The following is a 112,314-nucleotide window of genomic DNA, read 5'->3' as shown; positions in this document are numbered from 1 at the left end:
TATGATTTATGAAGAATAGATACAAACCTATACCATTATTAAAGGCTAAATCAATATTAAACATATACTATCCAGGACTATAAATACATTTTCTCATGCTGTTTATAAATAATAGCAAAGAAGCCTGGGGTCCTGGGGGTTTGTTTTAAAAAGAATGGAAGATTGGGTAGAGGAATTTGTGAGTTTGGGGTGCAATACTGATCAGAGGGCAACATGTTGTCCCCAGTAACATAGATTCATACCAGGAAGCCAAAATATATCTGCTGGCAGTAAGGTCAAATTAGATTCACAGTTTGCCAGCTCTCTCCTCAAGCTGTAGAAAACAAATAGAAAATCAATATACAAAAATCCTCACAAAAGTAGTTTTTTATATACAAATCTCTATAGTGACCAGATAATCTGATCTGTGTTGTGCAACATGGAGATGCAATGCTGAGGTTTCCCAGGGGAAGGAGGAGGGGAGAGAGTTAAGGTGATTTATGGAAAAATCTGGATGCCAAAGGATGAATTCCTAGTAAGAAAAATAACTCATGGAGTTTTAAGCAACCAGAGTGCCAGCTTTCTGATCACACATCTCAGAGAACTCGCTCCATGGAGGAGAAACCTCAGAGATGTTAGACCAACTTCCTTAGCTAGCATGTCCATTTCTCTCCTACCAAAGGCAACAGGCCATTTCTAGGCAGTCTAAATGGTTGCCATGAGAAGAAACGGAGCCCCAGAAGGAGCGAGGCTCCGACTGCATCATCCCCATCTCCACACGGGATGATGACAAAGGGAACCGTCAACCTGTTACGTTCCAACACTCACCCAGGGGGTGGGGTGTCTCCAGAGGAACTGGGGACCTGTTGCTATCCATCCCCTAGGTCAAGTGCTGACTCCACAAAGCAGGGGGCTCTGTTCCAGTAGCAGGTTTTATTATCAGCACAAAAGGGTCCTGTATAACAATCAGAAAGACTTAAAAATATCAAAATGGATACTTGTTCTGGAGGTAGGAAGGTGAAGCAAGGCTGGACATAGAAAAAAACTGGTCAGTAATTCTTCAAGATATTATTTAGAGTGAACGAAATAAGAAGCTGGGGCCTTCTCTTCCTCTTCTGTAGGTTCTTACATGGGTCAGTTAAGAAATAGTCTTTTTCTTGTTGCTCTTGTGTCAGGTCTACTGCACTGAAAAATTTAAACAAAAAAAAACACTAACCCAATCCTTTTAGTCTTAACTTTACATCTCATTACCCCAAATCTAAAGAGCTGAAGTCTTCTCTGGCAATAAAGGTGCTCACAACACGATAAATACCAAACCTATTCTGTATTTAGAAGAAGCTTGGACAAAGAGCAAGGACGTAAGCAGTGGCCGTTGCAGTGGCACCAGAAAGTGCAAGAGGTTGCTCAAAGGCCACGGCTGGTGACATGCACCTTGCAGACAGACCATGCAATTTATCTGCCTTAGAAACTTCTTGGGCATTGAAGAAGGCAATGATAGCCAGCACCTCTACCTGTGATGTGATGCTCACGATAAAGGCAAACCAAGAGGAAAATTTGAAAATGAATTCAATCAAACATCCCTGCATATCTCTCCAGAGAAAGGACCTGGTCCGGGCTCACCCTGTGCATGGATGTGCGTGTCTGTATACAGGTGGAAAGAGAAGGTATTTACAGATAGTTGCTGTTATCGTTTAAGTCTTGAACCAAATTTCATAAGAGCGTTCAAGTTTATTTGCCAAAGACTCCCAAATTCCCATACTGGGCTGGCAATTAGGACTGTTCGGAGAAAACTGTGTTTTGAGTATTTGGAGTGGGCTCTGTTGGTGCAGAAGGAATGATGCAAGACCTGGAGTGAGGATGTAGACTCGTCCAGTCCCCGCATGGTGACTCTGGCAGCATTTTTCCCTGAGCTGAATTGCTACCTGTGCTAGGACAGTGAATTAGGGAAAGGGCAATTTTATAAAAGGATGCCTGTTTGTGTCCCAAAACACCAAACTGTGGACTAATGCGGCCATCTTTCAAACTTGTTGTAAAAAGTCAAATGAAGAGAGAGACTTGAATTTAATTTCCCCCAAGTAAGATGAGAAAAATCCAAATACTCATTATTGTGGGTCCCTCTGACTTAAAATGTAATATAAATAAGTAGTATTTTATAGTAGTAAGCCTCTTATGAAAGAAGAAATTAAAGCAGAGATAATAATATCATAGATTCTTAGGGCTGGGAGGGGATTTTAATCATTTAATCCAACCCCCCCTTTGGTTTACCCATGGGAAGAAATGAGGCTTGGGTGTAAAGTGACTTGTGTAAGTTATACAGCTAAAAATTGGCAGTCTAAGTCAAATGTTTCCTCTACCAACTGATTATTTCTCATCATCTCTCTGTCATTACCTGACTTCGCTGTATTATGCTATGAAATTAGATACTATTCAATTAAGATTTCCTGTCATCTACTCTAAAACCCGCCCTTGCAACTAACTCGTATGGTCGTTTATTAAATTGTCTTTTAAGCAGCAACAACGATAAATGGAATAAGAAGAAAGGAGGAGGAAGAGTGCGAAATTGGGTTTTCCTTTAGGGAAAATCATAAGCAAATGTTGCACGAGCAGCTTTGAACTCACTCTGTCCAAGGAGGACAATCTGACTGCAGTGCATCCTGCCTGGGTTGGCACTCAATGGCCCTTCTTCTATGTTTTAGCCAGGAATTGCCACAGATACTGAGACCATTAATCTTCTCTGACAACTAGATTTACAAAACTCTCACTTCAGAATTCCTTCAGGCTCTTTGCTTAAACTTAATCTTCGTAGGGTCCCAGACTTTAATATTCAAAGAGCGAGTCTCACAACAGCTGAAAAATCCCATTTGGTCCTTTTTCTTGGCTTGGAATGAATTCATTTGGAGAATAAGCAAAGCAGAATCAGCAACCCAGACAAATGCACAGCCCCGAGAGTTTAAAAGCAGTGAAGTGGGAAGAGCCACCTCCAGTGGGTGTAACTGCTGAGCACTTTGAGTCATCACACCAGGCACGAGCTTCTGAGGCTTGTTCATCAAGAGTCTGAATTATGGAGAATTCTCTCCGAGCACACACGTCTCTATTTGGATTTACTGCTGTGTTTCATGGGTAAATATAGCATAGACAGAACCCCTGATTCTGTCAAAAATGAAATATTGTACCATAACTTTTGCTATTGAAAACAAAGGGAAGTGTGTTATTTGCAAAATCATGGCAGGATTGGGTTTCTTTTCGGGGACCCAGTGGATCAGTTACCCAACTCCTCAAGGACTTCTTGACTAGATACACATGCAAATGATATACTTCTCCATGCACGAGTGAAAATGACCTGAGACTCTCTAATCAATCCGTTGTTGGGATTCCTGGCATTACCTACCAGGACTCATCTCCCCATGAACTGAAATTCCCCTAAGCCTTTCTCCGCTCCCACCAATCTAAACCCAGGAGCTAGGCATTTTGGCACTCTTTCTTTAGGCTGACCAGGAGTTGGAGAGGAGAAGTAAATATTTGTCTTTTACAGGCATGGTAACTTCTGCAGGCAATGAGGCTATAGGCTGTGTTTCCACGCCCAATAGGAAGTAAAGAATTGAATCTGACATCTACTTGGTTCACAGTCACCTGAAGTCCTATATTGACAATCTGTGTGATCTACATGATTGCCTTCATTCTCTGATGCTTTTTGCCTGGGAGGCACATCCTCAAAGATCCAAGGGAAAGCCTCACCTGGAGAGATAAGCCATTCTTCTCACTGATTGGATTTGAGTCATTGAATTGTAGTAGGTAATCAAATGGTGATTCCTCTTGGGTTTCTCAACAGCAAAAATGAGAAAGGGGAGCATTGAAGTCTACTTAGTCGGTTTTCTCCTGAAATGATTCTGATTCCTAGAAAGAGTGAATGAGTCTCTAACACAATGGTGTTGCTAAAGCCCTGACTTACAGACCACACAGGATGCAGTGTATGCATCTGGCCTGCCACGTCTGTATATAAATATAACATTTATGCATCATCAACTATTAATGGACTATTACCAGCATTTATATCTGTGTTGGACCTATTAATATAAATCTCTACATATAACTGACATGTTATACATATCCTATTTAGAAAAAGGTCATTAGAGGAATACTCTGAATCTATTTGTTCTGTTTATGGCACATATGCTGGGCAAGGAAAACCCCAATGGGCATGGCATAAAAGGAATGAAGGAGGCCTAAGAAAAACAGGGGACACAGTCATATGTCAGCTGTATATAGTCATAAATTTTCAGGCTAGTCCTGAATTTGAGAAATTATTTGTTATTAATATGATTTGTTGGATTTCCAGATAAATGTGATTTCCTAAGTATATTCTCATGAAACTTAATTGTATACAGTCTCAAACCCGAAAAACCTGCTTTGTTAAGCTGTGCACCTTGTTTCTTCTGAATACATTGTCCGCTTATATATTTATAGGCGAACTGGATAACTGGGAAAAAGTGGAAGACAAAGGAAACCAGGAAGACTTTTAGGCAGAGTCTTGGGAAGATGACCCTGAGACCACTCCCTCAAGAAACACGTCAGCGTGTACAGGTGCTAAGCTGGCCTTAAACAGCAAAAACCACAAGCTCCTAGATGCCTCACCCAGATCCTTCTCTTCACCATAAAAAGGCTCTTGGAAGCACCACTCTAAGACAATCCTTAACAGCATCACAGCTAAAGCCAGGAACTGTCCCCTTGACCCATGACATCTGCTTAAAGAATGCAGTTTCCACTACTACATTTCAGCACGTCCTTGGCCACCCTGTCAACTGGCCATCAAATGAAAATGAAGACTAATGCCATTAAAAAAAAAAAAGTTGCTTAATACTGCTCAGTAGTGATCCTTATCCAAAAATAACTAGGGTTTAAGAGACAAAAACAATTGGAATCTCATGTCTTTTGTACATTCTAAAGGCATGTGATTTGGAAGAGAAGAGTCACAAGGAGTTCGTAATAAAGGCTATGTGATGTCCATAAACACCCCCTGCTCAGAGAATCTGGACTCTATGACTATTCATGAATATCTCAGCATCCATCTGCTGGCCTCAGATGACCAGCCTACTCCCACATGTGGACCACGCTCCGTAGAGTCAAATGTGCTTTATTTCCCAATGATTCATTTTCAAGTCCTCAGCAAACTTCCAAAGCCAGCAACCTTAGGGAAATACTGTGGGTTATTCAATAGAAAATGATAGTACAAACATTGAAAAATTTAGCTTGCTGAATCAATCATTCAGGAGTCATTGGGTGCCTACAGTATGCAAGGCACTGTGCTACTCCAATTATATTACTTATTTCTGCAAACTTTCACAGCCTTGAAAAGATTCCATCTGTGAAGTTGTGCAGAGCCATCCTGTGTTCCCCTTCATGGTTCAAGGCTGCCTTGACTATGCCATAGGAACGTCACCTTTATATGATTTTGCACATATGTTTGTTCTCTGTTCCTTTCCACAGAGAATATTGGGGAGGAAGATTGCCTCTGCTCCCACTGTGTCTTGTAACTGGTTTTATGTGCTCTGATGTAATATAACAAAAAACTTCCTACATATTAGATAACTAACAATATTTCATTTCTGTTTCTGTTTTTATCATGAGATGGTATTAAAAGGAGCACAGTCAACCCAACTGTCCTCCAAGTGCGAGGAGAGTAAAATGATTAGGTCTTCTAGTTTGATGAGAATATGAAAGAAATAATTTGGGGATTAAATATGTCTTTTTTGTTAGAAACCCAAATAAGAATTTTATGGATGAAACAAAGAAAGTGAAGCATAGATCAAACAATCTCACTCGATTTCACTATGCCACGTGGTGCAAACCAAACCTAAACAAATTTGAATATTCGAATCTGGTTAAAATTGATGTTGACTGTGCTCCCTTACTATTGTCAATATATATAGCGGTTATATGCCGATTTCACCCTAATCCACTATCAAATTTAGAGCACATGATGAAATACACTTTGAAATTTCAATAATTGTTCCCATAGACTAGGTGGGGAAGAGCAGAGATTCAGTGGCTTCCATAATCAGGTGCGTCTAAGAGTATGGCTCCCACTACAATGCTCTTTGAAACATTCAGCTTAAAGAGTATACAGAAGATAAATTGTAACAGTTCTCTAAGACAGGTACTTTCTTTTAATCAACAAAAGGGTAAAATCTACAAGGCATTTAAAGGGATTTACTTCTAGAGGCTTCTAACAGAATCTCTTGTGCGTTACAAGGCAAGGCATGGAGAACACTTGAAGGAAGAACACACTGAGCATCTGCTCGTTTTTCCCTAGTCCCTGGAGGGTACCATGCTGCTTTAGTCATGTCCCCTGGGAAAAGAGCATCCACAGTTCTGCATCTTGAAAGAAAAGGGAAGGTGGCAGGAACGCGTCTTCAATTCAAACCAATCCCTCCAGCAGCATCCATTGAAACAATAACACAGTGAGAAACTAGATAGTTATGAAGCATCATTTGGCGAAGACACAGCACCCTGCCTACCAGTGACTCACAACAGATCCTCTAAGCCTCAGCTAGCAGATTAAGTAAACACAGAAGTAGACGTGTTTTTTCCTTTTTAAAGAACGCTTGTGTATATCCTCTTTTACCATAAGATATGCTGGGGAGTTTATTCAAGAATTGGCTGAGTCATGTCCTTATTTTTCCTGTTTCCAAGGTTCTTCCTCAACACTGCAGTCGGCTGACTTTCCGTTGGCTGCCAGAGTTACCTGAAAATAATTATCATCAACATCCAGCTTACAGGCCACAAACCAGAAATCCACCCCGTGGGTTACGTGGAGGAGCACCAGATCCAAGTTATACTACACAACTTAAATGTTAGTTTTAAATGTTGTTCCTTCCAAATTGATTTTGAGCTGGTCTTGGTTTTCAGCATTGATCTGTGAACATTAAAATATACATATTTGCCTTTGGGGGTAATTGAGGGACTAGAGATACTTTGCAATTTGGAGGATAACTTCTATCATGCTTTTAGGGTTGTGGGGGTGTCTAACTACCCATTGACCCATCACACAATAATGCAGTCCTTAAAAAATAGTGTCCTTGTGCTACTCCATACAACCACAGAGGAACCAAATCCAGAACTAGGCAGCTAGTTCTACTCATGCATGTGAAAGGTTCAGTTGCAATGAGGCCAGGTGGATTTTATACATGTTCCATTTTAAAATCAGAAATCATGATGGTCTGGATACCAAATAGGCAAACTAAAAAGAAAAGGGAGGGATTAAAAGCCTGGGATCAGTGACATCTATATATGTCAATTATCTCAATGTAGACATTCAAATACAATCACTGGGCTGTCTACATTAGGCTTCCCTGGCTCTAAGCAAACTGAACCCTCACACAGAACAGGAGGTTTTCCCCTCCACTTCTAAGTAGTTTTCCTAGCTTACCTTCCATCTGTCTGTCCTCAACGTCATGTGCAAACTTAAACCCACGACTGATATTCCACATAATGGAGAGACTGCATTTATGGAAGCATTAGGATATGAAGACATGACAAATGCAGCAATGTTTGAAAGAAATCTGACTTTTCTTCTTACCCAAGTGGAAGTGAAACGCATGCACTATAAACACACACAACATGCTAGGAACAGAAAATCAAGTGCCCTTCACGAACCAAGCAAATGAAAATAAAAACTATTCAATCTTCCAATCCCCATTAGGCCCCCACTTTTTTTTTTTAGGAAGACCATGCAACAAGCAATGACTACCCCCCCCATGCAGTTATTATGATTAAAATAAAAAAGCTATTGCACAACTTCAAACTACTATTACAAAGCAAGAGTTTGAAAATAGAGACCAACGTGATGTAACAATGCTTGAGGTGGTTTGACCAGAGCTGCAGCAAATTTGTTTCCCCTTCAGTGAACTGTCAGGAAAGACTGCCAGGAACAAACTGTCTGCCTGGAGAAGCTACCTCTTCACTGTGACCTTGAATGTGCCTGCTTGGCTTTCAGTGATGAACCAGATCAATAGCTGTGTAACATTATAAATCAGCCTTTGGAAAACCAGACAGCACTTTGGGGTGGTGGTGGGTTTTAGGTTTTTTAAATACTGGGGCCTTTGTTCCAAAGGTAGCCGGGACAGCAGCTTTTTGGCTTTTCCTTTTCTGGATGGGCTAAAGGAAGCCGGGACTCCACTCCCCAGTCCATTCTACTCCTCTCCGCTCCAACTACCTGAGCAATAGAAAAAGAACAAGGGGAAAGCACTGGCAGTAAACAGTGATGTCTCCTATCTCAGTTTTTAAAACAGTGAGACTGCGAATCGACCAGGAGGAAGTTCAAAGGCATGAATAAATGTGACTTGGATATTCTGGGAAAGTGTGCAAATTCATCTCCACAGCTCTGGCTGCCTCCTTCACGCATCAATGTCAACTCACTTAGTCGGTCTAGAGTGAGAAGAGCCAATATGCCTCCCCGAGCAAAGGCTGAGGACTAACTAACCTTCACTAAGCTGAACCCAATCACTTCACCAAAAAATGCAAACAGCTGGAATAGTTAATTAAACCAATATGGCCACTTCATCATTTCCATGACTTGCTGAGTTTCACCATTTGACCATCTAAATGCTAATTCACCAACGCATCTGCAGGTAGTTGTTTGGGTAGTCAATGATATAGAGAGACTGAGCCACTATTTCTATGGACGTGTCCAGCAAAAAACATCTGAAATAAAGCATAGGGTCAAGATGCTAAAAGGATACATTCAACAAATGTGTATAGAGCACCTACTGCATGCCAGGCACTGCCTTAGGTGCTATGACACAGCAGTGATAAATGGGGACACAGTCTCTCCCCTCACGGGCTTACTTTCCAGTGGTAGGGATAGTTTACAACATCTCCCTTTAGGGCTTGAATTGTTTTGTTTAAAAAATGGAGCAAATTTCTCCTGAAGTACTTGATATTCTTTAAGAAAAAAAATCTAGGAAGTCTGAAATCTAAAGATCTGTCCATGCCTATATCCCTCTTCTTCAAAACATATCCTATACAATATTGTTAAGAAGCCTCTTGAGACGCTCCAAAAGGGCCACGCTATTGACCACTAGGATTCTTCTTACACATAATTGCAAAATTAAAAAATATATATGGTGATTTCACTTTGTTTCATATTACTATTTTACCTTGTATGGCAGTAATTTAGGATCAAGCCTTATCTCCACTACAAAATCATACATTCATTTTGCTGTCTTGCCATGCCTAATTCAGGCTTTGCAGATAATGGACACTCCAAAAACACTTGATGAATGATCAAAATATCAGAGATCATAGGAATGAGATGGGGGTACTCAACTGAAATCCACAAGGCACACAATAAATACTTGTTAAATACAATAGAGCATAAAGCCATTCCATGGGAATGTTGACCCTGGTTGACTCAAACTAACATTTTGATGGAGAATAATCCAGCACATTCATTTAGATGTGGGAAACACTAACTTTCCAGGAGAATGGAGTATACCCTTTAGGTACATCTGAACTTCTAATAATTTGAATCATTTTCACTGACAATTAATTTACGCAATTGCCTCTTCATGGGTGGGGTCCCTCTGTAATTTGTATCAGAGCCCTGGTTCACCCACACATGTACCTGATATAGAAGGGATGGGCAGAAGACTGTGGCTGGTCCATTAGACTTCTGGACCTATGTTACAGTCCAGTAAAGAGAATTGTTTCTGTGTCATCCTTAGTTGCCTAGCAGAAGTCATGGTGTACATTTAGAACAAGTCAAAAATAACATAGGAAGAAATTAACTATTAAATGATATCTTGTCAACAGGAGTCAAAAAGGTAACAGAAATCTGTGTTGGGTTCAGATTGTCCTCGGTTGCTGCCTGGAACCATTTTAGCAACCCAACCCCCAGAGTTGACTGGTCACCTGTCAGGGTTTCTCCAAGTTTGCTTCACTCTGGTCATGACACTCTATATTTGGTCTTTGACAATGTCAAGTTAGTTACAATGAATGCTAGACAGAGCCCATTGAGCTTGAAGACTTAGTACCCAACAGCTTGGAAAACGAGTCCAGAACATCCATGCTTCAGGAAAGATGGCGCTGCCAGGCAGTGTGTGAAGTGAAGTGGTTTTTAAAAGACATCTATGGATAATTGTCCTGAAGGATAGTTAGCCTTTACTTGAAATTGCTTTCCCATTCTTGGAGCAAAGTCACTGCTGGGTCAAAACTCACCTTCCCGCAAAAATAATTAAAAGAAAAATGGTTGAACAAAGTTCTGTTTGTATGTTTTTTACCAATACGTGATATACAACAAGGAGGAATACTTGAGTTATATAAATCAAATAATTCTGGGTATTTCTCTTGGTGTTTCCCTTGAGAAATAGAATATTTGAAAACCAGTAAAGATGTAGAAACCACAAATTCTTCTGCAAAATATTCAAGAAAACCAATCAAACTTGTGGGGTGGGTGGATGGTGAAATCAGAATGACTGTTGTATATCACATGGATGAAATAAGCTCTTTCATGATTGGCTCTGTCACTGTTAGACCTGTTATTTCTTGCCATGTTAGACACAGAGTTAGATGATCTGGGACTCATATAGAAACTTAGATTACATGATTCTTTAGAAAAATAAATGTGAAAATAATACATGCAGGGCTTTTGTTTTTGTTTTAAGAAATCGAGCATGCACTATCATATACAGGTTTCGATATCCATGAATGGGAAAGGTACCTTGCACTCATCTACTATGACCGAGTTGTGTGCAGCATAGACACATTGATTAGAGTTGCTTTCCCTGTGGTTCTTCATGTCATCATAAATGGACTGAGTCTTGGTCATTTCAATATCTTCATGCACTCGGTGCTGGGAGTCAATGGTATCCAGCTCAGACTTGGAGAGGTGGTAGACAATCCCAGCCCCAAAAGAGTCACCCACAACATTGACTGAAGTTCTCATCCTGTCCCTGGGGATAAATAACAGAAAACATTTGGTGAGGAACAGTATGATGTGGTGGTTGAGAGGTCAAGGTTTAGATGCAGAGGGACCTGGGGTTGAGTTCTGGCTCTAGCTTTCCCTCTGCCTGATCTGGGGCAAGTTACTTCACCTTTTTGAGCCCTGATTTCTTTGTTTGTCAGTTGGAGATAACAATCATACTTCTCTCATAAGCTTGTGTGAAAATTAAATGAGATAATGTATGTAAATTGCTTAGCAAAATGTCTGATGAATGGTAAGCACCCAAAAACAACAGCAAAGAAAAAGGAGGAAAAGCAAGGAAGAATTAGGCGGAAATAATGTGTCCAGATCTCAGAATTAGTACGTAGGCTGTAGACTCTCCTAGCTGTGTCCAGCACTTCCTCTTGATTTAAACTGTTCTTCAAAGACTCCAGCTGACCTCCACTGATTTTATTTATTAATTCTAGAGGAAAGAGTAGCTACCTGAGACTTCTCCCATAACAGATAATTCATCTTTTTGTAAAGATTGAAACTAACGCTGCCTTTCCCCTGCACCACAGTCTCCCGCCAACACACACATTACACAGATACAGCTTTGGTAAGAAACCCAGCCACAATTTTCTCTCTGACCAATATGTGTAATGACGGTGTGTCCTGGAAAAACCAAAATGCTTTGTCTTGCTCTTTCTATTAACCTAAAATAATTAAGTCTTCCACAGTGCTTCTTGAACCAGGAAATGTTAAGAAAAATCCTTCCTCAAATCTTGTTTCTCAAGTTCTGATTTGAAAAAATAGGATGGTTGATAACTCTCCCTCTTAGAGGGTCAGCACCAGGAAAACTAATTAAGTTCTTGAGAGTAAGTTGTGTTATCTCATCCATAAGTTCCAATCAGTGTGATGAGTCCTTTTGACCACGTTTATGAGATACTCAAAGTCCTAAAGAGAAGGATGCTGGGAAACCACAAAAAAAAAAAAAAAAGGAAGGAGTTTAGGTAAAGATACTGCTGAGACATCTTAGTCCAGGACACTGTAAGCTTCAATCCAAAAAAATGTAAGGATACCAGAATTAGTTCAAGGAAAAGTGGAAACCTTAATTGGTTCTTGGAACAAAGGCCTAAAATAAATTCTAGTTGCTACTATCAAATCTATTTCTCATTATAGAATAAAAATATGAAGCTACACTAGGAAGAGTCTAGCCTGGCTCCCTTAGAAGGAGCTTGTAAGCCAGCTGTCCTTCTGGTTTCAAACAGGAAGACGTTGCCCACGAAAAAATAAAGATCAGAGCCCAACTTCAACTCTCAAGGGGCATCTTTCCATCTGAGAATGCTCTTCTCTTCCCTTCTGCTTTGGAGAATCTGCCTCAGAGTGATAGAGTCTGTACATGAATGAAGACTGCGTCTTGAGGTCATCCACAAAATCAGGCACCAGTAGAGATTGCTAAGAAGCTCCAGTATAAGGGTATGAGAAGGAATACATGACAGTAGTTGAGAAAAAGCATGGACTCTGGACTTGGGTTCAAATGCCAGCTTTCCCCCTTACCTGTTGGACAACCCTGATCTCACTCAACATCTGTGAGCCTTAGTTGCCTCATCTATAAAATGGAAAGAATAAAAATGCCCACTACATAAGAATTGTTGTGAAGATTAAAGAAGATAACAAAGTGCTTTGCACAGTTCCAGACATTTAGTAAGAACTCGCAAAACATTAATTATTACATGATGTGTACTTTCAATATTACTAGTAATCTTATCAAGACAATTCAAATATATTTTTGGCACTTCCTAAGTAGAACATCCAAACATGCCTAGTTGAACTACTATCTCCCCCTGAAAACACGAACCCTATTGACAGGACAGTTCCTATGAAGGCACTCCCAACTAACCAGCTGAGTTATCTGTCCATCATACAGCTGTGGTCTGCTTTGTTGCTTTTCAACAATACTTTCAATCACTCCTGGTATGTATTCTGAGTCATGTACCCAACACCCTTGACCAATTGTTAAATTCCAAAGAGTGCTAAAGTCTTCAAGAGGAATGTTCTGAGTACACATTTATCTCATGGCCCAGAAGAATCTGCCTTTATTGGCAAGTAGAGAGACCAAAGATGGTGGTGGTGGTGATGGTGTTGATAATGGTAGCTACGATTTATATTGCACTTCATACCTATAGGGATATACTTTATAGATATTACCTTATTTAGTCCTCACTACAACTCAAAGTACTAGTATCCACATTTAAGAGATGAAAACACTGAGGCGCAGAGAGATTAAGTGGCTTCCCAAAGTCACGCATCCTAGTAAAGTCATAGAACCAAATTTTAACACGTCCATTGTGACTCCAGAATCCACTGTCTGCCACATGATGCAAAGCACCTGGGAGCCAGCCAACCCTGATATTGACTCCAGCTCAGCCACTTACTGACTGTGTGATCTGGGTAATTCTCCCAATCAGAATTTTTCTCATGCTGCCCAAATACCTAGTTTACAGGATCTGGCGGGGGAGATAAAACCAGTTCCTGACCCGTATGTTCCTGACACTCATTATGTGCTGGCTCCTTTCCCTTTGGGGGACAACTGCCATTCACACCCCACCTTGTGGACAAAAGCACAAAACACTATGTTCCAGGGCTAATGACTTCTCCAGTTTAATAAAGCCATTTCCACTCAAGTGGGTGATACAAGTTCACGAACTCCTGTTTCCTCAACCCCTGACTTTCTTTCAGACCAAATCCCCACTCTCCTTAGCAGCCACCGAACCAAAGTTTTGGAAATACGATTTCTAGGTGACCTTTCTCAAAATTCTCTCACTGCTCATACCTTTTCCATACTCTCAGGTCTCTTTGAATTTGACAAGGAACTCTGACCAATGGAAATAGCCATCAGGACAGGAATGGATGGAGGACAAATTTGGGTAGAATTAAAGCAGACTGATGTTTGACACCAAAATCAAGATGGAAAGGGCCCTGGGCATAGGGCCAGAATCCTAACCTAAGTCTTGTGACTCTCTCACCTTGAGCAAATCACTTCTTACCTGAGGATGAAATATGGAATGGGGTAATCCCAACTTCACAGGAGGTTGTGAGGGTTAAATGAAATGAGAGAAACCCTCAGAATGCCTCAAGTACTTAAAGATTGCCAGAGCATAAAAATGGCCAAGTGGAAATAGGAAGAGAACATTGATGGTAATACTTGCTGATTGACTCATTCAACACATATATAATGAGCATCTTAGTGTATGCAGGGCACTATACCATGGGTCCAGGCAGCAAAGAATAAGAAAAGACTCTTTCTCTGCTCCCTTTTGCCCAAGAACCCACACTCTCCTCACTTGTCTGTCTCCCCCACTAGAGTAAGATAAATTTTCTAATAGGAATAAGTACTGGGTGCTATCAGGTTCTGTAGATAGGACACTTTATCCACACCTGGGCCCCAGGAAATGCTCGAGTAGAAGTGTCTTGAGTTAGGTGCTAAGGATGAGTCTGAGATACTGAGCTAGAGAGAAGAGAGAACTAATATGTGTGAAATCTAAGAGGTAGGAGCACTCACGAGCATTCAGGATGGCTAAGGAGTAGAGTGGAGGCAGAAAGTAAGAACTGAACAAATCACGTATGGTCTCATCAGTCAAGTTCAGGAGTTAGGACTTTATCCCAAGCGAAATGAGGAGCCACTGAAGAGAAAGATCACGCTTGTTCCATTATGAAGAATGGACTAAAAAGAACAGGACTGAAAGAGCAAAATCCACTTAGTGGAGATGGGGTGGATATGGAGAAAGAGGAACTTGAGGAAGATTTATGGGACTCTCCAGAAGTACAGGATTTGAGAGTTGATTGGAGAACAGTCAAGGATTCCTCTCAGGTTTCTGGTTTGGACAGCCAGTGGACAATGCTACCACATATATGGGGCATAAGAGGTTGGGGTAGGAAAGAGTCAGGTGTAAGTCTGAGCATATTGAGTGTGAGGGCTGTGACCCAGCAAGGGGGAGATGTCCCACAAGTGGTTGGGAATATGGACTAGAGATCAGCAGAGACATCTGAGCTGCAGGTAGTGAACGAGGAGTTTACACCTAGAGAGGCCATAGGTGGATGCCATAGGTGTGTTCAGCTCATCCTTGGAGAGAATGTAGAGTGAGAAGAACAGAAAATCTGGAAGGTGTGAAGCCACCACAACTTCACTAAGTGGATTTTGCTCTTTCAGTCCTGTTCTTTTTAGTCCATTCTTCATAATGGAACAAGCGTCATCTTTCTCTTTAGTGGCTCCTCATTTCGCTTGGGATAAAGTTCTAAGAACCCCAAGGGTGACCAACACTTAAGGAATGGGCAAAGGAATAAGAGTCTGCAAAGGGGGAAAGAAACGAGAAGAGGGAATGGTTTGGGGGAAGCATGTTTCAAAAATAAGAGTGTGATGGGCAATGGCCATTACTGCCTAGAGGTCAGGTAAGGTAAGGAAAAGTGTCTCTTGGTTTTAGCAACAGAGAGGCCATTAGTGACCTGGCAAGGGTAGTTTCAATACAGAGGCAGGGACAGAAGCCAGCTCACCTTAGGTAGAAAATTGAATGAGAAGTGAGGAAGTGGAGACGTTATGTATACTCAACTTATTCAAGAAGATTGACTGCGAAGGCGAGGAGAGGGAAGGTAAATGGAAGCAGACAGAAGATAGTAGAATTTTTGGTTTGCTTTTGAGGCCACTGGGGGAATGTCTGACCAACTCTGGGGAAGTCCAACTCTGACCAAAAGCAGGATATGGGAATTTATGGTTCACATGTGGAAAATTTCTCCACAGGCAAATGCTTTCATTTTCTCTCACAACCAGCCATGACTGTTCATGAAACTCTGCTGGCCTCAGGTGCTTTTAGGCTACTTGGTAAAAAGAGTTTTAGAGTGTTTGGTGTTCTCCTTGGGTCTAGATGCTGTGTGTCAGGACCGGGAGAAGGGGACACAGGTGAGAGCAGAACCTTTAATTGAATGGACTCACTCCAGATGACATAGCTACCCTTTTGAGGCCACCAGGCTTGACTGAGCTATTTCACACAGAGCTCCTGGACTTGGTTCCCTGGAAGAAAAGCAATTGTCAAGGGACTCTCTCTCTTTTCTATCTCTCAGTCTAAAACCTCTGGCAGGAAGATGGTGGGTCTGTCTGAAAGTCCTGGTTCTCACAGAAGAACAGAGCCACAGGAGCAGGGTCACTCAAAATTCACCTGGTTCCTTTTATTGGGTTGAACCATATGAAACTGATGTTTTATGAGTCCAAAAAGGTCAAATATGGGAAATTTCATATGATTCAACTTAACATTCATAGAAACAAACCATCATGTCTGCCTCTCAGAATGCAGGGTGCACAGTGTGGCAAAGGGGTCACCAGAGGCTCCAGACCTGAGGAGGCTGGCATCATTCTGGGCATCTGAGGGCTAAAGCCACATGGGGTTGGGAAGGAAGGAGAGCCCATGGAAGCACTGGTTGAGGGTGAACTTTGGATTCGAGACTGGATTGCAATCCTGGCTCCAGCAGGACAAGTTACTCACCCTTTCCTGCTCAGCTCTCTCATTTGTAAAATACGGAAAGTAATGCCCACCTCCGAGCGTGCTGAGAAGATGCTGACTGCTAACATGTACTGAGTGCTTGTCTTCTGAGGGACCCTCTGTTAGACTCTGCATAGAAAAGTCCTGACATATTGTCCGACACAAACTTAGTGCTCGAAACTTAGCTGCTCATTGTGGTTATTATTATTAGTCCAAGGGTAAAAGGGAGCAGATCACCTCCATTCTTATTCTCCCACCAAGTCTCATCCTCTTTTTGCACCTAGGTCACTCTGCTGGGATTTTTTGACCACATCTGTCCCCATTACTTGACTATAAGCCTTTTGAGATCTGAGACCATGTTTTATGACATGGACAGGGTTGGGGGAGGGGGTTAGTCAGCAGGTATGTGAAGGAGGCCAGCGGGATGGATTGTTGGCTTAAGAGGTGGAAGCATGTTAACTCTAGAAAGAGAACTGTCATCTGGTTGGATATTTCAATGGTAAAAAGTTAGGATGCAGGGCAAGATCTAGAAGGAGGAGGAAGGAGATAATTTGGAGAGCCCAAATTATCTTGCATAGAAAACCAAGAGAGGTGTCCTGAGAGCTGGGGAAGACACAGGGATGAGAGCAGGAGGCCCAGCAAGGCAGGGAGAGAAGGGCACTGAACAAGTGTAGGCAGTGATTTCCAGCTGGGGAACACCAAAGGATTTTCTTAAAGAAAAGGGAAGGCTAATATTAAATTGTTGTTTTCTGTGATACCTAAAATTATTAACAGTGATTACTTCAGAGAAGCAAGACTTGAGATTCAAGTGTAGGTGAAGGGAGATTTTTTCTTTTTCATCTTATAACTTTCCTGAGCTTTGCACCACCTCTTGTTTTTCCATGAGCACGCATTTCTTTTGTGATACATTTAAACATGGTTTTGCTGTGCAGAACTACAGCTGCACCCCCACCCCACCCTATCCCCCTGATCTGTAATTACACTGCTTGGAGTCAGGGTCACTCTTGGGGGCAGGGAAGGACTTAGTAGAAAAGGGTCATATTCCATGCTGAGGTTGACATAGACTAGACATAAGAGAAGACGTAGGAAAGAGGAGAACTCAGTGGAAGTGGAAAATCAAAGCAAAAGACTTAAACATAATCTAGAGATAATCCCCTAGAATCTTCAGAGATACAGTGGATGTAGAAATTGGTTTTCTTTTCCAGCAGACATGGAGTGGAGTTTAAATCAGTTATGTGTCCGGGTGTGTATGCATTTGTGTGTCTTAAATAAGGGAACAAGAATCCAGATGGGTGGACCTGGAACCCCTAAGGAACAGCCAGATGGTCTGGATTTGAATCCCAGTTCAGCCATTTAATCTCCACTAAATTGGGATAAGTTTCTTTGCTCTGAGCCTCAGTTTCCTTAACTGTAAAACAGGGATAATATTTTTAGCTGCCTCATAATTTGCTGTGACTTTTAAACAAGTCCATGTAAAGAGCTTAGAACAATGTCTAACAGTTAAGGGGCACTTGCTAGGTATTAGCTATTGGTACCCTGCATCCTGTCAACCTATTTTCATTGAATGGATAATCAAGAAAGAGCGGAGGTGCTCATATACCCACAATCGGGAACTCCCACTCCCCCTCCCTGTGTCTAGTCCATTGCTTCTGGAAGTGAGGTCCCTGGACAGCATCATTGGCACCACTTGGGAACTTGTCAGAAATGCCAATTGTTGGGCCCCACCCCAGACCTCCTGAATCTCCAGGAGAATTTAGTGCACGCTCAAGTCTGAGGACCAATGCTCTATCCCCTCCAGGGAGGCATGCTGATGCGGAGCTTCAGAGGCCTCCTTGCAGGGTGGAGGCTCCTTACGGCCTTCCTTATAAGTGCCATCTCAAGGATATCCCCCAGTTAACAAATGTGTCCTCAGAAATGACCTCACCAGCAGTCTGATAAGTGGGCCATAGATCCACTTGGGTTTCACTTTATTTTGGCCTTTTTTCCCCCACCTGTGCCCAGACCCAGTTATTTATCACCTCTCCCTGGAACTGGCTCCCAATTTTCACTCCATTCTGCCTCCTCCAGAGAGAGGGAGGAATCAGCGAGGTCTCTTACAAACATCTGCCAAGGATTCCTGACACAAAGGGCTTCTTGGACCCTGGGGAAGGTTCTGGTTTTACTAGCCCTGCTCCTCGGTGTTGAAGGACTCAGGCACTTTTCAGGGCCCAGAATCTTGGTTTTCACCATGACATTTACAGAGCAGCTAAGCCTGCCCGTTGAAAAGCAGCCAGGGCTTGGCGGGCAGTAATGAGGCTGGCGGGTCTCCAGCAGTTGGCAAACACCGTGGCACATTAAATGTCACTGCAGGCTTTGTTGGGTTTTAAATTGGAAAATTGCTAGAGTTATGAAAGCCTACAAACCTTATCTAGAGAGGAAAAACATCTCCCCCTTTTCTCTTTCTCTGCTTTTCCTCCACAGACTACTTTACTAGGAAATGCTTGGCACTCCTATCTTGACTCATCCGCCTGCCCCACTCACTCACTAATGGGCACCCAACAGCGTGGAGTCCATGACCCAGAGCATGTTTCCAGAACTCCTCTTGCTGGTGGGAAAGAATGTGGTACCATTACTAATTCAAAGCAGTTCTGACCTAGCTACAGACTCCTACACACATTTTCCCAGGATCCTCTACCCTCCCTTTTCCTTTCCTTCTTGAAATGAACGTTCATGCTTATTTGTACACAAACATCCAGCACCAACAGAATCCTAGTCCAGGCCTTAAACTAGCAGGGCATTCAAGGGCTCTGGGTCTAGACTCTGCTTTCAAGCTGATAAGTTACTGTTCTCATCATGCACATGACGTAGCTGAATCCAGAGATTAGGTTACTGGCCCAAAGTCTGACAGAGAGCGAGTGCAGAGCTCAGAGCCAAGCCCCCTGCTCCTTCGCCTTTTCCTCCTTGATCACAGGGCCTCCCTCCATCTGAGATCAGACCCCGGAACTAGAGGAGAGCTCTTCATTCGCTCCTTCCTTTCCAGCTCCAGCCTGGGATGGTGTTTTCTCATAGACAATTTCTTCAATATAGTTAATCCAAATGTATCATCACATTTTTCGTTCAGCCAACTCCCTTCTGCTGGCACGTGTCAGCCTTGGAGTTAGGATGCCCTGCTCTCTGTGCAAGTATGAGCCTGTGAGTGCCCATGTGGGGCGATCGAGAGGCCCGGCCCTCCTCTTCCACGCGCTGACATTCAGGTCAGAGGTAGGCAGGGTCTTGAATGTTTCAAGAACTGACTCTCATCCAATAGGCTTGGAAGAAATGACACCAGGGCCCACCATGGCTGACCCACTGGGGCAGGAGGACCTGAATTCTAAGAGTGGCTGAGACCTTGACTATCCCACTCAGGCCTTTTGTTTTGTTTTAATCCTGAGAGGCGAAAAAAACAAGTCAAACCGAAAATTCTCTGGTTAGCGTGTAGAACCAGGGGTGACCCCAATAGGTCTGTCTTCATCCTTTCCGACTCGGTGAGGTCTGCTTGACACTAACAAGGAAGTTGTGTGGGGTGGGGTGAAGGGCCCTGACCTGGCCACACAAGGTCTGCTGTGCTCCAGGCGGGAGACTTGACCTTTCTGATCCCCCGTTTCTTCATCTATGAAACACACCATAGGGCTCTTTAAGGATTAGCTGTAAACAGATGTAAAGAACATGTGGTATCCACCAAATACCAGCTCTGTTTCTTCATTCCAGATAATACTAGTGTATTTTTTTTCCACTCAAAGGTATTTGCATAAAATGGGGGGATGCAGCCTCTATAATAATAATTTTTAAAAAGATGCAACTCTAATGGTTGATTTTGGGACCCAGAAACAAGCCCAAGAAGAGACTAGGCAATGTGGTCGCCAGACAAGGGGCGCTCGATGACAGCACGAGTTCAGAGGCTCTAGGGACAAAGAGGCAGAGGACTCAGTAACCAAAGTCACAGGGGAGGCAGATGCGATTCAGTGGCTCCCTCTGTCTTTCTTCTGGTGTGGAAAGGCCCCCGGTCATCACACAGCAAGTCTGTGGTTAACTTTAGCACGCATTTATTGAGCTCCTACTGTGTGCTCTGTCCCCAAACCACTGCCAATGTTTTCATTTCCCCTTTGTCCTCTTTCCCAACCAAATCCTACCCCACTCCTTTGTCTCCTTCATCCTGTTTGCTCCCAATCCTTCCACCCACACACCACCACCGAATCTCAGCTGCCCCCATGGCTGCCTTGTCTGAACGGACGTGATGAGAAAGGCTGCCCTTGGGGCCAGCACAGGGCACAGAGAACACCAGCACGAAAGATCCCATCACCCCCTGAGAGAGACTGGCAGGGAGAGATAAGAGGTCGTTCATCTGCTCTTCACGTTCCCACCGAAGGCATTTCCAGAGCATTTCTCTGGTGACGAAAGAACCAGTCAGAAAGATCCATGACCCCCCTCGCAGCCCTCCTGAGTTAAACAGATTATGTTCAGGGAGCCACTTCTCATTTCCAACCTAAACCTCAACAGCAGGCAAGTTTTATGGAGAGGCCTTCTAGCCTTCCCAGATGCCCTTCCTCCCTGCAGCCACTTGCACGCTTCTCTCTTTGGAAGGATGAGTGTAGAGGGAAGGAACTTGTTTTAGCATGGGGGAAACTCGAGTCCGTAAACTGTGGCTTCTGTCTCTTAAAATCTATGCCAATACATGTCAGAAAAACTGTCACTGGCATGTGAGGCAGTTTAAAAAATAAGTGTGGGGGGCCGGCCCAGTGGCACAAGTGGTTAAGTGAACACGCTCCACTGCGGCGGGGTTTGCCAGTTCGGATCCTGGGCACACACTGACGCACCACTTGTTAAGCCGTGCTGTGGCGGCATCCCATGTACGGTGGAGGAGGATGGGCACAGATGTTAGTCCAGGGCCAGTCTTCCTCAGCAAAAAAAAAAAAAAAAAAAAAGAGGAGGATTGGCTTGGATGTTAGCTCAGGGCTGGTCCTCCTCACACACACAAAAAAAGTGTGGGCATTTTGGCCTTGAACCTCTGCACCAGCACTTGTCACTCTGCACCTCTGACATTGAAGTCATTGGCATCCCCCAGCCCCTGTCATTTAGGTCCAAGACTGGACAGGGGGCATCAGGGTCCATCCCACAGAAGGTCAGAGCCCAAATGGGCCCTTAGCAAAGATGGATTCCACCTTCCCTGTTGGGGACCATCTGGCTAGACTGGCCCACTTTTGTGAATGGGCAGTGAGCATCCTCCACTAGGATAACGTCCTTTGCTAGTAAAGGCGGCTGGGCTATGTGCACACAGTCAAGTTTAAGCTTCCTTGCACAGCCTCCGAAACTGTCCATCTTGCCTCAGCTTCTGCCACTCCCTGCCTCACACTTTGTGCTGTAATAATCCGAAACCACTCAAAGGCCCCCACACTGCTGCCTCAGTGCCTGTGTGCAGGCTGGCCTTGACTGGGATGTCCTGCTCCCCTCCATCTGTGTACTATCGGTTACTTCTACCCACCAGGTATGATTCAGCTCAGCTATCACTGCCTTCAGAAGCTTGAATATGGCCATGAGTATGAATGTGGTGGCCTCCAAAACCAAGCAGACCTAGGGTCAAATCTCTTTCATTCTCAAGTCACTTCACCTCCCCAAACCTCAGTTTCTTCATCTATAAAATGGGAGTAATAACACCAAACTTTCAGGGTTGTGGTGAGAGGAAGATGTAGGGTGGCTCTCCAACTTGGTAATCATTTTCATAGTTTCCTGATTTCTCCACTCTGCCTTGCCGTCCTAGATGGAACGGAGGCTCTCTCTATCACTATCCTTTTATGTGTGTGCTATTTTTTAATGTATTTTATCAAAGTGTAATTTACAAACAATAAATTGTACCCATTTTAAGTGCATGATTTGATGAGTTTTGGCAAATGTAGACAGCTGTGCATCCCTGAGCACATGGAACATTTCTATCGCCCCTACCCTTGGGCTCCGGCAAACACTGATCTCTTTCTATTGCTAGGGATGATACTGTCTTCCCTAGAGCTTCATATACATGGAATCAGACAGTCTATACTCCTTTGTGCTTCGTTCACTCAACATAAGGTTTTGAGATCCTTTCATGAGTCAGTAGTTGGTTCCTTACCTCTACGCTTTTAACTCTGCATTATAACTTATCTGATTCTTCCCCTAGACTGTGAGGCCCTTAAAGATTCTATCTTTTTCTTCTTTGGTTCCCAAGTAGGCACTCAGCAAATGTTAGAGGGAAGGAGGGAGGGAGGAAGTGAGGGAGTTGCCATGGGGATTGGCTAAGATCTTGGCCACCCCGGGAGGGAATACTCACATCCCCAGCAGAATCCCATCTGCAAACACTTACAGCAGCCAGTCCACAGCCACCAGCAGGCTGATGTCCTCTGTCGGCAGGCCCACAGCTGTCAGAATGAGGAGCATGGTGACCAGCCCGGCACTGGGGATACTGGCGGCGCCGACGCTCGCCAGCGTGGCTGTGAGGCTGGGAGAACAGAGAAGGCCAGGTCATGGGAAGAGAAAGAGGCCTTGCCAAAACCATCTCTGGTAATTTTGAGCTCTAATTTTCCTGGCAGTCACAAAATTCCTTTTCCCTCCCACAGAATAGAGAAATCTAGAGTACCAAGACCCTGGAATGAGGGTCTATTTGGATTCTGTTCAATAAATTCATGGATTGGAGCCTTATCCTCATCATGACATCTGATTAGCTTAACAGATCACAGGGTTCAAATAAGGTAAGCATGGGTCTAAAAGCAGGCAAGGAAATGGTAAGGAAGAAAAACAAATCACCCTTAATCCTCCCATGGGAACACAACCGCATTCATTTCTGCTTACACCCCTACATCTCCACGAGCACCAGAGACTTCTGGACTACGTGGCCAGAGTGTGAGGAGGCCACTGCCAATGTTAACATGAGAACTCAGAATAGCAAATATCCAGACCCAGCAAAATGGCCATTGGGGGAACAAATCAACAGATTCCAAATGACATTAAGCTTCAGACACCTGGACGTTCCACCATGAGCTGGAAAATACATTATTCAGAAAGAGGGCACCAAGAAATGATAATGAAATAACAGGAGGTTTTCTTTTGAAGCATCTCATCATTTGCTTTCCAAGCCATGCCAAGGGCACACACAGCACCATTTTGAAATTGTCTCTGGAAGAGGGTTTAAGCTAGGGTTCAAGTGCCCCGTCTAGGCCCCAAGGGGTCTCTGTGGTCCAGCAAAGGCTAGTGACTTTTTTTCCTCTTTTCTGGATGCCATTTATAAAAGCTGTCATTTCTAAATGGAAGGATGCTTCTGAAAATATTGATTCCCAACTTGCTTTTGTGGGTGCTCAAAAGAGAAGGGAGGGGCTGCTTTCTTTGCAGTTATACAATTTCAGAGTTTCTAGAGTAGGTCCTCTGGCTTCAAACTGAGAATCAGTTTCCCAAACCGGCTTAACCAACCCCAGACCATCAGTGTGACCAAGCACAGAATTCTGGGTCTTCCAGTTGGGAGGGACCTGAATTCATCTCACATATGAGGAAACCAAGGCCTCAGGAGATCTTGTGGTTTGTGCTGTTTATCCATATTGCCATCCTTCCCAGATTTAGGCCTGTCCCAGTAAAGACAACTCCCCTAGGTCAGATCTACAGAACCCATCTATGCTCTTCCCCTGCCCCACCAGTAAGGAGCTGGGGTATCAGGGTTAGAGAACTTCATTTTCCTTGGATCCATCTGGGTCATAGGAGGGGAGTAGTGTGTGGTGGTGATCACTAAAGGTTCTGGAGTTGAACGACCTGGTTCAAATCCCAGCTCTGCCACTTATTAACCACATAACTTTGAGCAACTTACTTAACCTCTTTGTGCTTTCATTTCCTTATCTGTAAAAAAGGAGATAATAATGTTGTCTCACTTATGGGGTTCTCAGGAGCTAATAAATAAAAAGCACTTAGAAGAGGCTGGGCACATTGCACCCTCCAAAAAATGTGAATTATTCTTATTCGGAAATCTCCGCAGAGTGAGGCTGCTCTGCAATGAAAACTTCCCTAAAGCCCCGAGAGCTGGAAGGTGGGAATTGTCAGCCATTTCCCCAACATGGATAGAACACCAGGGAAAGGGAACTTCCCAAGTTCCAACAACCTTGGCCTCGGCTGTTTTATTTACAACGTCAGTTGCTTCTGTTATGAGTCACTGTTACACATTCCTTTGCACTGTGGCCACGTTGTCTGGTTACCTCTTGGTTGTGGGAAATAAAATCCTATAAAGAGAAGGCTTCCTGGTAGTTTGTTCCCCCTCTGTTCCTCCATCCCAATCATACCCTCACCCTACCATGGGCAGAGTGTCTGGAATTCTAAGTCCTACAATAGGTTCCCGGGCAGTGATCTCCCCTCTGTCCCTTTATCCCTTCCTGCATTTCCTGTCCTTCCACTCCCCTGGCTCACTTCTCTAAGGCTGGTTCTTGGATGCTGTGCAAGGTACTGCACACATGTTGTCACAGCAGAACCTCATAGTAACCCTGTGAGGTACATATGGCAGCACCTGCTTCCCACATGAGGAAACCATGGATTGGATGGCTGGAGAAACTAGGGTCCCGCAGTTTGAACACAGTCTGCTGGGATTTGAACACTCATCTGCTTGACTCCAATGCCATGCTGGCTCCTGATGTCCCTGATCCCTCCCCATGATGAATATTCTACGAATTAATGAATCCCAATCACTTGGTCACTGGTCCATTCTCCCATCTCTAAGTTCTCATCTAATGGTATGAATTTAATGGGAAGCATGGTTGCCATCAAGGCCAAGAATTCAGGGACCACAATCATCTTTGCTTGGTTTCAAAAGAAGGGGCTTGATTAAGGAGCTATGTTCATCTTCGAATTCTAAAGCAAGAGAGGTTGGCAGTCTCACAGGCAGTCTGTTAGGACACGATTTAGAAGGCTTGATACTCTGACCTGGAGCATGTTTTCCACTGCGTAACATCATGGCACTCTCTACATCACTGTCACATTTTTCTCTCATATTCTAGGAGTATTGTATTTTATTGAGCATCAATAACAGTAATAGTACTAGTAACTGACATTTATTGACAGGTGACTACATACCAGGGACAATACTCTCAACCTCCCTAGAATGTTTGATTATTGTCCCCAGTATACAGATGAGGAAACTGAGGCTCCCATAGAGTACTTTAAGGACTGAGTTGTGTCCCCCTAAAATTCATTTGTTGAAGCCCTAATCTCCAATGGGATGGTGTTTGGAGATGGGCCTCTGAGAGGTAATTAAGTCATGAGGCTGGAGGCCCCGTGATGGCATCAGTGCCTTATAAGAGGAGACGTAAGAGAGCTTGCTCTCTCTCTCTCCACGCACCAGGGAAAGGCCGTGTGAGCAAACAGTGAGAAAGCAGCCATATGCAAGCCAGGAAGAGGACATTGACTAGGAGCCGAATCTGCCAGCACCTTGATCTTGGACTTCCCAGCCTCAAGAACTGTGAGAAATAAACGTCTGTCGTTTGAGCCATCCAGTCTATGGTATTTTGTTATAGCAGCCTGAGCTGACTAAGACAAGTTCACATCTCATAGGGTGGTTGTGAGGATTAGATAAATTAATAAATGCAAGTAGGTGTGATCTTTAAGTTTACGGAGAAGCAATGAGTTTTTAAAGACCTCTTGGGAAAGTGTTCTTTCTGAATTTTTTAAATGATGAATACATATGGTAAAAATAACTAGTAAAAACAAAAACATTTGCTATTTATTTGTAATAAAATGTTTTATTTTGTACTGAGGAATCTCTTCCTTCCATTATTTCATCCTTTCTGCCACTAACTCCTGGAATGCTGAAGGGAGCATATTTTAAGGAAAGAAAAACTGGACCCAGAGCCAGCTGATGCTGGCCCCAGGTACAGCCCTGCCGGCCCATACAAACAGTGTAGCCTTGGACAATCCGCCGTGCCCCTGGAAGCCTGTGATTCTTCATCTATTAAATGCGCAGAGAAATAAGTGCCTTGCAACATCACAAGATTGTTAAAAACCAAATAATATCAAATTTCCAAAGCAATTTCACATGTGCAATACAAACAGAAGGCATAAGCATGAGCCTGCTTCTTTCCTGTCACCATCTTTTCCCTTTGAGACTGCCAACAATTCCCCTTCTCTGTTATTTCCTTCATTTTTTCTCCAGGAGAACTGAAATTCAAGTGGCCCCTGGGAAATGGAGTTAGTGGAAGGGGATACGGGACAGGTTGTTTTAGTGCTTCACCCCCCACTTCACTCACCTCACGGTCACGATCTGGCCTCCATCCAGGACAACACCATTCATTTGGGCGATAAAGATGGCGGCCACCGCTTCATAAAGGGCTGTCCCGTCCATGTTAATGGTTGCTCCGACTGGGAGGACAAATCTGGTCACGCGCTTATCAATCCCCAAATTTTCTTCCAGGCAACGGAAGGTGACAGGCAAAGTTCCGGCACTAAGGGACGAAGAGAGAAAGGGAGAGAAACAAGAGTTGTGTCCACTTTAGAGAAGCAGGACAAAGCACAAACTGGAACGCCACTACAAAGTTTTGTTCCTTTGCTCCAGTCAAGCAATGTGAATGCAAAGCAGTCTGGAGCCAAGCTAAACCCAGCAACTTGGAGGCTCAAATTCAGTCCTTACTAACATGCTAACTGGTAGCAAAACGTGTTTATTGGTTCTGGTTTTTGAGATCTACTCAGAGCTTCAAGTTCTCTTTCTCCTTTGGTCACTGTTTCTATCTTGGATTAAATATTGAAGCTCATCTGATTGCCCACATTAACTGGGCTGTAACAAAAAAAAGTCAGAAAAGAATCAGCTGTCGACAGTGAAATAGAAGGAGGAATTTTTGAATGACCCATAATTTCATGCTAGAAATGCTGTTTCCAACAAGATAACTACATGGATTGCATCCAGCCCCTGGGAATTGCCCTGAGCTGGGCCTGCTAATTTTGAGAATGCTGAACAAATATGTTAAGCACATTTAGCCTGAACTCAAGCTTCTAGTAATTCACTGGGGACCTTCACAGACAGTCCAGCTCTCTGATAAATGGTCCCTGGCCAACTCTACAGTGTCTCCAACGCCATAACAGCAGAAAACCATGTGCTCTGTTGCTAATGCAAGACCCAGTATGGAGTGACTTCACCCCCACTCTTCCCCGGCATGGGTTGGGAGTTCATGAGCACATGACCCAGCCTCAGAGGCCAGAATTCCTGACATGTTCACGAGTCTTCTAAAATAGGAGACCTGTAAGGATAAAGGACGCTGAAGGCCAGAACATTATTTTCATGTGGCTAGAGGTGCATGAGGGGGCAGGTGGATTTGCTTCAAAGTTGAAGTAATGTGGAAAGCAGCGCAGAACACTTGCACTGCCCTGGGAGTGCTTTGTGGTCCATTCGCTTTCGATGTTTTTTTCTATTCAAACTTTAGCAAAGTGAATTGGGAAACCTCCAGTGCAGACAGCACTTTTTTCTCTCTTGCACTTCAGCCTTAGTCATAGTTCCCTCCTCCTGCTAGTCAGAACTGGGGCTCCAGCCAAGCTGGACAAAGACAACTGCAGAAGTCTGCATTTCTCAGAGAGTGGGGGAAGACCGTCACCTTCAGGGAAGCTAAATGAAATGCAGATTCCAGGCCCTGCTCAGAACCAAGGAACCAGAAGCTCTAATGTGAGGGTCGCCTAAGTGTGCATCTTACCAAACCACTGACCTTAAGCTCCTAATAGCAACCTTAGGGAAGCCAGAGTCATCTTACTGGAACATTCTTCGTTCCAGGGGTTGTCCCACGCCTCCTGCTTGGTCTTAGGTAGGGAGAAGAAATGAATGTTTGAAGACCTCTCGTTACTAAAACCTCATCAACCCAGGGAAGAAAAGTCGGGGTCTAGCCTCGTTTGCATGCGGGGATGCCGTTGTACCTGGCTTGCTGCCCCAGCCATTTTAATGAGACATTAGTGTCCCTTTATCTTACCCCCACGCCTCCCCCACCCCCTTTCCTAGGACCCCTTTGAAGGGTTTCCAGGACACCAGGACTGGTCTGAAATGGCTGCTCAGCCGCGGGTGGCGGCTGGGATTCTCAATGGTATGAATCTGAGGACACTTCGGGGAGGACTGGGATATGTTAATTATTATTATTGCATTCCTTTCCCCAAAATGTTCTTAAAGGGTCTTGAGACAATTAAATAGATTGGGGAAAATAATTGGTAAGGCATGAAAACATCCTCAGTTTCTCTCCAGGGCAGGCTTTAAAAATTAAAAATCCATTATCAACCCAGCCAATCCAAACTGGGACTTGAGAATTTTAACGCTTTCCTGTGTTGACAGGCCAAGGTTCTGTCATTGTTTTCTTGGCTCCTGACTCAATGGCCATATGACAGTCTTCAAATGTTGCTAATAATAACTGCCAGATACTTGAGATTCTCCTTTGTTTCCCCAGATTGGTTTTAACAGTATGCACTGAAGTCAGAGAGATGCAGAGAGGTGTGTGCCAGGCCGTCCCCCTCCATCTACCCTCCCTGACACCAGCCCTGTGCCCACTGAGGAGGTCAACCTTCCTCCACATCCCCATTCAGTCCAAGGTCCGGGGAGGTAGGAAGGATGTTTAGCCAGCTGTCCTCATGCACTGCATTTCTTCCCTCTGGTCCTGACGGCAAAGTTAATTCTTAGTACATGACTCCTGCCACATTGACTTTTTCTTAAAAAGTTTCTTTTCTTGTAAAAATAGGAATTCCACGTCCAGGCAAAAGTCACGTTCTAACCAAAAATTAAAACCACTTTTTTTTCAAATGAAATACAAAGTAAGGAGGAGAAATGGGTCATTTATGGCCTTGGCCGGATAACCCAAGCCTTTGTCAGATTTAAATATGAATTTGGGCCATCCATATGCCTTTAAGATTTACCTTATCTTATAAAGGTACTGGAATACCTTTCGTCTAGTCATTCAAGAAAAGATAATCATAATATTTTTGAAATAGTTTAAAGATCAAAACTGTAAAGGTATTAGAAGAAAATATAAAGTAATATTTTATAATCTTTGGTGGAGAAGATGTTCCTGAGCAAAATCAACATTCTCAATATATTGACAGCTTCAACAACATACAAATTAAAAACTTCTATAAATTTTTAAGACAAATGTCAAGAGGAGAGGGACATTATTTGCAACATGTGACACGTGAGTTAATATTTTTATACATGAAGAGAGTCAAAAACCAATCAGGAAAGGGTGAATACCCCAACAGGAAATTAAGATCACAAACAATGCACAGGGCGGGGGAGTGGAGGGAAAGATGGTCAATAAGAAGACAGCAAGATGCTTCCCCCACTAGGACTCAGAAATGCAAATTCAATGAGACCATTTTTCACCAATAAGACTGGCAAGTATTCAAGTGACTGATACTATCCAGAGCTGGTGAGTAGATGGGGAAGGCACACTCCCACATCCAGTTAGGGGGATGTAAACAAATGTACTTTTCTGAATGACAGTCTGGTGATATGATCTAAAACGGTCAATGTGTTTGCCACTGGACTCAGAAATTCCACTTCTACAAATTTATCCTGAGGGCATCATCAGACAACCTTGCAGAGATGTATTTACAAGGATACTTGTCACAACCCTGTTTAATAGACATGCCTTAAATGTACCTCACGGGATGAGGGTGAGGTTGTATTGTAGCACATACAGTGTATTATCGTACAGTTTTAAAAATAGTAGAAAGATCTATCTTGATAGATATAATACAACTTTCATGATATGTTGACCAGTGAAAAATAGCAGTTTACAATATCTATACATAGTAAGACCTGGAAGGCTATATAACTGTAAAGATTAACTAAAGGTTACTACCAATTATCACTGGGTGACAGAATAACTGGTGATGTTCATTTTCTCCTTTGAAATTTTATTCACTCTCTGAGTTTTTTCACAATGAGCGTGTGCTATGCTCATGACCAGAAAACAAAAATAAAACTGAAGATGATGGTTTTTATTTAAAAAAAAAAAAAAAAAGGATTTACTTTTTCTCCAAAGAGAAAGGATCTTTATGGACAAAGATACTTAGGACCAAGAAGGAAATAAGAAATTCTGGAGTATTTCCCTTCATCTTGGGAAACTTTGTGCAGAGTCTAGACCCCACGAATGCATATATTGCAGCTTTTTCTGGAAGCTCACATTTTACTAGTACCGAATTCTCACTGATTTGCAAGAAGGAAAGATAATGTGGCTTCCCAGGTAGTCACTGCTACCGGCCTGTTAGGCCACTTAAAGAAAGTGCGACTGCCTTCTCAGGAGCCTTGGAACTGCAGCCGCCCTGTGTCACAAGCGGCCACCTCACTGGCAGTGTGTGGTCACGCGCTCTGCAACGAGGACCCGTGACTCCAGAGACAATGCTGAGCTAGGGGCTGCAGAATTTGCTTGCCTCCCTGCCACCTTCTGTACGACCTCAGTCTTAGTTTCGTGACCCAAGGACACATGTGCAGAAATACAGACAACAGTTGCAGGCTGAAGGAATAAAACTCCTTAGGCTTAGAAATTCTCAATTGCCCAGTGTTTCTTATGTATTTGTTTGTTTGGTTTTGCTAACTTCAGTCCAGATGACATCTAAAACAAAACACTTCTCTCTGCGTATCTCCGGAGTCTTCACCGGCTTCCGGGGCACTGGAACTAGGTAATGAAGAAGGAACTGACTTGCAGTCGATGTCAAGTCAAATCGACGCCAACCTGGTTTTCTCAAAATCAGTGGAGCAGAATGGTCCATCAGCGGTTCACACAGAGGTCAAAGACTTGACTGACTTCTGATTTGTTTGAAAAATCTTACTTAACATACCATTTACCCTGCAAAAGCTCATTCTCCTGCTTTTGAAAAATTATTCCAATAGAATGATATTTTGTGATAGCATTTTTCAGATCACTGGTGACAGAATTTCTTAAATAGAATAACATCCTGTTATTTGGAAAACATTTAAAACTAAACTAATGCTATATGTGGCAAATTAGGCATGCAGATTAACAGCATGCATTCATCTGGGAAATTCAATATGAGATCGTATTTCCAATGCAGTTGCATACCAGCAAAGATGTTCATCTTCTGATGCATTCTTGCTCAAAAGTTCCTAGACGGAGCCAAAAATACAAAGCATTCACCTTTTTCAAAAATATTTTAATAATATGGGAAAAGTGTTCTCATTGAACTTTGAGACAGGAGGGTTTTGAAAAAGAGGATTTGGCAAAGAGGACAAAAGAGTGAGCAGAGAGAAAGAAAGGTGATTCCTTGTGTTCTCTACCTGGAAGCGGTACCCAGGGCAGTGATCCATGCTTGGAAAATGCCAGCAAAAAAGGAGAAGGGGTTTTTCCTGGTCACTAGAAAGTAAATTAAAGGGAGAAAGATGCCCCCATGGATGATGAGGCCCACAATCACCGTGACCATGTACATCCCCAGTTGCCTAGCAACCACTTCTAAGTCCTTGATTGCAATGATCTTCCCACAAATCAGGCAGGCGATACCCAGGGGAGAGTACCTGAAAAACATAAAAGAAGAAAAAACGCATTGAAGAGATCGTTGTGGGATTCAGAACTTAAATCTGGGCCCTCCCATGTACTGCACCCTGAGGAGAACCCTTCCTGTTTCTGTACAAAGGGTTCTGCTCAGAGAGGTCATGGGAGTCTGTAGATCTCTACTTTACTTCAGAACAACTGCATCATCTGCAATCTGTTCGATGGATCTGGTGGCCCCTGCTCTGATGAAAAATCCAAAAGCAAATGTGGTTGCCCAGTTGATTTTTAGGAACAGCCAAGACAAGTCTTACCATCTCTTAGGTAAGCACCAAACGAAAAGCTGAGAGACACACAGGTTACGTCTTTGAGAATCTTGTTCGATTTCTGTTTTCCATAGCTCCTCCCTTGAAAATTGGGAATAAAATTCGAGTTTCTCCAAAAGCTCATTCGAGTTTCACCAAGCTATCAACTGGTGTTTGTAAATTTACTTTGTTTTTGCCTTGCAATAGAAAATATATTAAAATGAAAGAGAGATCTGCCAAAACAAGAAAACCATCCGAGCCAAAGAGCACATTGAGAGCAGTGTGGTTTCATTCCATCGGAGTCTAACAGGGCCTCTCTCCATGCTCACTCCAACAATAACGCTGGCTACCCTTCGTCACACTTCAAGCAGTACGGTGAGAGCACCACACCTATCGCCTCAGTTAATTCTTACCACACCCTAAAATCTAGGTCTCATTATTCCTATTTGGCAAATGAGGAAATTGAGGTTCAGAAAAGTTAAATCACTGGCCCAAGATCACGAAACCAGGAAGCAGGAGGAGAACACTCTCAGATCTGTGAAACTCCACGACTGAGTGTTTTTTCCCCTACCAAGCCAAACCACTTCTCTTCCAGGAGCAATCGAAGCTCTTTGTAGATAAGCAGACAATTTACCATACGCCAATTTATCCTGTGTAAGCTTATTTCATATTTCCATATTAGTATTATTTTATGGAGAGCTTGGAAACAATTTCCTGCTGTCCCCACTCTTGAGTAAGCTAACCATGTTCTTGCTCATCTTGGACGTATTTTTTGCCTGTGCGGCACATCCCTTTTTTACTACCCAATCTGGTGTTATTAGAGCATGAGCTGGTTCAGCCTGTGACACTTTCTGACTGAAATGAAAATATTTGTGGGAAGGTTGATACTTTATAAAGAATTATGAACACATTTGAGAAAACCACTGTGTGGAAAATGAAGTCTCGGGACAAGGCTCCCAGCCGGGGTTAAGGGAGTCAGGAGAGGGAAAGGGACACCAAAGCCAGATGTGGTGGTTCTGCAGTTGTGCCTGGAGCTAGCCCTTTCCTGGGTTAAAGAAAAGCTGTGAGGAGTAGCTGAGAGTCATAGACACAATTACACAAGACACGGAGCTAGTCCGCCCACTTACCAGCTCTATGACCTTGGTTAGCGACATCTTCCCATTTTACAGATGAGCATGTTGAGGCTTAGAGAGGCTAACTCCAACCTCATGGGGTTGCTGCGCGGATCACATTTTTGAACACACATATATATGCACTGTCAACAATGCCTCCCCCATCCCTGTCATCACCATTAGTTCCTGACTCCTGGCAAAGGAATCCCTTGTGTGTTCTGTTTCAGACATATACCCCATATCCTCTCATCACCCATACTTAATGAGTCAAGTCTGAGTTAATGAGCTTTTCTAAAACATCTCACAGCCTACTGCCACCCAACTGCAGATGTTTTTATGAGCACTATATTTTCTCAAGAGGAAACTTCATCTGAAAGAACTGATTTGTAACTGACACTAATTAGTTAAAACATTAGCATAACTGCTTTCTTCCCTGAGGAGCATCTAGCCTGTAGCCTCCACTTATCTTTTCCCTGGGGTGAAGGCTGGCCAATGTTTGAGGGCTGCCTCCACAGGCATTAGGGAGCCATGTCGTTAAACTCTTAGCTTTCCCGCCATTTTACATTTTCTCCTGGTGTGCCCATAGTCATGACATCTCATAGATCAGTAAGGAGTCTCAGGGGCCAGCTCTTTGTTCACTGGGATTGTAAATAAGCTGAGCAGAACGCATCTTCCGATAAAGCCAACAGGCATTTATCTTCATAAACCAAGAGATCAATTTTTTCCCAAGCACCAGTTACCCCTTGAAGATGTCCAGAAAAACACAAATACGAGCTGTTTTGGGTGCCATTCAATTTTCCTGCTCTTTTGAGACAAGCAGTTTGTAGAATGGAGAGAAAATGCTTTCAGGGCTTTTTGCCAGGGAAGTCTAGCTATAGAGTCCCCCTGGAGAACACATCTGAGCCTGAGCCAAATGGATGAGAGGGGTAACAGGTTACCTCCGGAGCACTCAGCTCGCTGGAAGAAACATGAGTTCCCACTCTAAATGGAGAGCATTATTCAAAGGCCATAAGGTTAGGGTAAATAAATAGGGCAGGCAGGGGCCCTACTTAACCCAAACACCTTGGTCTCCAGGATTAGAATTAACATCAATTAGGAAAAGGAAAGAGCCTTTGTTCTGAGATGCCTTTTACATTACTTCCCTGCACCTGTTTTCAAAACAAGTAGGTTAAGCCTCCACTCAGAATTTTGAGTTCCTGGGTTTCCATAATAATGAATTATCTCATTCAAAACGACACTCCATGGAAAAGAAAGGGCTAATGCCCAGGGTCCAAGGTCACCACTGAAAGCTTCTGAGAGGAAACAATCAGAGCCATAAACCAAAGTGCATAAAGAGGCTGAGAGCTCCAGTGAGCCTTCTGAAGCCACAGGATGCTGAGTAATTGCTAGACCAGTTTCTAAATGAGAAGGACACGACTACAGAGCTAGAGCGAGGGAATGGCTTCCATGCTGCCCTGAGACTGGCTGTATCCTCAGCACTGGGCACTGTTTTCAAAGCCACTGATTCATCCAGGATTGGCCTGCTGAGTCTTCTTTTTTTTTTTTTTAATTATTTATTTATTTTCTTTTTTGTGTGTGTGAGGAAGATCAGCCCTGAGCTAACATCCATGCTAATCCTCCTCTTTTTGCTGAGGAAGACCGGTTCTGAGCTAACATCTATTGCCAATCCTCCTCCTTTTTCTCCCCAAAGCCCCAGTAGATAGTTGTATGTCATAGTTGCACATCCCTCTAGTTGCTGTATGTGGGACGCGGCCACAGCATGGCCGGAGAAGCGGTGCGTCGGTGCGCGCCCGGGATCCGAACCCGGGCCTCCAGTAGCGGAGCGCGCGCACTTAACTTCTAAGCCACGGGGCCGGCCCCGAGCCTGCTGAGTCTTTTTCTCACTGTTGCATCATCCCTTCTTGCCTCCACCCACAGTCCTTGTCATACTAAGGTTCCCACCAAGATGCCCCTCCCAGGTCTGCTACTCCACAGTCGTAAATTCATACACAGCACTTGACATACCCAGAACTCAGGCAGCGTCTCTGTGCATTCATAGACACCTGCTTCAGAATCACCTGGTCTGCCTGGTAACAAAATGGATTCCCTGGGCCCACCACATACCTACGGAGTTAGAGTTAGAATTTCCTGGAGCTAGCCTTGGGGCATTTATATTCTAAACAAGTTCCCCAGGTAATTCTGATGTGTTTGTAAACCAGTGTTTCAAGGAGTAAAATCTGATCTGCAACTGATAAAGTGCAGATATTACTAGGTTAGCCTTTGGAAACCATTTACTTTAGCTCAAATTTATTCAAGACCTTTGGTCTTGATGGTGCTCAGGGCAAGCTACCCCAGGAGGCACCACTCTGGTATGTGGATTATTTCAAGCTGAAGACAATAAGGACTCAGAGAACTCAGAAAGAATATTTGAGTTTCCCCTCCCAAACTGCCTAAAGAATTTAAAACAAAAGATCTGTTTCAGGAAGGAGTTATTATCATGATGGCTGTAAAGATAATGTAGGATAGAGGTTACAATAGGAAAGGCACCAAGCCCTTTTTATCAAAAACTCTATCTCTCCCTGACCACAATATCTATAGATGACCCTGAGAAGAGTTGTCAGGCAAACATTTGCATTTATATCTCCATGTGAGTTGTCTTCTTTCCCTCTGAGGTCCCAGACCACTACCCACCCCCAACACCTTCCTCGCCTTTAGCTACAATACTTAAGCGGGCAGCTTAGACAGAGGGACGAGTTGCTCATTTCTGAGTTCTCCCATGTATACATGTTATTAAACTTGGTATTATTTTCTCCTGCTAGCCTGTTTTGTTAATTATTTGGCCAGCCATAAGAACCTTAAGGAAAAGGGCAGAGGGAGATTCTCCCTCTCTCCCGACAGACTTAACCCACTAAAATAGTTAATTCGGGACTTTCAGGCACTGCACAGATGGTGGGACAGATGCCTGGAGTGGAGGTAAGTGGAGGGACTTCCTCAGTCCTGCCATAAAGCCACTCTGGTTTGGTCCCACACATTTCCAGTAGCAACACCAGGGCACCAGTTTGGGATGGGTCCCAAGAGAACCCAGAATTGGAAAAGTCTGTCAATACAGAGTTGAACACACATCCCAAGAGTTACCTAAAGGTGCTGTCTGGACTTAGGCTCAGGAAGAAACACAAATCTCCATTTTTCCCAATCCAGTTAGGGAGAGGTATTCTGGCTATCCAAGGAGTGACTTTTGCTGAGAGTTACCATATGTGGATTAGAACTTTTCAACAGGATATTGTGAAAATCAGCTCGTAGAGTCTTCAGGCTTATAACCCTCCAAGGATTTCCTTTTGCAAATAAATAACTCATCACAATTGCCTACAGGGCCCTGTGGGATCTGCCTCCTGCCCACCCCTCCAACTTCACGGCCTTCCATCCCCCTCTCATCAACCAACCACACTCCAGCCACTCCAGACCTTCATTCTGACCCTCAAAAATCTTTCACTTGCTGTTTCCTCCCCTGGAAAATTCTCTTCTCAATTCTTCATGGAGCTGCCTCCCCCTCATTCTTCAGGTCTTCTTCAAAAGTCACTTTCCCAGACAGCCCTCTCCCGGCCCCTCCTGATGGAGTTCACTCCCTACTTACATCCACCCATCACTCTCTGTCTCCTTTCCTGTTTATTGACGTTTTAGCACTGATTACTCTCTGAATTCTTATTTGCTTCCTTTAATTTTTCCCTCTCTCCTTTCACTAGAATGTAAACTCCATGAGAGCAGGCATCTTTCTCTCTTATTCACCATTGTATCTCCAGTGCCTAAAATCACCAGTTACTGGCACAGAAGAGGTGCTCAAAAAATATTTATAGAGTGAAAGGATGGATGGATGGGTGGATGGATGGATGGGTGGGTGGATGGGTGGGTGGGTGGATGGGTGGGTGGGTGGACAGACGGACGGACGGATGAATGGAAGGAAGGAAGGAAGGAAGGGAGGGAGGGAGGAAGGAAGGAAGGAAACCAGGGGAGGGAGAGAGGGAGGGAGGGAAGGTGGTGGGTTAATGAGAGGGAACTGGAAGAGCAGGCAGAGATTTCACTTCTCACTTTACGTTTCTATAGTGGTTAGATTGTGAAAAGTTTTACTTTCTCTTTAAGTTTTTAGATTCTGAAAAGAAATGTTTTAAAGAAATTTGCAAAAAATGAGGATATGAAAATCACACTAAAATTACGGGTTTTTTTTTTGATGAATCAGAGGGCTGTGCGGACTTCTTAAAGAATTAATGAACACAAAGAAACAAAGGATTGAATTGATGCTAGTAATGACCATCACAAAATAAAGACAATAATAATACTAATTCATGTGAAGGGCTTAGACAGGTCCTGACACACAGGAAATGCTCCGTGACTATTGGTCACAATTTCACTTAATTCCCACAGCAACCCTACGACATGGATTCTACAATCAACCCACGCTACAGATCAGGATGCTGGGGTTTAGAGCATACCTAACTTATCTAAAGTCACACAGCTAGTAATAGGAGGGTCCTGGATTCAGGCCAGGCTGCCGTCAGACAGAAGCTGAGTTGGATACACTTCCACACAACGCCCGTAACTCAGGCTGTGCCACACTGGGCACACTAACCTCTGTGCCTCGTCTCCTCAGCTGGGAAACAGGGCTAATAGAAGGACCTATTTTGCTAGGTGCGATTGTGAGGAAGAAATGAGTTACTGCATGTCAAGTAATTGGAATAGTATCAAGCATATAGCAGGAATTTGGTAAATCTTAGTTATGATGTAATAATAAGTATAATAAAAATAATAATAATTACCTTCTCAATAATAAATGGGTACTGCACAGTAATTGAAATAGTACTGAGTATATAGCAAGAATTTAATAACTCTGTTATAATTTAACAATAATAATTATTAGAATAACAATAATCTCCTCAATGTGATATTATCTATTATTACCATGCTTACTACCACGTAGAGAAGAATACAAAAGAACTCTGATTATTTAAGCTTTGAGGGGTCAAAGAGTGGTTGGCAGTTTTATCCAGAACCCTCTCACACACATCGTTATCAAATGCCGATGCTGACAAGGCAGCTCAAGAATGACAGAAATGTGTAGAATTGACCTCTCATGCCATGTAACACCCTCCTGACTGTTTGCCTAGATGAGGTGACTGAACAGCTGTCAGAAATCCTTCCGTAGGTCTGATTCCTGCCTCACAATTGCTCTTCATCTCCCGGGATATGATGCTAAATCTTCAGGAGTTTTGGTTCAGTGAATAGGAAACTTCTTGATCCACACCACCCTGCATCCCTGGGGAGAAGGGAGGCTACACTTTATCCCATGACTTGTCTGATTTTCTAGAAGATTCCCTTTCCTTCAAGGGCTCAGTAGAAATAACGTTTCTGCAGATGAAGGAAAAAACTTTCATATATTGCCCACACCACTGGCATCATAACGCAGAAATATGAACTTCATATTTAGATCAAGGATGCTCACTCTGCTAGAAATTCTAGGAAACAAAGGTAGACCCTAATGTTTAATAGCACGATGCCTACTCTGCTTTATGTATTATCATTTATTAAACTCTCAGTAGGCTCAGAACAGATCTAAAAGAATTTAAACATATTTTTTTACAGCATCACTATGTGTGTGACTCTAAATCTTCATACAAAAGAAATATTCAGAAATCTAGCATTGCCTGGGAAGTTGAAGAATCAGGCCAATAATGGAAACGAACACATCCTTTTACTGGCATCCTGTCTATGTTTTAGAAGAGCGATAAAGCAATGATCTGAACCAGCCAGGTCTATTAAATATGGTGAACTCATGAGGAACATCTTCTTGATTCAGATTCTGGGGCCTTCAGCTAGCCCACTCATTCCTGAAGTTTTAGTAAGAATTTACTACAGGCACATCACTACGTTTGGTTCTTTGGAGGAAAAAAAAAAATAAGAACAGATTTTTCGCTTGTAAGGTGGGAGTAGGGGCCAAAGAAAGGAAGAAGAGTTCAGGAAGGCAGAATTCCAGTGGAAGGTACCACACAGAAGAGGAAGAGGATCAGACGAGGCCTGGGGAAGGTGGGTAGGACAGGAGCGTGCAGACACGGGGAATTTGTACCCAGAATTCCCGCCGCAAGAGGAACACAGACGGAGTTTGGTCTAATAACAGTTTTATTGTTTTCTAGGCAGGTACACAGCACCATCATGGGGGTCTGAAACAAATGCATGAAAAATCTTTCCATCTGATAGATACAGGACATTAGAAGGTTCTAGTGATTGAAGGCGGCACAGCCTCCTTGATGAAGGAGTTGACACTCATGCTTTCCTGGGCCACCCAAGATTTCAGAACCACTGACCATAAACACACGTGAAATGAAGTGGAGACAACACTGCTTTGATGATCCAAACAAAAAAACCCCACCCACTTCGCATCAAGGATTTTGACATCAATATGAACTCCAGTTTTTCTCTTGCTCTGGCTATATAAACTTAGGTGAGTTAATTCACCTCCATGAGCCTCAGTTGCCTTTTCTGTAAAATGGGAATAATAATGCCATCTCTGAAGGGTTATTGGGATTACATTTGATGGATATTAAGCACCTATCATGGCTCTTGGCAGATAAAAGGAAATCAATAAATGATAGCGTTTATTATTATAATGATCGTGATGATGTTAAAGGATCAAGAGTTAGTGTCTCTGGACCACAGTTTTCTCTTCTGTAAAACAAGAGGGTGAGACCAGATTTCCAAGAGCACTTACAGTTCTAACATACCTCTGTGATTTCACTTCCGCTTGCATGGCCTGAGAATGGCCTCTTTTTTTCTCTATATGAGTCGTGAGTGACCCAGATCTAAGACACATTGCCTTGGGACACCAGAATATGGGAGCCGTGGTTCTTACACACACCCTGGGTCATGCCATATCCCTGCTATCTTGGGTTTATTTTAGTATTTCCTGATACTGCTCAGTTTCAGTATTATTGATTGGTTTTTCCAGCTTGTCTCTGTCTCTTTTTTTTCGTCAAGGGCATGAACCGGCAAACTTTTTATGTAAACGGCCAAATAGTAAATATTTTAGGTTTTGCAGGCTACACAGTCTTGGTCAGAACTACTCAACTCTGCTGTTCAGCACAAAAGCAATCCTAGACAATATATAACAAATGGGAGTAGCTACATTCCAATAAAACTTTATTTATGGGAACTGAATGTGAATTTCACGAAATTTTTTTTGTGTTGTGGAATATTATTCTTCTTTTGATTTTTTTTCAGCAAAATAAAAACACGAAACCCCTACTTAACTCATAGTCCATAAAAAACAGGTGGCAGATAGGAATAGGCCCACAGGCCATTCCTGTGGTTTTCTGACCCATTTTCTAGAAGAAGCTCCAAAAAAGAATTTCACCCCTTTCTCAAAGGCTTTCTGGAGAGCCCTTTACTTGGTCCACACCCACCAATCCTGTCCTGCTGGGAGGGCTCCTGTGTCTTCTGGGGACCCCAAAGACCTTCTCACACCCTCACAATGAACTAAGAGCTAGCCCACTCACCACATGATCATGATCACTAACTTCATGACGATCTCATTCAAAATGTTGAAGAATTCCACCATCAGCTTGGCCTGCTCTCCCATCTTCCCCATGGCGATGCCAAAAGCAATGAAAAATCCTATCAGACCTGTTGGGTGAATCACATTACACAGAAGGACAAATCGTAAAGCACGTTTCTTCTCCCTCGTTCTTTACCACTCCCGACGTACAGAGCCATGTTCTCACTGTCTGTCACTCTATGAATTAGGCATTGAAAGACAAAAGCATCCTATTTCACACACAAAGTGCCTTTCCCCTGGATAATTATGGCTTTCCTTTACATTTCCCACATGAGCAAGTTGAACCGTACGCACTGCTGGTTCCTTGAAGAAAATGAACACATTTTCACTCCCAACTAAAAAGTATTCTCTTCCCGCTCCTCCTCACTTATAAAATCATGTGCAAGCAGATTCCATTAGTACACAGATTAAGGAGGGAAGGCTTGCTGGGACTTGGGGATTATCATGCAAACTCTGGAGCCAATATTGGAAGAGCAGAGACCAATTAGCCAGTAAAGTCTCTGCCAGGGTTATGTCTATATTGGTTTGGTGTTATCCCAAATCAACTCATGGCTGGAATGCTTCACTCTAGAAAAATCCTGAACATAAGATTATCTGTCTATTGCTACCTGCCTAATGTGAGAGGGAGGAGGAATGTCGAAAAATCAAATGGAAAGCAATGGGAAACCCAAAACAGTTGGGAAACCCCAACTGACGCAGTTCCTTGGATTTAACCTGTTATTTCTTAATTCGTCATAATTCTTTTCATGGTCAAAATGGTTAGAATGCTTTCTTTGTTATTTTACTTTTTTCGGGAGCATCAAGACAGAACACAGCTTTGGCCACTTCCCAGCCCCTCAGCCCTCTCCTCCCTTCACTTGGTGTCCATCTAAATGGAGCCCCATCCCAGACTCCAGGGTCAGTCCTAATCCCAGGCTGGAAGGATTTGAGGAGCTCTGTCCCCACCTCTTGATGGCAGCGTCAAACTGCACCAGGTTCTGGACCAACTTCAGCACCAACCTCGAGTCTCATGCGGTGTGGGCTTTGGCCACATCCCCCGCACCTGGGTATCTGTCCTGGGAACCCGCCTGATACTTGAGTTCCTCCTTCTGGCTTTTCTCTCCCTAGAGGATTCCCTCCCGCCACCACTCCTTTCCCCCTCAGTGTCTCACCCCCCGAGCTGGAGTCTTACCCAGACCTGCCAAGGGACTGGGGTGCACTACGTGGCTCACGGGCGTCCCCATTACTGCCTGTGATTTCCAGTCACCACGTGCCTCGCCACCCCCGACCCAGTACTGCGAGTCCTGAGGCTCTGATTCTGACTACTTGCGTGGACTACATATCAATGTCACTGTTCCCTTGGCTATAAGACTGCTTGCCCATCTGACTTTTCTCTGAACTGCAGTATGGACCATCCTGTCTTCTCTCTCTCTCCCTCCTCTTCCCCACCCCTACCCTGCCCCAGTTTAGCAGGCCTAAATTCCAGTCCCTCTCTATTATATCCAGTTTCCTCGGTGTCCAGTTATGTCCGGAGTCTTGAGCTACATCAGGTAAGTATAGTACTACAATTTGATTGTCTTAGCGGGGAATTCTTCCTCTCTGAATTTCTGATTGTACCTTTTCCCTAGTCACCAAAACCACTCGCCTCCCCACACAAAGCCCGAACCAACCCAGACTGTTCACTACCCTTCACAGGACCCTTTCTCTCTTCAGTAGAAAGAATCCAGCATTTGCCCTCAGGACTGTTAATCCTTGGTATTTAATATTTCCCCTTTTCAGGTCTTGGCCAGAAAGATTGACAAGTGACTTACAAGTGAGTTATTGGCCCAGTAGAGATGAAGGCTTAGTGAGAATTAGATCCAGGAGAGAGTGCCCTAGTTCTGCAGTAATGTATGACATCAAATCCAGGCTGTTCCCCAGGCCTTCGCTCAAACCCATGGAGATGAATTTGCTAGGTGTGGTGAGAAATCATCTGTGAACATTCTGGCTGTGAATAGCTAGTATTGCTTGGTTAACTTCATTTGGAAATTTTAAGAGAAAATGCACAAGGTCTCAAGGTCCCAAGAACTGGAATAAAAAAGCTCCCACCTCAGGGCCAGCAGAAACTGGCCACATCCATGAGGACAATAGCGAGACGCTGACAGGAGCAATCTCCAGCAGGAGTTGAGCTAAGTGATTGGAATTAGGGTGGGACCCAGAAGGGGTCTGAGGACTTTTTGGAAAGAAATGAGTCCTTCAAGAAGTGGGAGGCCAGGGCCAGGGCTTTATCTGCACATATTGCAATGCTTGATCCTCGGGACTTTCCTAAGCCAAAAATAAAACCAAAGAACAAAACAGCCACCATCTCCACCCTTGGAAGACCATGGAAAGAACCTTATTGCAGCCATGATTTGTAAATGGGAAGTTTCTCAACAGTCTAACTTCTCTTGGCTTTCCAGAGCTGCAATCTGCACTTGGAAACCCACGTCCAGCTTGGCATTTCCCTCTATAAACAATACCTCACTGAACTCATTCACTGGAACAGGGCTGTTTCATTTGAACAAGGCCCTCTTAGACTTGGTCATTAGGGTTGAAAGAGTAGTGAGTTGTGTTGAAACTTCCCAGTACAGCCAAAGGTCATGTGACTTCCCAAAATCCACCAAGACTCTGGAAACGACCACGAAAGTCTTCTGAATGATTCACCCCAAAGCTTTGGCCCCGTTACTCATGGCCTCAACCTTCCCCGGAGTGTGAAGAAGACTATGGGGCCACTTTGACCACGGGGGTTGGGTCTTTCATTATGACCTGCCCGAAGGGACCAAGGGGAGTTGGAAAGGTCCTGAAATGGTCGTGGGTATCTGGGCAGTGAGAGAGAAGAGCTACTCAGGGGCGGATGCTAAGGATATTTGCAAACCCTCCTTCTCAGAGGAACTCTCCCACTTTCTCCCTCCTCTCACCTCCCACTGATTGTCAACAATGTTTATTGATCTCACACTGCCTGGCAACCTAGTCAGCTTATCTCCTCCCTCACTCTTACCCAACCTGCTTCCTCCCAAGCCAGACAAAAATGGCCCTCCACTTTTCAGTGGCTGGGCAATCCTGCTCCCTCTACCTCCTCCTCTCCACCATTCTGGATGAGTAAGGGGCAAGTTTATCAAATTTAGAACAAACAAACAGGACACCAGTTAGGTTTCTGAACATCAGATAAATGTGAAGAATTTTTTAGCATAAGTATGTCCCATGCAATAGTTGAGACATACTTACACTAAAAAATTTGTTGTTGTTTATCTGAATTCACATTTAACTGGACATCCTGTATTTTATCTGACAACCCTACTAAAGAGACAAGGGCACTTAATCTCCTAGATGACAAAGTGGAAGGACCACCGAGCTCATCCATTTCTAAACAGCTCTCACTCAAATACTTAGAAATCTTGCTTACATGGGTCAACATACTTCTTCCACCCAGATTGCCCATTTCTCCCAGCTTATGGCCAAATGTCCTTCTTTCTTGCCTTGGGGATGACATTCTAACAGTGGATGAGGGTTACGATGGGGAGTGGGCCCAGGGGGTGGGTGGGGAGAGAACTGGGCAAACTGGAGCCACCCACGTGATGGTGAGACTCCATCCTCTGACTTTTAACAATGATAGTAGCTCACGTGAATAGAGCATATGGCGTGTTCTATGTGCACAATCTCATTTAATCCTCATAACTATCTATAAGAGAAATGCCAATCTCATGCCCACTTGACAAATGAGGCTCAGAGAAGTGGAACCACTTGCCTACAGTCAGATAACCAATCAGTGGTCCATAAAGGATCCAAACCCAGGTCTGTCCACCTGCAGAGCTGAAGAACCCCTGGGACGGTGTGCTAAGACGGCTCCAGGCTAGGGGAAAGGACTCATTGGAATCCCAGAAAATTACACAAGATAATCTCCTTTTGATAAGCTCCTTTTGACACCAACGCTAATGCTTTACACTCCTGATAGCATTGCATTTGTTTACAGACTGTGAGAGCTGGGGTGGGACATTCCCCATGCACAGCACACCACTGGTACAGAAGGGCAGCTCAAAAAAATATGCTTAAGACATGAAAGAATTGGATGTGTAACTTCATGAAATGGAGTCAGAGAAAGTGACTTGCCAGTGCCATGCAGAAAGTCAGGGCATATGCCCAATGAACGTGAATCCCCTCTTTTTTCCCATAACCAACCTCTAGCTGTAATGTCCCCTCATGGTCTTGCTCCTGCCCATCTCTCTCTTCCTCTATCTCTCAGCTGTCAGTCCCAATGACCCTCCCCAGAGAGAGCCTCCTGCTCCACCTAGAGGACAGCAGAGCGACTGGCTTTCTGAGAAGGGAGTGAAGGATGCCGAGGTGCTGAGAAGCAGGAAAGGCTGGCCACCGGTGGGAAAGCAGAGGTGCCTCCCCCAGGGAGGTGGATACTAGGTTGCCTACCTAAGACATTCATGCCGTCCTTGAACTCCAGGCCCTTCTTGATGACCACGCTCGTTTCCTCAGGTGCCTCCGTCACAGTCTCGTTCAACAGGGAGATGACAGCGTTGGTGGCATTGCCCTCCTCATCTGACAGAGGTGCCACTAGGACTTTCTTCGTCACTGTTTGAATCTAATGGAGTGGGGAAAAAAAATAAAGATGAGGTTTGGTCTAAAAGGTCACGAAAAGCCTAGCTACTTACATATTTTAAAGATCCCACTATGTTAAAAAATAATTAAGAAATGCCAAAACAAAGTTATGAAAATTGGGGAATATTTTATATGTTCATGTTTGACAAAGTGATGTTTTGTTACACAAACACAGTGGGATACGCTAGTCCTCATCGCACAATAATTACAGGATTAATCACATTTATTTGTAACGTGTGATCCAGTAACGGGACACAAGCTCCAAGTTGGGAGATGGACGCCTGCTTCTTTTGTTCCACGATTATAGCTCTGCACCGCAGAGACAATATCGAACGCCCAAGGAGGATGCTCTTCATCATTGTGAGACCCAGTTGGAGGACCCTCCTGGCCCCTGTAGATGGGCCCCGGATCTGGTCAAGAATAGGAGGGCGAGGGTCAGATCAGCACCTTACAACCCGCCTGTTTTGCTCCTTCCTGCCTGGTTCCTGTCAGGCAGAGTCTTCACAGACCCACTCTCACGTGGGCTCCTTCCAGACCCAGGCTCTGCTGGAATCTCCATCTGGGTGCCAGATGTGCCAGCTGCCAGAAGCCGCCATGGCAGGGACGTTGGCTTATATTTCAGATCCAAATGTAAGGTGGGAAGACACCCACTGCTTCTGGACAGTGATGCCAAGCCTTGTTCTATGTTCCCCAGGCATCTCTGTGCAAATGGCCTCCCAAGAACCTCTCATACCATTCCTTAACATCTGTAGCAGCCATCCTATTTTTAAAGGTACCAGGCACTCTGTATGCAGAGCACTGTGAAAACTTACATCTGAGCCGCTAGAAACACTACCTCCAAGGGTCTTAAAATAGAACTCATGCAGAATCCTGGAATGTCAGTGCCCGCACACGGTAGGCAACAGATGGCTGAACCCTGAATAGATACAGAAGAGGAGGTATGGAAAAGTCAAGCGACTTGTCAGACATCGTAGAGTTATTGGCAGAACTGGGACTTCAACTCAGATGGCCTGACCACCACTGAGTTCTTTCCACCACCTGTGCTGCAGGATAAACTGTGTGGACCCAAAGCTACTGCAGCTGGGCCCAAGAGTAAGCAAGGCTGAACTGAGCAGCTATCCGAGTTGGAGAGAAGGGAGCACAGCATCTGCAAGGTGAGGCAGAATGCCTGGCCACCACGTTCTAGCCTGGCCACATGCACTTGTGCAGGGAGGGGGGAAGCCCACGCTGAGCGTGCGAGGGGAGAACAGGCAGGTGTGGGCCCCTGGTCTGGGCAACACTGGCATGAAGAGAGAATGCAGGAGTGATCAGAAGGGAAGCTTCCATGAGCAACCAAATCATGCTCCCAGGAAAAGCGGGGGACCAGAAGCCAACTGTAGACCTACCCTGCGAATGCTAAAGCAGCCAAGGCCTGCGTTGATAGGAGTAATGGTCGTGGACCTAAAGAAACGGTGGCTTCCAGGATCAGGTGGGAGGCCAGGTGCTCCGTGTTTGACATCTATTAGCTCTTAGGTCAACAGGAGCCCCTCGGGGCTCACAGGGCTCAGTAACTAACACAGGACAGAAAGCTAGTTAGTTACTGAGGCAGGATTCAAAATGACTTATGTTTGACTCCAAAATCTGACTTCCAAATAGCACAGGCCAGTGTCTTACGTTGAAAGCGAGGAGACAGAGACACTGAAGCACAGGCCTGGTTCTCTGTCTGAGTTCTCAGCTCAGAGCCTGTCGGGGTTGGACGGCCCCAACTGGGTGCCAGCTCCAATCTATCCGAGTCCAAGCCACCATGCTCTCTCACCTTAAATCCTGCAAAAGCCTGCTCACTGACCTTCCCTCCTCTCCTCCTGTTGACCTGTAATCACCAGGGAGGTATAGCTACCTAGAGCTCAGCCCACATCTATTGTTGCCAGATTGATTGTTTAAAAATAGACAAACAGTCATCTCTCTGCCTAAAACTCTCTTAGAATAAGAACCCAAGTCTGACCTGGCTTCGCAGGTCTGCCTGAGCTGGGCTTTGCTTCCTCCACTCCCTCCACTCCCCACACACTGCCCCACTTCCCTTCTCTGAACACACTCAATACCTTCCAACCTCTGCGGGCATGTGCCTCTGCCTAGCAGGCTCTGCCTTCAGTTCTTCTCAGCCCGGCTCATTCTGATCCCTTATCGTCTCAGCTCAGACGTCTCCCCAAGTCACTGCCTAGCCCAACATCCTGCCTCCAGCCCTCAGTGTGCACTTATCTTAATTTATTTTTTAAAGAAAAGCAGCTTTATTTTTTTATTTTTATTTTTTGCAGGGAAAGAGTCACCCTGAGCTAACATCTGTTGCCAATCTTCCTCTTTTTCTCCCCCCTCCCCAAAGCCTCAATGCATGGTTGTATATCCCAGCTGTAAGTCCTTCTAGTTCTTCTAGATGAGCTGCCGCCACAGCATGGCAACTGACAGACGGGTGGTGTGGTTCTGCGCTCAGGAACCGCACCCAGGCAGCCAAAGCAGTGAGAGCGCCAAACTTGAATCACTAGGCCATCAGGGCTGGCTCCTAATTTTTAGGTATCTTGTGTGTTTGCCCGACTTTTGTTCTGGTCTATTACCTCCCTCACTTCACACATACACAATGTAAGTAAGCTGCACAGGGCAGGGACCCCAACCGTCTCATTCCCTGTGGCATCCAGTGCACAGCAGAGAGACTGGCGCCCAGGATGTGCTCACAAGTTATCGGCTGAAGGAGCAAACACAGATGACTGAATTCCCTGGAAGAAGAGACCCATGTGGTCCCTGTCACTGGGCTTGACTGAATGTGTCAAGCCACACCTTACAGCCAGGTGCTCTCTTGGAAACCTCACGTTGGTTCAGAGTCAGCCCTAAGCAGCAAGCCGGAGGCCTCCCTGCTCTTAAAGACTCAGGTCCTGGCGCCTTGGGTAAGGCCGCCTCCGCTCTGGGGACGGCTCACCTTCTCTTTACGTCTCTAACTCTGGTTGTGAAGCCCTCTCCGCGCCAGGGAGGCTACTTGAAATCACTTCTGGCTGTCCACGGACAGGAGGGCACCTCTCCAGCTCCCTCTCTTTGGTAAGGCAATGCCACTCTCTGAGTTCCCTGTCTCAAACCCTCTTCAAGGCCCTCCTAAACCCGTGGAATCACACGTAGTTTAAGACCCTTTCCTCTGGGCTGCCTGAAGTCTGGCTTAAGGCATCTGCATCCTCCCTCACTTGAGTTGAAGACTCTGTACTACCTTTCCTCTGATCGTCCTAACCCAAAGGGACTGTGACCCCAGGCTTAGCCGGAGGACTAGGGCTCATTCCTCACATGAATTTTCCCAGTGGAGGGGGGATCCAGGGCGGGAAATGGCTCAGTTCTCTATTCTAGTGTTGCGCAGCGCCTCTCGCCATGGGCGGCTATATGCAGAGATTTGCCCATCGACCAAACAGGTGACCAAGCACGAGCATGGTCACCACCACAAAAACTCACTCCGAGCCAGAGCAATAGCTCCAAGTTCCTGCCTGCCTCTCAGTCCTGCCCGACTGACTGAGACAAAGCATCTCCTTCTCACATGGAGCACGGTCAGGACCAGGCACCAGAAGGAGGCCCAAATCTGTCCGTCCCCATCCCTCTCATGCTACCCCACCCCCAGTCTTCTGCAGCTCAGCTCCCAGCAGCTACAGTTCTAGAATGCTGTTTCCAAAATGTTAAGAATAGACTTGGCACCCAATTATGTCTGTCACCCCAAAACAAGCAAATCCATCTTTCTAAGGAGGCTGAAGGGGCAAGCACATTATACAGAAGAGTGCCAGTCAGCATCCCCTTCCCTAGCCTGTTTCCATTCACTCCCCATCCATCTTCCCCTGCCTGGAGTGCCTTCCTTTTTTTTTTTTTTTTTGTTTATTGCAGTAACATTGGTTTATAACATTGTATAAATTTCAGGTGTACATCATTATACTTCTATTTCTGCATAGATTACATTATGTTCACCACCCAAATACTAATTACAACCCATCACCACACACGTGCCGAATTATCCCTTTCGCCCTCCTCCCTCCTCCTTCCCCTCTGGTAACCATCAATCCAATCTCCGTCTCTATGTGTTTGTTTGTTGTTGTTATTATCTACTACTTAATGAGTGAGATCATACGATATTTGACCTTCTCCCTCTGACTTATTTCACTTTGCATAATACCCTCAATGTCCATCCATGTTGTCACAAATGGCTGGATTTCATCGTTTCTCATGGCTGAGTAGTATTCCATTGTGCATATATGCCACAGCTTCTTTATCCATTCGTCCCTTGATGGGCACTTAGGTTGCTTCCAAGTCTTGGCTATTGTGAATAACGCTGCAATGAACACAGGGGTGCATGTATCTTTACGCATTGGTGTTTTCAAGTTCTTTGGATAAATACCCAGCAGTGGAATAGCTGGATCATATGGTAGTTCTATTCTTAATTTTGTGAGGAATCTCTATACTGTTTTCCATGGTGGCTGCACCAGTTTGCACTCCCACCAGCAGTGTATGAGAGTTTCCTTCTCTCCACATCCTCTCCAACATATGTTGTTTCCTGTCTTGTTAATTATAGCCATTCTGACGGGCGTGAGGTGATATCTCATTGTAGTTTTGATTTGCATTTCCCTGATAGTTAGTGATTTTGAACATCTTTTCATGTGTCTGTTGGCCATCTGTATATCTTCTTTGGAGAAATGTCTGTTCAGGTATTTTGCCCATTTTTTAATTGGGTTGGTAGTTTTTTTGTTGTTGAGATGCATGAGTTCTTTGTATATTTTGGAGATTAACCCCTTATCAGATATATGGTTTCCAAATATCTTCTCCCAATTGTTAGGTTGTCTTTTCATTTTGTTGATGGTTTCCTTTGCTGTGCAGAAGCTTTTTAGTTTGATGTAGTCCCATTTGGTTATTTTTTCTATTGTTTCTCTTGCCCGGTCAGACATGGTGCTTGAAAATATGTTGCTAAGACCAATGTCGAAGAGTGTACTGCCTATGTTTTCTTCTAGAAGTTTCATAGTTTCAGGTCTTACATTCAAGTCTTTAATCCATTTGGAGTTAATTTTTGTGTATGGTGTAAGGTAAGGGTCTACTTTCATATTTTTCCATGTGGCTATGCAATTTTCCCAACACCATTTGTTGAAGAGACTTCCTTTTCTCCATTGTACGTTCTTGGCTCCTTTGTCAAAGATTAGCTGTCCATAGATGTGTGGGTTTATTTCTGGGCTTTTGATTCTATTCCATGGATCTGTGTGTCTGTTTTTGTGCCAGTACCATGCTGTTTTGGTTACTATAGCTTTGTAGTATATTTTGAAATAAAGGAGTGTTATACCTCCAGCTTTGTTCTTTTTTCTCAAGATTCCTTTACCTATTCGGGGTCTTTTGTTGTTTCACATAAATTTTAGGATTCTTTGTTCTATTTCTGTGAAAAATGTTGTTGGAACTTTGATAGGGATTGCATTGAATCTATAGATTGCTTTAGGAAGTATGGACATCTTAACTATGTTAACTCTTCCAATCCAAGAGCACGGAATATCTTTCCATTTCTTTGTGTCTTCTTCAATTTCTTTCAGCAATGTTTTATAGTTTTCTGTGTACAGTCTTTCACCTCTTTGGTTAAGTTTATTTCTAGGTATTTTATTCTTTTTGTTGCAATTGTAAATGGGATGGTATTCTTAATTTCTCTTTCTGCTACTTCGTTGTTAGTGTATAGAAATGCAACTGATTTTTGTATGTTGATTTTGTATCCTGCAACTTTACCGTATTCGTTTATTACTTCTAAAAGTTTTCTGGTGGATTCTTTAGGGTTTTCTATATATAAAATCATGTCATCTGCAAATAATGACAGTTTCACTTCTTCCTTTCCAATTTGGATCCCTTTCATTTCTTTCTCTTGCCTGATTGCTCTGGCTAGGACTTCCAGTACTATGTTAAATAGGAGTGGTGAGAGTGGGCATCCTTGTCTGGTTCCTGTTCTTAGAGGGATAGCTTTCAGTTTTTCACCATTGAGGATGATATTAGCTGTGGGTTTTTCATATATGGCCTTTATTATGTTGAGGTATTTTCCTTCTATCCCCATTTTATTCAGAGTTTTTATCATAAAAGAATGCTGTACCTTGTCAAACGCTTTCTCTGCATCTATTGAGATGATCATGTGATTTTTATTCTTCATTTTATTAATGTGGTGTATTACGTTGATTGATTTGCAAATGTTGAACCATCCCTGCATACCTGGAATAAATCCCACTTGATCATGGTGTATAATCTTTTTAACGTATTGTTGTATGCGATTTGCTAGTATTTTGCTGAGGATTTTTGCATTGATGTTCATCGGTGATATTGGCCTGTAATTTTCTTTTTTTGTGTTGTCCTTGTCTGGTTTTGGTATCAGGGTAATGTCGGCTTCGTAGAATGAGTTAGGGAGCTTTCCCCCCTCCTCAATTTTTTGGAAGAATTTGAGAAGGATAGGTATTAAGTCTTCTTTGAATGTTTGGTAGAATTCACCAGGGAAGCCGTCTGGTCCTGGGCTTTTAATTTTGGGGAGGTTTTTGATTACTGTTTCAATCTCCTTACTGGTGATTGGTCTATTCAAATTCTCTACTTCTTCTTGATCCAGTTTTGGAAGGTTGTATGATTCTAAGAATTTATCCATTTCTTCCAGATTGTCGAATTGGTTGGCATATAGCTTTTCATAGTATTCTCTTATAATCTTTTGTATTTCTGAGGTGTCTGTTGTAATTTCTCCTCTTTCATTTCTGATTTTACCTATTTGTGCCTTCTCTCTTTTTTTCTTGGTGAGTCTAGCTAAAGGTTTGTCAATTTTGTTTATCTTTTCAAAGAACCAGCTCTTGGTTTTATTAATTTTTTCTATTTTTTTTTTTTTGATCTCTATTTCATTTATTTCTGCTCTGATTTTTATTATTTCCCTTCTTCTACTGATTTTGGGCTTTGTTTGTTCTTCTTTTTCCAGTTCCTTTAGGTGCATTGTTAGATGGTTTATTTGAGATTTTTCTTGTTTGTTGAGATAGGCCTGTATTGCTATAAACTTCCCTCTTAGAACCACTTTTGCTGTATCCCATAAATTCTGGCATGTCGTATTTTCATTTGTCTCCAGCTATTTTTTGATTTCTTCTTTGATTTCTTCATTGACCCAGTCGTTGTTCAGTAGCATTTTGTTTAATCTCCATGTATTTGTGGTTTTTCTGATTTTCTTCCTATAGTCGATTTCTAGTTTCATACCGTTGTGGTCAGAAAAGATGCTTGGTATTATTTCAATCTTCTTAAATTTACGGAGACTTGTTTTGTGGGCTAATATGTGATCAATCCTAGAGAATGTTCCACATGCATTTGAAAAGAACATGTATTCTTCGGTTTTTGGATGGAATGTTCTGTATATATCTACTAGGTCCATCTGTTCTAGTGTGTCATTTAAGGCAAATGTTTCCTTATTGATCTTCTTTTTGGATGATCTATCCGTTGGTGTAAGTGGAGTGTTAAAGTCCCCTACTATTATTGTGTTACTGTCTATTTCTGTTTTTATGTCTGTTAATAATTGCTTTATATATTTAGGTGCACCTACATTGGGTGTGTAGATATTACAAGTGTTATATCCTCTTGTTGGATTGTTCCCTTGATCATTATGTAATGCCCTTCTTTGTCTCTTTTACAGTTTTTGTTTTAAAGTCTATTTTGCCTGATAGAGTACTGCTACCCCAGCTTTCTTTTCACTGCCATTTGCGTGGAGTATCTTTTTCCATCCCTTCACTTTCAGTTTGTGACTGTCTTTAGGTCTGAAGTGTGTCTCTTGTATGCAGCATATATATGGGTCTTGTTTTTTTTTATCCAATCAGCCACCTATGCCTTTTAATTGGAGCATTTAGTCCATTGACATTTAAAGTAGCTATTGATAAGTATGTACTTACTGCCATTTTTTAACTTTTTTTTCTCAGTGTTTTAGTAGTCGTTCTCTGTTCCTTTCTTCTTCTATACAGAATTGCTGGTCTCTTTAGTTTGACTTCTGTCTGAAAGCTCTACTCTTTAACTCCCCTGCTCCCTCCTTTTATGTTTTTGATATCATATCTAACCTCATTTTTGTGCATTTGTATCCATTACCCTCTTATCATGGAAATAGATAATTTTCCTATTTGTGGTCTTCTCTTTTCCCCTTAAATCAGTCCCTTTAACATTTCTTGTAGCACTGGTTTCTTGGTGACAAACTCCTTTAATTTTTGCTTGTCTGGGAAATTTTTTATCTCTCTTTCCATTTTGAATGATAACCTTGCTGGGTAGAGTATTCTTGGCTGTAAGTTTTTTCCTTTTAGCACTTTAAATATATCGTGCCACTCTCTTGGCTTCCTTTAATACAGCTCCACACCACAAGTTCACCAAAGTGGCACTGGAAATCAGAGAATGTACCCCAACCCAGAGTAATTTGGGCTCAGCAGTGGTTGGTAGCTGCGTTTGGGGGGCAGCTAGGAGTACAGGACTTTTCCTTTAAGCAACCTGTTTCCTGAGCTCACTCTTCTGTAATTCCCTGGAAATGGCTAGAGGAAGCTCCTTGGTTCCAGTTTAGTTCCCACGTGGGGTAATGGGAACTGAGGTGGATTCTAACCTAAACTGGCCTTGGGGCTGGACAACAGGCTAGTGAGTGGGGCCTCGGCAGCTGTCTCAGTGGTTCCACTCAGCAGAATTATCTGTTTTTGAAAATCACAAGGTTTTAAAATATGCCTCTACGCAGTTGGTAGGAGCATACATTGCTACAAGCTTTTGTACGGCCACTTGGCAACATCCAGCCGATTCAAAATATAAAACTCTTTGGCAGCATATTTTAGCTTCTAAGAATGTATCCTTTAGAAATACTACACAATCACGAAAAAAGAAAAGAGACAGAGAAAGAGAGATGACACTAAAACACGCTTAGATGAAAAAGCAAGATGTGACATGGTGTATACCATGCAGTATCGCTTGGGCTGAACTCTTTCAAAGATTACGCACATATACACAGGCGTATGTGGCAAAGAAAATAGATGGGAGATGGGAGGAAACAAAATTCTCAGCACGAGTAGCTCAAAGGAAGGGAAGTGGGGATTTGAATTTTTACTTGATGTGAATCTGTACTATTTAAACTTTCCACAATCCTCATGTATTACTTTCACAATTTGAAAAATACCCAATCCCCAGGCCCACCCTGGTGATCCTAATTCTGTAGGATGTGTGTATTTCTTAAACACACCATGTGTGGTTTTGCTATACTGCTGAGATGGAGAACCACTGGGTATTCTAGAGGGTTGTGGGCAAAAGTGATAAAAATATGCCCTTGGACAACACAGAGACAGGAACTAAAAAGAAGGGAAGAGACAAAAGAAATAAGACAGAGGAAGGACCCCAGAGCAAAGAGATATTAAGTGAATTGAAAGAAAAAGGGAAGATTTTTAAAAAACCACACAACTCCAATGCCAACATCCTGCCCAGATCACCTCATACAACCCCTAGACAGAGGTAACCAAATATTAAAGAAATTGCTCCCTAGAGCTGGCTCATTGAAACCGTATCTAAGTTATCACTTTGATAACTTAGGCAGTTGGAGAAGCAGGAACATCAGCACTCTGGGTTACCTGTTGAAAGCAGGCTTGGACCAGGTTTTCAGGGAAGAGATTTCGAATAAGGTCCAGGAAGGCATCCAGGCTGGACACCTCATCGTTCTTCTTCCCAGGCCCCAACTGCTTCTTGAGTTTGGGGTTCCCTGGGTGGATAGCCAAGACCAGGATGACCCCCAGCACCGCGGCGATGATGGTCGTGGACATGTAATACACCATGGCTCTCGTGCCTAAGCGCCCACTGGCTTTAGCATCCAGGCCCGACAACCCTGGGTTGAAAAGAAATCCAGAAGGATTAATGGCTGTGATGTTTCGGTTCACTACCTATCTCTGAATACCTATAACTTGACTTCCTATTAGACTCAAATGCATTAATGGTTAATTAAATCTCCTTCTATGGAATATTTGGTCAATCTCACCATTTACAATTCTATTTTTCAAGACGTTTTTGAGATTCTAGAGAACTGGGGAGAGATGGAGATCACCTGGCTCAGCATTTATAAACTGGTGGGTGCTACTTTTGTCAGTCTGCAAGAGTGAGCTCAAATAAAGTTGAATATATTCAATTTTTAATTCTGAGGTTATGTCCATCCCACTTATTTGGGGTTAAGATATCTTTTCTTTATGAAGTGAAGGTGCTGGTACATGCTAGTTCTTTCCTTATTATTTTGTTTTAATGTCCTCACTTGGGAAAATAAAAAGCTTAGTCCTTTGTATTCAAAATGTCTTTTGAATACATCACTGGTCATTGAAACTGAGAGTCGGGAAGAGTGACCTAGCACAGCCCTCTCATTCTCCTGAGGTGAAATGTGATGGAGACCCACATGTCCCGACCTCATGCAGGGATTAGAGAACACCTGCACAAAGCACCCAGCAGAGGCTCGGGCTTCATCACACCGAGGGAGGCTCTGTGATTGTTGGAGGAAATTCCAAGCAAGTCACAAAAACTCCAACCTTCATTGGGTTTTTTCCCAATTGTTTCTTCAATTTTTCTACTTCCTGGTTTCAGTTCTTGCTTTTACTAGACAGAGTGATTGCACCCCTTTCTGGGGATCGGTCTTTTGTGCCATGAGGGAGGAAGTCATTGATGTTAACTTTTCTGAAGCTGACCCATATATGACCCACTTCTCCTTACAACCTAAAGTCTGATTCCAGCCAGTGGAAGCTGGGTCTCCTTACCAGGTTGGCCAAGGTAGCATCTGTTCAATAGGCACGGAGAAGATTTCCTCTGGTTTGGAAAGAAGCATTTACGGTGAATACACAGCTTCACTCAATCTGGGGCTGAATGATAAGACCTTCCTGACACGGAGTCCCAGTGCTTTGGTCACTGGGTTCACTGGTCGACCATCTATGAGACTGTAGAACAACCTGGCTCAGCATCTGGATCTCCTGGAGTCACCAGAGCCTCACTTTCTTCATAAGGTGGACATTCCAGAAGGACAACTTTCTCAAGGTCACTCAGCTTATTGGCACCCAAATATAAACCAAAGCCCAGCCTCTCATTCTTGACTCAGAGTTTGTCTCTAAACTACACCAATTTACACCCTGTTTGAGCAATATTATTTGGTAAGGAGGAAACTACTAGTATAAGCCCATGGAAGGAAAAATAATCCTTTCAAATAAAACAATTTTTTCAGCCAAAAACAAATGAAGATGATCTACACATTAAGGGTGTCTTTCTTCTGAAAAACTCAAAGGGTTTCATATCTAGTATTTCATTTATTTTTACTACCCACTTCCCTCTACACCCAATTAAACAGTAAAGAGAAAATTTCCTTTTCTATTTATTACCCTCATTTATCACTTTCTGAACAAAATATAATTTAGGAAATGAGAAAAGTATACATTAAAAATGAAAATCACTGCAGCTATCATCACTTTTAACATGTGGCTGTTTCCTTTTCATCTTTTGTTGCTAGACAGACAGATGGACTGACCAATAGATGACAAACTTTTTCTTTAGGGTTGATTACCCCTATTTTAGAGACAGAAAAACCAAGGCTCTGAAGTGAAATGTCACAGACAATCACATTCATTCATTCAACCAAATTGAGATTCCATGGTCGATCCAAAAGCCGGAGCAGGGGTAGGACCGCCTTTGGCCAGGCACCAGAGAGGTGGCCTTACCTGTGATTAAACTGGAGATGATTAGAGGGAGAATGAGCATTTTTAGCATCCTCATGAGTATATCCCCTGGGAAGGCTATTAACATAACCACATCGGGGTGGATAGGAGATGCCAGGCGAAGAAGCCCGCCACATACTGCCCCCAGGATGACACCTAGAAGGAAGGGGGGAAAAGAATCTGAAATTTATTTTTTGCCTAGTTAAATAAATAGCTCTAGGGTCTTGTTTCAGTGACATTGATCTTTCTTATACTTCTCCATTATCAGATGATGAACAACACATAACAAAACTACTACTAGGTAAGTGAAGTTGATTTTGGCGACTAGTGGGAGAATATTTTGTACCTCCAACTATTCTAAAAGGCAGCACTAGAAGAGGCAAGGAGAGTCTTCTCAATGCTCTATGGGAAATAGGACGTGGAGACTTGACTCCAAGTTCTTTGAGGATATTGTCCACTGGTAGAGTCAGAGATTGTCGGTAGAAATAATCCGCAGTGCCAGATATTGCTTCCCCTCCCAGCCTAGGCCTGGCCACATGGCATGGTGTCTAATGTATTTCCTCCCTCTTTAACTGGATACCAGATAAAAGGAACATTTGATGGACCAAGCTGGTGTGAGTTGCCTTTTTTCTTCTATTTTCTTTGGCTTCCAATCATTTCCCCATGGCCCACCCTCAAGATGTTTCATCCTTGACTTCTATGTCCTCTTACGTAGTCTTGACACTTGCTGATCTTATGGAAGATCAAGGAGGGTCTCTAAAAATACATAATACATAAAAGGAAACAATTTGGGCAGAGATGCTGGCAGGAGTCTCTCCTTTTGCATACTCAGGGATTCCACAAGAAAAATTTCAGTTCTCTCCAAATGGGCAGCCAACCTAAACCACCCTTGTGGAAACCACAAATCAGGTCATAGCACCACTGGCTGTGAGGGAGGGAGGGAGATCTTAGGTATATAGGCTCTATGGTGTTAATTCCAGGGATGCAAAGGGAGTAATGTGGCTGAAAGCCTGACCTTTTCCTTCTACAAATGAAAAACATACTCCTTCAAGACCTATGATGAATGAAATTTGCTTATGTGGAGGGTAACCCTTGGGAAACCCTACCACGCCTGTGGCTTCCTTTTATTAAGTGAATGAGCTGTGGCAAGCTCCCAGTCCTGACCCCAGACCACTGACATCTAAGATGACTGGCTGGAAGGAGAAGCCATGGAATGGAGGGTGTGTGTGCGTGGGCGGGGAGAAGAGATGAGTTGTTCACCGCTTCTGGGGGTAGCCTGAAAGCTGCAGAACAGGCGGGTCCAGCAAGGAAATGGTACGGTTGTCATTAGGAGAAACTGCCATGTCCCCTGTTCTGAATAAACCCTGGCTAAAATCTAAGACCAAGGTTGCATTTTCAGTCACATAAAAGGATGACCATGGCCTGGGTGAGACCTGAAGCAGGGAAGTAAGACTTGCAAGATGGAGCTGCAGAGATCAAGGTGTCTGGACAAGCCTCATCCACACTGACCTCAGCAGCTAATGTGCTAAGTTAGTCTAAGTTAATGAGGTGCTGGAGAAGGTTAGACCTGAGAGCCCTCTTCCTAGGGTTTTTGGCAACCGTTGCCTTTATCTTGGTGCAAGTATTTCTCTAAATGTGGTATGCTGACCACCTCCTTTGGAACCACCTAGAAGGTTTGTTAAGATGCAGACTCCAGGGCCTTGTCCCACATGGCCCAAAGCAATTAGGGCCCGGTATCTGCATGCTGGCACACTCAGGGGAAATTTATGTGCATGCTGAAATTCGAGACCCGAGGAGGAAAACAAACGGCGAGGGCAGGGAGGGGAAGCTTACACCACTGAGGCAGCCCTGCCTGGGCCAACCAGGCCTCAGGCAGAGCATGCAGGACGGCTGGCTGCCGGAACGAGCTTCCCCACAGAGCCGGGAGAGGCCCAGAGAAGAGGGCCGGCGGGCACCTACCAATCACAGTCAGTGTGAGCAGGAGATTCCTCCTCAGCTTGTCACACAGGCGCAGCCCAGGGTGCCGGCGCCCGGGCTCCTCGGAGCTGAGCTGGCTGTCGTGCATGCGCACTTCCACCTGCTTGGGCATGTTGTTGGCACTAAAACAGAAGGGAAGGCAGTAGTTAGAGCTCGCTGGGCACCCCCCCACACAATTTGAGGGGCTCAGTAGTAGGAGGCGAAACAGGCCTCCCCTGGGCACAGCTGGGAACCTGCAACCATGGGCAGGAAAATAAAAGCCAGGGCAACTCGGGGTACCCCAAATTCCAGCTCACCTATAGGAGGACACTAGGACACACTGAACACCTGCCTGCCAGGCGCTTCTATCCCTTTGATCTTGATCATCACAGTAAAGAAAAGGAACACCACAGGCAGTAGAAGGGTTTTTCCAAGAGTTGCCCACCACGGTATTTCCCGGAGGCAAGTGTTCCTGCCCTGTTGTACAGAAAGTAAATTGCCCAGGGTCACAAAGCTAAAAGAAATGGAGATTCAAACCCAGATATGTCTGGGTCTAAAACCTGAGCTCTTTGTTCTTGTATCAACAGCAAAAAGGTGACTTTTGAATAATCTAAGGTCGGGAGAGTCACAGCCTAAGTCATGCTCAACTAAAATGCCTCTGAACTCACACCTTCCCCATCCTGGATCCAGAAAAGTCATAAATACTGGTAGTCCAAGTTTTACCTCTCTTTTGGAAAAGCTGGTTTAGCTAGTTTAAAGAAAAAAATTCAATCTGCTGTGGTTTTCCAGAGGTCACTTCAATTATCAGGACTCTGCTAAACTGCGCGAGAGTCGTGCTACTCGGCCTCAAAGAAGTATGGCTTTAAGAAGCACGTAATCGCCTTCATCCATGGATGCAGCCCAGCCCCCACAGAGATCAACCCCATGTGAACCCAAGCTATGCGAGAGTCTGCCAACGGAGCCCTGCCAGGGTAATGAGTATACTGCCTCTTTTTCCAGCTTTGTCATTCCCAGGCCAGTAGGATTTCAAACTGAAGCTTGGGGATTGACAGAGGGAGGCCAATTTTTTATTTTGACAATGTAGGACAGTTTTATTAGCTGCCATTAGCAATCACCATCATGTGATAAAAGAAAAAAAATCTTTAACACTTGGGAAGACAGGCCACAGTCTCTGAATAAATGACAATGCCTTCCAAGATAGTGGGGTGTTAGCCTTACCCAGATATTCTCACCACAGACTGGAGAAACCTTCCTTTGGAACCAGGAAGAACAGTGGTTTGGAATCACTGGTTATAATGGAAATAGCATGGGCTTTAGAATCTGAGAACTGAGGCTTCAGATCCTGACTCCAACGCTTGCTAGCTGTGTGGTGTGCGGAAAGAAGGACTTGGTGCCTACCTTATGGAAATTAAACCTGATAGCGTATGGCAGGGGCCTGGTGTGGCCTGGCCCAGGTAGTTTCTTTCTCCAGGGAACATGAAGAAGAGATACACAATACTTGTAAGGTTCATGACAAGGGTGACATTTAACTCTGGGGACCTACCCAGTTGCACCACCACTCCAACAAGACACCACGCTTAGCTTCCAGGCTCAGAATTAAGTCCAGGGACTCATCTACAACTACTTCCTTTTTCATAACAGGCTACTTCACATACTTGCTACCAAAATGCTTTAAAATTGGGCATAATGTGGCATGGTCTGGTAGCATACCCAGATAAAAATATTAGTCAAAATATAAGCTTCTTAGTCTCCCCTTAATGACCTAATTTTCTACTCATCTAGTTAGTTTTGGGGCAGGCTCTGACTGTCTGACATATGTGTGTGCTAATGATCATTCAGACAGTCCGAGAAGGCAAGTAGGACATGACTGCTCACTACAGGCGGGGAGGGCCTATCTACCACTAGCAACAACACCGCTTCCTCCCACCACCAAGTGACAGAGCCAGAGAAGTTCTTTGACAACACAGCAGGGGGAAATGATCAAAACAATCTTTTTAACATGGATAGACCGTATTTCTATGTTTGCATTGAGACCTTTTTAAATTTTTAAACATTTATCCAGCCAGTCATCTGAAACTCTAAACCAGGAAACGGCCAACAAAGAATGGAGGTCGCATGTGTTCTGAAACGGTGAATGTATCCCTTAGCCAGCCCTTGGCTTCACTCTGTGATCCCCTTGAGACTGTCATCCCCTGCCTCCTGCTTCATTTGAATTCCTCCTGCCATTGAATCTAGACTCTGGCACATGGTTAGTATTTAAGTGAGACTAACATGTATTCAAACCAAACATTCTGGCAAGATCCATAGGATGTAATGAGTGTCAGGCATCAAGGAAGCCATCTCAAAGTGAAAACACACAAATATTAGGTTAATGTGCACAGCGATCCAGCAGCGTGGTCGGGTGCCTGTCTGTCACGCTTCTCAGCTGCACAAAACTGCTGCATGTTTAATGGCCTGTTTTTTTGGGCCATGACAAAATGTCCCTGAAGCCCTGAATCAAAACGGCCACATCAAAGTGGCAGCATCGAAATGTCATGGACCCACAAGTATTTATTGAGAAAATGCCTGTGACATCCTCAGCCTTCTGGGAATTAAACAAGTGTTCCAGGCTCAGAGGACTTCCTGACAACCACACGTAGAAAATAATTGTTAAAGTACATCAGGGCCTTATCTTGCATTTGGGGGCACAAGGAGTCCCCTAAGAACTCTTTGTAAAGATTTTATACCAGTTGCAGAGATCACTGCATCCCCCAGAACACAAGGAGAGGCTGAAATGGGGAATATTATAGAATACAGCATTGTGTAATATTATAGGACATAATATAGAGCTGCTTCTAAGCCTTGTATATCCTCAGAAGAACAGATATAGTTTTTAAACTGAGAATACACACATACACAGCTGTAGAAATGCTGGTGACTGAATGCACAGAGCAACGGTGGTAACGAAAGGATAACTGATACTTATTGAGTGCTCTACGTGTCAGACACTATACTCAGTAGTGAGTAAGGTGTAACCCTTGCTCTTAAGGGGAAACAGAAACATACGGTACAGTATTTGTCTGCTGTGCATACAGGCCCTGAGAAAGCTCTGCACACGATGCTGGGAAATGGTTTGAATGGTCCCTAACCTGGCTCTGGGGAAGAAGAGTGTTCAAGAAGGACTCTCAGGAGGGGCTGATACCAGAGTTGGATCTTAAAGGATGGATTTAATTTCAATCCTTTGTCTACATCCTCCACCAGTCTGCAAACCCTGGGAGAGCAGGACTACGCTCTTCAACACCTGGTACCAGGGGCTTGCTTGGGGATAAATGTTTGCTCAAGGAAATTAAGAATTGGAAAGCAGCTGTAAAGGGCACTTTGCTTTCTCCTGGGAATGAGGCCCTTCTATGGATGGACGGGCAGCATACCACTTCAGCAAGCCCCTTAGTATTCTTGCATTTGTTGCACAAATTTCTATTGGACACATATTACAGGCCCCACACTGCTGTAGGTGCTAAAGATAGCACAATAAACACAACAGTCAAAGCCCTTGCTCTCATGGAGTGTACAATTTAGTGGGAGAACAAATAAGTGGACAAATATATTTCAAGTGGAGATACGTGCTGGGAGGAGGGTGACACGTGGGGAGAAGATAGTGCTATTTTGCATCAGATGGCCAGGAAAGGCTTCTGTGATAAGCGGATGTTTGAATAGAAATCTGCAGAAACTGAGGGGTCTCCTAAATTAATTATGTAATCTGTCCAGAGCTTAGCAAATAAATAGAATATTCGCAGTCTGGAAATCTGTATGCCACTCCTGGTGCCCATGTGTTGGTTTTTAGCAGGGGCACTGATTCAAACGAATGTCACATTGGTCACACTGGGCCCTAATACCATCAGGAATATGACAGAGTGTCAACAACCGTCCCAGCTCCCAGGGAGAGAAATGGTCACCAGTGAGACGTGAGTTGGATACAGGTAGCAGGTCTGAGGTCAACAACAGCCTGCTTCCCTGGCAATAAGCAGAAAAGGCAGGAGCTGGTCTGGGTAAGTCCACCAGATAAACACAATTATTTCAAGTGTACACACCTATCCCCTTATTCATATTACCTTCCTATAACCTGCGGCTCTGTGGACAGAACCAGACAATAAGGAATTTGACAGGTGTGGCTTGGTTATACCAAATCCACCAAGCCTATGCTGTCCAGCACTGTTGACCAGCTCTGTTTCTACTTGAGTGCCTTCTGGGTGCAAAATTTAGCAATGCAATTCCTCAATTTTGGAGGTTCCTCTAAACCGACTCCCTCAGATCTCTCTTCCTTGCCCGACAGTTAAGCTATGTGATGGGGCAGCTGTTTGGATAATTAAAACTTTAACAATGAGCCTATAATTTCCTTGAGCCTTAACTTCTCCACTGAATGACTTAGCTGTTAATTTTGCAGTCGCCGCCCCGTTTTTTCTCACGCAAATCCACGTGAATCCTATTTCAAGGGCAAACTCAGCTTATCCTGCACAACATCCTCTGTGACTTGAAAGGGAACGTGTAATGGGGCTGATGCTAAGTTGTAAACTATTCCCAGGACCCGCTTCCCAGCAGCATTCGATTTCCCTGGCTCTGCCAAGAGCCTCTAATCACAGGCTTATTAGATGTGGTGTGTCAAATTCAGATTTCCCGCCTGCACGCTTCCGTGTCGCCTTATCTGGCACCAAATTCTTTTTCCCTCCTTCACTGGCCCAATGAGGTAGCAACAGAACATTCCCCAGGGAAGCTGAAGGCAGCTGGTGTGTTTTGTCTGGAGGACGTGAGGTCTGCAATAAGCATCCCCCATCCCGTCCTCTGCTGCCCGAGCCCAAGGACCCGGGGAGGCAGAGGGGAGACAACATCCAGAAATTGCCTTAATGGGGGACACTAGTCAGACATTCAAGAACAAAAATAGTGTTTGGTGAGGGGGCTTTCCCCTATGTGGTTGCAGTGTTTGGAAAAGAACACCAGAGACACCAATGGTGTCAGCCCTGAGCACCGAGTTACAGCTGAGACTGCCCCACAGCTGGGATTTCCCTGGCTCCCCGAAACACACCACCCTTGCTGTACAAGGGACTGTAACTCCAAGACAGCTGGGCATTTCCAACAGCCCGCCAGTCCCTCCGCCCCTGCTGGATCCTGTAAGACCTGGTTTAACCGTGTCGAGGATGATCATTGAACAAGAAGTCAGAATCTCTCTCTGACAGCTACTGTGTCCTCACAGATCCTGCGAATGAAGCCTAGAGGTTCCCAACCTCCAACTCTCCTTCAGTCCCTCCTTCTGTTCATTCTCGGCCACTGTGTCCATTTCCTAGATCCCAAAAATACTTTCTGGAAAGGTCCTGCCAGTGAACTCCGGACTTCACAAATGACACATCTTTTCTATAGCTTTTTCCTGAACATTGGAGGATCTGGCTAGAGCACGGTTTACGGTTATCCCAAATCACGACGGGGTTGGACCTAGTGGACAACAAGAGACTGGAAGTCAGGAGGTCTGGGTTGTAATTCCAGGGCTGCTGCTAACTGGTTGTGTCAGAAATACTAAGAGGATAAAATGGATGTAAAGTTACTTGATCATAATCAACAGACAGAAGATAAAGTGCTATGAAATGATAAAAACACACCCAATGTAAGATACCAATAGGGTTTAGGTATCAATTTTGGCCAATTTTTATTTTTTAGGCCCCAGGCTCTTAATCTGTAACATAAGAGGGTTGGATTAGAAATTCTTTAATGTTCTAAAATGCTGAGATTCTCTAATTCTCCTGGGAGGGGTGGGTATTCATAACCCTCAGTTCAAGATGTAGCCTCCGATCTATTCTGTCCAGGACTGAATAAGCTTAGAGTTCATCCTGAGATGACTCATTTCATCCACCACGAAGGGACAGCCCAGTCGCTGCATCACCACCCTCACAGGGAAAGGCAGATGCGTGACTTACAGACAAGAGACAAACCAACAACAACAACAACCATTTCTTTATATCTTTACCTCCATTTTTACCTTTCCTATCTTAGCTACAAAAGCATCTTTTTCTAGCACTACCAAAGCTGAGTGAGGGGTCAAATTCAGTACACAATTCAGACACAGGCATCTTCTTAACCCCCAGCCACACTTGACCAATTCTCAGTATAGATTTCTAAGATGGGCAGGCGAACACCACAGGAATACAGTCAAATGCATGAACTGGCATTGGGACCAGTCAATTGCCAAATTCACCACTAAACCATTGAGAGGCCACCTATCTCATTCACACTCAACTCGCGTGAAATTGCAGAGGTGGCACTCATAGAAACATTAAGATGAAAAATTGAGGGAAAGGGGACTTTTCTCCATGTCACTTCCCAGGCCAAGGGACTCAAACTGGCTAATGACATGAATGGCAAACACAGATCCAGCTGGGGCCTTTGCGTGTCCGCACACAGCCGCAAGGAAGAAGTAGTAGGAGACAAAATTGTGAAGAGATAAATAAAAACAGCACTTGTTTTGCCCAGAAACAGAAACCACCTCTGATTAGCAGCTGCCAGAAAGCAACTTGGTGGAATGCAATTACATAATTACATGGCCATCTGATTCTTGGTTAAAAGCCCCCTTTTCCAGCTGTGGCTGGAACAAGGCATTTATTTAATCTCTTGGACAATAAGACCCAACTCACTGGATCATTATAGAGCTTCAATAAGATAATACTTAGGAAAGCACCAACAGGGTATTTAACATATAACTGATACTCAATTTTAGTTTCCTTTCTTTGTCTTAAATGCCTAAAATGGAGCAACATGACCATTAAGACAGTTTATTTACAGCTGGGTTTTAGTAAACCACTTGGGCAACAAATGGTACTTGGCTTTTTACAAAAGAGAAAGTCCCAAAAGGGCCCGAGTGGGTGGGGGCCTGGAAGTTCCCACCGCTGTAACCTTCCACACTGTGGGATGATGAGCAAACTCTCACAGAACATCAGGAGTTCAGCCTCAAGTACAAATCTCTGGACTTTCGTGAAATCCTCCCCAGGGTAGAGACTTAAGCCGGCCTTGACCCAACAGATGTGCTCATTTCCAGAAAGGCTCATCACTCAAAGTAGCAATAAGACACTAAGGAACAGTGACCCTCCAGGTCTGGGTGAGAGACTGGGGTGGAGTACTTGATCATCCCAAATTGGGAACCTCTCCTGAAAATAAAGGTTACGCTAGGGCCCAGGAGCACGCTGGCCAGCCCAGTCCCCAGAGGAGGTCAATTCTGAAGTAATTGCTATCCCCCTCTGGTTGTTGGAACAACATGAAAATACATTTGAAAACTTCACACAACTCCAATAAAGGAGGGAGATTGGTGTGGCATGCACTCGGGGCTCGAGGCAGAGGGAACTTGGCCGCAGTTCCAGCTTACCTTGAAGCAAACTGTCTCCTCTGGATAAAATGTCCTCTACACCATCCCCTCCAACCCAGCCTTCTTAGACCAACTTCTAGTTCTTCCTCAAAACTCCAGTCAAGTATGCCTCCCCTCGGGAAGTCTCTGCTGAGTCCCAGGTTTGCTTTTTAGATGCTTCCCCTGCAGCTCACCTGTGCGTACCTGTGCTGCCCTCTCTCCAGGTACTTACCATCACAATTTACTTGTCTGTTCCCCTTCTGGAATATAAACTCTTCAAGGGCAAGATCTTGACTGATTTGACTCTGTCTCCCCCACACCCAGCATGATTCCTGGCACATAGTAGATGCTCAATTGTTGTATGTTGAATGAATGAAGGGGGGACTAGATAAAAAACATGTGTGGGTCACATGTTCTGTGTGACATTCAGTTCTAGGGGGTAGTGTCTGAAAGACCAGGAAATCCAAGAAGAAGAGAGAAAGGAGAGCAAAAGCACAAACACCTGCATTAGAAAAACCAGTGGATGGCAGCAAGGGGCAAGCTGGCCCTTCCCTGCTGGTGGCTTTAGTCCAGCTGCCCTCCCCAAGGCATGGTGCCCAGAGTGCTCCCAGCACTCCTGGGGGAGATGGAGCCATGAACCAGTCTGGGCTCAGCTAACGAGGCCTTCAGGGAGGACACAGGAAGACGCCTTCGGACCCAATTGCCAAGATCAACATCTCTAAATCTGGACCCTCCAAAACATGGTCTTTCTACCAAAGAGCACAAGCATTGGTTCCTTTTCCAAGAGTCAATTGAATTCTGATTTTGAGGAGCTCTCTTGATTAACAGAGCTCCAGATTTGGCCTTCAGGCCAAGGAGGTTCTTCCTCTGGCCCTTGAAGCTTCCCAAACTGAGCCTCCCCAATCAGTACCCCGGACAGGAGTGGCTGGGATGTGCACTAAGAGGGTAATTAACTTCCACACCTTCAGGCACCAGCAGAAACTGGGCGAGGTGCACAGTAGCTGCAATTTTCTGGGCCTTTGGGTCACACCTTACGATTGCTTTTCTTCAATGCAGTCCTCTCCCTTCTTGAGCAGAACAGTCTGTCTGTGTGCTTTTTCTCTCCTTTTAGACCAAGCAGCCAACCTTGCCACACAAGAAGACAAGTCACCATCAGGACCATCAATGGAGACATCTCCCAGGGCTGGCATTTGAAAGACTACACTATGCTTTCATGAGGCGATGTTTCAGGACATCTTTGAGGTTTCTCCAAAGGGCTTCAAAGTTGCCAACTTCTGAATCCCTAAGGCCTGAAATTCCTCCTTAAGAGAACTGGCCCTTTGCATCCCAGCGACAGGACCCAAACTGGACCCAGAAACTCATGGAAAAAGCAATCCATCCACTGACACCCCAGTGTGAAGGAGCTTCTCAGATCCCTCCCTAAGAACAGGAGTTGCTGGGAGAAACTCCTTGACATGGGTCCTGGCCAGACCCACACCCAGAAGCCAAATAAAATGAGAGAGGTCAGGACATTCCATACAAACTTTGCCAGCTACACGCTATAGCCCTCCGTTAGTTCTGACGTCAACTGTGTTGGAACTCTGGCCCCAACAGAGTTTCTTGAATGCTAGCAATTTTCTTTTTCTTTTTTACGTTTCTTTTTAGTCAGGATGCTAGTTTCACATGTGTATTCAATTTGTGAAAACTAATCAAGCTGGTCACAAGATTTGTGTGCTTTTTCGTATGATTTGAACAAAAAGTTTAAAAATTAACAGGTAACCTAAATTAGGGTGTTAGAAGTAAATATATATAATTTATCTAGCTTTGGCCTCCAAATGGCTAATTCTCATATCGGTGGACTTGCTGGCAAAAGAACAGGTGCTAATTTTGCCCAAAAAACAACTTATACTTTGGGAACCAAAAACCTTCAGACGAGAAAAACACAGTGGGGCTGGGGCTGGCCCAGATGACAAGAGACCAAGGTCTCACTGGCCAAAAAAGAAGTTCATGGTCTTGATCTTCCTTCTACTTCTTTGCTCATAACTGCAAAGTCCTCTCACACGTTACCTTATCTTCCATAAGACGAGTCCCTGCAGGCTCTTCTCTTTGTGTTCACTTTTTAAAATATAAGCAATAACCGGGGCCAGCCTGGTGGTGCAAGCAGTTAAGTGCACACGCTCCGCTGCGGCGGCCCGGGGTTCGCCAGTTCGGATCCTGGGCGTGCACCGACGCATCGCTTGTCAAGCCATGCTGTGGCGGCGTCCCATATAAAGTAGAGGAAGATGGGCACGGATGTTAGCCCAGGGCCAGTCTTCCTCAGCAAAAAAAAGAGGAGGATTGGCAGATGTTAGTTCAGGGCCGATCTTCCTCACACACACACACAAAAAAATAAGCAATAACTAACATTTCATGTGTTGAACTTATTAACAAATAAGTTAATAATAACTATACATTTGCCAAGTTCACAAAATATTTTCCCATCCATTAACTTATTTTGTCTTCATGACATCCTGAGAGGAAAGGAATTTTTCCATCTGAGAAATAAAGAGACTGAGGTTCCAGGAGACTCTGCAACTTGCCTGAGCTTACAAGCTTAGAAGTAGCAGAGCCGGGCCTTGAACCAGGTGGTTCTGCAGCCAGATTTAGACCTGTCTGTCCCCTACCTTTGAGTCCAGAGTTCTTTGGGTACACCCTTTCTAGAGCTGTGTGCAGAGGGACAGACAATCAAACTTTCATCTCTACCACGTCACTGACGAATCATGAGACGCGCCATCCTAGCCCCTGGAGAAGGAAAAACAGAAAGAGGAGCGGGCTGCTGGGTGAGGGAAACGGCCAAGAGCTCTGGGAAGCCATCACCTTGTTGCCCGCCTTAGACAATCCAAGCTCCTGGCCCCGTCTCAGATGTACCATCATGCGGAAGCGCCAGCCACTTAACTAACTTCTCCCCGTAAGGCAGCCGGGGCATGCGGAGTCGCCCTGCTCCCGCGGACACAGCTAGCACATGCGTGAGTTCCCCCAGCTCCCGTGATTCACCAGGAAGGACTCCCCGCCTGGGAGGGACTCAAATGCCTGGTCATTGGCAATAATAAAAATAAAAATTATGATAATGATGATGGTGATGAGAATGAAAGCAGCTGACAGTTATTCAAAACTTACTCTGTACCAGGCACTTTGCTAAGCATTTTATATGTATGAACTCATTGAATTCTCACAATAACCTCATGAGGTAGATACTGTTATTAGCAACCTTTACCGAAGGGGACATTGAGGCATAGAATGGTTAAATCATTTGCCCAATGTCACAATTAGCAGTTGGTAGAGTCGGGATTTGAACCCAGGGAGTCCTAAACTGAGAACAGGTCAGCCCACTCTCTCCAGCTCCAGAAAACTTGCTCTTTCTACTAGGTAGTTTGTGCTAGCAGCAAATATTGACACTGAACATTTGGCCAAAAGAGTGATTTTGCTTTGGGGGAGAAAACTCCAGACAAAAGAAGGCTAATGCCTAGTCCCAACCAGAGCCTGATGCAAGAGCTGCACACGATCCTCATGGAATCCTAGAACTCAGGACTGGAGAGGCTTCTAGTCCCACTCAACCTCTGGACAAATGAGTATCTGGTCCAGAGCCCCAAATCTGACTCTGGATCACTTGTTAAAAATAAAGATCTCTGGGGCTGGCCCAGTGGTGTAGTGGTTAAGTTCGCATGCTCTGCTTCAGCAGCCCAGGGCTCACGGGTTCGGATCCTGGGCGCAGACCTATGCACCACTTATCAAGCCATGCTGCAGTGGTGTCCCACATACAAAATAGAGGAATATTGGCACAGATGTTAGCTCAAGGACAATCTTCCTCAAGCAAAAAGAGGAAAATTGGCAACAGATGTTAGCTCAGGGCCAATCTTTCTCACCAAAAAAAATAAATAAATAAAAGAAAATAAAGATCTCCAAAACTCACATCCACACAAAAACCTGCACCCAGATGTTCACAGGAGCTTTATTCATAATTGCCAAAACTTGAAAGCAACCAAGATGTCCTTCAGTAGGTGAATGGATAAATACACTGTGGTACATCCAGACGATGGAATATTATTCAGCACTGAAAAGAAATGAGCGATCAAGCCATGAAAAGACATGGAGGAAACTTAAATGCATATTACTAAGCGAAAGAAGCCAGTCTGAAAAGGCTACATAACTATATGATTCCAACCATATGAGATTCTGGAAAAGGCAAAACTATGGAGACAATAAAATGATCAGAGGTTGTCAGGGGTTGGGGGTGGAGGATGAATAAGCAGAGCACGGAGGATTTTTAGGGCAGTGGAAATACTCTGTATGATACTCTAATGATGCACACATTTGTCCAAACCCATAGAATGTACACACCAAGAGTGAACCCTAACGTAAACTGCAGACTTTGGGTGATAAGGATGGGTCAATGTAGGTTTGTCAATTGTAACAAATGTGCCACTCTGATGGGGGATACTGATAGTGGGGGAGGCTGTCTATGTGTTGGGAGGGAAGGTATATATGGGAACTCTCTGTACTTGCTGCTCAATTTTGCTTTGAACCTAAAACTGCTCTAAATAATAAAGTCTATTTAAAAAAAATACAGATCTCCAAGCCCCATCCCAGTTCAGCACATCTGGGTGGGTCCTAGACCTCTGGACTTTTTTAAAAGCACCCAGGTGACTTGGCTGCAGTGAAGGGAGCTTATTCACATGTCTACCCATCCTGCCATCGCACAGCGTTGACTCTTGTGAAGCTCTTCTGTATGGTGAGCCTGAGCTGTTCCCCTGTAGCTTCTGCCCACTGGTTATTTTTCTACCCTGTGGAGCCATTTAATAATAATAATAGTTACCGTCAGGCAACATACCAGACGTTTTACATGTGTTATCTCATTGACTCCTCACCACACTCTCATGAGGTAGATACTATTATTATTCCTTCTTTACAGATGAAAAAAAGTGGAGGTCAGAGAGGTGAGGTCATTTGCCCGAAGCCAGGCAGCTGGCGAGAGGCTGAGCTGGGATTGGAACCCAGCTCCACCTGAGATGGCACATGTTCTTAATCGTAACACAACACTTATAATACCTGAAGCCTAATGCCTTCTGCATCCACCAGCCTTCCAGGCATATGAAGGCAGCTCTTCTTCTGCCTAGAGTTTTCTCTTTCTTAAGTTCCTCACTATCCTGGTTTCAGCACCCCAGACCACTTATATCCCCTTACAATGTGCCTCTTAGACTGGACACAACCCTCCAGGTGGGGTCCGGCCACATCCCTGCCCCCATGAGCCAGTCAAGGGCAGGCTCCCTAGCCCTAATCTTCCAGCTCATCAGCAGTTACCAAAGCTGAGGCTTCAGCCCTGCATTTGAAGAATGAAGGGCAGTAAGTAACTTCACACTTGAGAAAGAAGTTACTAGGGAGCACTGGTAATAAACAGAGACCACTGATTGACTTTTAATCATGTATCAGTAGTAGACAGAACAATGCCCCCTCCCAAAAAATGTCCATGTCCTAATCTCCAGAACCTGTGAATACGTCAGGTTACCCGGCAAAAGGGGATTAAGGTTGTGAGTGCAATAAAGGTTGCTTATTAACTCACGTTGATATGGAGAGTTTATCCTGGATTATCCAGCTGGGCCCCAAGTAATCACAAGGGTCCTTATGAGTGGGAGAGGGAGGCAGGAGAGAGAGAGAACTAGCGAGATGGCAGCATGGGAAAGACTCAACCCACCATTGCTGGCTTTAAAGACAGAAGAACGGGCCATGAGCCAAGGAACGTGGGCAGCCTCTGGAAGCTGGCAAAGACAAGGAGGGGGACTCTCCCTTAGGGCTTCCAGAAAGGAGCACAGCTCCACTGAGACCCTGATTGTAGCTCGGTGAGACCCATTTTCAACTTCCGACCTCCAGAATTATCAGAAAATAAATTTGTGTTGTTTTAAAACACTCAATTTGTGGTGAGTTGTTACAGCAACAACAGAAAACTAATGTAGGACAGACCCCAGGCTAAGGTTAAGGTTGTATGTTACCGTATTTGAGGTTGACAATAAGCCTGAGAGGCACGGTGGCGGACACTGAGTTTCCTGTCAGTACCCACTCCTCTCCTTCCAGAGCTCTGTCCAGAGAGGCAGTACGATCAGATAAACACGTGCCTCTCAGCCTCCCTTACTGAGAGACAGGCAGAATTCTTCAGCACCACCCTGCCTCACTTCTTCCAGCTTGGAGGGAGGCGCTAGATAAACACAGCAACATGGTTCTCTCCTTCGCCATAATCTGTTTCAAAGGCTGGTCAACATAATGTCTCTAAATGACTCCCATCACCCAGGGGAGCATTTCAGGGTCTCCCAGAGGACTTGCATCTTTTCTTACTTTGGTTCCTTCTAGTGAGCCACCAAATTTGTGGTTATGGATGAGTCAACTAAATAGTCAGTCCCTGCTGATTCCCCCAGTCAACTCAGCCTACTGACTGCCCAGTCATTTCTGAACTAGTTTGATATGCTAATTTTACAAGTGATCGACCGAGCCATCCAGTCACCACTGATGGGAACCCCTCTCACCAGGAAAATTCCTTCCTAAGAGAAGAATGTTCACTTCTCACACGGATGGGTTATTGAGACGGGCTGGTTCACACAGCTGTACATGGACATGGCACCGTCGCAAGTAGACTACATCCTCTTTCATTATGCAGTCTCTCCTTTTTAATAGCCAGATGCAGTTCACAGCGTTTGGACTGTACGACTTCTCACAGTAGAACCTGAAATCTTAACTGACTCTGATGTTGCTCCTTTGAATAATCCTTTCCTGAGCCCCCAACCTACATCTCCTGCCTCTAAGATTCTGCACTTCACATTTCCTCGCATTCATTGTTTCCTTAATGTCTCAATGTCTTCCCACTGCACTTTAGACCCTGCGAAGGAAAAGCCTGTATCTATCCCCAGACCCAATACATATTAGGTGCTCAATAAGAATTTGTTGAGCGATAACGATCTGCAGGTACTAGGGGGACCCAAGTCTAAAGGATGTGGGAGGTGCCCTTGGCAGCAAGTCGCAGGAGCCTTCTCAGCTCAGGCACTGAGTAAGAGGTTCCTCCTACGGATATGGATTTGGAAAGGAGCCTAAACAAAGCATGAGGAAAGGATGTATGAAACCCTTAGCCTGGAAGTCTACCAGAAGCTCAAGCTAACATCATATGACCTTGCCAAAAGCAACCAGGGCTTCTCCTCACCACAAGTGGTCATAACTTGACTTTTTATGCACTTCCTGAAGTCACTCCAACAGCACCCCTCCTTGACACCCCTGGCAGTGGTCTAGTTCCATGGGCCATTGGACCCTCCTCGCCACTTCACTCCACAGCATCTGAGGTGAAAGCCCTTCATCCCAGGTGCTGTGGAAGAAAGGCTCAATCTGGCTCAACTTGTAAAATCTTGAATGTATTTTTGAGCATAGTTTCTTCTTGAGTCAGTGACTTATCTGGCTGGCTCTTAAATCATGACACCAAAGCAAGGATCGTGTCTTGTCTTTGCTTGAATCCACCATATAGTGGCATGCGCCATGCCAGGTGCATAATAGGTTGTCAGTAAACTGGTAGATGGAATTAAGCGCTAGGATAAAATCTGGTAATAGGGGTTGGAGGAGATCTACAGTGTTCCGTGAAATGAGTTTCCTGGACTCCAGGACATCCTAGGCTTGGGGTTAACACAGAAGTGGCAGCCTTTTTTGCCATGGGCAATTTTGACTCCTTCCTCTACCCACCAACTCCTCGCTACCCTAAGGCCACCTTCAGCTTACACTCAGCCCTTTGTCCCTTACTCGAGACCAGATCCAACCCCACAATCCATTCCTGAGAAATCGCTATTGTACAGTATGGGGAGAAGGGGAAGAGGTTTTACATCACACACCACCCAACAAACACTTAATAAAATTGCATTGTAAGCGTCTTTGTTCTTCCTCCTCACACTCCCCAAAGCATCTCTCCTCTTTCTCTTTTACTTCATTTCTCACTCTCAGCTTCCTTAGCCCATTGAGCAAAACACAATGACGGGTTGTCCAACAGCTGCCCAGCTGTTGTTCCTCCAGCATGCTCCTTGGAGTGGGTCTCATTCTCCACCCCTACACAGCTTATCAAGTGTTCACTCCCCAAAGAGGTCTCTTTCTCAGTCACTAAGAAAATATGACCTTTTCCTATACTGTTACACCAAAAATAAAGGAGAGAAGTCACAGAATCCATTCACCCCCTTTAGGTAAGGATTCTTTTTCTTTATTGCTAAGCTTAACAAGCAGTAACTTTAACAACGTTAAGATAACGAGTTGGGAATTAATTCTAAAACCTCTTTTAATTTGAAGTGATAAAATCCAGTAAATTGTTAATCATTTCAATTTTTCTTAACTAAACATCAATGCTCTTTGCTTCAACCTTGTTATTGAAAAGAACTAAAGGTGTTTATCCACTTTCCTGCCTTAGTAAGTAGAGTCTAAGGAATATGATAAAACTTGAATGAAATAGGCAAGCCTTTCCCCTGGGAGACTGTTGCAATAAATGCCATATATTTGAGGTGTTAGTCCACACCACCATTGTTCCTCCTCAACTTCATTTTTTTCCCCACCAGTTTTCCCTGTTAGTCTATATAAGTGCTTATAAACTCAAGGTAACATAGGATTGTTGTTGTTGTCATTGTTGTTGTTTTTTAATTTGAATTACTTAACAATATTTAAAAGCTAGTAGATTTCACATCAAAATGCAGATTTTTCCCTTCTCTTAAAGTACTGGAAAATCTAGTTATCCTGGAACCTAGGTTGGAACAATCAATCCTGGAACAATCAGATAGAACTGAGAAGTGATTGTTCTTTAGACAGACATGGATTTCCCAGCCTGCCACAGTCCCCACCAGTCCCTTTTGCCTCCCTGACACCAAGGCCAAGTATCAAATACCATTTGCCATCATGCTTGCCCTGCTGTTTTTCTGAAAGAAGTGTTAAGAGGAAAGTAAACTATCTTCTAATTTCACTTACATACCTGCCCGGCTCCCGTAGAGTTAGCAGCCATGTCCCATTTAGTTTCATTACTGTATAGATGGGAGCTTTCCCTGTGTGCTTAAATAAAATCCCCAAACAAGGGACAAATATTTATTTGCCAGGCTACAAAGTAGGTATAGTGTGGTGTAACAGAGTGAATCACGTTGTTGTTACTAAAGATCTCACACAATTTACAACTTTGAGCAAAGTTTCCTAGGGGACAAAACATAGAAGCAAGTGACCTGCCATCTCACCTTGCTGAAAGCAGGCAGAGGCAGCGCATGAGGAGTCATCAGTGGCTGGCTAGCCGATTACAGATGGTGAAGTAGGGTTTTCATTGTCTTCTCAGCAGATCTCCTTGTTATCAATGGCCCCAGGATTAGACCTCTCTAGAGTAATGACTTAGCATATGCTAAAATCCTGAGAGTGACTTCAGCCTTTTTTACAAGTCTACAGTGTGGGGCGGGGTGTGCACATTTGGTAGTTTGGACTCAAGCCCATACAGTCAGGCTGGACAGCAGTTATTTGCAGCGTCTCTTAAGACAGACATTTTGTACAATGTGAGGTGATTATTGTTAGTCATTTCACAGATGAGGAAGCAAGATTAAGTAACTTGCCTGTTGTCAAATAGCTAGGAAAGGGCAGAGGTGGGAATCACACCCTGGTCTGTCTCTGTCGAAAGCCGAATCCTTTTTCACTACAATATGGCGGCTGCAAGAACCTAGAACTTCAACATGAGAGTAACGTTCTTAGATGTTCCTCTAGTTACTGCATCCTAGACCTGACCTTGAATTGTCTCAGGTAGAGTGTGTGCGTGTGTGTGTGTGTGTGTGTGTGTGTGTGTAGAAGGAAGGGGTTGTTGTTTTGCATTGTTTCATTTTATTTTGCTACTCGCAAGTAAAATTCTCCTTCTCCAATCTCACCCACACAGCCAACCTTAACCTCATAGCTCATAATTCTTCAGGAACACCTATCAAACTTAGTTACTAAAAGCTACATTCCCCAGCATGTTGAGCATATAGGTGGCTTCAGGCCTAATTCTTTCAAACTTCAGCCATAGCAACAGGAGTTGCAAAATCACAGCCACACGATGACATCACTGGGAACTAATTAGCGAGGTCCCAGCGCCCCTGGGCCTGTAGTCACTCCTTGTCACTGGTTCTCAGACCACATTGATGATCCCAACCCAGAGCAGGCCATTTGGCTTAATGCTATAGCTGAAAAAAATGTTCAGCAAAGGACTTTTAATTTGAGATTTTCCTCTGAATGCTATGAGGGCTCATTTTTCAAAGAAAGGAAGATGGTCTGCCATGAATTAGCACTAGGCTCCCAGTAACAATGCAAAGCAAATCCCATCCAGTCTCAGACTTTGCCCCCAGAAGATGAGGATGAAACAAGGTTTCTTGGCACTCCCCACCCAGTTCCCTTCAAAGGTGACCAGAGAGGTCAGTTCCCTAACCGCATGCTATTGAATAGTTCCTTTCACCCCTTGGGCTTGGTTATCAACAACAGCATTGATCACACTACTATCATTTACAGAGCATACCAGCTCTGCGGTCAGTGAGTTCCTCTGCTTGTTCTGTACAACAACATGTGTATAAGGGGGACTATTATTATCCCCATTTTATAGACAAGGAAAGCAAGGGAATTAACATGTCTGAAATCACCCACTAAGCAGCAGAACCACAGAGGTAAACCTTTATCTGTCTGACTCCAAAGCCCAAATGTTTAAAGACTACATCCAAGTCACTGGGCAGCCAACTCAAACACTCCATCCTCTGGTCTGCTCTTTCTAACTAGAGCTTAGAGCAGGAGTCGACAAACCACAGCCCACCATATGGCCCACAAAGACTAAAATATTTACTATCCAACCCTATACGGAAAATGTTTGCTGACCTCTGGCTTAAAAAATTGGTAAAGCAAATCTCAAATGTTTCATTCTGTTTATTGAGGTCTCCCTGGTACTTGGGACCAGAGGATTCTAAGGCTTCTTTTTGATTCATGAGAATATTTTTTTCATTGATTTATGTAAATGATCCTAAGTAATGACAGTTGGAAATAAATTTGGGAAAAAAATTTTAAAAAACCTAAAGAGCTGTGGTTCTAAAATATCCACCTCCTGGATCCCAGCAGGGCTGTTGGTTAACCAACACCCAGGGAGGGTTTTACCAGTCCTGAGGAATTTGGCTAATGGGTCTGTCCCGCCGAGTGTAGGTAAAAGTGCCACGGGCCTCTCCCAGTCCACGTTGATGGGGACTTGAGAGGTACCCTTTCACCAGCCTGCAGCCAAACTGAAGACCAGCTGTTTAGATGGCTCCCAGCATGCTAAGCCAATGGAAATAGTCACAAAGAGAGTGTTAAGTAAAGCAATGAGTAGCTATTCATTTTACTCATTGTTTTCAAATGCAGCAAGAGGTGTTTGGGAATCTTCGTATAAAGCAGATGCCTGAGTCATCCCAGCAGCAGGGACTTCTTCTGAGTCATAAGCTCATGCTGCTCCAGAAGCAGGTTTCTCACTAGCTCAAGAAAATGTCAAGAATCTTACAATACTTAGTCACCACCCTACCCAGTTTGCATCCAAAAGTCAAGGACTCGTTATGATTTGACTTCATCTCTGTGCTCAAATGTACTAGGTGTGTTACTGAAACCAAAGTGGGTTCGCCTCCTGGGGAGTTAAATCAGACCTCACCAGAAGCAGTTGTCATACAAAGTAGGCTGTATTTGCAGCAAATAGGAGGCCACACAGAATCATTTCCAAAGTTGTGGTGTTCTGGAACACGGGAAAGGAGGGGCCTTTTAATTCGGAATGAATATTCAAAAGGGAGAGATGGGTATTCACTTGCACAGGCTCAGTTGGAAAACCTGCTTCCACACACACTGTAGGTTACAGTAACAAGGCCTAAGCTCCTCCTGGAGAGGAGATCTTAGCACTACAAATGAGGCAAAGGTCATGGGCATAGCTCTTGTGCTGGGAATGGGGCTGGTTCAGAGTGGTTGGTGATGCATCTTTTCAACAGTTAAACGCTTCCGAACCCACCCTTGAGTTCCTCAGGGCCATTAGTCAGTGACAGGCGCACCGTGCGTCTATCGGGTAGAGTCCTTCAAGGCAGCAGAAGGGCTAGAGAAAACAGCTGCAAATGCCAAAACTGCCACTCGTTTGCTGTATGAACTTGTGCACGTGTCACCTCTTATCTGAGGCCATGATTCACCTGTAAAATGAGCTCTTTGAATTGGGTGCCTCTACAGTGCCTTCCGGCTCTATGAGTAAGTGGAGTGGAAGCTCCCCTAATGGTGTAGAAAGGATCCTGGAAAACACTGCTGACATATCACTCATAACTCTTTTTATCTCATCAGCCAATTGGTGTTGTTATAATTCCCATCAGTGTTATCATTGTCATTGTCCTTACTTACAGCATAAATAATAATAATAGCCAGCATTTGTTAAGTACTTTGTATGTGCCAGATGCTATTTGTTGAGGTCTCTGGAACAGGTGAGAGAAGAAGATTCTATGCTCTGCATGTGCATTCTATCTTTAGACCAGGGGTCAGCAAACTACAGCCATCGACCAAATCCAGCCCACTGCCTGTTTCTGTAAATAAAGTTTGATTAGAAGACAGCCAGGCCTATCATTTACCTGTTATCTATGGTTGCTTTCCTACAAGGACAGAGTCGAGTGGCTGCAGCAGAAACCCTAAAATATTTGTTATCTGGCCTTTTGTTTACCAACATTTGCTCTTCTGCTCTGTGAGTTGCCTTTCTCCCCTTGGAAGCCCCAGACCCCTATTTGTTTCCTTAGCTGGGTCTCATATCTTTGTGAGGTTCCCATACATACGCATGTAATTAAATTTGTGTCTCCTGTTAATCTGTCTTTTTATTACAGGGGGGTCTCAGCCAAGAACCTAGAAGGGTAGAGAGAAAATTGTTTTCCTCCTCTACAGCATCTTCTTATATGCTGCTTTGAAGAGAAGGACAGACTCCAGGAGGAGACATAGTGCAGGGTACGGAAACACAGTCTCTCAGGGAGGACTTGGGTTGGCGTGTGACTCAATGCTACACCTTCACCAGCTGGAGAATTTTATAACGAGGACTGGACGTCAGACAGGCATCCTGGGGGACACACAAGACCCTCTGTCAGGAGGCTACTGGTCCCAACACACCAAACAAAGATGAGAGAATCAATTCGAGAATTCTGAATGATTTCCAAGCAGAAGAGTTAAGCAAAAGTTGGAATGGAAGGAAGGAAGGAAGGAAGGAAGGAAGGAAGGAAGGAAGGAAGGAAGGACGGAAGGACGGACAGACGGACGGATGGATGGAAGATACATACATACATACATACAAAAACACACACACTTATAATTGTATATACAAAGATTACAAACAATATCTCTGGGAGAACCACAGAACACTGTTAATAGTGGTGGCCTGTGAGACAAATGAGCAAATGGGCATCTCCAGTGAGAGGGAAACTCACTGATCATCGCATACACTTTAGCACAGTTTGAATGTTTTGCCATGTGTGTTTATTACTTTTTCAATGTAAGGATTAAAAATAAGAGTGAATTACCAAAAATATATTAAATGACAAACACCTCTTGGTTTCATCTCCCAATGACTCTAAAATTTAATTGACCAGAACCCCATTTCCTTGGGCTTCCTGGTTAAGCTTTTTTCTTTGAGGCTTTGTTATATTGGCCATTGCAGACATTCACCTGATGTGCACTCTGCTCACGCGTCACTGAGCAGAGGGAAGATGCAGTGGGACCCAGCTCGTGCCAGGCAAAGCTGTTACGTGGGACCTGCCACTTTGGAGTTGGTCTGCCCTAGCTCAGAGATAAAGGGGAAAGAATGGGATTAGGGAATCCGAAGTTCCAGCCACAAAACTTCCAGTCCCTCCAGGACAGGGTTTCTGCGGCACTGAGATCAAAGAGCTGGCCTCAGCCTGGCCCCCAAGACAACCAAAGTCCTTGGAATGGCCTGAGCTCCTGAAGGACTTTACTGCAGTCAACAGGCAAAGTTTAAGATGTCAGGAGAAGGGGACATGAAACAGCGCTGTCCAGCACGATTCTGAATCATTCCACGTCCCCTGCCCCAGACACACACACAGGCGCGCGCACACACACACACACGCACACAGAGGCACACATTCTATAGGAAGAACCTGGGTCTGGCTTCATAGCCCAGCGCTCCCGCTCTCTAGCTGTAGGATCCCCAACAACCCAATTTCCTCCCGAGCCTCAGTTTCCTCATCCACACGAGGAAAGAGGATTGCAGAGAAGATTAAATCCGAGGCAGTAACTTCTGCTCAGGGCCTGCCACATCACAGCGGTACTGTCTTTTCTCCTTCCACCTTCCCTTTGGCTACTTCAGAAATAAGACAATGCTTTTTAAAGAATTCAACTGACCGGAGAGACAGCATAAACCTCTGTCGAAATGAACTTTCAGACTTCTTAGTAAACTCTGGAGACACTCCAGTGAGACTCGGGTCTCTGAACTCTTGTGTAACAAGTTACATAAGGGTCATCTTATTCCCCCAACGTGCCTCTCGGATTATGACGTGGAGGCTAAGCTCAAGGGAAATTATGTAAGTGTAATCCTGGGAAAACAGCAAACAGAGCAAGGACCAGTTCAAGAAGCAAACCAGCAGTGTTACCGTGAATCTCTGAGGCCAGAAACTGCTGAACGTCGTAAAACACAGTTTGGGTACATTTGGTTGAGAGTGGGGAAGGGGATCATCAAAATATTTTTTAAATGGTACATCACGGTGCCAAGCCATCTGAACAAAGGCTGGGGCTCAATAGAGCAGGGTCTTGAAGGCTACCTGCAGCGCGGTGATTAACCTCTCACTGCCTCCCTGGGAGGTCTGGGACAAGGGGCCTGAGAGGCCAGGGGGCCATTCTACCAACAAGTATGATGACAGTATTTCAATAAGCTAACTACCACCTGCATATCAGCCCTGGAGGAGAGGCATTTCTGAAACACTAGTCCTGTTAATGAAAATGCTTGAAACCATGTTAAAAACCCACCAACACATGGAGCATCAGAAGCAATACACCAAAAGACTCTCAACCACCTTAGAAATCAGGTCAAAGTAAATTAAAATAGCAATTTTTGTGCATCAAATGACAAACTAGGGGACCGGCCCTGTGGCTTGGCGGTTAAGTGCTCACGCTCCGCTACTGGTGGCCCGGGTTCGGATCCCGGGTGCGCACCGACCACCGCTTCTCCGGCCATGCTGAGGCCGCGTCCCACATACAGCAACTAGAAGGATGTGCAACTATGACATACAACTATCTACTGGGGCTTTGGGGAGAAAAAGGAGGAAGACTGGCAATAGATGTTAGCTCAGAGCCGGTCTTCCTCAGCAAAAAGAGGAGGATTGGCATGGATGTTAGCTCAGGGCTGATCTTCCTCACAAAAAAAAAAAATTGACAAAATAATTTTTTTAGTTATAACATCCATGAAATGTGTATGTGCATGCACAAAGATATATATTCTTTGCAGAATTGTTCGTAACAGTAAAACCTGAGAAGTAACCTAAATTCCATCAATAGAGGGATGGCTGAATAAATTCTGATACATTTTGATGCAATGAAAGACTATGTACCTGTTAAACAGAAGGAAACATCTCTATATGAACTGACACAGAACAACGTCCAAGATATAGATATACAAATATGGTATATGCGTGTGTACATTTATAACGCATGGAGAGAAATTCTGGAAGGAGAAGCACAAAACTGTCTGCAGGGGTTATTTCTGGGAATGGAAGAGGGTTTTAGAGGCAAGTGTGTAAGGGAGCTTTTTATATATTTTTGTAGGTTTTGACTTTTAAAACAATTCTATGTTTACGTGTCACATTGTCTAATTAAAATTTATTTTGAGGAATGGTGAATCAGCCATCTAAAATGTTTGGAAGAGGATAGTATATTTTTTTAATGCAGGACAATATTAACTTTTTAAAAGACAAGACTAAGAAGCTGCCACACGTAAAGGAGGTTACCAGAGAGGTAACAAGTTCTGTGTGCTGAATTTACCTCCAAGGTCACCCTATGCAGATACTGACAAAAGATAACCTCTGTCCAAAATGACTCTGAGGTTTATGCTTAAGAACCAAAGCAAATAACTTGTCCAGAAGAGATCAGGGTTTATTTTTCGCAGAGGCACTGTATCTCCCGGAAGAGTGGAGTACCTGTTATTCTCTCCTTTAAAATTAGAGGAAAATGCAAAAATCTCCTTTCCTAGTCTTAATTCCACTTTTCCTTCATCAGAAACAGAGGCAGCTGCACCCCATTCACACAGGAGTTCATGCATCAGAGAATTCTAGCCCCACGCTGGTTCTGGCCACTTAAGCGCAGTTCCTAGGACATCTTCTCCAGAAAGTAAGAATAATCATTCTAGGGTGGACCGCAGTTTGCAACTGAGACTCCCATCACTGCCCTGCCCTGACACACCGTGTGGTCTCAGACAAGTCACAAAAGCCACACTGATGTGTCGGTAGTATCAGTACCCATCTTCAAATGAGGATAACCCATGATCTGTGCACCAGAATAACAATTAATGATAATAATAATGTCTGTGCACCAGGATCTGCCCCCTCCACTTTTACACACACACACACAGATCTGACGATTCCGAGGACTGATGAAATTAATGACAGATGTGCCAACCATGTGACATCCCTAGAAGGCTTCTGCCTAAACAGCTACTGCAGAGAGCAGGTGATCACTTGACAGCAGAGGAGATGTTTGCACCCACGGCACATGGCTGAGAAGTGGCCCCACTGACGACTCAGGCCTTCATTCTCCATCAATAAAAAAAAAATTTTTACATCTGAGACCCAAATATCATCAAAGTTATTAATTTGTTCATTCATCCATCCATTCAGTAGCTATTTACCCAGCATCTGCTCTGGGCTTTGGCACTGTTCTCCACACCCCAGAAATAGCAGTGAACACAGTAGAGGCTTACAGACTAAAGGAGGGAGATAATACACAAATAATCAATGTCACGTGGTAATACACACTGTGAAGAACAATGAAGTGATGTAATGGTGAGTGGGATAGAGAATAATGGGGTACTATTCTATATAATGTGGTCAGGAGTGACATTTAATCAGTGACTTGAAGAAGTAAGGGTAACCATGTGGGATCTTGGGGAAAAGTATTCTGAGAGTGGGGACAGCAAGTGCAAAGGCCCTGAGGCAGGAACAAGCTGGTGAATTCTAGAAACAGCAAGGAGGATCTCCTCATTGTTGTGCACACAGGCAGAATTCTGTGAGTGCAAGCGTGGTGGGATTAGGGACTCTCCTCCTGCGAATGCAAATACAGAAAAACTTCCCTTACAACCAAAGACCCCTGAAGCCCTTTATCCACGGCCCCTGATTAAGAACCTCTGTTTTACTGAAGATTGTTGCTGTGGACACAGCACGTGACTCCAACAGGCTGGGTCCTGGCTGCCATCCCTCAGGAGGTGGAAGAGAGACAGAGGAGGCCACAGGCCTTCTTTAGACAATCTGAGGTTCTGAATTTCCAAAAGAAATTCCCTTGGCTTGGGAGACTGAGAAATTAACCTGGGGCAATGAGGAGCACAGTCGTGGGCCTGCCCACCGCCCCTCTCTGTGCTGGGAAAGGCCTTCCCAGTCCTGAGCAGCCCGAGTGGACCAGAGTCCACTGCACCCTGAGCTGGAAGCACTCAGTCTCCAGAAGGTGGTGAGAGAGCCAAGCCACTCCACCAGCCTCACAGCTGTTTCAGACGGGGAGCAAGGAACTGACAAGTACTTTTGGTTTGTCTCTAAGTTGAGTTTTGAATGCCCCAAGAGTAAGACATCAATAGTAGTAATTTTTAAAAATCCATCACTAGGCTGATTTCAGCAGCACGCTGGACCCAAGCAGCCCACTCCATGAGGAATGACCTCGCCTGCTCCCGGGCTGGTTTCCCACACGCCCCACGGGACTCTGTGTTCAGACCAGCGCACCTAATCATTCCTGCTAAACACCAGGGCTCCAGTAACAGCTGGACCATAAAACACTTCACAGGCCGCGGGGACTCCGCCCCTGCTCTCTCCATTCTCCCCGGGTGCAGCACACCACCTTCCTGCTCTCGGAGCTCTCTGCCCAGGCCCGAGGAAACCCGGCCCGGCGCCTGCCCCTGCCACACTGTCTGATGATCGCACCTTCTCTGCAGAGGGACCGCTGGCTGATTTCACTCCCTGATCACTGGCCACCAACCGAGACACTAGCCAGTGAGGCTGGAGCCTCCGCTGTGGGACTGTTGGAACTGGGAGGGACCAACGGGGACAGGAGGGGAGAGGGGCACAGAAGCTTACCTCCCCCACACCAAGTGCACCAAGAAATACACCCACATGGGGACATGGGGCAGGGGCTGGCAGGGTTAACTACAACCCCCTCACAACCAGACTCTCTCCTCATTTCTTAAAAAAGAATAAATAGTTTTATTGTATGTTTTTCAGATGATATAACTAATATGCACTTTGTTTACAGAAAGACATAAAAAAGAAAGTGAAAATCCCTAATAAATCTCATTGCCAGGAAAGTCTAAGTAAGAACCAAGGCTTGTACCACACACTGTTTTAAATGCTTTACACTCATTTAAACTCACTTACTCATTTAAACCTCACAACCACTCTGTAGGGGTAACATTATTTTAAGACTCATTTTGCAGATGAGAAAACCAAGGCACAGAGAAATTAAGTAACTTGCCTGGGTCTCGCAGTTATCAAGCAGAGGAGCTGGAATTCAGGCCCAGACCCATGTTCTCAGCACATTTTAACCACGACTGCATTCCACTTCAGGTGTCCATTTCCACCCCAGCTCCTACACTCTGGGGTCCAGCCCCCTCTGGCTCCATGGGCCGTTCCTTCTCCTGCCAGCCCTCCAACGCTTTGTGAGTTTCCCTGAGGCCCACCTAGTCACCAGAGTCGACAGCAAACCAGATGAGGGGAAGCCAATCTTCAGCCCCCTCGGCACGTGTTGAGCATCCGGAACACGCACAGGGCTGTGGGGGACAATGACTGGGACCCAGCCCTTGACCACAAGGGGTTCGGTCTAATGGCAGAGACGGGACATATAAACAAGGGCAATGAACAACAGCAATGTGACGAGACTCTCGGCTCCTTGAGGGCAGATTCATCTCATGCTCACTGGGGTTCACAGGTCTTCCGTAGCTGTTTATTGAGTGACTGAAAGTGTAAGACAGTAAGAACCTCGGCCCCGGCGCTTGTTCTCTTCTGAAATCATAAAGAAGTCAGGAACGACTTTCCAGGTGAGGTGAGAGTTCAGCTGAGCCCCGGAGGCTGGACAAGTCCTGACGAAGCAGAGAGGAGGGGCAGGGGCCCTGCGGAGGCATGGGGCAGGACTCCCAAGGCTGACTCCACATGACTTGGACCCCGGCTACAGGAAGACCACGTGCTCCCGGCAAGGGGCAGCGCTACGGGGGGGCTTGGAAAGATCAATAGGCTCAGATCACATGGGTGCTCCAATGCCAAAGGAAGGAGTTTAGACTTGGGAAAAAGACATATCTGAAGATCAAGATTTGAGACTTAACGCATCAATTAGGCCTCCAACTGAGAGAACAGGCAAGAAAAAAGAGCTTAAGAAGGATGAGAGTTGAATCTTGCAAAATAGCTACTTTTGTGGGGAAAGAGGAGGAAGAAGAATCCTCAGAAGCTCAGACAGAGAGTAGCCAAGAGAGAGCAGCAGAGGCATGAAGGGGCCACAGGGAGCAGTCTTAGGGGCCTCCCTGCAGCAGTGCTACTTCTGAGCACTGCCACTAACGGGTCTCCTGGACTGCACTGGACAGACATAGAAACTCAACACACTGGCTCTTCTGAGCCCCTCCCTCAATCTCAGGGGCCTTTAGACCACCTTAAGGACAAGAATGGATTACAAGCCGATTTCACCTCCTGGGCAAAGTCCATTCCAGTAATAGAAGCTACCTAGAGCATGTGTTGAAAGGATTCTGAAGTTGAATCCAGATGCAAGGCAAATGAGTTCTTTGATTGATTAGCAGTATCTGCCATGGACACAAAATTGAGGAGTGGCCACATGTGTGCCCACATTTGCCATCTTAGCTTTTGGTAATTTGCATTCATTTTATTTCTTAGATATGGGCTCATTTAGAGGAGAGACCATCATATTTGTCTGCCTGCCAAGCCCTCTGCCAGGTAGGCACTGGGGAGACAGAGCCTCACCGGGAGCAGGCCTGCGAGTCCAGGCTAATGTAGAAGCATTCCTCAGGCATCTGCTGTTACAAAGGAGAGAGACGGTGTGCAAAAAGCAGAGACACGCCTGGCCTGGCTCCCCTGGAGTTGGTGAAAGAACCGTCTGGAATTGACTTGGGCTGACAGACATGCATTTCTGAGGTTCTCCCCTGAAGTATTTATTGATGAGCAAACCCAATATTCCTCTTTGCTGTCCCTCACCCCTCAGCAGGGTGCCTTGCATGCAGTGGATACTCAGTAAATAAGACAGAAATGTTACATTTCAAGAACTCCTGAGTAGATGGGGAGGAAGGTGAACAGTGAGAAGTTATGGTCCAAGAGGTAAACAACGCCCTGAGAGGCTAAGAGGAAGCGCATGATTAACAGCCAAAAGAATTGATGCAGACACACGTCCGTGCTCCTGGAATTATCAAGACAAAGAGACTCATGGAACAGTTTGGATCTGAGTCACAGAGGAGAAGGATGTGCGCTGAGTTGGAGACTCAGGTAGACTTGCGATGAAGGGGAGAGGATGTATCAGACAGAGGAAACGGGCGCAAAAGCTTGGAGGAGGAGGGAAAGGCCGGGTTCAGAAACGGGCAGAACACATGTGGGCAGTGAACCTGGGAGCAGCCGGGGGCCAGACTGAAGCAGGCACACGAACCGGAGGGCACTGCAGGAGCCCAGGCAGTGAGGTCTGGGCAAACGCCCAGGGCCTGGAAATCAACCACTCGGGTTTTATCTTATGAAATCTGTGGATCTGTCTTCCTCATCTCAGCTCCTGTTCCTCCCTTCCCTCTGTGGGGAAATAAAGAGAGAGAAAGGCGCTTCCTCTCCACATTTTCAGCATCCTTCCCTCCAGGCCGCCACCCAAGGACCTGAGAAAGTCCTGTCTCTCCCATATCAAAGATATATCCAATGCCCTTACTCCTCATAGGACACCTGCGTTTTAAAGGAAGGCTGACCCAGATGCTTAGATTTCCAGTATGTTCGTCCACGATTTCCTATTTGCTGCATGCCTGGGAGAGGATGGAGAGGGTAACACACAGTCCTTGGGCTCAGGGGGCTTACAATTTAGCAGCTGAAAAGGCCATTCTAGTCTGTTTTGTACTTACCTTTTCCAGCAGGGGGCAGAAGTCCTACAGAGTTCGAGACTCATACACGTGGGACGGTCATGAAGATGGGCTCCAGAGGCCGAGACCTGGGCACAGATCCCAGCGCCACCACTGACCAGCTGAGAAACCCGGGGTGAGTTTCTCCACTTCTCCTAGCCTCGGTTTTTCTCCTCTATGAAATGTAAGCCCCGAAAGGATCAGCCATGCACAGGGCTCAGTACAGTGCCTGGCACACGGTCTATACTCAATAGTTATCTGCCAGGATGTTCCAGAAAATACTGGAAGCTCACAACTGATTTTTAGGAAATGCAGCCTGACAATCAAATGACAAGAGGACATCTCCCAGAGGCTGAGCCTTTAACTCTCATTAACTCTTCTGGTTCCAGTTCCTTATTTACAGATGAGGAAACCAAGAAACTCTCTTCTTCCGCCTTGCAGGATATGGGGGTAGAAGACGGTATCAATGTTTGTTGAGCATCTACAGTGAGGCCAGCACCGTGCCAGGCACATCATAGACTTTAGCTCTTTGACTCACAACAACCAAAAGGTGCAAATGTTTACCCTGGATTAAGTGAGAAGGTTAAGAGAGGTTGAGGTTGTGAAACTTGCCCAAGGCCCTATAGCTAATAAACTGCAGAGCTAGGATTCAAACCTAGGTCTCTCCAACCACCTCATGCTGCTTTCTGGCCTCTAACTTGAGTCAGACCTGAACCCCAGCCGCCTGGAGCTCCTTCCCCAAATGCACACTGAGATAAGATTTTAACCCAGTTTTCTGACTGAAAGCCCTAAAAAGCTTGACCAAAGCAACAAACCTTTTGATGATTTATTCAAATACTCTTAACTGCCCCATCAAGGCTGATTGGGAAGATGTCTGGCAGGGCTAGAGCCTCTCTCTGGGATGGGCAACCTCATACCAGGCATTGGAGGCACCTTCAACTCATGGCCTGGAAAATGTATGGAAGGAGGTTTAAGATTCCATTCTTTCAACCACCCTAAACCTTGAACCCACCACCTCTCTGGAAGAACATGCTAAAGCCCGCCAACATTTCTATTTCCCTTTAGAGATTTTCTTATAGAGTGAACCCATCTACCCACCATCCTCATACAATGGAATCCACTGCCCTAGTCTTCACTGGAGAGATTAATCATTATAATATACTAATGATCACTAACATTTACTGAGTACTTACTCCCAGTCAGGTACTATCCTCCAATAACCCAATGAAATAGATATTATCATTAGTCCCACTCTCTAGATAGGAAAACTAAGTTTTAGAGGGTTAGGTAGGTTATCAAACTCAGGCAACTGGTTAGTGGCAGAGACAGAATCCAAACCAGACACGCTTGCCTTAGGAGCCCATGCTCTACTCGCTGTGTAACATTTTCTCCAGGGACACTGGGGGTTAGCTTCGCATTCCTGCTTGTCTTCCCTGAATGACCGGCACATCTCTGCTCACAGATGGCACATCAGTTCCTCCTGGAACCATGGAGTCTGTCTAAAGAACACTCTAGACCAGAGCATCTTCCGCCCACGTGCACATGTGTCCCAGCCATTCCACCCCATTCAGCCTGGCCGTAAGGAAGCTTATAAGCTAAAAACAGTCTGGCTCTCAAGTAATATTTAACGACCTCATGAGATACAATATCATAGTGAGTGCATTGTGTATACATTTAAAAAGCAACATACAAAACTGCATATATACCATGATTGCAATTTTATAAAAATTGTACATTGCACATTGCATCGAGATGCAAAAAGACAGCACCCAAGACTCCCAGTGGCTGCTTGTAACAGTAGGATAGTGGATGATTTGGAGTCTTCCCTTTACGTTTAAACCTCTACAACAAACAGGAACTGATCTTTACAAGAAACAAAAAAGTTACAAAAATAAGCCGACTGATCCCAAAAATGTCTACACTATACAGAGTAAAGACAAAGAACCTCACTGGCACACATTCCCTCACCCTGCTGCTTACACGTCGTGCCCTGGTTATGAATTTACGCCTCCATCTAGCGCTATTCGGGTTTCAAGCCCGCCTCTGAGGCCGAGGGAAGAAGGGCAGTGTTGGGACTGAATTACCTTACCCCGTCCATGGCCCCCTTCCAGTCCACGCCACAGCCTTCTGCAGAGGGAAGGTTTAACTACCGAAAGCCCTGTGACGCAGTCAGCCTATTTTTGGCTGGCAGACGGGGCAGGTGAGCTCTTTATCCACTCCTGCCTTGGCAGAGGCTTAGAGGTCACAGAGAGGAGGCATTTTCATCCTGTCCTGGTGCCAAGCCTGTCTTTCTAGAAGCCACTCCAGTGCTGCCTCCCGAGAAGCCAGCCAGGCTCCACTCACTTCTCCAAAGGACTGGCACAATTTCTCCTAACACTGTCACCCCCAGCTGGAGCTGCAAGATGTCTTGGAGTGTCCTGTGTCGCCCCAGAGGGAGAGGGCTGTCCCTGTTTTGTAATACAGCATAACGGACACATTTCACTACGAGGACTAGGCTGAGATGGCTGGGAGGGAGCTAACACAATGACTAAACGGCACTGCACGAGACATACACGGGAATTCAGGGAGCTGGGGACAGCAATCTGGAGAGGAAAAGGGAGGAGTTTAGCAGGGAACAAGAGGTCCGGTCAATGTGGCCGGGAGGCAGGCGCCTGTGTGGCAGAGATGGCCGGTGAAGACTATCCCAGCTGGTAGGGGTGGTCAAGGGACCTTCAATAATAATTACAACTATAGTAATAGCAGTAATAATAATGTTGACAGTCATGATAGCTAACATCTACAAAGCACTTACTACAGGCGTCCTTCCAAGCACTTTCCTCCATACCCACAACAGTCCTATAAGGGAGGTACTACTCTTACTCCCATTCGACAGGTGAAGAAACTGAAGCACCAAAAAGTAAAGTTATCTGCCCAACGTGACAGAGCAAGTGGCAGAGCTGGGCTTTGAGAATCTCAGCCTGACTTCAGAGACTTTGTTCTCTTTTTTTTATTGAAGTATAATAGATATACAATATTACCTTAGTTTCAGGCGTACAACATAGTGGTTTGATATCTTTATATGTTACGAAATGATCATCACACTCTCTAGTTACCATCTGTCACCATACAATGTTATCACCATATTATTCACTACAGTCCCTATGCTGTACCTTACATCCTCGCGGCTCATTTATGTTGTAACTGGAAGGCTGTACCCCTGAGCCCCTTCACCTGTTTCGCCCACTCCCCACCCCATCCCCATCCACCAGTTTGCTCCCTGGATCTGTGAGTCTGTTTCTGCTCTGTTACGTATGTTCGTTTGTTTTGTTTTTCAGATTCCACATGTAAGTGAGATCAAACAGTATTTTTCTTTCTGTCTTATTTCACTTAGCATAAGATCCTCTAGGCCCCTCCATGTTGTTGCAAACAGGAACTTTGTTCTTAACCACATCCCTATTCTGTCTTTCCGTAAGGACAGACGTGCCAAAGGCTCCACTGTATTCTGTTTGCTATTTTGTTCTGCCGTGTAAGCCATCTCTTTCCCTCGCTGCTCAGATCTTCAGTGATGTCTGCCACATCCGCAGCCCTGCGACCGTGGAACTTCGGGGAGTGGGGGATCAAAACGTCTTCCAGGGAGGTGAGGTGGGGGGAAAGCAGCCTGCGCAGCAGGCGACAGAGTGGAGAGCGAGAGTGCAACGGAGGCAGGACTCAGAATGCGGGGTACCTGGGAGAAATGCAAGTTTCCAGGAACCCCTGGAAACATGGGAAGAGATGCTCAGCGTCCCTCTGAATGTGAGCTGGGACTTCCAGTTGATTTCACTTAAATCACGAAGGACACCAGGATCCTACGCCAAGCTGGAAGATTTGTGAAATTTGGGGACTGACACTTGAATTTTGATGCCTTATTTCCTTGGTTCTAAGATACGCTTTCTTTTTTTTAACACTTTAAAATTTCTGAAATTGGGATGCGTATTATATTCAACATACACATCTACAATAGAGTTTCTCTTCCTACTTGAAAAACCACTATTAAATTGTTTGTGCAGCTTACAACCAAGGGTGATGTAGACTGGAGTAAACGCAGCTGTTTAAGAGCCTTCTGATAGAAGCGGATGAAGCCACACTGACTTTCCCGTTCACTTGTCTCTTTGATATTAAGATTTCCACTACTGGAGCTGTTCATACAAATGCACAGAAGCAATGCCCAGCCTCTGCCTCACCTACAGCCGCCTGCTCATCCTTTGATCTTGGATCAAACACTGCCTCCTCCGGGAAGCCTCTCTGACCTAACAGATCAGGTCTAGCTCCCCTACTGGTCCGATGATGGATTAATGTCCGCAGTCTCCCACTCGACTGCACCCTCCGTGGGGACAGGATTGGGCCTTTTTTTCCTCACTGTTAAATCACTAGTTAAGAACACAATAAGAACCTCAATAATATTTTGTTTCACGAATAAACTTGAGTCTCTAATACAGAGCTCGAAGACAAATGATTGATCCTACCTCAGATCATCAAAAATTCCTTTTGATAATCCTTGGCAAACAGCACCAACAACAAGGATGGACATGAACTAGACCTTCAGAAGAGAAGAAACTCTTGTCATCTTTCTACCATCGTGGGATTGTGTTCATATTTAATCCACTGCATGTTAAATAATATTCAGGCACTTATTATTATTTGTGCCTTTTGTCCTACTGGCACCTACTGATTCCTTCTTACTCCTGTTTCATTTGTAGCCAAAGCCACACCTGGAAGGATGCTAAATAAATAAAGAATATGACCATAATATTTAGTGCAATATTAATATACATTTTAAACCTTGAGGAAGGAAGACATCCATAGAGACATCAGAATGGTGCTACAGGTTATTATTAATATTCTTTAAAATTATATAATCCTATCAACCATCGAGAAAAATTTCACACTTAAAAGGGTCCTCAGACTCCCTCGAGTCTGGCTCTTCTGCAGACAACGGACTGAAGTTCAGATACTAGACAGCAGAGGTGTCCCACTGGAGGCATACAGGGATGAGAGAACCCCCCGTTTGTTACTGAATAGCAATAAAAGCTGGATGCCAAAGGCTCTGTCCTGGCCCACTTCTTCAGGCATTTCTCTTTCGCCCCAAAACAGTGGTTCTCAGCCAGGGGCAATTTTGTAAAATCTGCAGACATTTTTGGTTGTCACAATCAGAAAGAAGGGATGCTATTCGTGGAGAGAGGCCAGGGATGCCGCTAAACATCTCCCACTACAAAGAACAATCTGGCCCCAACGCCAATAGTGCCAGGTCGAGAACCCTGCCCCAAGAGATGTCAGAGATGACAGAAGGACCCAGAGGGAGCACAGGATACTTCCTCACACCCCTCACCCAACCACAACACACCCCCCAGCCCCACCACCCCACTACACACCGAGGGACTTGTCTGCCCCAGGTGTACACAAATCAACACCAGTAGACAGGCCCAGCCCTACCAGGAACACGACACATCTTCTGGGAGCAGCAATTTGACTCAGAATTCGCTGAAGTGCCTTGACTCTAAATACACATTGTCTTCACATTTTAATATTTCTGAAAATGGAACGTGTCATAATTACAGCCACGTGTGGCTTGACGACGGGAATGTGTTCTGAGAAACGCGTTAGGCGATTTCATCATTGTGTGAACATCACAGAGTGCACTTACACAAACCTAGATGGTATAGCCTACTACACCCCTAGGCTGTATGGTACTAATCTTCTGGGACCACCATTGTACATGAGGTCTATCATTAACCGAACCTCATTACGTGGCACATGACTGTAAGGTCGTTTTTCCCCTCAAAGTGCTGTTATGAAATCAATGGAAACTCTTATAAATGATAACATATTAGAATCAGAGAAACATGGTAGTTTAAAACATAACATAACATATAGAGATTAACGCAGACGATCAAGAGTGATGTAAAATTTGCTTGAATTCCAAGGACAAAACACAGGCTTCAAAGAATTTCTCCCTTGTGGCAGGCTCCTTCAGCCAGTGTGAGTTCACACTCCTCCACCTTGTTGATAGAAGAGCTTATAGCATAGACTTTACTCTCAGGATGGAAAAGGACCAGTGGTCAGAGGGTCTGTGGATGAGACCAACCATGGTACGCTCACTTTTAAACCTCAGCATCATGGAGGCCTGATCTCCCTCCTCCTGGTCCTCAATGCCCTCCTCCCGCATCTCCACTCAATCATCCCCCAGGGCCCCCGCCCTGGTCTCACCCATGACTAGCACCATTTCCGGTGACTAGCACTTGGGGGCATACTGAAGCACCCACAGGTCCTGCCTGCTGACTGTCTTGTTTCACTGCACCAACGCTGCAAACCAGCAGGGACTGGTCAACACACCAGCTTTGGAGTGGGTGAGGCCAGTTATAGACCCAGACTCAACACCTTCACTGTCTCTCTGGACAAGCTGGGTAATTCTGTGGGCCTCGGTTTTCTCACATAGAAAGTGGCAGGAATGAGTAACAGCACTGCCCACTACAGAGTTGTTTTTTCTCTTTAGATATAGATAAAATAATCATGTAAGATACACAGCACGTGGCCAACTGCCCACAACAGTTGGTTTGGTCTTCTGAGTAGGTTGTAAGAAATCCAGCCACAATGATTCCAAGGATTCCATAGCCTCGTACTTAGCCACACTTTGGGAGTTTCTGAATGCACTGAGCAACATCAAATACAAATACGTTGGGGGAGCCTATGATTTTTTTTCCAAATTGATCCTCACAGGCCTATCATCAACCCATACAATATCATGAACTGATTTTTAACAGGGATATTATAGGCATGTGTTCTTTGTTCTACAAAATGTACAAGGATGAGATCCTTGACACCCCACTGGTGTCCCTGGATCCTAGAAAGATTCACTTGGAGAGAATTCACTAATGTTCGTGTGCTTCTCTGGCCAAGTGTTAAGGCCGCACATCTGCTAAGACTGCTAAGACTCCAGGCAACTCCCAGGGCTCACCTGGGATCCTGGGCAGCAAGGCTGGGACGTGGGCAGAAAGGGGGTGCACTCCAGAACAGCTACGTTTGGTCAAGAACATATTGCATCTTTTCTCTCTGGGGCAATGAAATTCAAGGACCTTTCTCCATCACTTGGAAGGAAATTGGTTCTGAAGGTCTAGAATATCACTTTCCTCTTGTTGTTTAGGCTCATCAGGAAGCGCTTAGGGCAAGTAGGTAAATGGCATTGAGAGATGCACAATTTCTGACAATTTGGAGAAAAGATAAAGAAAAATGAGGGGAAATGAAAAGAGAAGTAGTCCTTATTCTTTTAGAACTTTCCCCAAACATAAAGTCACTATGTTTTATTACATATGTAGAAACCAATTTTCTAATATCACATTATATATATAAGTATCATTTATTCAGGTAATAATTGTTACTCATTTAACTTACACCTTTTTATTGCAAGCATTGTATGTATCTTATTATAAAAAGGTAAAAGTTTTAAAACAGTAAAGTCAAACCTATTTAACTTAATTTTAGATCCCTATTAAGGCAGCAAATATAAATATAATGACTTAAATCAGACATGAGTGGGGCTTTGTGCAAACAAGTACATTTGGATGTGATGGGTGGCAGTATTAACTGGATTTAGTTTTTCTGGAAATAGGTAACAAGCATTAGAAATCTGTTTATATTCATGGGCCTGGGAACCCTATCTTGGGAATATAGTGCATGGAACAATCTCCAAGAAAAATAAAGTCAATTGAGACAAAGATGATCATTTGCAGCAGTATTTATAAAACCAAAAAATTAGAAACAACCCAGTTCAATCAGTGCAAAAAGGTTAAGCAAATGATGTCACAGCAACAGTGAAGTATAATAGAGCCATTAAAAGATATAATTTCTTATCCATATTCCCATATGGCCACCTAGTGTATGCCATGCAGCTGGGCAGAAAGCAAGTCTTATGCATGGTCCACACAAGAAGAGTGGATGTAAGAACTATCACCAGGGCTAGAAAGGACTTTAGAATAAGAATTTACAGCAAAATGGCTTAAGTTCCATTTCTTAAAAAAAGGAAGGGGGAGGCAGCCTAAAGAGCAGCTATAACGCTGAAGGTATATAACACGATCTCAAGAATGCACTGTCACATATGATGACCAGAACGAGATGCATTTCACGGCGATTACCCCTGGTTGAAGGAATTGCAGCTAATTTTTTTTTTCCTTATTTATACTTTTAAATATTTTAATTGTTCTCTGCAATGAGCATATAGAACATTTATAATCATAATATTAATAGCCTTTTTAAAAAAATGAAAACTATAAACAAATGAACTTTAAGGAATTAGTCAGTGAGTAAAATGAGCCAAAATGTGAACAGAATAAGTCATTTATATTATTATAAAAAAGGAAAATCATTAGGTTTTTCCAAGCTTCGTCTTATCCACAGTGTCAAGCACATATAGAAAACCCTCACTCAAAATCCAACTTTTCTACACTTTATTCTTTCTGATTTCCTGAATTATTGCTATCAGCAGTTCCTGCTTCATTTGACCTAGTATTTTTTTACCATCTTTTTGGACTTCTGAAAACAGAAATCAACAAGTAAAAGGATGGTGTATTTGAATACTGTCCCGATTCTGGTAAACCCTAAAACTGTGCTCCAAACCTAGAGGACGGGCAGTAGATACGTGTTGAAGGACTCAGTCAACGTCAGCCCTTCTCCTGCCAGTTCTGGAGAAAGGAGTGACTTGAAGGGCATGGACAGCAAGAGGAGCTGGTGGTCTTTGTCACCCCGCCTCTGTGCTGTAAGACGGAAGAGAAATGCTCCACAGTCCCGGAGTACAACATTAGCCCAAAACCTTACGTATTTAGCAACGTACGAAAATATCTTTCCACCATGAAAACCAAGCCTGCTGGCTTTCCCACCACATCAGTACAGGCAGCAGCACACCACCACTTACCCCTGTGCTTTTGAGTCTCCGGACTCAGGAGCTTTTGCAGCAGGGTTAACTGGCTGACATACAATCTTAATGAAGCCAGTGACGTGACCCTGCACTTGCAAGGGGAAACAGGGTTATCCCAGAACAGGCAGATGGCAGAGCTGGGATTCACCGACCTTATCCCACTCACAGATAAGAACCTGGATCACTGCTTCAGCAGCGATCACTGAAGACACTGACATCAGAACCTCTAGAAAGAGTCTGGGGTTGAATGCAGAAGACATACTCATAAGGATGATATCTCATACTTCCGGGTACTTAAGTTCTGATTTCAAGATGAACCACAGATGATGATTTTGGTACAAGGTACAGCTTTTCTGACTCATCACTAAACATCTTATTAATGTGTAATTTAAGCAACCCTTCAAAGGGTGAAAATTCTATATGGAAAGATATGGATATCATTTGTTCATTCATTGATTCTTTCAACACAAATTCACTGAGAAGTACACCATGTGCCTGGTTCATAGTTAGGCACTGGGGGCAGGGACCTACATGTTTTATTCACCATCCTGAGACATTTCAGAGCCAATTGTTCTGATAAACAGATTATGCTTCCCATTGTTATTCCTTCTTTCTCTGAACCTCTACATTTCTAGGCAAGACCTGGTTCACAGGAGGAAGTTCTCATTGCTCAGGCCCTGGGAAAAGCATGTGTCTTTGCCAAACACTAAAATAGGCTCTAGTGAGTCTTTTATAATAACTTATTGTTCCACCTTCTCATTCCCCTCTTTCTCCAGGAAAAGAAAGTGATTCCTTCTCATCGCCCCTCAGCCCACCCCCATCCCACCCCAGATTTCTGACCTGACCATCCTCTCCTCTTCAGGAACACACTGGCCACAGAGCACTGGGGTGAGCTGTCTTCCATTACAGTCCTGTTGTACCTCAGAAGAAAGTCTACAGGTGCTTTAAAGTTTACCTAGCCAGCGTTGTGATGTCAAAGAAGTAACAAACTGTCCCATGGACTGCTGTCATTTGGCTGGAGAGCTCAAGGTCGCTAAGTATTTGTTTGAACATTGTGTAATTATGGGGGTTAAAGACCTCATCAGGATCCTCTTAGGCCTCTGTTGTCCATTTCCTCTCCTTAAGCAAGAACCAAGGCTGCTTCCTTCCACGATTTTGTGAATTTCCACTCGACTCTCCCAGCAGCTCGCTGGTAAGCCCCTGAGCCAGCCGCTCTGTCACCAGCGACCTCCTGGCACTCACCTTCATTGCTCTGTCACCACCCTCCAGCCACCCGTGATCGCTCACCATTTCATCCCTGGAAGCCTTGCTCCCTGACATTTAACCCAAACTCATCAAAGTCTGTCTTTAATTTCTAATTCCCAAGGTAAATGAAAGAAACCCTCTCATTCAAGGTCTGGAGATGTCCCAGACTTCCAGTCCTTTCTCTATGCTTAAATTCTAAATGTTGTATAGCTTAATTTATCCATGGCTTTTGTTGAGGGACCTCTGTTTTGTTTTCTACTTAAATGTAAAATGAAAGGTCGCCTCATGGCTTTGAGGAGGATTTGAACACCAGTCCCCATGTCACCTTCAATGGCTTTCACAGATAACAGCACCATTTCTCAGAATGTGTCCTTTGGCACACCAATCCCCCCAAATGTTCCTGGATATGAAGCTTAGGGGCCAAATAAGATGGGAAAGAGCTGCCTACCTTTGAAGGCTCACAACGTGTACTAGTGTATTAAAGGCTTCCAGAAGTCCCGCAGGAAAGAAACGTGTTCAGCCAAGCCATACCCAAGGTTACTGGAACCCAGAACATGTTTTACTTTCACTTACATAAGAGTAAGTTTTATTTTACTTACATACGAGTTTGTTTTATTTTTCTTACATAAGAACTATATACATATTGTAGATTTAGGGATGCAAGGAACACGCTCTGGGAAGCCATGATCTGTATATAAAGACCAATAGGTTCCTGAAGCCGTGCTATACGGTGGATTTATTGCTGTGGTAGGGAGGAATAATTCAAGGCTCTTGGTCAGAAGATTAGTAGTATTCAGGCCACCTTGATTATTAATCTGACCCCAGTTTAGTACAGAGAACGCATATATAGCCTCAGTTCTCAACCGGGATAGGTGGCCAGAGGGAAGGGGCCAGGAGCATATCTGGACCCTCATCCACTCCAGACAGCAGACACCCAGGACATCTTGCAGGTGACCTGATGTAGAGCTCCCCACAACGGGGCCTCTCCAGGATCCTCGCGTGCTGAAGTCTTGATCTGCTGGGCACACCCCTCGTCACGCTTGTGGCTCTTTCACAGGCTGTCTCTGGCCCCACTCTGGGCCATTTCAATCCCAATCTGAAATTTTCACAAGAGCTATTGCATGTGGGAAAGGACTGTATTTGGTTCGGTTCCTCTCTGCAGCCGTAGATAAGTATGTAGCACGCAGTGGACATCTTTTGGCCCGCCACCTGAGATTTCAATCCTACTTCCACCACTCGTGAGCTGTGGGATGTTGGGCAGATTGCTTAACAACTCTGAACCTCAAATACCTCATTCATAAAGAGGAATATAAATCATAATTAATAATATGTCACAGGATTGTTGTGAAAATTAAATCAGTTGATAGATGTGAAAGTGCCTAGAACATAGCATGCAACACATGGTAACTATTATTATCATCATCATTATTTATTCATTCCATAAATATTTCTTAGGCAAAAGAGCCATTTCCTTTACGACCTTTTAATGTTGTTTAAGCAATTTTGCTATTGAGAGTTGCCATTAGAATCTGGGGCAAATCCACAGCAAACGGGGTCTTCAGGTCTCATATCTCCTTGGCAGCTGGACCACATTCAAGTTCTTACAGCTGTAGCACCTACATCCTCTTTTGGTGACATTCATCACTGTCGGATATTGATCCTAGCCAACCTTCATTGAAGACTAACTATCGGCCAGTCACATTCTAAGTGCTTTACATGTGTTTGGCTTGTTTAAACCTTTCAACGACCTTATGAGGTAGGCACTACTATTATCCCATTTGTGGACAAGGAGAAGGCACAGAGAGGCTGAGTAAGTTGCCCAAGTTCACACAGCAGGTCGACGGCAGAGCTGGGATCCACACCCTCAAAGTCGGACTCCCGAGCCCATGCCCATGACCATCACACTACCCTGCCTCTCCCTGGAGGGGTTTACTGTCTCTCTGGAGAAGGGGCAGCGTGAGGCATGAATACGGGAGAAAGGGTGGTAAGCGGAGGAGGCAGGGGTGGGTGCGGGTGCAGCACAGAGAGTAAGACCACTTTGGGAGTGTCATGCGGAGAAAACGACCAGCTAATCAATTAGTCAGGCGCAGCCTGAGCGGCATTCACATTCTGCCCAGAACGTCGGGGGCTGCTGCAGACCCGTGGATGTCTGAGTAGGAGGCAGCAGCAGGCTGCTGCCTGGCAGCGGGCGAGGGTCACAGCCGGCGCCAGGACACAGCTAACGAGAGCAAAGCTGCCACAGAGGCCTCTTTCTCTGTGTTGCCAAAGGTTGCTGTCATTTGTAAAATAGGGGTGCATCAGAGGGTTTCAAACATCATTTGGGACACAGAACAAAGGTGCCGTAACATCCCTCCAAGCTGCGGACACCTAGGATGCCAGTTCCCCCAGGGACATCTCCAACAGATCTGGCTCCATCTCAAAATGACACAGAAGAACTAACACTTAGAGCACTTTCTAGAAGCCAGGTGCTTTAGGCTGAATTCTCCCAGCAACCCTCTGCACGGAATTATCATCATCTCCACCTACTGAGGAGGCACAGAGAGGGAAAGACACTTGCCCAGGACGTGCGGCCACAAGGACTCGAGCCAGGACCTGAACCAAAGACGGAGAAACCCACGTTCAGGCGTAGTCTCCGCACGGAGAGGTGGTGTCTGAACAGGAGGAGCGTCCACACCTTCATCCACTGATTCCTTTTCATTAGAGCCCCTGTGATGGGCCGGGACACAGAGCCACACATGGCGGACCGGGTCCACGCCCTCCCTGAGTTATATTTCCTCTTTCTGCAAGGACAGGCCATCAAAGACGAGAGCTTAGCAAGAGACAGGGGCGAGGGCAGAGGAGGGCATCCCTCAGACCCGGGGACCCAGCGCTGACTTGCATCCCTGCCACTCTGTATGTGGAGGCTGGATTTAAAAGCAGTTCTTACAACAGATTCCGCTCCCTCCAACACCAGGAGCACCATATGTGTTCCCGACACGAGGGGAGAGAAGACACGCTCCCCGCAGTTCTGGAGTGCGGTCCAGGAGGCTGGCGAATGGCTGTCAGCATTTTCTTTCAATAGCCCGGGGGCGGGGAGGGGATGGGGCTGTGGGGAGAGAAGCAACTGAAACTTCCCCTGTGTTGCACCACAGACATTTCTGGAAGGGGTCAGTTTCAGGTGATTCATCATCTTCCCAAGTAGACTCACACTGAAAAGTCAGCTCAGATACTGCAGTTAAAAATAAACCTCTGCCCGCCCATCTTTTTATTAATATTCTGTAAGTGTATTAAGGACCTTCAGGCAACAGTGAGAAAAGTTCATTTAGCAAGAGCTGCTCCACTGGCTCTAATAATTTGGTAACAGTAACTCTATAACTAAGCCCTTGATTTCTTTCCAAAAAGCTACAGGGGAACACTAAGTACCAAACAATCCCGCAAAGTGATTACTTGCTCCAATAGTCTGCTGGCGTCTGAGAACCATTCACTAACTGTACGGGTTACTCAGGGCCTCAGTTTCTTTGTATGTAAAATGGAGATAACACAACATCTATTGTCCTCACAGGTTGATACATACAGACACTTAGTGATGGTGCCCGGAGCGTGACATGCTGTCAATACATTAGCTAACATTATGCAAATTTAACCTATGCTATAACATTTATGGTAATGATTAACTGTCATTTATTTCTCTCTTATTGTGTGCCAGGCACAGGGCTGAGCATGATTGAGTTCTCAAGAAAACCCCGTAGGTGGGTATCACACCCATTTTACAGACGAAAAAATGGAGAGTTAGAGAAGTCCACACCTGGTGGATGGCAGAGCAGGGCTGGAACTCAGGCCCATCTGAACTCACAACCATGCTATGTAATCTCATTGTCTGGTTTGAGCAGGACCGTGAGGCTGGCGAGAGAGAACCTGATGGTCCCTGTTTACCAGGGGAGGAAACAGAGGCAGAAAGGGTAAATGATGGAACCACATCCCGTTTTCTTCACACAATGCTGTGCTTCAAACATCAAAGTGGCTGGGACAGGAAATGATACTGAGGGAGACCGTAGAAATAACTGGCCTTCTCTCTTGAGCAAAATAACAGAGCAAAGGCCTATCTGGTCCCTCTGAGTGGTCTGTATCCACGCCATTTGGGAACCTCCTCTAAGAGCTCCCAAAGCCCTTGGCATTGCTCCTTACACATGCTCGATCACATGGTGAAGCTGACGACTACAGTCCTGCAATCTGGCCTTTCTGAGTGTGAGAAGGCTCTGGGGTCAGCATTTCCAACACCAACTATTATAGCATTCCCAAGTCACCACAATCAACAAGGATTGTATTTAACTCCTACATGTGGTATCACTCGTGGAAAACTCCTCTTCCTCCTTCAAAACCTTGCCCAGCTGTCTCTGCCTCTATACAGCATTTCCTGACCATCCTCTCCCATGAATAGAATTGATGTTTCCCTCTCCTGAACTATTTCTGTTTCCTTTACATATTTCAAATTGTTACAACACAGAGTGACTTGCCATTATAGTTTATACGTCTGTTTGTCTGTCTCCTCCATTAGGCTGGGAGCTCCTCCATTCAGGCACCTATAATTTATTTCAATTCTTTAGCAATTAGCAATGCAAGGATGATCCACATCAGTGGTTCTCCATGGGGGCAATATTGCTCTCTAGGGGACAGTTGGCAATCTGGAGACATTTCTGGTTGTCACAATTGGAGGTGGGAAGATGCTTTTGGCACCTCGTGAGTAGATGCCAGGGATGCTGCTAAACATCCTACAATGCACAGGACAGCCCCTCCAGAGCAAAGAATTACCCAGCCCAAAATGCCAATGGAGCAGAGATTGAGACACCCTGGCCTACCTGGTAGCTCTCAAGTAAGCATCACCCACACTGCTGACTAAAGGGTTTACTGCACGTCATACATCTGGGCTCAGAGCCTGCTGAAAATTGTGTTTTGGTCCTCAAATATTGGTGACACCCCTGTGGGAGGATTATACTTCCCCATCCCTGAAGACATGCATTGCCTTGCCACCTCCTTTGGCCAAGGGAAGGAGAGCATGTCACAGGAGTTCTCAGTCCCCAAGCATCTCACGACCTTATCATTCTGTGCCCTCAGGCCAACTTCCAACTGCCAGCGGCTGCATCACTTTGCCTGAGAGCTTTCCCAGAAACTAAAGACTACTCTGCCCCAACACAGGCTGGGGAATCAACCACCCCCAGGAGTAGCCCTCAACCAATGACTGACAGGTTTGGATGTGTAAATACACCAGCTCCCCAGCTCCTCGAGAGGATCACAGGACATGTGACTTGCCCTGTCCCTGCAAATTTCCCCGTGGGATGAAACTGGAGCTGCCCGCCTTGGTGGCAGCCTTGATAGCCCTCTCTTGGCTGCCTTTCCACTTCCCCACTTCCCTGCTGGTGTTCCCTGCACCTCCCAAATAAACTACTTGTGCCGGAATCCTTGTTCTAGAATCTGCTCTTAGGAACCCAAACCAACACAGAATAGAAGTAACACATGTCCCTTCCCAGCAGAAGCATCAAGAACCTTCATGTGATTCTGCCATTGTTCTTTTTCCCTCGGCTACAAGAGAGGCATGAACCACGTGAGGGCTACCTCTTCAGCCAGGTCCCAGATGGAGGGGACACAGAGGACACGCAACTGGCCAGCAACCAACATGTAACAGACACAGGAAACAAACTTTGCAGTTGTAAGCGAGAGATGTAGGGATTGTTGTTACTGAAGCATAACTTGATGAAGGCCAACTGATACAGGACTCCTCACTCCCAGGGGGACCTTCCTAATTGACTCTATCATGAAAGACCTGGACTACTTACCTCCCAAATGATGCTCGTCTAAGGGCAAAATAATACAGCACAGCCTTGCCGGCTCCTTGATGGTGGAGATGAGTATCTACTTTCTTCCCTGTAACTCATGGACCTTGTGGGGTGCTCGGGAACTGTGAACACCTAGAGATGCAGACTGAGCCTGAGCTGTCTGGGGTTTACCATGGACCAGTTCAGGCCTGGTGGCTATTTTGGGAAATGAAACTAAAGATGAGCTTGCCTTGCAAATGGATGAAAGCACTAGTCACACTACAGCTGCTCTCGGCCTGGGTGACCTTGGGGGAAACCCCTTCCCCCATCTGGAACCTTCCATTTGTAAGGCAGGATCTGACCCTAAGATCTAAGCTCCATCCTCAGCACTCACTCAGCCTCTATGGTTCAATGAATACCAAAACCAACTTTTTTGTCTCCATCCCCTGCTTTATCCATCAGCCTTCAGAACAAGCCAAGTTCAGAACCAAAATCTCAAGGGAAAGACTGTCTTATCCAGTTCACCAACACTCACTTCTTTTCTCCTATTAACTGATCGGAAGAGAGACTTGCATCCTCCCCTCTGCCCTTGACATTTAGTGAGTAAGAACCATGTGCTGAACACTACTCACAGACCATCACAGTGTTTCTCACGCTGGAGTCTCTCACTTCCAGCCTTCGCCATTTTTGCCATATCTGAATACCACCTCGACTATTATTTACTTAATAATGTTTAACACTGATCGATTCTTTGTACTTAAATGCATCCTGAGAGGAATTCTTACATTAGTACTATCAATGAAAAACCAGTATCACATGTCATAAACAGGTGGGTGTGAAAATGAATGTGACAGTCAACATTTTATTGAATTCTAGCTGGATGTTGTTTGCCGAAGCCTCTGCCTCCTGCTCTGTCTCTGTTTACAAGGGAGGCTAAAGGTTTCTAGGACAGCGGTAGAGGCATGGCCGTACCTCACCAAGGTCTGAACTTGTCATAACCAGAAAGATGGAAAGAGATTTGAGAAGAGAATCGCTTTCTCACCATATGATGTAACATTACTTAATCTGTCATCAGTGTCCCCCCAGTCACCTCACATGCCCCTAAAATCATCTTTCATCTCATCAGGGCACCCATTTCACACTGCAAGTAAAGCTGGCATACTGCCCTGGATCCTTACAACAGCATGGTTTAGTGATTAACAGCACAGATTGCACAGCCTGTCAGATGCAGGTGTGAGTCCGGCCCTACCACTTCCTAGCTGTGCAACTTTGGCAAAGTCACTAAACCTCTCTGAGCTTCTGTTTCCTCATCCGCAAAATGAGAATAATCATATATCCTACCTCGTAATGTGAAAACCTTCGAAAAATGCTTGGCCTCAGTCATGCTCAATAAATTATAGCCATCACTATTATGGATTATCGTCAAATCTGTATGGTAGGTATTCTGATACCCATTCTACAGATGAAGAAAGTAAGGCCCAGTTGAGAAATCTGTCAAGGTCACAAGCCTTCCTGTTCCCACTCTACCAAGCAACTGCCTTAAAGAGCAGCAAGGATCATGATCTATATTTTAGGTCAGGGATTTTATTCCTGTCGTGTGTTATTTTTCCTAACTCCGCAGGCTTGCTTAGTCGCCTCCCACTAAAATGCACAGGGCCTTGGTGCGTGGCCACACCACCAGCTGGAGCAGACTCAGGCCCAGTTTGTGACGCGCCTGCCACGTCTTTGGCCCCCAGAGTGTACCAACTTGCCCTGCGATTTACCATGGCGTGGAGGAAAGCTCGTGAGGGAGAGATCCCATCAAATCCCCCTCGGAGACGCATCGTCACGTGCAGAGTCCCGCCACTCGTCATGATGGGGGTGAGCATGGACAATGTGGTCATTCCTGTAGCTTTTTATTTTTATTTTTATTTTTAACATTCCATACATTTCTCACCCGATTATAACTAAGCGCTCCGTCAGATCACCACCTGCAGAGAGTGCTTTAAATGAGAGGAAGCACAAGGCTGGGAGAGAGAGCGCACATTACATGTGTCGCTTGATTTCCCCGCCCATGTCTCTCTCTGGCCTTAACACATCAACATCAAGTCCTATCTGGAATTGACAGTGTGGCGACAGCAGAAAGAACACAGCCCAGGGCGAGTTCTCTTCCCCAGAGCCTTCCCAGGGACTGGTGGCTCTAGGGACTAAAGTAATACCCAGGGGTCTTTCGTCATGAAACTCAAGGCAGTGGGGGGGGGGGCAGTCAGACAATTCCAAGTCCTATTTCAGCATCGCCCACCAGGTTTGACTGTGTTGTAGATTCTCCATCCAAAAGCTTGAATTCAAGTCTCCTTTTCAAGGATCTTTATCAGAAGCCTCGCGCCTCCCTCCCACTCCCAAACCAGAGCACAACAAATGTGCAGACAATGAATGGAAACCCAGGCTGGAGGCCAGAAATAAGAAGACATGTGCCTTGGGGATCAAGAGCTGACTGGTCTGCGGGACTGTGGGAGGGGGGACCCACCGCAGGGTCACACCCAGTGCACCCCAAGGCTCTCCGGCTGAGGTGTGAGTTTAAGAAGCACCATTCCACCTGATCTTGAAACTCATTTAACCAGGCTGCAGGTCTAAAAGTCTTTTTATTTGAAAAAACAAAAACGAAACAAAGTGAGAGCAGCCTGAGCGATACGAAGCTGCTCCTCCTCCCGGGAAGTTTAGGAAGGAGTCTTGGGATCTGGCCCACAAGCTGGCTCCCCCTTCAGCTCGTGGTGACTTTGCCCCTGTCTGCCGCTCCCGAAGGGCAGCGGGCACAGCGCAGAGGCAAGAGGGGAACAAAGAGCGACCTGGAGAGAAAGCCGAGGAGGAACGGAGAGGGCAAGAGAAGGCGGGGGATACCCGGTGAAGGGCAGCGAGGAGGCTGCCCGCCCCCGTCACCCATCTCGGCAGCTGTGTCTTTTCTCTCAGGACCGGGCGCGTCATTCATTCATTTTCAGCAGGGCCTAGAATCGCACCATTTCGTACAGAGCTTCACCAACAGCTCACGCCACCCAAGTGATGGCTTCACGCTGTTACTGTTCTCTTGTGGTTTCCCCGTGTGTGTCAGCCCGTCTCCCTGCCTCAGTGGTCCTGGAGCGCAGCCACGGAGCCCACACCAAAACCCCAGAGTCAGATTGTTAACTTTCTACTTCTTCACTAGCTCCCAAGTATACACTCCACACAGAGTATGTGAGATATTCGCACATCCTCAGGCCCTCATGGCAAACTTATTCTCAATAACCAGGGAGGACCTAGCCCAAGACCAGCCCCAGATGTGAGCATGGTGCTGCATGTGGCCTCGAGAAACTCCCAGTGATAACAATAATTATAATCAATGACACTTTGAGTTTCCTTAAAATGGCTTTGTGAGGCAGGTCCTTTTAGTGTCTCCACTCTACAGATGAGGAAACTGAGGCAGAAAGGGTTTCAGTAACTTGCCTCAGCTCATTTAGCACGTGGTAGTGGGGCCGCAAGACCAGGCAGTCAGGCTGGAGCATCCAGACTCTGCCCACTACACCTCCCTGCCTTACGGTCAGAGACTCAGGCCTGCGTACAGCGGGGTCCTGACTTTTAGAAGCACCGGGACCCACCAGGCAGGGCCCGAGCCGTGTCTGGGGAAGAAGGCCTCCTCTCAGGACGGTGACTTGAGTGGAGGCTGGGGGAACACAAGGGGCCTCCAGCCACAGGAAGAGGCAAAGGGCTTCCTGGCCCAGAGCACAGCGCTGGCCGCCCCCGGCTCCCTGCCCCTGCAGCCGTCGTTCTGCACTCCTCCTCCCTGAGTACTTTCTTTCAGACCTCGAGGCCCACGGCCAAGTGCTGCTGATCCCATGACAGGGTTGAGCCCCCGCATGAGCTGGGCAACCCAGCAAGAACGCCAGTCACAAGGGCTGTGCCACACAATGGGTCCCAGCGACCAAGCACGGTACAGGAAGCAGCTGGCCCAGAGCAGGCATGAGACCCAGCTGTGGCTGAGGGAAAGAAGGCAGAAACAAGGGCCAGAGAAGCAGAACCAAAGGTCGGAGTGGCAAGGCGAAACTAAATGGAAAACAAGTGAAGACACCAGGAACTGAGTAGATCAGAAACAGACAGAGGACTGCAGGCTGAGCTGGATCAAGGTGAAGAGCTGTGGGTGACCCCATCTGCTGGGTAGGGGGTTGTAGGACTAATGCAGCATGGGCAGAGGGCACACTGGTCTGGGAACTGATTGACAAGCCGGGTCAATGATTGACAAGCATTAGAAGCTACATGCCAGAATCATGTAAACCACAAGCCAGAGGAAACAGAAATCAGATCATGGGATTAATAATCGCTGCAGTTTACTAAGCATTAACTCTGGGCCAGGCACTTTGTTAAGTGCTTTATGTAGATTATCTTATTTAACCTTCACAGAAACCCTCTGAGACTCCATGCAGCAAAGAGAGTAGGGAATAAGAACGTGGCTCCAAAGCCAGGCTCCTTCATATCTTAGCTGTGTGATCTTAGGCAAGTTCCTTAGACTCTCTGTTTCTCAGTTTCCTCATCTGTACAATGGGATCCTGTTGGCAGTTATGACATACAGTTGCGATAAGGATTAAATAACACAGCAGTGGTGACCTTTGAAGTGCTGCCTTACAGAGAATAAAGCCTCAGTCAAGTCAACTATAATAATTATTACTATCACGGGCCCCTTTCAGAGACCAAGAAACTGAAGCACAGAGATCTCAGCAGTTTTTAAGTGATGGGGCTGGAATGAAACCCAGTCTCTCTAGAGAAGCTGGTGTGTAACCACCACGCCTCGCGGCCTCGCATCAATTCAGAGGAGCAAAGTATGGGGGGGGGGCAGGAAAGAGGCCCGAAGAAGGCAGAACAAAAGGGACAGGAAAGCAGAGGGGAGGGAGGGCGCCCACAGTGCTTGAGCCACCCCAGGGGGCCTGCACGGTTGCGGGGTGCGACAGGCGCGCTCTAAGAGCTGAGCGCAGCCAGGAGGACCTGGAGGCTGGACTTCCACACGGTCCTGGCGGCCAGCACTCAACCCTCCGGTTGCAACGGGTTTTCGAGATGGGACGTGAGGACCATGTCCAAAAACCCCAAGCTTTGCTGCCAAGTCATCACTCTGGTCAGAACCCCGCCCGTACTGCAGACCTGAGAAGGGACATCAGGACATCACTGGGCCTGGACTTTGGGGGAGGTGGGAGAGGAAAGGCTGTGGAGGATGCAGCAGTAGTAACAGCTAAAACATACTGAGTGATTACCACCTGCAAGGCACTGTTCTATGCTCTTTGTGTTTTAACTCACTTAATCTCCACCACAACCCTGAGAGGTCAACTCTATATTATCCCCATTCTGTAGACAAGGACATTAAGGCACAGAGAGGTCAAGTAACATTCACAAGGTCACACAGCAGGTAAGTCACAGAGCCAGGAATGGAACCCAGGCTGTCTGGCTCCAGAGTCCCAACTCTTATCTTCCAGGATCTAAAAATACACAGCCATGGGCCGGCCCCGTGGCTTAGCGGTTAAGTGCACGCACTCCACTACTGGCGGCCCGGGTTCGGATCCCGGGCGCACACCGACGCACCGCTTCTCCGGCCATGCTGAGGCCGCGTCCCACATACAGCAACTAGAAGGATGTGCAACTATGACACACAACTATCTACTGGGGCTTTGGGGAGAAAAAAAAAATTAAAAAAATTAAAAAAAAATAAAAATACACAGCCAGGCTGAAATAACTAGAGAGTTTACGAGGCCTTGAAGCTTCTGTTTGTCAGTAGATCACTAGCCTTGCCAATAAAGTGTATGTAGACAAGTCAACTAAAGAGCTAGATTATCTGCCCCTCAACAGATAATCCCCAGTTGAGGGGATTCTACAAAATAACTGATCAGTCCTCTTCCAGAGCATCAAGCTCAGGAAGGACAAGGAAAGGCTGAGAAGCCATCACGGATGGGAGGAGACTGCGGAGACACGACAGCTACACGCCCTGTGGGATCCTGGACTGGATCCCAGAACAGAGAGAGGACCTCAGTGGAAACACTGGGAAATCCAAGTGGTTCTAATAGTACTGGAGCAGGGCTCATTTCTTAGTCTTCATCAGTGGTCAGTGGCTACGTGAGAGGTCACCACCACCGGAAGCTGAGGTGGGGTAGACGGGAAACATCCGTATTATTGTCACAGTTCTTCTTCAAGTCTAAAATTATCTAAAAATTTTTAATTAAGTGTTGAAAAAACAAAATATAAATGGCAAAAGGATCAAAACCGCTGACATTCTCAGTTTAAAAACTAAAGTGTTTGTCTTTGTTATTGTAATCAAATTATATTGTTTCCACCTATGAATGTGAACAAGTACTCATCTTGATTTGACATTAAATCTGTTTTAAATTGTGAATAACAAAAAGAAAAGAAGCTGGCAACCCTGAGAGTTAGAAACCTGGATCTGCTTCAGAAGCACAGATTACTTACACGTGTTTCAAGGTGGGACTCGGTCGTCTTTCCCTCTCTTTGACTCACGTCCTCAGTGTCGCTACTCAGCAAATCTGCAAGACCCCCACACGCTGACGGCATGGCTGGGAAAGGCCTGGATCATGTGGAGGTTGAAGGACCACTTTGTAGGCAGGGGTGAGCTTCCAGAAATGCAGCAGGTTTGGCACACGTGGAGGAATGGGCAGGCCAGAGAGACCCACGTGCCTTCAGGAGGGTCAGGGTGTCTGGCAGCCAGAGGGACAAAGGAGAAAGAGAAGCATGGTCCCCCTGACTCTGTGCAGGGCACTGAGGTCAACCTCTACCTGCATTAGCTCATTTAATCCTCACCCCAGCCCTAGGAGGAAGGAACCAGTATTAGTATTCCCATTTCACAGACTAGGAAATTGAAGAGGTTGAGCAACTTCCCAAAGTCACACAGCAAGTCAGCAGTAGAGTTAGGATATAGCATGGAAACCATGCGTCTTGAAAGACTGTGGGCATCTCTTTCCTTGTTGACTTTCTTCTTTCAACCAATATTGGACTGGCTATCTCTATCAAATCACCCTCCGGTGTGGCCTCAACTCAGAATGAGATGCCGACGATCGTCACACAACACACACCATGGACCAGATGCTCTACGTCCATTAATCCGTTTGATCATTACAAAAGGGGAGTGATTATCAAGTCCATCTTCAAATGAGGTAACTGAGGTTCAAAAGGTTAAGTAACCAGACAGCCAAGTTGAGCCATAAGTCTAGATCCTTCTGATGGCCAAAGCCCGTGCTCTCCATTCATTCTATTTCTGAGGAAGACTCTCAAGGTGAAAAAAACCATCCAGCAGGTGAGAAGAAATGAATCTCTTCTCAACAAGCCCCGAAAAAGTAACCCTCCAAGACAGGCCTGAACAGGCCTCATCCTGCGGGTTTGTCACTAGCCGGTTCATTCTGCCTTCCCATTTATCAAATCCAGATCATTCAGACCCTAAACAATGAGAGTAGTTTTTGTTTGTCTGATTTGTTTTGTTTGTTTGTTTTGCTTGTTTTCTTTCGTTTTTGGCCAAAATCTCCTCTTTTGGAGACCTACATGATCTAAACTATCTAGAAAATTGCAAACACTCCTTTTTCCATCATGCCAATGTGGGTTTTTCTTTAAGAAACTCAGAATCACAATCCATTTTACTAAATGGTCATTTCTAAATTAAAACACCTGCATAGAGCAAACGGAACCCTCACTGCACTTGAAGTTCCTGTGGTAGTTTCAGGCAGAAGAGTAAAGCCACGCCGAACCAGACAAGCTCCCCTCAACCCAAGCCCAGGCCAGTGGTTTCACACTTGGAAACATAATCAGCAATACCACGGCCTCCCACCCCAAAAGTGCATTCACGTTCAGGATTCCACCTTCTGAAAGGAAAAGCAATACGCAAATCTAGGAAAGGGCAGAACCCCCAGATGCTAAAACACAGACCCAAGTGGACGTGGCCCGAGGCCTCTGCACAGCATTACTCTAGGGACTGACGATTCTGCAGCGTTGTTTGGGTGACAGTGCACAAGACACCCGGGGGACCTGCCTCCCAGGAAGACAGCAGTCTCAAAGCAGCTCACTGCCACATATTATACATCATTCACCAAAGGCAGAGGAAACGCCAAAAAAGAACCTTGATGCTGACTGATCTGAAGAGATTTAAAATGTCACACACCTGGGCTGATTTGTTAAAATCTTTATCTCCAAGAAAGCCCACCCTTTCCGTTCACATCAACAATTTGCGTCTTTATGAGCAACTCTGAAAGTCCACCGCCCTTCTTTTTCACGAAATGTAACTACTTAGCATAAAATAAGAACCTTTCCAATGTGCTGGAAGCAAGAAGGGCAGGGGAACAAAACGGGTCTTTGCCTGTAAATGAATCTCTCGACCGGATTGAGAAATGGCGTGCCTTCAACATACTGCTCACAAAACCAATAAGAGTGTACAGACAAGAGTGTGTGCAAACATACAACCCATGGTCCCCCCGCGATGAAACTCTATGAAAAGTCAAGTCTGTATGGATGCAGTTAAAAGTTGGCAGTTACCTGG

The 112,314-nt window shown here is 45.0% G+C and overlaps 1 protein-coding gene across 1 annotated transcript; it reads right to left on the bottom strand.

The window, feature by feature from the left end:
• Positions 1–2,588: 2,588 nt before the first annotated feature.
• On the bottom strand, positions 2,589–75,820 carry SLC1A2 (solute carrier family 1 member 2). The gene is made up of 11 exons (XM_058527146.1): positions 75,757–75,820; positions 59,164–59,303; positions 57,208–57,360; positions 55,099–55,349; positions 45,314–45,482; positions 40,839–40,965; positions 31,697–31,930; positions 26,688–26,882; positions 22,781–22,915; positions 10,697–10,928; positions 2,589–6,721 (listed from the first exon to the last, which is right to left on the bottom strand). The coding sequence occupies exons 1-11, from the start codon at positions 75,783–75,785 to the stop codon at positions 6,650–6,652; spliced, it is 1,737 nt and encodes a 578-aa protein (XP_058383129.1). The 5' UTR covers positions 75,786–75,820; the 3' UTR covers positions 2,589–6,649.
• Positions 75,821–112,314: the final 36,494 nt, after the last annotated feature.

Source organism: Diceros bicornis, chromosome 31 (genome assembly GCF_020826845.1).
Source record: "Diceros bicornis minor isolate mBicDic1 chromosome 31, mDicBic1.mat.cur, whole genome shotgun sequence".
Lineage (NCBI taxonomy): Eukaryota > Metazoa > Chordata > Mammalia > Perissodactyla > Rhinocerotidae > Diceros > Diceros bicornis.
The sequence above is the reverse complement of the archived record's forward strand: the minus strand, read 5'-3'. Positions and strand labels throughout refer to the sequence as shown.

What these genes read in the sequence shown, in the direction of transcription:
- SLC1A2 (XM_058527146.1), bottom strand. Translation starts at nt 75,785, where the DNA reads ATGCGCTGCCTCTGCCTGCTTTCAGCAAG. An exon ending in CTCTGCCTGCTTTCAGCAAG is followed by an intron (nt 59,304 to 75,756) that starts GTGAGATGGCAG and finishes CTTCTGTTTTAG; the next exon opens with TGCCAACAACATGCCCAAGC. An exon ending in GGCCAGATCGTGACCGTGAG is followed by an intron (nt 22,916 to 26,687) that starts GTGAGTGAAGTG and finishes CTGTTCTCCCAG; the next exon opens with CCTCACAGCCACGCTGGCGA.